The sequence below is a fragment of the Salvelinus alpinus genome, chromosome 19 (assembly GCF_045679555.1).
Source record: "Salvelinus alpinus chromosome 19, SLU_Salpinus.1, whole genome shotgun sequence".
NCBI classification, from domain to species: domain Eukaryota; kingdom Metazoa; phylum Chordata; class Actinopteri; order Salmoniformes; family Salmonidae; genus Salvelinus; species Salvelinus alpinus.
Window position 1 is genome coordinate 38,723,559 of NC_092104.1, and position 114,604 is coordinate 38,838,162.

The following is a 114,604-nucleotide window of genomic DNA, read 5'->3' on the forward strand; positions in this document are numbered from 1 at the left end:
ATTGCTGCAAAAGGTTTAATGCAAATACAGTGCAATGTCACAGTAGCCTAAATAAAGGTGGTAGAGTTTATTCACAACAGGTGTTTCTTAATAAAGGCTGTGCACTCAGTGGCCATACCATGCACCTTCCTAAATTGAAGTCGAGAAGGGCGTGTCGTAACTTCGTAGAGCGCGCAATGGCAGAAGAAGGCTGTGATTGGTTATGCGCGCCACGTGTCTGGTGTCTGCCGTGCAACACTGCACAAACCTAAACAACGGCGTAAAGGCACGAGCATCCACCGAGCATACTGGCACACGTAGACCTTCAGAGATCATACAATTAACAGAGCATTCGTCTGTCCTCGTAAATGTGTCACGGGCGCAATAGACAGTCGTTGAATATCCGGTAACAGGTAAATTAGGAATATTGTGCTGTGTTGCTGTCAGTATTGAATGTTGTCCTCTGATAACAATAATAGGCAATAGGCTACAGATAACATATGGGCTATTGAACTGGGGGATATTTCTGAGTTTAGACAGGGTTATGTATTATGGTTGCATTGTGCAATTGTAAAATACTGTCGATATAAACACTTAAATATGGGTTCTAGATTAAGTAGACAGAGTAGTCTGGACAATGAGAATTTTACGAAAAGGCGTAGCAAGCATCTTAACAGCACAGGAGAAGGCGACAGAGGTAGAATTCAAGGCGGCGACTTTCTGTTTACAATGATGCTGAAATCAGATAAACTGCCGGGGATGCTGAGGCGGTCCAATCACAGTCCCTACGTGAGGCGAGTGGCATGGATCCGAGAGATACAAAAGCTGCTCCGTGATCGCAGGATAGATCAGGCAACCGACGTGCTTAAACTATTGAGGAAGGTAAGGACAAACTATCTACATTGGAATTATTGTGTATGAATCGATCAAAATTGCGCACAGTAGGCCTACATCGCGCAAATGTGCATCGATCTGCTTTCATGGCAAATGCCTGTCATCACTGCGCTGCTTGTCGCCATGTGTATTGTCAGTCCCATTCCAACAATTTTGATTATAATTTTCTGAACAGATATATAAAGCTTGCATCATATGCAGCATGGGCAATTTAGACTGTCGTGGATAAGTCCCAATATTTCCGTTTATGCAGGAGCTCCTCTACATTATTGAACCTACATTTGAAGTAGCCTACCCACCCATACAGTGGCCACAGGTGCTCCTACTATTGACCTGTTTTTAAAGGAGGTGTTTGTAAACTACTAGGCCCGCTACTCTCACTGTCATCCCTGGCATCTGGTCATTTCCATGGCACCACAGGTGCTGCTGCTATTTCAAATAAACCTTGAACAATATCACAATTACCATTCACAATATGATAGACATAACATATTGCACAGATTTGTCTGAGTGCATGCACTTTTCAGAGTTCCTAATAATAGCAGAAACAGGATGCTGGACCAGCTTGTGGGAATAGAGGGATTCTGCTATTTATTCTCATAAATAGGGAATTCTATGTGCAACAGCAATGGTGTAACACATGGGACTACAAGTGTCTGTCTGTAGAATGAATGCTGATTTCTTTCATTAATAAAATGTTCCTATTTCTTTACATTATCTTATGCCATTCCACCCATAATGATGTAATGATAATAGAATGTGTTTAGTATTCACATTTGTTGGAAAACCTGCATTTGATTTGGTCAATTTAATCGACTGTGTTTTTGTCCAGAGATGACTTAAAATAAGGTTAATTTCCACTACAATTTCTTGCGTTGGGTTGAAACGAAGCACAAATGGCAATTCTCAGTTATTAGTCTAAGTGCAATTTGGATGTCTGCACAGCCCAGATCAATACCCCCACCACAGTCCACCTAACTCACGGTACAGTCTCTTCTACTGACAGGTCACCGGATGATTACTCTTCTGCTCCTATTGTCTTATGGGACTGTGGGTGTGAGTGCTGCCCCCCTTCTTCCCCATCATCCCACCCCTTTATCCCCTGGTATGGACAGGGCAGGATCTCACCTCCACTCTCTGCTGTCTAATGCACCCATTAGAGCTACACATTCACCCTCTCTCTGCCCCTAATGTCTTCCCCCCTACTGCCAGCCCATTCTCTGTAATGGACCTCGGCTGTTACAGCAGGAGAGTGAGCAGCTGACGGTTCCAGAAATACAGAAATCGCCCCATTTCATATTGGTTCATTCAAGTTTTGCCTCAGTATTTTTAAAAGATATACAGGGGAAATGTGTTACGTAGATTCACACAGGTGAAGTACAGCATTGACATAATATCTGTATAGATTTAATCGAGCCTTCCTATTGGTAATGATTGCTACCTGTGTTGGGGAAGCTCCTCTGAAAAGATAGTTTACCAAGCTACCAATTACTTCACACTGAAGGAAGTTAAGCTACACTAAAGCTACCCTTATGAAAAATATAATTTATTTAACTAATGTTACTTTGAAAAAGTAGTTATAAAACGGAGTCTGGTACTCTCTAATGTGTGGATAGGCTACTCGCAGTAGAATGATTCCGGACTGCACTCTGGTCAAAGAGTGACGACAGACACAGAAGCCCAGTCTAGGAGTTTTAATGACGAAACAGGTTATACATGAAAGAGAAAATTACTACAATGTAAATCCAATAAACAATATTACAGTAATGTCAGCTATCTCTATACACAATTTACAATAAGAGAAAAATAACCCGTAATTCCTCTCGGGAGAATTAACATTACAGTTACAACAACTGGTAGGGTAATCACATAATTGTACAAAATGGTAAAAGAACTGGTGAAGAAAGTTACCCATCCAAATCAAATCAAATTGTATTGGTCGCATTCACATATTTAGCAGGTGTAGCGAAATGCTTGTGTTCCTAGCTCCAAAAGTGTGGTAATATCTAACAATACACAACAATACACACAAATCTAAAAGTAAAATAATGGAATTAAGAAATATAGAAATATTAAGACGAGCAATGTCGTAGTCCGAGAATATACAGTGCATTTGGAAAGTATTCAGACCCCTTGACTCTTTCCACATTTTGTTACGTTACAGCCTTATTCTAAAATAGATGAAATCGTTTTTTCCCCCTCATCAATCTACAAGCAATACCCCATAATGACAAAGGAAAAACAGGTTTTTATACATTTTAGAAAATGTATAAAAAGAATAAACTGAAATATCACATTTACATAACTATTCAGACCCTTTACTTTGTTGAAGCACCTTTGGCAGTGATTACAGCCTCGAGTCCTCTTGGGTATAACGTTACAAGCTTGACACACCTGTATTTGGGGAGTTTCTCCCATTATTCTCTGCAGATCCTCTCAAGCTCTGTCAGGTTGGATGGGGAGCGATGCTACACAGTTATTTTCAGTTCTCTCCAGAGATGTTTGATCAGGTTGAAGTCCGGGCTCTGACTGGGCCACTGAAGGACATTCAGAGACTTGTCCCGAAGCAGCTTCTGCGTTGTCTTGGCTGTGTGCTTAGGGTCGTTGTCCTGTTGGAAGGTGAACCTTCGCCCCAGTCTAAAGTACTGAGCGCTCTGGAGCAGGACTCTGTACTTTTCTCCGTTCATCTTTCCCTTGATCTTGACTACTCTTCCAGTCCCTGCCACTGAAAACATCCACACAGCATGATGCTGCCACCACCGCGCTTCACCATAGGGATGGTGCCAGGTTTCCTACAGATTTGACGCTTGGCATTCAGGCCAAAGAGTTCAATCTTGGTTTCATCAGACCAGAGAATCTTGTTTCTCATGGTCTGAGAGTCTTTATGTGCCTTTTGGCAAACTCCAAGTGGGCTGTCATGTGCCTTTTACTGAGGAGTGGCTTCCATCTGGCCACTCTACCATGAAGGTCTGAGTGGTGGCGTGCTGCAGAGATGGTTTTCCTTCTGGAAGGTTCTCCCATCTCCACAGATGAACTCTGGCACTCTGCCAGAGTGACCATCGGGTTCTTGGTCACCTCCCTGACCAAAACCCTTCTCCCCCAATTGCTCAGTTTGGCCGGGCGGCCAGCTCTAGGAAGAGTCTTGGTGGTTCCAAAATTCTTCCATTTAAGAATGGTGGAGGTTTCTGAGTTCCTGGGGACCTTCAATGCTGCAGAAATGTTTTGGTACCCTTCCCCAGATCTTTGCCTTGACACAATCCTGTCTCGGAGCTCTACGGACAATTCCTTCGACCTCATGGCTTGGTTTTTGCTCTGACATGCACTGTCAATTGTGGGACCTTATATAGACAGGTGTGTGTGCCTTTCCAAATCCTCAGGATATGCGGTTTCCAGTTTGCACAAGGTCTAGTGTACCTTAATTCCTTGAGATCCGTCGTGGTATCGGCTTGAGGGGGAATATGCACGACTGTGACGATGACTGAAGATAACAATGCAGTTGGCATTTGATTGTGAGGTATTCTAGGTCAGGTGCACAATAGGATTTGAGTTCCTGTATGTTACCACAATAGCACCATGAGTAATTAATCATGAAACATACAGTACACCTCCACCTTTCTTCTTTCTGGAGAGTTCTTTATTGCTATCTGCGCAATGTACTGAGAACCCAGCTGGCTGTATGGACGGGGACAGTATATCTGGAGAGAGCCATGATTCCGTAGAGCAGAGTATGTTACAGTCCCTGATGTCTCTCTGGAACGAGATCCTTGCACTGAGCTTGTCTGCTTTATTGTCCAGGGACTGAACATTAGCGAGTAATATACTCTGAAGCGGTGGATGGTGTGCACGCCTCCTGAGTCTAACTAAAAGTCCACTCTGAATACCTCTTCTCCACTGGCAGTGTTTTGAAGCAGCCTCTAGGATAAGTTCAATCGCCTTGAGTGGTACGAACAAAGGATCTAATTCAGGAAAGTCGTATTACTGCCACTCTGATATACCAAAGTTATTTCCGGTTGTATGTAATAACACAATAATGTGCTAATAATGTGAGAAATAACACACAAAAAATACAAAATACTGCAAAGTTGCTCAGGTGCTAGAAACAGAGTGGCCATCTATCGACGCCAACCTGTTCTCTACATACGTATTACTTGTATTTACATATAACAATAGCAACAGGAATATTCTAAAAGTGAAATAAATATTTGTTCTGACTTACATTTGGTAGAAAATGCACAAATATCCCTGCAAAGGAAACACAGTCTGGTATCCACTAAAGCCAACTGGAAGTTCAATAAAATGTCCATTTAGATCTAATTAAATTTAGCGAGATTCTTAATTCAAATCTAACAGGCTTTTATACAACCACCCCAGAATTTGTGTAAATAATTTGAATTTAGTAAAAGCCTCCATCTTCCTTTCTACGAAGGTAGGTCTGCATTGTCTAACACGGCAGGAAGCTCCACCAATCGGGCAACAAGACGCAGGTAGGTTCGTTACTTGACCTTGACCTCCACAGTCCGGATCCTTCCATCTGCACCTGGGATCGTCTTCACTATCCGTATGATGAGCAACGAGGCTCCACTATCATGGCCACTTGTCCAACCTTCAAGTCTGGTGTGTTCTTCCACCACTTCTGCCTCTGCTGAAGACTTGGCAAGTAGTTCCACATGAAGTGGGTCCAAAGTGGTAAGCCAGGACCTTACTATGCTTCCAACGGTGTTGTCCAAGAAGGTCTTTGTCTGCATATACAGCATGTGGGAGTGAAGCATCATGTCGCCCCATCAAGAGCAGATAGGGCGTGACTGGATCGGGGTCTGCTACATCTGCTGAAACATAGCCAAGGGGCTTGGAGCCTAGTATGCCTTCCACCTCCGTAAGAATCGTTAGGAGGACATCATCATGTTGAGTTACACAAAGAGCATTCTGCACAGACCTTATCTCCCTCTCCCATGCGGGAGTTGAACCAAAAACGGATCATCAAATCAAATTTTATTGGTCACATACACATGATTAGCAGATGTTATTGCATGTGTAGCGAAATGCTTGTGCTTCTAGCTCCGACAGTGCAGTAATATCTAACAAATTACACAACATATACCCAATACACACAAATCTAAGTAGGAATGAATTAAGACTATATACATATGGATGATTGATGTCAGAGCGGAACAGACTAAGATACAGTAGAATAGTACAGGAAACAGTATATACAGTTGAAGTCGTAAGTTTACATACACCTTAGCCAAATAAATTTAAACTCAGCTTTTCACAATTCCTGACATTTAATCCTAGTAAAAATTCCCTGTCTTAGGTCAGTTAGGATCACCACTTTATTTTAAGAATGTGAAACGTCAGAATAATAGCAGAGAAAATGATGTATTTCAGCTTTTATTTTATTCATCACATTCCCAATGGGTCAGAAGTTTACATATACTCAATTAGTATTTGGTAGCATTGCCTTTAAATTGTTTAACTTGGGTCAAACGTTTTGGGTAGCCTTCCACAAGCTTCCCACAATAAGTTGGGTGAATTTTGGCCCATTCCTCCTGATAGAGCTGGTGTAACTGAGTCAGGTTTGTAGGCCTCCTTGGTCGCACACACTTTTTCAGTTCTGCCCACAAATTTTCCATAATGATTGAGGTCAGGGCTTTGTGATGGCCACTCCAATACTTTGACTTTGTTGTCCTTAAGTCGTTTTGCCACAACTTTGGAAGAATGCTTGGGGTCATTGTCCATTTGGAAGACCCATTTGCGACCAAGCTTTAACCTCCTGACTGATGTCTTGAGATGTTGCTTCAATATATCCACATAATTTTCCTTTCCTCATGATGCCACCAATCCCTCCTGCAGCAAAGCACCCCCACAACATGATGCTGCCACCCCCGTGCTTCACGGTTGGAATGGTGTTCTTCGGCTTGCAAGCCTCCCACTTTTTCCTCCAAACATAACGATGGTCATTATGGCTAAACAATTCTATTTTTGTTTCATCAGACCAGAGGACATTTCTCCAAAAAGTACAATCTTTGGCCCCATGTGCAGTTGCAAACCGTAGTCTGGCTTTTTATGGCAGTTTTGGAGCAGTGGCTTCTTCCTTGCTGAGCGGCCTTTCAGGTTATGTCGATATAGGACTTATTTTACTGTGGATAAAACTAGATACTTTTGTACCTGTTTCTTCCAGCATCTTCACAAGGTCATTTGCTGTTGTTCTGGGAATGATTTGCACTTTTCGCACCAAAGTATGTTCATCTCAAGGAGACAGAACGCGTCTCCTTCCTGAGCGGTATGACGGCTGCGTGGTCCCATGGTGTATATACTTGCGTACTATTGTTTGTACAGATGAACGTGGTACCTTCAGGCGTTTGGAAATTTCTCCCAAGGATGAATCAGTCTTGTGGAGGTCTACAATTTTTTTTCTGAAGTCTTGGATGATTTCGTTTGATTTTCCCATGATGTCAAGCAAAGAGGCACTGCGTTTGAAGGTAGGCCTTGAAATACATCCACAGTTACACCTCCAATTGACTCAAATTATGTCAATTAGCCTATCAGAAGCTTCTAAAGCCATGACATCATTTTCTGGAATTACCAAGCTGTTTAAAGGCACAGTCAACTTAGTGTATGTGCATTTCTAACCCACTGTAATTGTGATACAGTGAGTTATAAGTGAAATAATCTGTCTGTAAACAATTGTTGGAAAAATTACTTGTGTAATGCACAAAGTAGATGTCCTAACCGACTTGCCAAAACTATAGTTTGTTAACAAGAAATTTGTGGAGTGGTTGAAAAACGAATTTTAATGAATCCAACCTAAGTGTATGTAAACTTCTGACTTCAACTGTACATGTGGTCTGTGTACAGAGGGAAACAGGATACAAGCATTGCCGCAGGAAGTAAAGGTGCTGAGGGTGCTGCACCACCCCCTGAAAAATTTGAATTAAACAAAAATATGAATTAAAAAAATATTCAGTACCAGTCAAAAGTTTGGACACACCTACTCATTCAAGGGTTTTTCTTTATTTTTACTATTTTTTACATTGTAGAATAATAGTGAAGACATCAAAACTATGAAATAACACATATGGAATCATGTAGTAACCAAAAAAGTATTTATCAAATCAAAATATATTTTATATTTAAGATTCTTCAAACCAAAAATCTCAAATTTGGACTCATCAAACCAAAGGAGAGATTTCCACTGGTGTAATGTCCATTGCTCTTATTTCTTGGTAGTGGTTTCTTTGCAGCATTTCAACCATGAAGGCCTGATTCACGCCGTCACCTCTGAACAATTGATGTTGAGATGTGACTGTTACTTGAACCCTGTGAAGCATTTATTTGGGCTGCAATTTCTGAGGCTGGTAACTCTAGTGAACGTATCCTCTGCAGCAGAGGTACTGTAACTCTGGGTCTTCCTTTCCTGTGACGGTCCTCATGAAAGCCACTTTCATCATAGCGCTTGATGGTTTTTGCGACTGCACTTGAAGAAACGTTCAAAGTTTTTGAAATGTTCCTCATTGACTTTCTTTCTTGTCTTAAAGTAATGATGGACTGTAGTTTCTCTTTGCTTATTTGTCTTGCCACAATATGGTCTTGGTCTTTTAAAAATAGGGCTATGTTCTGTATACCCCCCTACCTTGTCACAACACAACTGATTGGCGCAACTGCATTAAGAAGGAAAGAAATTCCACAAATGAACTTTTAACAAGGCACACTGTTTAATTGAAATGCATTCCTGGTGACTACCTCATGAATCTGGTTGAGAGAATGACAAGAGTATGCAGAGCTGTCATCAAGTCAAATGGTGGCAACTTTGAAGACTCTCAGAAGAACTGGGGCTTTATTATTCCTGTATTAGCGGATCGATTTATCCTACTGAATTTACTGTTAGTTCTGTTTTTATACACAAATAACAGTCCCCCCAAAAATGCTAACCTCCCCTGTTATTGTAATGGTGAGAGGTTAGCATGTGTTAGGGGTATGATATTTGTGCGTCTGTAACTTTCTCACTCAACATTATTCACGATTCATTCAGGATTATCCACGATCATGGTAGCATCCACATGAATGTAGAAGTGTTTAGGAACTTATTTACAATAAAAGGGACTCCATTAATTTATATTTGGCATAAAATAATCTGGAACACAACCAAAACAAACAGCAAATGCATCCCAAAAATGTGTCGAGTCAGATGCTTGATGTAGTCATTGCCTGCTTTGAATATGGGACCAAATAACTTACTTTTTACTACTTTAATACACATATAAGTGAATTTGTCTCAATACTTTTGGAACAATCTGCACTCTGACCTCATAGTCATTGTATCATTTCAAATCCAAAGTGCTAGAGTACAGAGGAGAAACAATACACAATGTGTCACTGTCTAAATGCTTTTGGAGCTCACTGTAAGTTCAGGAGTAAAAATGTGCTTAACAAATCGCATAATAAGTTGCATTCCTTGTTCAATCATTTTTGAATGACTACCCCACCTCTGTACCCCACACATACAAGTATCTGTAAGGTACCTCAATTGAGTACTACATTTCAAGCACAGATTCAACCACAAAGACCAGGGAGGTTTTTCAATGCCTCGCAAAGAAGAGCACCTATTGGTAGATGTGTAACAATAAAAAGCGCAGACGCTGACTATCCCTTTGAGCCTAGTGAAGTTATTAATTAGGCTTTGGATGGTGTATCAATACATCCAGTCACTACAAAGATACGGGCGTCCTTCCTAACAGTTCCCAGAGAAGAAGGAAATTGCTCAGGGATTTCACCATGAGGCCAGTGGTGATAACAGTTACAGAGTGTAATGGTTGTGATACGAGAAAACTGAAGATGGATCAACAACAGTGTAGTTACTCTACAATACTAATGTAAATGACAGAGTGAAAAAAAGGAAGCCTGTACAGAATACAAATATTACAAAACATGCATCCTGTTTGTAATAAGGCAGCTAAGTATTACTGCAAAAGAAAAGGTAAATAAATGAACTTTTTGTCCTAAATACAAAGTGTTGTGTGGGGCAAATCCAATACAACACATTACTGAGTACCACTCTCCATATTTTCAAGCATCGTGGTGGATGTATCATGTTATGGTATTTTTGTCATCGGCAAGGACTAGCGAGTTTTTTAGGATACAAAGAAACGGAGTAAAGCAATAAGCACAGGAAAAATCAGAGAGAAAAACCTGGTTCAGTCTGCTTTCCACCAGACACTGGGAGATGAATTCACCTTTCAGCAGGATAATAACCTAAAACACAAGGCCAAATGTTCCTGAGTGGCCTAGTTACAGTTTTAACTTAAATCTACTTGAAAATCTATGGTAAGACTTGAAAATGGCTGTCTAGCAATAATCAACAATCAACTTGACAGAGCTTGAAGAATAAACAAATGTATAATGGGCAAATATTTTACAATCCAGGTGTGCAAAGCTCTTAGAGACTTACCCAAAACGATTCACAGCTGTAATCGCCGCCAAAGTGTTTCTACAAGCATTGACTCAGGTGTGTGCAGGGCTGTTATGGGGTCCATACCGCGGTGACGAGTCGTGAGGCAGTCAAATTCCACGTGACCGTTTAGCCATGGTAATTAGGCTTCTCCAAGCTCTGATGCTGCTGATTTCTATAAGCAATGCAATTGTGTGAGAAAACAGAATGATGATCTCTATTAAAAAGAGGAGGATCCCATCAGCTTTCTATAGGCTAGGCCTACTATTTTTATTCTCAACTTTCCTAATATTAAGCACATTGCTTCTCTTTATAACAGGAGTATAGCCTACCTGGCTGGCATGAAAATTAACTACGGGATAAGCGTCCTCCATTTGCTATTTAAGTGCATAGATGACATGTATTTTTTTCCACTGCCCCTGTTTTGAGACAGGTGCATGATAATGGTCCATTCTAAATCAAAACAAATTTCACACATATTATTTAGTATATGTGAAGACAAGATTAAATCAAGAATAGTGTGACGGGTTACAGTATTAGCCTATCACTTGTGGATGATATATTATCACTTGTGAATGATGCCCAGCTTAAGGCAAGAAACAGCACATGCTTTGTTTTGTGACTTTTTCAAATCAAAGTCGCACACCTCATGTAGCCTAGCCCATAGGCCTATATGTTTTGATTAGGTTTGTATCACAACTACAGTGGCCAAATAACTTCTTAAAATTAAGCAAATGAATCCGCTTTACAACGGGTGTAGAGCCTAACTGGCATAGATATGCAGCGCAGAGTTTCAAGTTTGGGGAAGTTCATTTTCACCATAAAAATGCACCTTTATATTAAAAGCATTACATGTGTAATCGCATTTGTGGTCACTTTTGAGAATGGTGTTTACCTGCTAATGGAACATTCGCGCTGCCGTGTTTTAATGTGAAGAAATAGCTTAATAGTTTAGCTACATTTTAAGCTAAACATTCTCATCTGTTGGGTCAGGCTCGATGCTTAAAACAGTTTTCTTTTCATGCTAATGGTTGTATTAATTTGGGATCTATCGCATCCCTTATTTATCCCAGAATATGTTTGGAATATTTATTTCTTGCACAGAATATAATAGGTCAACTTTTGTACTATGGGGGATAGTAGATTGACATAGGCTAATGCTTTTGCTGTTGCCTACTCATCTTGTTGGCTGACGAAATGTAAATGTTGACAGTATCTTCAATATGCGCCTCGGAATTGGATAAGGACGCGCACAGTTGCGTCCCCGATATGTCTTTCTTCACTTGTAGCCTGTGAGAAAGACCCGATCACGTGACGGAGAGCCATATCAGTGAGAGGTGCTTCGGCACCGAGCCGGGATGAGGGAATTATAATTATTACATTCAGCCTAAAGGCACAATGGCCACTGGCTGCAAAAGGCATGGATTTTTTTAGGGGGCATTATGGACACACAAAGGGGATGCAGCCAGGAAATTAGAGGCATTATCAAGTGCTTGTCAAATTGTGAATGAGAGTCTCATGAAGTGTGTACAGCCTGTGCAAAAAACTAAGCAGAGCTAATGCCTTTCATGCAACTTTTTTCAAATCATCATTAGAGTTGCATTGTGCAGCCTTAGAATGTATTAAATATCAGAACATATCTCCCAACATTTTTATCACAACTAAAGTTACATAAATAACTAAATTAAGCATATCGGAGTACCTGTTACTTTGTTAACCGCTCAACACAGAATAGCCGCATGTGTGCACTCCCTCAAATTGTTTGGAGAAAATATCATTTTTATTTTATTGAGCTATGTTCAATTGTATTCTTCATACTATAAAATAATATAGCATACTGTCATGGAGTTCTAAGCAAATCTTGTCTGCTAAATGAACTAGTGTAGCACACAGCCATATGGCATAGCCAGATCAGGGCCTAACATAAGGACATAACATAACTCAGAGTAAGCTTTTCTGTTCTTCTGAAATAGACTACATTTTCTTCATATCATGCTTCTTTAGACCTGTCTAAAATAAATAATTAATTTATTGTGATGGTGTAAGCTATTTTACATGGCTTTATTAGACTTTTTAAATGTAGATGTTCCAAAGGTCTGGAAACCAGGAGATGCTAAGTGTGTTTATATTAATTAATGGTCAGTTACCGTGACTGGCGCAGACAGAGATGGCCGCCTCGCTTCGCGTTCTTAGGAAACTATGCAGTATTTTGTTTTTTTATGTATTATTTCTTACACTGTTACCCCAGGAAATATTAAGTCTTATTACATACAGCTTGGAGGAACTATTGGATATAAGAGCAACTTACCAACATTATGACCAGGAATACGACTTTCCCGAAGCGGATCCTCTGTTTGGTCCACCTCCCAGGACAATGGATTGGATCCCAGCAGGCGACCCAAAGCAACGGCGCCGCAGAAGGGACAGACGGGGTGGTCTTCTGGTCAGGCTCCGTAGACGGGCACATCGCCCACCGCTCCCGAGTATACTACTAGCCAATGTCCAGTCTCTTGAGAACAAGGTAGACGAAATCCGAGCAAGGGTTGCCTTCCAGAGAGACATCGGAGATTGTAACATTCTCTGTTTCACGGAAACATGGCTTATATGGGATACGTTATCAGAGTTGGTACAGCCACCTGGTTTCTTCACGTATCGCGTTGACAGAAACAAACATCTCTCTGGTAAGAAGAAGGGCGGGGGTGTATGCCTTATGATTAACGAGTCGTGGTGTGATCATAACAACATACAGGAAATCAAGTCCTTTTGTTCACCTGACCTAGAATTCCTTACAATCAAATGCCGACCGCATTATCTACCAAGAGAATTCTTTTCGATTATAATCACAGTCATGTACATCCCCCCCAAGCAGACACCTTGACGGCCCTGAAAGAACTTCATTGGACTCTATGTAAACTGGAAACCACATATCCTGAGGCTGCATTTATTGTAGCTGAGGATTTTAACAAGGCTAATCTGAAAACAAGGCTCCCTAAATTTTATCAGCATGTTGAATGCGCGACCCGGGCTGGAAAAATTCTGGATCATTGTTACTCTAACTTCCGCGACGCATACAAAGCCCTCCCTCGCCCTCCTTTTGGCAAATCTGATCATGACTCAATTTTGTTGCTCCCAGCCTATAAACAGAAACTAAAACAGGAAATGCCCGTGCTCAGGTCTGTTCAACACTGGTCAATCGTTGAACATCACCGACCAATCTGATTCCACGCTTCAAGATTGCTTCGATCACGTGGACTGGGATATGTTCCGGATAGAGTTGAACAAAAACATTGATGTATACGCTGATTCGGTGAGCGAGTTTATTAGCAAGTGCATCGGGGATGTTGTACCCACGGCGACAATTAAAACCTTCCCCAACCAGAAACCGTGTATTAATGGCAGCAGTCGCGCAAAACTGAAAGCGCAAACCACTTTTAATCAGGGCAAGGTGACTGGAACATGACCGAATACAAACAGTGTACCTATTCCCTCCGAAATGGCAATCAAACAAACTAAGCGTCAGTATAGAGACAAAGTAGAGTCGCAATTCAACGGCTCAGACACGAGAGGTATGTGGCAGGGTCTACAGTCAATCTCGAACTACAAAAAGAAAACCAGCCTCGTCGCGGACCCTGATGTCTTGCTCCCAGACAAACTAAACAACTTCTTTGCTCGCTTTGAGGACAATACAGTGCCACCGACACAGCCCGCTACCAAAACCTGCGGGCTCTCCTTCACCGCAGCCAATGTGAGTAAAACATTTAAACGTGTTAACCCTCGCAAGGCTGTCGGCCCAGACGGCATCCCTAGCCGCGTCCTCAGAGCATGCTCAGACCAGCTGGCTGGTGTGCTTACGGACATACAGTGAGGGAAAAAAGTATTTGATCCCCTGCTGATTTTGTTTGTTTGCCCACTGACAATGAAATGATCAGTCTGTAATTTTAATGGTATGTTTATTTGAACAGTGAGAGACAGAATATCAACAAAAAAATCCAGAAAAACACATGTCAAAAATGTTATAAATTGATTTGCATTTTAATGAGGGAAATAAGTATTTGACCCCTCTTCAAAACATGACTTAGTACTTGGTGGCAAAACCCTTGTTGGCAATCACAGAGGTCAGATGTTTCTTGTAGTTGGCCACCAGGTTTGCACACATCTCAGGAGGGATTTTGTCCCACTCCTCTTTGCAGATCTTCTTCAAGTCATTAAGATTTCGAGGCTGACGTTTGGCAACTCGAACCTTCAGCTCCCTCCACAGATTTTCTATAGGATTAAGGTCTGGAGACTGGCTAGGCCACTCCAGGACCTTAATGTGCTTTTTCTTGAGCCACTCCTTTGTTGCCTTGGCCGTGTGTTTTGGGTCATTGTCATGCTGGAATACCCATCCACGACCCATTTTCAATGCCCTGGCTGAGGGAAGGAGGTTTTCACCCAAGATTTGACGGTACATGGCCCCGTCCATCGTCCCTTTGATGCGGTGAAGTTGTCCTGTCCCCTTAGCAGAAAAACACCCCCAAAGCATAATGTTTCCACCTCCATGTTTGACGGTGGGGATGGTTTCTTGGGGTCATAGGCAGCATTCCTCCTCCTCCAAACACGGCAAGTTGAGTTGATGCCAAAGAACTCCACTTTGGTCTCGTCTGACCACAACACGTTCACCCAGTTGTCCTCTGAATCATTCAGATGTTCATTGGCAAACTTCAGACGGGTATGTATATGAGCTTTCTTGAGCAGGGGGACCTTGCGGGCGCTGCAGGATTTCAGTCCTTCACGGCGTAGTGTGTTACCAATTGTTTTCTTGGTGACTATGGTCCCAGCTGCCTTGAGATCATTGACAAGATCCTCCTGTTTAGTTCTGGGCAGATTCCTCACCATTCTCATGATCATTGCAACTCCACGAGGTGAGATCTTGCATGGAGCCCTAGGCCAAGGGAGTTTGACAGTTGTTTTGTGTTTCTTCCATTTGCGAATAATCGCACCAACTGTTGTCACCTTCTCACCAAGCTGCTTGGCAATGGTCTTGTAGCCCATTCCAGCCTTGTGTAGATCTACAATCTTGTCCCTGACATCCTTGGAGAGCTCTTTGGTCTTGGCCATGGTGGAGAGTTTGGAATCTGATTGATTGATTGCTTCTGTGGACAGGTGTCTTTTATACAGGTAAGAAACTGAGATTAGGAGCACTCCCTTTAAGAGTGTGCTCCTAATCTCAGCTCGTTACCTGTATGAAAGACACCTGGGAGCCAGAAATCTTTCTGATTGAGAGGGGGTCAAATACTTATTTCCCTCATTAAAATGCAAATCAATTTATAACATTTTTGACATGCGTTTTTCTGGATATTTTTGTTGTTATTCTGTCTCTCACTGTTCAAATAAACCTACCATTAAAATTATAGACTGATCATTTCTTTGTCAGTGGGCAAACGTACAAAATCAGCAGGGGATCAAATACTTTTTTCCCTCACTGTAGTTCAATCAATCCCTATCCCAGTCTGCTGTTCCCACATGCTTCAAGATGGCCACCATTGTTCCTGTTCCCAAGAAAGCTAAGGTTACTGAGCTAAACGACTATCGCCCCGTAGCACTCACTTCCGTCATCATGAAGTGCTTTGAGAGACTAGTCAAGGATCAAATCACCTCCACCCTGCCTGACACCCTAGACCCACTCCAATTTGCTTACTGCCCCAATAGGTCCACAGACGACGCAATCGCAATAACACTGCACACTGCCCTAACCCATCTGGACAAGAGGAATACCTATGTAAGAATGCTGTTCATCGACTACAGGTCAGCATTTAACACCATAATACCCTCCAAACTTGTCATCAAGCTCAGGAACCTGGGCTTTGACCCCGCCCTGTGCAACTGGGTCCTGGACTTTCTGACGGGCCGCCCCCAGGTGGTGAGGGTAGGAAACAAGATCTCCACCCCGCTGATCCTCAACACTGGGGCCCCACAAGGGTGCGTTCTCAGCCCTCTCCTGTACTTCCTGTTACCTATGACTGCGTGGCCATGCATGCCTCCAACTCAATCATCAAGTTTGCAGACGACACTACAGTAGTAGGCTTGATTACCAATAACGACGAGACGGCCTTCATGGAGGAGGTGAGGGCCCTCGGAGTGTGGTGTCAGGAAAATAACCTCACACTCAACGTCAACAAAACAAAGGAGATTATCGTGGACTTCAGGAAACAGCAGAGGGAGCACCCCCCTATCCACATCGACGGGACAGTAGTGGAGAAGGTGGAAAGTATTAAGTTCCTCGGCGTACACATCACGGACAAACTGAAATGGTCCACCCACACAGACATCGTGGTGCAACACTGCCTCTTCAACCTCAGGAGGCTGAAGAAATGTGGCTTGTCACCAAAAACACTCACAAACTTTTACAGGTGCACAATCAAGAGCATCCTGTCGGGCTGTATCACCGCCTGGTACGGCAACTGCTCCGCCCACAACCGTAAGGCTCTCCAGAGGGTAGTGAGGTCTGCACAACGCATCACCGGGGGCACCTGCCCTCCAGGACACCTACACCACTCGATGTCAAAGGAAGGCCAAAAATATCATCAAGGACAACAACCACCCAAGCCACTGGCTGTTCACCCCGCTATCATCCAGAAGTCGAGGTCAGTACAGGTGCATCAAAGCTGGGACCGAGAGACTGAAAAACAGCTTCTATCTCAAGGCCATCAGACTGTTAAACAGCCATCACTAACATTGAGTGGCTGCTGCCAACATACTGACTCAAATCTCTAGCCACTTTAATAATAAAAAATTGTATGTAATAAATGAATCACCAGTCACTTTAAACAATGCCACTTTATATAATGTTTACCTACCCTACATTACTCATCTCATATGTATATACTGTGCTCTATACCATCTACTGCATCTTGCCTATGACGTTCGGCCATCGCTCATATATATATTTATATGTACATATTCTTATTCATTCCTTTACACTTGTGTGTAAAAGGTAGTTGTTGTGAAATTGTTAGATTACTTGTTAGATATTACTGCATGGTCAAAACTAGAAGCACAAGCATTTCGCTACACTCGCATTAACATCTGCAAACCATGTGTATGTGACCAATAAAATTTGATTTGAAATTTGATTTGATTTGATTTGGTTTATTTGCTTGACAATCTCAGGCTGGAATATTTCATGAGCGCCACAGCCCTAGGTGTGTGAATACTTATGTAAATTAAATATTTCTGTATTTCAGTTTCAATCAATGTGCAAAAATGTCTATACTGAACAAAAATATAAACAAAACATGTAAAGTGTTTCCCAATGTTTCATGAGCTGAAATAAAAGATCCCAGAAATATTCCACATGCACAAAAAGCTATTTTCTCAAAAATGTTGGGCGCAAATTTGATAGTGAGCATTTCTCCTTTGCCGAGATAATCCATTCACATGACAGGTGTGGCATAAGAAGCTGACTACTTTATTTACCACCACAGTCAGATGCTGGCACTAAGACCACACTCAGTCACCTGTATTAGGAAATAAGCAAACAGGAAACCACTCACCCAGAGGCGGCGCTCCTAGTGGCCAGAGACTTTAATGCAGGGAAATTTAAATCAGTTCTACCAAATTTCTATCAACACGTTCAATGTGCAACCAGAGGGAAAACAATTCTAGATCACCTGTACTCCACACACAGAGACGCGTACAAAGCTCTCCCTCGCCCTCCATTTGGTATATCCGACCACAACTCTATCCTCCTGATTCCTGCTTACAAGCAAAGATTCAAGTAGGAAGCACCAGTGACTCGGTCTATAAAAAAGTGGTCTGATGAAGCAGATGCTAAACTACAGGACTGTTTTGCTATCACAGACTGGAACATGTTCCGGGATTCTTCTGATGGCATTGAGGAGTACACCACATCAGTCACTGGCATTATCAATAAGTGCATCAAGGACGTCGTCCCAACCATGACTGTACGTACATACCCCAACCAGAAGCCATGGATTACAGGCAACAATCGCACTGAGCTAAAGGGTAGAGCTGCCGCTTTCAAGGTGCAGGACTCTAACCCGGAAGCTTACAAGAAATCCTGCTATGCCCTGCGACGAACCATCAAACAAGCAAAGCGTCAATACGGGGCTAAGATTGAATCATACTACACCGGCTCCGACGCTCGTCTTATGTGGCAGGGCTTGCAAGCTATTACAGACTATAAAGGGAAGCACAGCCGCGAGCTGCCCAGTGACACGAGCCTACCAGATGAGCTAAATCACTTCTATGCTTGCTTCAAGGCAAGTAACACTGAGGCATGCATGAGAGCATTAGCTGTTCCGGACGACTGTGTGATCACGCTCTCCATAGCCGACGTGAGTAAGACCTTTAAACAGGTTAACATACACAAGGCTGCAGGGCTAGACGGATTACCAGGACTTGTGCTCCGGGCATGTGCTGACCAACTGGCAGGTGATTCACTGACATTTTCAACATGTCCCTAAGTGAGTCTGTAATACCAACATGTTTCAAGCAGACCACCATAGTCCCTGTGCCCAAGAACACACAGGCAACCTGCCTAAATGACTACAGACCCGTAGCACTCATGTCCGTAGCCATGAAGGGCTTTGAAAGGTTGGTAATGGCTCACATCAACACCATTATCCCAGAAACCCTAGACCCCACTCCAATTTGCAAACCGCCCAAACAGATCCACAGATGATGCTATCTCTATTGCACTCCACTCTGCCCTTTCCACCTTGACAAAAGGAACACTTATGTGAGAATGCAATTCATTGACTACAGCTCAGCGTTCAGCACCATAGTACCCTCAAAGCTCATCACTAAGCTAAGGATCCTGGGACTAAACACCTCCCTCTGCAACTGGATCCTGGACTTTCTGACGGGCCGCCCCCAGGTGGTGAGGGCAGGTAGCAACACATCTTCCACTCTGATCCTCAACACTGGGGCCCCCCAGGGGTGCGTGCTCAGTCCCCTCCTGTACTCCCTGTTCACCCACGACTGCATGGCCAGGCACGACTCCAACACCATCATTAAGTTTGCAGACGACACATCAGGCCTGATCACCAACAACAATGAGACAGCCTATAGGAAGGAGGTCAGAGACCTGGCCGGGTGGTGCCAGAATAGCAACCTATTCCTCCACGTGAATAAGGAGATGATTATGGACTACAAGAAAAGGAGTACCGAGCACGCCCCCATTCTCATCGACGAGGCTGTAGTGGAGCAGGTCGAGAGCTTCAAGTTCCTTGGTGTCCACATCAACAACAAACTAGAAATGTCCAAACACACCAAGACAGTCGTGAAGAGGGCAGGACAAAGCCTATTCCCCCTCGGGAAACTAAAAATATTTGGCATGGGTCCTGAGATCCTCAAAAGGTTCTACAGCTGCAACATCGAGAGCATCCTGACTGGTTGCATCACTGCCTGGTACGGCAATTGCTCTGCATCTGACCGCAAGGCATTACAGAGTGTAGTGCGTACAGCCCAGTACATCACTAAAAATTGTCAAAGACCCCAGCCACCCCAGTCATAGACTGTTCTCTCTACTACCGCATGGCAAGCGGTACCGGAGTGCCAAGTCTAGGACAAAAAGGCTTCTTAACAGTTTTTACCCCCAAGCCAGAAGACTCCTGAACAGGTAATCAAATGGCTACCCAGACTATTTGCATTGTGTGCCCCCCCCCCCCCCACAACCACTCTTTTTACGCTGCTGCTACTCTCTGTTTTATCATATATGCATAGTCACTTTAACTATACATTCATGTACATACTACCTCAATTGGGCTGACCAACCAGTGCTCCCGCACGTTGGCTAACCGGGCTATCTGCATTGTGTCCCGGCACCCGTCAACCCCTCTTTTACACTACTGCGACTCTCTGTTCATCATATATGCATAGTCACGTTAACTATATCTACATGTACATACTACCTCAATCAGCCTGACTATCCGGTGTCTATATGTAGCCTCACTACTTTTATAGCCTCGCTACTGTATATAGCCTGTCTTTTTACTGTTGTTTTATTTCTTTACTTACCTATTGTTCACCTAATACCTTTTTTGCACTAATGGTTAGAGCCTGTAAGTAAACATTTCACTGTAAAGTCTACACCTGTTGTATTCGGCGCACGTGACAAATAAACTTTGATTTGATTTGAAGTAAGTTCCAGTACCACCAAGCTGCTGCAAAATGTAGTTAAATTACTAGTTGAACTACAAGTAGTTCACTGATTTCTACACAACATGCTTAGTCATGGTTAGTATCACACTAAAACACAGGAATGCAAGATGTCTTGAAAATTCCCAAGCATAATCCATTCTGTCAAGTTTGGATTTGGCTCTATTTATTCACTATCTATGCATCATGTTTCTCGGGACGGATCAGGATTTCAAAGCATGTTATCAACTGAAAATGAGTCATTTCTATAAGAATACCAGCAGTATGATAACACAACTATTAATGCGCTATAACAGTACATCTGATAGTCCTGTTTGTTAGCTCAATCGTAAGCTCCTCTCTCTTTCAGAGGTTGTCCAATCTGTAGTTAATTATGCTGAAGACTTGACAGAGGAGATTGTAGAATCTCTTTAATCAAGGCAAGGAGATAACCCAGAGTGCCAAAGCTGCATGACAGCCACATCACAGGGGACCCTCTTTTAAATTAGTTCTGGTTTAATTGAATAAGACTCACGTTATCAGCATTCAGGCTATTGCAAATCGGCACGTGTCTCAATTATATTTTGGTTTGTAACTCAATTAAAAGAGGTGATCCATCATCCACTGTATAGTTAGTAGACATGCTATGGTTAGGTTAGAGTTACTGTAACAACTGAATAATGAAAATGTACCTATATAGGCAACTGAGTTCATAATGTTGCGTCTGCAGTAAGGTAGTAAAGTCTATTCTTCACATATCCCATTAAAAAGTACTCCTGGTTGCTTCAGACGTGGTGCGGTTTTATCTGTATTGATCCTGTTTCAATGTCTGCCTCTGAGATGATCAGATGTGGGCCACAAGCACAAACAACACAGAATGGAAGTATTTTTAGACCTTTGCTCTCGATAAAAGAGAAGGAACTTCCCACCCATTTGTTGTCTTGTTTGTGTTAACTGGTGCCCTTGTTAAAAGGGAAGTCAATAATGGGTTGCTGCTAGCCTCCCACCCAAACTGTCCATTGCAATCAATACTTTTTGTTGTGTGTGTGTGTGTGTGTGTGTGTGTGTGTGTGTGTGTGTGTGTGTGTGTGTGTGTGTGTGTGTGTGTGTGTGTGTGTGTGTTCCCATCCTCCATGTCTTTCATTTCTCAGCTCTCTCTATGTGCACGTCCAATCTCTACCCCACATACACAGCCTAATAAGGCCTTTGTAGAGGACTCAGGAACAGCTATTCTATGCAGCCTGTGAAAATCTTTCATTTTCAGTTCCCTATCTACTCTCCTTACTTACTTCTTAATTTGCGGCTTAAAAGGTGTATGCAAATAATTTATTTCAGTTGGCTCTGATCTGTAGTTTGTTACAGACATCATTCTCACCTTAAAAACATTCTCTCTACCCGTCATGTACTGTAGCAACTATTTTGTGTGTGTCTGCCCTCACAAATGTGTCTGCGCCATTCATAGATTAGTTGTTTTTAGTCTAATGTTTAGAATGTATTGCGCAATGGCAGACCTAAACAGAATGCTACATTAAACATCAAAATAAGAACCAAATGCTCATCCATCATATAATGTTTATTGAACTCTCATATACTGCAGGATTCATCAGAAGGACACCATAGTACTAAAGTTAGAGATGCAGACTGTGCAATGCTGTGGCATGCTAAAGCTCTCTGAAACTTTAAATCACAGAGGTGTAGGTGAATATCCTAAAAGTAATGCTTCTGCCTGGTGCAAGGCACATTAAGCACATTACAGTATTCAGGTATACCTCTTTTCAGATGAAAGCCTTCACCCCTTAAATGAATACAGTTTTCTATCTGTGTCTCATCTACAGTAGCATTACATTATTGTTGCTGGAACATCCTCTTTATACCGTATATATCCAGCTAGTCCTGCACTTAAAACAGATTTGTCAATTTCATCATCATTTCATAATATATCATCAGTCAGGTGTGTCTGTGATAATGCTGCTTGTGTTACACAATTCATTGTTTTCAAATAGTACAAAGAGTAAAAAATGTGACCTTTAGGCACTTTGAGTAATACTGTCTCTTGTCTGATTTGGCAGGATCTGGGCTTGGAAGGAACATCCCTAAATGACATCTTATATAAGAACGCTGCTTTTCTCAACCTGGTGGATCCCATCTCCCATGAGCTGCTGCTAAGCCTGGCTCGCGAGATGCAGTGTCCCAAGAAGGTAAGATCTCCAAAACACTTATCTCAAGGTATATTGTCTGCTTAGCTTGGAATCAAACTTCCCAGAAATCAAGATGTCGACAGAATAATTATCATCATGAATAGAATGATATGCTGTTCCAATACAATCACTAATGAGGAAAGTCTTCCACATTTGCCATGCAAATGGTTTGGCTTTATAATGATTGGTGCTATATAGGGTTGCAAAGCTACCGCTAATTTACCAAAGTTACCGGAATCTTCTGTAATTTTGGTAATTACCAGAAAATATAGGGCAATCTATAGAAACTTTTGTAATTTATCCTTGGATAACTCATATATAGTTTAAATTTTTATATCTGTGTCCATATTGTCCATGAGTTTCTAGTAGATAGACCATATGGTTCAAGAGAAAATATATTATAAGTGTGGAGAAAAAATATACTGTATAAAGGATTCATTCTGAAACCCTCATATTAAACACCAATGGTATTCACTAAATTGGTGGTTTATATTTAGGATAATGTTTTACAGCTTTGTCATTATATAATTGTTTTATTTAAATTGTTTTATTTGTGATAAGGCCAGTCATATTCTGAAGTACCCAAAAAGGCCACTAGATGTAATCTTCTAAAATTCAAAATAAATCTTGAAAGTTACCGAAATTCTGGTAGTTTACTGGTATACTTCGGAGGTTTCCAGTGATATTACCATACTATCACGTTTAGGTTAGACCCAGATGCAGACAAGAGTAACAAGAGTTTATTACAACCACAGGGGCAGGCAAACGACAGGTCAAGACAGGCAGGGTTCAATAATCCAGAAAGGGTGTAAAGGGTCCAGAACGGCAGGCAGGCTCAGGGCCAGGGCAGGCAGAACAGTCAAAACCGGGAAGGACTAGAAAACAGGAGCAAGAAACAGGCAGGAGCAGGGAAACAAACGCTGGTAGGTTTCACGAACAAAACGAACTGGCAATAGACAAACAGAGAACACAGGTATAAATACACAGGGGATAATGGGGAAGATGGGCAACACCTGGAGGGGGTAGATACAATCACAAAGACAAGTGAAACCGATCAGTGTGACACATACAGAGGAGCTGGATGTTGTTTGCATAGAAAGATTGATAAAACAATTACATGATAATTTTTCAGTTTTGCGACAGTTACACATTGAGTTGAAATGGGATGTGGATGCAAAAAGTAACAGACTTTACATAATGTTGATTAATGTGCACTTGTAACGCTTGTCTAATTCCTCCTCCTCGGAAGAGGAGGGATTGGACCAAAGCGCAGCGTGGGAATTAGACATAATGAATTTATTTAAATGATAGACGAACACGAAACAACACTTGAGAATTTACAAAATAACAAACGCAGTCAACAGACCTGAACAAACGAACTTACATGACACGAAGAACGCACGAACAGGAAATAGACTACACAAACGAACGAACAAACGAAACAGTCCCGTGTGGTGCAACATACACAGACACGGAAGACAATCACCCACAAACTAACAGTGTAAAACAGCCTACCTATATATGATTCTCAATCAGAGGAAATGAATAACACCTGTCCCTGATTGAGAACCATATAAGGCTAATTAACAATCACACTCCCACATAGAACAAACAACACAGACTGCCCATCCCAACTCACGCCCTGACCAACTAAACACAAACAAAAACAAGAGAAAACAGGTCAGGAACGTGACAGCACTGCCCCTGTAAAAATAAAAGAAACTCAATAAACAGACAACGGATAGAAATAACAAGAAAAAAGTGTTCACTAGATTTTGTATTTAATCTGGCCTCTTTATTTCCTCAACATGACTCCTGTTTTCCACACTGTTGCACACCAGCTCTGATTAAATTTACTCCAGCAAGGCACCTAAATTGTTTTGATCAGGAACAGCTCAAGGCAACAGTCTCAAAGTAAGACACAATAACAGAACCTCTTTCCTGTTCTTATGAACGGTTTTGAATGGCAGAGATTGACAACTACTTAAAACGAAAGGAACACTGAGCTGGAAATGTCCTTCTACGATCTAAAGTTGTACTTCAATCAAGAAAGCTCTGGTACAATGTACCTCAAAAGTTGAGCTGTTATATAATGTGCTGTATTTTTCTTATACGTGGTCTCAAAAAGTAACAACCATATTTAGAACTAAGCAAAAAAGAGGGCATCTGGTATTATATTGTTGTTACACTTCACTTTTTTTTAAATCTTTGAGCCTTTCTTCCCCCAGAAAGATGCTGACACCATCAAGTCATCAGATAAGATCTGCAGACAGCTGATCTACCACCTGACACCTCATTCTAAGTGGCTCAGACAGAGCATGTCCAGGCGGAAGTCCCAGGCCTGGTAAGCTCCTCCATCTAGCCATCAGTCTTTCACACATAAAACTCTCGAAACTGTCCAAATGCTAACACCGCCATCTAAAATGGTGCCAATGCCACAGCCAGACTTATGACAAGCACCCTAAGTGGGTTTTGAGTGGGTTTGTCTGACATTCAATAGGGCTGGGACACAGCAGCCTCTGGGCTAGCCAAGCAGGTCAGGACCACAGAGGCAACCAGAAGTGTCAATCATTCCTCTGTGTGGTGTTGTTGACACCACAGCAATGGTTTGTGCAATGGCATCAGTCCTCTTTGACTCAGAACAGGCCACTCTCCATACAGACAGTAGCCTGCCTACAAACGTGGCCAGTTTGGATGGGATGAAATAGAGGGGTTGTATAGGAATAAGATCCATTGGCTCCTTAGATGAAAACACATTATTTGTACCAGCCAGTTTTGTAATCATTGATGTCCAAATCATGAAAATGGAAATTGCTTGCAAATGAATTGACAGGTTATTCTGTTTCTGAGTCTTTAGTAATTATGTTGCTGAAAAATAAGCAGGATATGATTACGCTGTTTCCAGTATTTGCATTTTTTACATTTTTACAGATGGATAGACAGTGGAAACAATGCATTTTCTAAAGAGGAAATTATCACTGATAGAAAATAAGCGGAAGAGAACACTCAGTATCTGTCAGGCTCATTGTGCTTCAGTCTGAGGTAATAGAAAGAAAGACAGAGAATAATAAGGAAGTAACAAAAGGATAGTAACAAAAGGGTCAATTGAAACAATACATTGATTCCCACGTCGCCTTGTCTTGCTGTACAACTACATTTAAACTCACGTAAGGCTTTGATGTGCCTGCAGACTTTGAAGTTTAAGGAGAACTTGAGAAAGTAAGAATCTATATACAGGGTCAGATCTAATACCATATTTACAATGTGCAGGGATACTGGAGTGATAGAGGTAGATATGTATAAGGGTAAAGTGACTAGGCATCAGGATATATGATAAACAGAGTAGCAGCAGTGTAAATTATGATTTTATGTGAGTGTGTGAGCGTGTGTGTAAAGTCAGCATAAATGTGTGTGCATGTTATCTGTGTGTTGAAGTGTCAGTGTGCGTGCGTGTGTAGAGTCCTGTAAGTGTGTAGAGTCCTGTGAGTGTGTAGAGTCCTGTGAGTGTGCATAGAGACAATAAAATAATCAAATAATAGAAGGGTCAACTCAGAAGTCACCCTGATTAAGGTTGAGACTGACTCACTCACAGTGAGTAATGTGAGGACATGTTCCCATATTGAACTTGTAGTTGAAGTGGTTATCTGACACAGTCTGAGGCAGGCAGCAGGACAAGCATTAGTCATCTCCTCCCATCGCTTTTATGTTCAGCTCTAAGGAAACTACACTCATCCGTATTCAACACGTAATGGCACTTTGTAAAGGGTTCCTGTATTCAGAGTTAATTGAGTTGTAGCAAAACATAAAATCAAGGATTTCTGGTTCTGGGAAAATATTCTTGAACCCAGATATTATCAGCGGAGCTCATTTAACCGTCACAAATCTAATGCTATGCAATGCACACGATTATACCACACTGCTAAACTAATGCATAATAACCACCGACTATGAAGTTTCATTACAATACATTTAGCTGCTATACATATTTAATGGCATATTCTATTTTCTATTTATTTATTCTCACCCGGCTAATTTGCAAATTCCTCTTCATAGGTTTAGACATACTCGTTATTTGTATACTACTGTATATGAGATTAATGAGAATACAGTATCTCAGGACCATCATCATTTGTATTTGTATTTTTTTTATTTAACTAGGCAAGTCAGTTAAGAACAAATTCTTATTTACAATGACGGCCTACCCCGGCCAAACTTGGACGACACTGGGCCAATTGTGCGCCGCCCTATGGGACTCCAAATCACGGCCGGTTGTGATACAGCCTGGAATCGAACCAGGGTGTCAGTAGTGACACCTCTAGCACTGAGATGCAGTGCCTTAGACCGCTGTGCTGCTCGGCAGCTCAATCCACAGGGAACCTGTACACACAGGAGTCAGCTAAGGATGATGACAGTTGGCAACCTGGCATGGCCACTTCCTCTCTGTCTGTCTGTCACATGTTGAAATGTCACACCTGCAGCCAGCCAGCAGGAGTGCAGCAGACACCTGGGGTGAGGAGGGGGAAATAAGGGGCGGTAACCTGGCTATTCAGTCTGACTCGACTTGACATTCTGCTCCTGTCCCTCTGCTCTGAGATTTACTGTGGTTGTGAAGGGAAAAGATGAATGACATGTTTACTGTTTAAAGAGCAATGCTTTAAACATGAATGACTCTGAAAAAACAAAATGATGTGAGCTGTGCAGTAGCTCAGGGGAGATATGGGGAGAAAATGGACTCCTTGAAGAAATTATTCTCATCTACAGTGCATAGCAGTATTACTTTTTCATGGCCATCTGCCTCTGTAGGGGCTCTTCATTTCGACAGTCACTATATTTATCAGTTTACCCTGACTAGGTAATTAAAAACAGTATTTTTGTGTTCATTCTGCATAATTTATGACTGAATCCTGGTATCCACTTATATTTGTTCCAATTACATTTATGAACGCTCAAGTAGCCTAGTTTGAATGATTTCAGATTCCTGGAAATGTCAGACCCAGATTGGGACACAATGAGCCTTCTAATTTACAGTGACCCTCAGACCCTTGTAAGAAATTCCCCTGGATTTAATGACCACAATATCAATTCCTCTGGATTTAATGACCACAATATAAATTCCTTGAAAGGGCCGTAAAGGAGTGCAGGTCTCAATTAAGATCCTGTTTCTACACTCTTAGAAAAAAAGGTGCTATCTAGAACCTAAAAGCGTTCTTCGGCTGTCCCCATAGGAGAACCCTTTGAAGAACCCTTTTTGGTTCCAGTTAGAACCCTATTGGGTTCCATGTAGAACCATTTCCCCAGAGGGTTCTACATGGTACCCAAAAGAGTTCTACCTGGAACCAAAGAGGGTTCTACCTGGAACTAAAAAGGGTTCTTTTAGAGAGAGAGGGTGACATTGAGAGAGAGAGAGAGAGAGAGAGAGAGAGAGAGAGAGAGAGAGAGAGTAGACCCAACCAAACCATGAGAAAGCAAAAATATAATTACTTGACACATTGGAAAGAATTAACAAAAAAACAGCACAAACTAGAATGCTATTTGGCCCTAAACAGAGAGTACACAGTGGCAGAACACCTGACCCCTGTGACTGACCCAAACTTAAGGAAAGTTTTGACTATGTACAGACTCAGTGAGCATGGCCTTGCTATTGAGAGAGGCCGCCGTAGGCAGACCTGGCTCTCAGGAGAAGACAGCCTATGTGCACACTGCCCACAAAATGAGTTGGAAATTGAGCTGCAGTTCCTAACCTCCTGCCAAATATATGACCATATTAGAGATGCATATTTCCCTCAGATTACACAAACCCACAAAGAATTAAAAAACAAATCCAGTTTTGATTAACTCCCATATCTGTTGGGTGAAATACCACAGTGCCATCACAGCAACAAGATTTGTGACCTGTTGCCACAAGAAAAGGGCAACCAGTGAAAAACAAACACCATTGTAAATACAACCCAAATTTATGTTTATTTATTTTCCCTTTTGTATTTTAACTATTTGCAGATCGTTACAACACTGTATATAGACATACGACATTTGAAATGTCTTTATTATTTTGGAACTTTTGTGAGTGTAATGTTTACTGTTCATGTTTTACATTTTTTATTAATGAATGTTTATTTTTTATTGTTTATTTCACTTTTGTTTATTATCTATTTCACTTGCTCACTTGCTTTGGCAATGTAAACATATGTTTCCCATGCCAATAAAGCCCTTTAAATTGAATTGAGAGAGAGAGAGAGAGAGAGAGAGAGAGAGAGAGAGAGAGAGAGAGAGAGAGAGAGAGAGAGAGAGAGAGAGAGAGAGAGAGAGAGAGAGAGAGAGAGAGAGAGAGAGAGAGAGAGAGAGAGAGAGAGAGAGAGAGAGAGAGAGAGAGAGAGAGAGAGAGAGAAGAGAGAAATATAGGCTCTTTATTCAGGGAGCTGAGATGTTTCTTTTCTTGTTTCCAGAGCACAGTGAGTATGTGTCTGAGGAGCAGGGAATGGGCAGGCATAACCCCATTCAGCCGTTAGACTTTTTTTATGTGCTCCTGAGAAGATGAGATTTTGGCCAAATTAAAAGCAGTGAGAGGATTAATATACAGATTTAGGATCTTAATTTGAGCCAATAATCTTGCAGCAACAGGAAATGTGAATTATTATGTGGATTGTAATTAATGGACATTTTTTGTAGGGGCTGATACATTTTTCATTAGGGCAAATCAAGTCTGACATTTTAAAGTGGAAATGACTAACTTTAGAAGCCTTTTTAAACCTTGAATACACTACAAGTTTGCTTTTCCTGCATTTCCTGCAGGAAAATTCTCAGCAACAAAAGAGTGATCAAATTAAGATCCTACATCTGTAAAGGGAACAAAATGAATAAGGAGTGGAGGGGAGGGGGAGAGCAGGCTCCAGAGACAGGACTTATTAAACTCATATTAGAGAGTCATATTTCCACCATTGTGTCACAGCACTGCTGTAACACTTACATGTGAGGTGAGCCTTTGGAAATTACATTTCTACGGCTGATTTCTATTCCCGTCAGGTCCAGAAGTATTACTCAGAGGATAGAAAGGATGAATGTCTGGGGGAAGCTGTAATTCAAACCCATACTACATCAGAGACTCAGGGCTCTTCTGTCAGATCTAGTGGAACATATTATTACCAAACAGGCTGGAGAATGGGGATTGGTTAAACACTGAAGTCCTCAAACAGTATGGAATATTTGCCATGTGGAAAAGTTGTTATAGGGTGGTATGCAGATGATATACAAATGTAATGTGAATTTATGAAGCAGAACAGTGCAGTAGATCAGTGGTTGTTGCCCTTGTCTCTCTTCCTCATTGCGCAGAATGAGTCACTGATATGATATGCCAACTCCTGGAAGTCAGCGTTAAAGCAACATCAAAGTGCAATACCTTTAATATAAATCCAGCCATGGATTCCAACATCACACAAATGTCATCTTTCAAAAGGCAGGAGGATTTGCCTATGATACTATCATGCTGTGAGGCTATACACTGAGACAGATATCCAGCCATAAGAATACATTTTGTCACATGGAAAATGTGTTTCATTTCAGTCTCATATCAAATGGAACCCACAACTGCCATTTACAGAAAAGTAGTTAAATCCACTGAAGCAACACAACTTATGCAATCAAATACATTTTCTATGCTAGCAACTTTAGTTGATTCAAATTTATGCCATTTCTGTCTGTCTAGACATGTTTTGTTTAATCTCGTTTCAATCATTGAATCAGGATTGCAATTTCATGGTTTGACTTTTGAATTAAGCCAATAAATGTTTTTATTTAACCTTTATTTTGAGTCATGTTGAGACCAAGGTCTCTTTTATAAATGAGCTCTGTAATGTTTTGTGTCATATAATCAGATGGTAAATGTTTTGGGCTTTTGGTAATAAGGAACGCAATGGTTTTCACTCTCTGAATGAGGAGGTTGTTTCGTATGTTTTGGCCCTTCACAGTGTACATTGCTAAATCCTCATGCTGGAGAATCTGTCAGCCTTCCACTCCAAGCATGCCCAACCCCCTTCCTTTATACAACACAGGAAACACAATATGGCACGAAGGCCATGTTCCTAGGTCACACATATAGATGATACAATTGATTTCAGCACTCAGCCCCTCTATATCCCTCATTCCTGTTACTTAAGTTCTGAGATATCTTAACTTTTTTCAATATATATTTTTTATCCCTTTACAGTCTCAAGACAACCCTGCAGAGAAAGGTATCCAGTGACAGAGTCGACTTGTCTGGTATCCCTCTCTCCAGTCGAGACGTACGCCACGTGGCCTTCTACCTCCAGAACAGTGGGGATGCAGTGGTGGCTGTAGACATCAGTTTCACAGAGCTCCAGGACGAGAACCTTCGTATCCTGCTACCCCACCTGGGGTCTCTGCCCAAACTCAACACCCTGGCCCTCAATGGCAACCGGCTGACCCTGGCCATAGTCAAAGACCTGACTGAGATCCTAAAGGACCCCAAGAAGTTCTCCAGCTTGGTTTGGATCGACTTGAGCAACAACTTGGACATTTTCACCATGCCCCAGCCTCTGTTAGTGGCCCTACGACGCCGCTGCAGCCTGAAGAGCAGCCTGCCCACCATCTACGAGTACACAGAGGGTCAGCCCTACTGCTACCACATGGAAACCTCCATCGAGGAGCCCAGCCACTACGAGGAGGAGGCAGAGGAAGAGGAGGAAGATGAAGATGAGCTGGAGCCGTGGGGTATTGGGGGTGGAAAGGTTTCGAAGGACTTCACCCTACACTACTGTGAGAGGTGATGAGGTGACCTCCCCCTGGCTTGGCCCTGCTGTATTTAAAAGGCCTTCCCACAGCTCCCAGTTCCTACCTTTCCCCTGCTGCCCCTCACACCATGAGCCCAGTCACCCATTGTGGCACGAGGGATGTTCAGCGCCACACATTCAGAGACCCTTGTCCCAACACAGCCACCAAATAATCTCTCACCATCTATGAGTTAACCCACACAAGACCACCGCAGTAACTGACGATTATGTTAGTGACTTACTGTGTTGGCGGATGGTGCTCCTGGGAACGAGGTGTGGTTTCATTGGAGGGGGGCTGAACGAATTTAGGAAAAGGTGCTCTCTCTCTCGCTCTCTTAAAGTTGCAGCTGTGGAGCAAATCCCAAGGACTTCGGATCAGACGGCTTGACGGAGGAGCGCCATAACGCTGGTGGTCTAATGAGCTGCTGTTGGTTTGGAAGCAGCAGGTCCCAACCGGGTTCTCTACCAGGACTGTCACTGAGACTATCCCTGGCAGGCAGGGCCTAGCTCCACATTGTGTGTTCTCTGTTAATCTCTCAACAAAGGCTATGAAACAAGTTCAACAGACTATACAGCCGACGACCAGTCACGTGACGCCAGCAAAACTGCTAAGTCAAGACTTTTTGCTTTTTCCCCCCCTTTCGAAATGTCCACTTGTGAATACCTACGTAGATGTAAATGATGACACAAAACATGTCTCTGTTGTATTTCCACAGGCTATTTTAGTGCGCTGCAGATGAACAAAGGCATCTTATAAGACAACAGGTAGCACTCAACAATAGACAGATTTTTTCACTGATTGTTTGCGGTGTTCAAAACTCTGATATTCACAGCTCCATTTAGCAATTTGAGTCATTATCATAGCCACTACATTTCAGGATACATGTGGGATCAATGACAGTACAGCCAACCCCCAAGAGTGGACCCATTAATCTCTTTGTAGAAAGGGTACCCAAAATGTAAACACATACTGACCACCCTTTATACCAATATGTCATTATTAACATTTATATGTGCTTACTTGTTTGTTTGTTTGTTTTAAGGGAGGAACATGACTGTTACATTTCCGTTGTAGGCTATATTGCCAGGGCTGATAATCAGCATGGTGGGCTGAGTATAGTGTAGTGCTGAATAGAGGTGGTCTTTAAAATAACACGTGGTAGTCAAGTTGGGTTTACCAGCTGCAGCTCTATGCTGCATTGCACTTAAAGAATTGTAAGAAATGTATTGAATTCAGATCCATTTCAAACTCATTGATGCGTTGACCTGTTTTTTCCAAGTCATCTAATAGTTTTTCGCAATAATATGTAAGAAGCTTAACCACACTGAAACCATAATATACATAAGGGTCATTCAGCAAACTGATATTAATGAAGTCAATGTATTGAATAACAATAATTGAATCACAAAGTAATATACTTGTATCATCTGATTGAATATGTGTGAGGGTGTTTAATCTGTGTTTGCTGTTGTGTATTGTCTGATTACTGTCGTAACTGTTTGTATTCTTGCTTTGATGTTGTGTCCTTTGTGGAACCATGCAATTACCGTAATTATTCTAATTGTGAAAATGAGCACAGTAACCTACTCTGCTGGAACAATTAGGGGACACACAAGAGGAAGGTATTAATATAGTAATGACATACCACTACTGTCATGTTCACTGAAATGTAGCACAGGAAAGTGCTTTGTATGTAAGGTATGTGTATGTTTAAAAAATACAAAATCAAATATGTTGTAATGGGAGAGAACTATGACAGGAAAATATTTTTCTCACGCTGTATATACAGTGGGGAGAACAAGTATTTGATACACTGACAATTTTGCAGGTTTTCCTACTTACAAAGCATGTAGAGGTCTGTAATTTTTATCATAGGTACACTTCAACTGTGAGAGAAGGAATCTAAAACAAAAATCCAGAAAATCACATTGTAATTTTTAATTAATTAATTTGCATTTTATTGCATGACATAAGTATTTGATACATCAGAAAAGCAGAACTGAATATTTGGTACAGAAAACTTAGTTTGCAATTACAGAGATCATACGTTTCCTGTAGTTCTTGACCAGGTTTGCACACACTGCAGCAGGGATTTTGGCCCACTCCTCCATACAGACCTTCTCCAGATCCTTCAGGTTTCGGGGCTGTCGCTGGGCAATACGGACTTTCGGCTCCCTCCAAAGATTTTCTATTGGGTTCAGGTCTGGAGACTGGCTAGGCCACTCCAGGACCTTGAGATGCTTCTTACGGAGCCACTCCTTAGTTGCCCTGGCTGTGTGTTTCGGGTCGTTGTCATGCTGGAAGACCCAGCCACGACCCATCTTCAATGCTCTTACTGAGGGAAGGAGGTTGTTGGTCAAGATCTCGCGATACATGGCCCCATCCATCCTCCCTTCAATACGGTGCAGTCGTCCTGTCCCCTTTGCAGAAAAGCATCCCCAAAGAATGATGTTTCCACCTCCATGCTTCACGGTTGGGATGGTGTTCTTGGGGTTGTACTCATCCTTCTATTCCTCCAAACACGGCGAGTGGAGTTTAGAGCAAAAATATCTATTTTTGTCTCATCAGACCACATGACCTTCTCCCATTCCTCCTCTGGATCATCCAGATGGTCATTGGCAAACTTCAGACGGGCCTGGACATGCGCTGGCTTGAGCAGGGGGACCTTGCGTGCGCTGCAGGATTTTAATCCATGACGGCGTAGTGTGTTACTAATGGTTTTCTTTGAGACTGTGGTCCCAGCTCTCTTCAGGTCATTGACCAGGTCCTGCCGTGTAGTTCTGGGCTGATCCCTCACATTCCTCATGATCATTGATGCCCCACGAGGTGAGATCTTGCATGGAGCCCCAGACCGAGGGTGATTGACCGTCATCTTGAACTTCTTCCATTTTCTAATAATTGTGCCAACAGTTGTTGCCTTCTCACCAAGCTGCTTGGCTATTGTCCTGTAGCCCATCCCAGCCTTGTACAGGTCTACAATTTATCCCTGATGTCCTTACACAGCTCTCTGGTCTTGGCCATTGTGGAGAGGTTGGAGTCTGTTTGATTGAGTGTGTGGACAGGTGTCTTTTATACAGGTAACGAGTTCAAACAGGTGCAGTTAATACAGGTAATGAGTGGAGAACAGGAGGGCTTCTTAAAGAAAAACTAACAGGTCTGTGAGAGCCGGAATTCTTACTGGTTGGTAGGTGATCAAATACTTATGTCATGCAATAAAATGCAAATTAATTACTTAAAAATCATACAATGTGATTTTCTGGATTTTTGTTTTAGATTCCGTCTCTCACAGTTGAAGTGTACCTATGATAAAAATGACAGACCTCTACATGCTTTGTAAGTAGGAAAACCTGCAAAATCGGCAGTGTATCAAATACTTGTTCTCCCCACTGTATGTTAGCGTTGTGTGTCATTGTTATACTATTTGTCAACTGGGTCGTTGTATGTATATCTCATGCCATATCTTGAATGACATTTTACTGCAAATAAAAACAGTGAATCTAAGCAACTGTTTGGAGGCTGAAGTTAATCAATGAAATGTATTTATATAGCCCTTCTTACATCAGCTGATATATCAAAGTGCTGTACAGAAACCCTGCCTAAAACCCCAAACAGCAAGCAATGCAGGTGTGTGTGTGTGTGTGTGTGTGTGTGTGTGTGTGTGTGTGTGTGTGTGTGTGTGTGTGTGTGTGTGTGTGTGTGTGTGTGTGTTTGTTTGTAAAGGTGCAGAGAATCAGAGCAGGTGGCCAGTCCAGTTTAACTGTTCAGCAGTCTGATGGCTTGTAGATAGAAACTGTTTCTGGGCCTTTTAGTATCAGACCTCATGATCTGATACCATCTGCCCGATGGTAAGTGAGTAAACAGCTCATGGCTGGAGTGTGTGGGGTCCTTGATGATGCTGCAGGCCTTCCTCAGGCTCCATTTCGAGTACATGTCCTGGATGGGTGGGAGCACGGCCCCAGTGATGTGCTGGGCCGTCTTCACCAGCCGCTGGAGGGCCTTGCGGTCGTGAATGGAGCAATTCCCGTACCAGGCCGTGATGCAACTGGTCAGGACGCTCTCGATGGTGCAGCAATAGTATTTGGAGTGGACCCGGGGTGGCATGATGAATTTCTTCAGTCGCCTTAGGAAGTAGAGACGCTGTTGCTTCCTCTTGACAAGAGTGGTGGTGTTGTTGGTCCATGTCAAGCCCTCGATGATGTGGATGTAACAGTATAACTTTAGTACGTCCCCTCGCCCCGACACGGGCGCGAACCAGGGACCCTCTGCACACATCAACAACGGTCACCCACGAAGCATCGTTACCCATCGCGCCACAAAGGCCGCGGCCCTTGCAGAGCAAGGGGAAACCCTACTTAAGTCTCAGAGCAAGTGACGTAACTGATTGAAATGCTAGTAGCGCGTACCCGCTAACTAGCTAGCCATTTCACATCCGTTACACTCACCCCCCTTTCAACCTCCTCCTTTTCCGCAGCAACCAATGATCCGGGTCAACAGCATCAATGTAACAGTATAACTTTAGACCGTCCCCTCGCCCCGACACGGGCGCGAACCAGGGACCCTCTGCACACATCAACAACTGACACCCACGAAGCGTCGTTACCCATCGCTCCACAAAAGCCGCGGCCCTTGCAGAGCAAGGGGAAACCCTACTTAAGTCTCAGAGCAAATGACGTAACTGATTGAAATGCTAGTAGCGCGTACCCGCTAACTAGCTAGCCATTTCACATCCGTTACACTGACGCAGAGGAACTTCAAACTGTTTGCTCTCTACTGCAGTCCTGTTGATGTGGATCGGGCCATGTTCCCTCCTCTGCCTCCTGAGGTCAACAATAAACTCCTTTGTTTTGCTGACGTGAGGGAGGTTGTTGTCCTGGCACCACAATGCCAGGTCACTTACCTTCTCCCAATAGGCTGACTCGTTGTTGTTATAAGGCCTAGAACCGTGATGTCGCCAGCAAACTTGATAATAGACTTGGTGTTGTGTCAAAGCCACGCGTCGTGGGTGAACAGGGAGTACAGCAGAGGGCTGAGGACACACCCTTGGGAGGCCCCTGTGTTAAGAGTCATTGTAGAGAAGGCGTTGTTACCAATCCTCACAGCCTGTGGTCTGCCCGTCTGGATGTCCAGGATCCAGTTGCAGAGGGTGGTGTCCAGACCCAGGGTTCTGAGCCTGGTGTCGAGCTTAGAGGGAACAATAGTTGAATGCTGAACTGTTGTCAATTAATAGCATTCTCACATTAGGTGTTCCTCTTGTCCAGATGTGTTGTGGCCGTGTGAATAGCAATGGAAATGGTATCTTCCGTGGATCTGATCTTGTTGGCACAAACAGGAGGATGTATAGAAGAGTCAATAAACAACAGAGCAGCACTATAAGCTTCAGAGGTGATGGATGCGGGTGGCTAGGCTAGAGTTTTTGGAGTTGGGGGTTACTGTGTGGCTGTGTGCAAGGGCACGGGGTCATCTGCGTTGTTGCATTCCACTAGTAAAAACCCGAAGCTCCCATCATGCACCAGCGCGAGGCAGGGGCAGGGAGTCAGTCACGAGATTAGGGTTAACTCTGTCCCTCGTCCTCTCCTCCCAGTCCTTTTGTTCCTGCTGCCACAGATGGTCACGGCCCCGTGTGACTGTCACATCCCCCATGTCGGAAATGCCATGGTCTAGGTCAGACATACACACTGTAACAGTCCTCAGGAAAGCCACTCTGTAACTTCATCACATCTTGTAGATTTTGTCTTGCTTACATAGCATATGTAAGTCAAGCATCATACATGTAGAAGTCTTAGTTCGGTTGTTATTAATATTTTAAGACGAGCAGATTTGCTGTATCTCTTATGTTCACACAGCTCATGACTAGAGGCTTCCTGGGGTATTCTTTGAAGAGAGAATCACAAAATGTATCTGAAGGTCATAAAATACAGTGTGTTGTGGTATTCATTCAGATAGAGCCTCATCCTTTCTGAATCCTCTTCCTTTGTCCAGTGAATAGTTGAACTGATCTGAAATTCTGAGAATGTAGTTACCCATCCTTCTTGTCTGATAGAGCAATAATGTTTGCATAATGGGTTAGGCGGAAGCACACTTGAATAGATTATAGAATCAAGCCTGCTTCTGCTAAAACAAAGGGAATTTCTTTTGTTAGATTTTTTCTTTTCTGTATAGTGTAGCTACAGTCCCTTCAGAAAGTATTCATACCCCTTGACTTATTCCACATTGTGTTGTGTTACAGCATGAATTCAAAATGGATTGAAAAATAAATAATTCTCAACCATTTACACACACTTCCCCATAATGAGAAAGTGAAAACATGTTTTTAGAAATGTTTCAAATGTATTGAAAATTAAATATGGAAATATCTCATTTACATACTTATTTACACCCCTGAGTCAATACTTTGTAGAAGCACCTTTGGCAGTGATTATAGCTGTGAGTCTTTCTGGGTAAGTCTCTAAGGGCCTGATTCTGACCCGAGTTAAGCGGGCGTAAATGGAACGTAATTCCCTTTTTTTGCACTTTTTTCTCTATGCGTATTCTGACGATTAACTTAAGCATGAGAATACCGTGCTATTCACCTGCTATTCGTTTTGGGTGGAGATTGAATAAATTAAGGTGTGGCGGAGGTGTGTTCACAGATACGTTGTATTCTGACCTTGACTTAATTCCCTAATAATTCCACCACCGTTACATGTGAGGAAACCATAAATAAGGTCTAGCGAACCTACCGGTTCCAAGTGGAAACAGCATCTACTTTATTTTTTCAGATAGAAATAACACCATTCTCCATAAACGGGTTGGTTGTTTAAATCAAATCAAATGTTATTTGTCACATGTGCCGAATACAACAGGTGTAGACCTTACCGTGAAATTCTTACTTACAAGCCATTAACCAACAATGCAGTTTTAAGAAAGTAGAGTTAAGAAAATATTTACTAAATCAATCAAAGTAAAAAAAGAAAAACAAAGTAACACAATAAAAAAGCGAGGCTATATACAGGGGGTACCGGTACTGAGTCAATGTGCGGGGGTAGTCGAGGTAATTTGTGCATGTAGGTAGGGGTAAAGTGACTATGCATAGATAATAAACAACGAGTAGCATCAGTGTAAAAACAAAAGGGTGGGAGGGGTCAATGCAAATAGTTTGGGTGGCCATTTTATTAATTGTTCAACAGTCTTATGGCTTGGGGGTAGACTTGGCTTTGGACCTAGACTTGACACTCCCTGGTACCGCTTGCCGTGTGATAACAGAGAGAACAGTCTATGACTTGGGTGACTGGAGCCTTTGAAATTGTTTTGGGCATTCCGCTGACACCGCCTGGTACAGGGTTGGGCAACACCAGTCCTCGGGAGCCTGATTGGTGTCACACTTTTTCTCCATCCCAGCAAACAAAGCTGATTAATCAAATTGCATTCTAAACTGAAGTTCATGATTAGGTGATTATTGGAGTCAGGTGTGTTAGCTGGAGCTGGGGCAAAACTGTGTCACCAATCTGGCCCTCGAGGACTGGAATTGCCCACCCCTGGCCTAGTATATAGGTCCTGGATGGCAGGAAGCTTGGCTCTACTGGGCTGTACGCACTACTCTCTGTAGCGCCTTACGGTCGGATGCCAAGCAGTTGCCATTGTGAATAAAATTTTACAGTCATGAAAATGTTAATCTTGTCTTTGGTGTCATAAACAAACCTTGGTTCCTGCCTGTGCCTGGTAAAAATATGAGGGGGGGGGGGGGGGGGCATCATGACCTCCTCCTTAGGACCATCTGGCAGAACGCTGTTATTTAGGTTAAGAAAGGAGATGTGCCAGACAAATACCGGAACCAACCCTATGAACTATGCCTATGCAACGTGTCTGTAACCAGTATATAAGGGAACTAACGGGACTGCCCCGGTTGAGCTCCTGATCGACATGTGTACTTGGTGCATTGAGTTGTTTGAAACCTCTCCAGCGCGCTGAAAATAAACAATGTGTTGAGGATCAGTGTGGCAGATGTGTTGTTGCCTACCCTTACCACCTGGGGGCGGCCCTTCAGGAAGTCAATGATCCAGTTGCAGAGGGAGATGTTTAGTCCCAGGGTCCTTAGCTTAGTGATGAGCTTTGTACTCAATTAACAGCATTCTCACATAGGTGTTCTTTTTGTCCAGGTGGGAAAGGACAGTGTGGAGTACAATTGAGATTGCATAATCTGTGGATCTGTTAGGGCAGTATGCAAATTGGAGTGGGTCTAGAGTTTCCGGGATGATGGTGTTGACGTGAGTGCTACTGGGCAGTAGTCATTTAGGCAGGTTACCTTTGCTTTCTTGGCCACAGGGATTATGGTGGTCTGCTTGAAACATGTAGGTATTACAGACTCGGTCAGGGAGAGGTTGAAAATGTCAGTGAAGACACTTGCTAGTTGGACCACGCATGCTGTGAGTACACGTCCTGGTAATCCGTCTGGCCCCACGGCCATGTGAATGTTGAACTGTTTAAAGGTCTTGCTCACATCGGCTACGGAGGGCGCGATCACGCAGTCATCCAGAACAGCTGGTGCTCTCATGCATGCTTCAGTGTTGCTTGCCTCAAAGCGAGCATAAAAGGCATTTAGCCCGTCTGGTAGGCGCATGTCACTGGGCAGCTCGCGGCTGGGTTTCCGTAATATTTTGCAAGCCCTGCCACATCCGACGAGCATCAGAGTTTAGCTACAAAACCGACGCATGCGCAATCATGGGGCAAAACAGACGGGGTTGGTGTAGATTGTAAACTATATTTAGTCTCCAATGTTTATTGATATCATAAATACATTTGCACAATGAGCACTTGTTGTCTCTTGAATAAATCGTTAAAGTTATTGGTTAGCTAGCTAGCAAATTTTTGCCATATTAAAATTGACATGGCTCCCGAGTGGCGCAGTGGTCTAAGGCACTGCATCTCAGTGCAGTGCCTTAGACCACTGCCTTAGAGGTGACACTACAGACCCTGGTTCGATTCCAGGTTGTATCACAACCTGCCGCGATTGGGAGTCCCATAGGGCGGCGTCGTCCGGGTTAGGGTTTGGCCAGCATTGTAAATAAGAATTTGTTCTTAACTGACTTGCTGACTATCAACTTTCCCACAGTAAAGTTTATGAAATGCTGTGCCATTATGCAGAATTTAAATTGTACGACCTTTTAACTTGCAGGGATGGGCACTCTCGAATGTCTTAATTATAGGCTACCCCGACTTTCTCTGTTTCCTATTTCTATCATGTTAAATATTATCCACTATCAGTATCGACGGTCAGTAGGCCTAATAACAACACATATTCAACTGCCAATTTACTGTTAGTTCCCTTCAGCTGGTAAAGCCTACATTATCATTCCATTTAATTCCATTGTTGCATTTACCTTAATTTGTTACGTTTATCTAAATATACATACATTTAGATGGCTTTCTTTCATTGATCCCTAATATTCTGAACCCGTTCTCTCGATATATTCTATTGAGTCTGTTGACAAAATTCAAACTAAAAGGTACACCAAATGTACTGAAATTATTGAAAGAAAACTCCACAAGAAAATCAGTTGGCCAGCAAGTGGGTGGGTTTTCAGCAGTTGAATTACATGTATTCAGCACGTGCCAGGGAACCACGCCAATTACTGAGAAGTGCATAGGAAAGGCGTGCGTAAGAAAGGCGTAATTACCTGAGTTGGAATCGTCCCCTAAGAGCTTTCCAAACCTAGATTGTGCAACACTTGCGCATTATTCTTTTTTAAATTCTTCAAGCTCTGTCAAATTGGTTGCTGATCATTGCTAGACAACCATTTTCAGGTCTTGCTATAGATTTTCAAGTAGATGTCACTGTCTTCTTGGTAAGCAACTCCAGTGCATATTTGGCCTTGTGTTTTAAGTTATTGTCCTACTGAATGGTGAATTCATTTCCCAGGGACTGGTAGAAAGCAGACTGAACCAGATTTTCCTCTAGGATTCTGCCTGTGCTTAGCTCCATTACGTTTCTTTTTTATCCTGAAAACTCCCCAGTCCTTAACGATTACAAGCGCACCCATAACATTATGCAGCCACCTCTATGCTTGAAAATATGGAGAGTGGTACTCAGTAATGTGTTTTATTGGATTTGCCCCAAGCATTACATTTTGTATTCAGAACAAAAAGTTAAATTGCTTTGCCACATTTTTTGCAGTATTACTTTAGTGCCTTGTTGCAAACAGGATGAATGTTTTGGAATATTTGTATTCTGTACAGGCGTTCTTCTTTTCATTCTGTCAATTAGGTTAGTATTGTGGAGTAACTACAATGTTGTTGATCCATCCTTAGTTTTCTCCTATCCGAGTTAGGAAGAACACCTAACGGCAACTGAGTTAGGAAGGGCACCTTTATCTTTGTAGTGACTGGATGTATTGATACACCATCCAGTGTAATTAATAATTTCACCATGCTCAAAGGGATATTTAATGTCTGTAAACAATTTTTTGCACATTTACCACTAGGTGCATGGACTCTTCTTTGCGAGGCATTGGAAAACCTTCCTGATCTTCGTAGTTTGAAATTCATTGCTTGACTGAGGGACCTTACAGATAATTGTAGAGATGAGGTAGTCATTAAAAAATTATGTTAACCATTAGTATTGCACACAGAGTCCATGCAACTTATTATGTGACTTGTTAAGCAAATATTTACTCCTGAACTTATTTAGGCTTGCCATAACATAGGGGTTGAATACTTATTGACTCCAGACATTTCAGCTTTTCCTTTTTTTTGTTGTCAACAAATCGAAAAACATAATACCACTTTGGCATTCTGGGGTATTGTGTGTAAGCCAGTGACACAAAGTATCAATATAACCCATTTTAAATTCAGGCTGTAACACAACGTTGAACAGGTCAAGGGGAGGGAATGATTTCTGAAGGCACAATGAAAGTTTCTACCATTGACATAGAAGTCCCTTCAATCTTCCGGCGATGCAATCAATATGTTTACTACGCTAACAACTTCTGGACTGGCAATGATAATCATACCAACAGATCAGATTACATTTACAGTATTGAAGTAAAAAGATTATATATGAACAACACTTGCTATGATCAGACAATAAAAAGAGCATGGAAACAAAAGAGCAGTTTAATCCCTCAGAAACTTTGATCCAGGAAATAGCTTGTATCTGCAATTAATCATTTACTGATTTGATTATCTTGCTCCAGCACACTGTAAAAAAGGGAAACCCCAAGAGGTCAAACAGACAGCTCCTAATACAATCTGGTAGAGAGCAACGGAATTATCCAGCAGATTTCAATAGGGATGAGCTCTGCTTATGAAACATCACTCATTCCCCAAGGGGGATTTTTTTTTTTATGGCCCCATAGCAACACAACAGCTCTCAGTTTCTCACATTTGGAGCAGACAAGCTCTTCCCTCTGCACCTCCTGACAGACAGAAGACCAAATTGATGATATGAGGAGCTGTTCTGTTAGGGGTGTCAACAGTAGGATGCTCTCATAATCTGTGATGCCCGAAATTAACTTTCAGTATTACCTCAACATTTTTCTATCACCAACATGATAGACCACAGCTAATATAACACCACTCCCATGACAAATCAGATATTACATATGCCTATCCAACAGTGATCTGTATTTATGAGTCAGTGAATGTTTTCATAAGGTGTCACGCAGCATATGAATAAATGATAAAGGCCATGTGGCTGTAGGCCTGTTAATATGCTTGTGGCCACCAAATATGAAACTTTCATTAACTCAGAGAACATATAGGTAAAATAAACAGAGCTATCTTATAATACAGATATTAAAATAACAACTATACTATTAAAATGAAGAAAGGATCAATAGAAATAATTTAATTTTAGAAATGATGATAACATTAATGCTGTTAAGTACTAAAATAGGATAGAAATATATATATTGCATAGACATATTGTATAGATACATATTAACAGATATTAAAAGTCTCCTTCCATATACAGTACCAGTCCAAAGTTTGGACACACCTACTCATTCAAGGGTTTTTCTTTATTTTTACTATTTTCTACATTGTAGAATAATAGTAAAGACATCAAAACTATGAAATAACACATATGGAATCATGTAGTAACCAAAAAAGTGTTAAACAAATCAAAATATATTTGATATTTGATATTCTTCAAAGTAGCCACCCTTCACCTTGATGACAGCTTTGCACACTCTTGGCATTCTCTCAACCAGCTTCATGAGATGTGCCTCACAAGGTGTGCCTTGTTAAAAGTTAATTTGTAGAATTTCTTTCCTTCTTAATGCATTTGAGCCAATCAGTTGTGTTGTGACAAGGTAGATGTGGTGTACAGAAGATAGCCCTACTTGGTGAAAGATCAAGTCCATATTATGGCAAGAACAGCTCAAATAAGCAAAGAGAAACGACAGTCTGTCATTACTTTAAGACATGAAGGTCAGTCAATACGGAACATTTCAAGAACTTTGAAAGTTTCTTCAAGTGCAGTCGCAAAGCCATCAAACACTATGATGAAACTGGCACTCATGAGGACCGCCATAGGAAAGGAAGACCCAGAGTTATCTCTGCTGCAGAGGATAAATTCATTAGAGTTAACTGCACCTCAGAATGCAGCCCAAATAAATGCTTCACAGAGTTCAAGTAACAGATACATCTCAACATCAACTGTTCAGAGGAGTGTGTGAATCAAGCCTTCATGGTCGAATTGCTGCAAAGAAACCACTACTAATTTGTATTTTTTTATTTCACCTTTATTTAACCAGGTAGGCCGGTTGAGAACAAGTTCTCATTTACAACTGCGACCTGGCCAAAATAAAGCAAAGCAGTGCGACACAAACAACAACACAGAGTTACACATGGAATAAACAAACGTACAGTCAATAACACAATAGAAAAGTCTATATACAGTGTGTGCAAATGAAGTAAGATTAGGGAGGTAAGTGAATACGGCTGCACAGTATTGTCTTTTATCAATGGCGGTTATGATATTGTTTAGGACCTTGAGCGTGGCTGAGGTGCACCCATGGCCAGCTCGGAAAACAGATTGCATAGCGGAGAAGGTACAGTGGGATTCAAAATGGTCAGTGATCTGTTTGTTAACTTGACTTTTGAAGACCTTAGAAAGGCAGGGTAGAATAGATATAGGTCTGTAACAGTTTGGGTCTAGAGTGTTTCCCCCTTTGAAGAGGGGGATGACCGTGGCAGCTTTCCAATCTTTGGGGATCTCAGACGATACAAAAGAGAGGTTGAACAGGCTAGTAATAGGGGTTGCAACAATTGCGGCGGATAATTTTAGAAAGAGAGGGTCCAGATTGTCTAGCCCAGCTGATTTGAAGGGGTCCAGATTTTGCCGCTCTTTCAGAACATCAGCTGTCTGGATTTGGGTGAAGGAGAAATGGGAAGGCTTGGGCAAGTTGCTGTGGGGGGTGCAGAGCTGTTGTGGGGTAGCCAGGTGGAAAGCATGGCCAGCTGTAGAAAAATTCTTATTGAAATGCTTGATTATCATAGATTTATCGGTGGTTACAAAGGACACCAATAAGAAGAAGAGACTTGCTTGGGCCAAGAAACACGAGCAATGGACATTAGATCAGTGGAAATCTGTCCAAATTAGACATTTTTGGTTCCAACCGCGGTGTCTTTGTGAGACGCAGAGTAGAGGAACGGATGATCTCCACATGTGTGGTTCCCACCGTGACGCATGGAGGAGGAGGTGTGATGGTGTGAGGGTGCTTTGCTGGTGACACTCAGTGATTTATTTAAAATTCAAGGCACACTAAACCAGCATGGCTACCACAGCATTCTGCAGCGATACGCCATCCCATCTGGTTTGCACTTACTGGGACTATCATTTGTTTTTGAACAGTACAATGACCCAAAAGTCACCTCCAGGCTGTGTAAGGGCTATTTGACCACGAAGGAGAGTGACGCAGTGCTGCAAGGGATGACCTGGCCTCCACAATCACCCGACCTCAACCCAATTGAGATGGTTTGGGTTGGATCGCAGAGTGAAGGAAAAGCAGCCAACAAGTGCTCAGCATATGTCGAAACTCCTTCAAAACTGTTGGAAAAGCATTCCTCATGAAGCTGGTTGAGAGAATGCCCAGAGTGTGCAAAGCTGTCATGAATGAGTTGGTGTGTCCAAACTTTTGACTGGTACTGTATATTATTTAGTACATACATTCCAGTACTGGAATAGTATCCAATAAGTTATAGAAAAGGGGATGGGGAAGAGAAGAAAAGAAAAGACAGATCTAGCATTGGGCACTTACTCAATCATCCAATACATTACAATGAAATGTGCTCCTATTTATGACTTAATATCACAGGTTGCTGCTCTACACCTTGCCTGTTGATGATGTAATAAATGGGATGAGAAGCATTTGCTTTATGCACAATCCATTAAAGGCAAAACTAAAAATGCGCATCTCACACTTTGTTGGAGGTATAATCAGATCCATGTCCATGCTACAGTTGCTCTATATTGACAGTTGGAAGACTGTCCATATCCACTGACAATGACCAACGGTCTGGCAGATTAATACCCAGCTGCCTTGCCCATCCTTCTGGCATGTGAAACTACTTAGATACAACCATTGTCCTTCTCCACTGTATTGACCACGTTGTAAAAGTACTTTGGAACTTTCACCGTGGGCCCTAGAGCCTTCAGATCTTCCACAATAGTCTTATGGAGAGAGGAAGACAGTTATAGGAACAGGAGGCTGTACACACTGAATTATGAGCACAATACATACAGAAATGACTGAAATCCCTGGGAATACTACCCCCTCACATGTGTAAAGCTGTGATGGACCATCATTTATTAGAAACATAACTGAATACTTCTTTAATCTTTGAGTTCCATGATGTGTGCTCTTACTTGGTCAAAGTCAGGTTCAAACTTTAGCGCGTTCTTGCAATCCACAAACACAACATTGACAGCGATAGCCTTTTCCAGACTCTTTCCAAACAACAGGTGGGTCTAGGAGAGAAATAGACAAACGAGACCATGAGGAGACAGACTACTGCCAGGGAGCTTATACTGCATGTGGACTGAAAGTGAATGTTACGATGACAGTGTGTTTAAGGTACAGAGTGTTTTAGAACATACAGTGAAATATTGGCCACACAGTGGAGTATGTGGGTCTTCCACGAAATGAGTGCCTTTTGCGTCCCTGTTAAGTAGAAGTTGTCTACCAATATTACGTTTTACAAGCCTGTTATATTAAAAGAAGTTCCCTTTAATACAGACCACATGGATAATTCGATAAATCTAATAAAGACTTGCTAAACTGCTTAAATTCAGCATTTTGATATGTTCATCAGTGCACCATCTGTGACTTCTATGAAGATTTTAACCCACTTAACCACAAGATTCCAAGTTTTCACCATCATTGTAATGCCCTAGCTGTTATGTTGCTTTAACAAAGTCATTTCTGAAGATGATAATTAATCTCGTGTGATTAGTGATCCCTCATTTTAAGGTCAACCCTGTTTCGTGAACTGAACTCTGAACTCTTTTAATATGGTGAAACTGTTCCTTAAAAAAATGTTATTAATAAAAGAAAGTGTAAAATCAGGTGAGCGGGTTCTACTCTTTTTGGCCATTTTCTGGTGTTTTGTGATGGAAAACTGAGAGGGTCGAGCATAACACATCAACCCCGAATTTCTTTTTCAATAATTAAACCAAAAATGTGAAGCGTGAATTCAATTGCCATACCCTGTTTCACACAACAAGCTTCCATTCCCCCTGTCACAATGGAATTTATCGCTGGTTTAAGATGAAATCGTGAACCCTGTTATGGTCAACCCTGTTACTTTATTTGGCAGTTAATAGGCACTTCATATAGTCATTTTTTTATTTCACCTCTTGGGATGGGAAAACATGTTTTTATGAAGTTGAACATGAGCTCTTTAGGACAGCGATTCTCAACTGGTGGGGGAGGTTTTGAATGGGCAACGAGTGTCTGAGTAATTAAAAAAAAAAAAAAAACGTATATTTTTAATCACAAATACTCCAGTTTGAACTTAAACGACTAAAACCAGATAGAAAGTGTGTAGAAATTATAATGAACCTATAATTTAACCTGTGAACTATTGTTCTTTATTACAGTATTTTCAATATACAATTATTAGTGCTGTTATTTAGCGGATTTCGTTGATTTTGTGTTCTCAAACCAGTGACCTTAACATTCTTCATCAAGAATATGGGCAACATTTAATTATTGACAATGAAAAAAGTGGGACTGTTGTTCCCTTGTCATATAACTGACACACATACTATCAATATTAAAAATAGTTTTCCAGATATTGGAAGGAAAAGAATGTGCAATGTGAATATTGGATCGCCACTGAGACAACCTGGTTCAATTTGGGAACCGAGGCAAAACCAGTTGAGAACCACTGCTTTATGACATAATGTTAAAATTTGGTGAAATGTAACATTTCTTTAAACATTTCTTTTAAAGTTACACTTCACAAAAGGACCCATGTTCAGTAGTTGAATGTTACACAGATATTTGTTATTGTGTGTCTCAATGTATCTGCATATATACAAAGTGTATGTTGATCCGATATAGTTAATACCATGGTCACTTACCAAGGCCATCCCTGTGGTGATCATGCTGCCACTCGACCCGCCAATCACCAGGGTTTTGTACTTGGACTGCAAAACAACAGCGGACATGGAGGTGGGAGGCTGCTCACTTGCAAGCCAAACCATAAAACCCATCATTAAGGTGGCATTATGATCTGCATTCCCACAGACATCTGACAACTCATTGTTGAAAATGACACTGGTTACAGGGGAGAACACTCTGGATCCAAACCTGTGTGAAGGAAAAGATATTTGACAAGTCATTGACAATTATACATCTATGACATAACCCCAATGATGGTCGTTGTAAGGATTCTACACCGTGAATTACTCACATGTGGTTGATAGTGCAGATAACAGACACAGCAGTTCCATCCTCAGTCATCACAGACACATGTGTGGTGCCCATGGTGTCCAGGTATGGAGTGACTATGTTGTACTGGGCATCATAGGTCTCATCACCGCTAAACATGGCCCTGAAGTGGTCAGCAAACTGCTGCTCAGTGAACTTAAGTGCTCTCTGGTCAAAGGAAGGAAATGGACCTTGATCAGGGATGTTGGAGTTACACTATATGTTGCATTACAGTAGCAACAGTATACTGTATGTTGAACCACTAGCCACTTCTTGTTTCACCCTCTTGGATGGTTTGCTGTTCAGTTTGGAATAAACTGTACACAGTTCTTAAGATCTGAATTAAATATCTTGAGGGCTGGCTTTGTGTGTGAGTGACATATAGATCCTATTAAGTTACTATTCTAATTCCTAATTCTATAGTGAGTGATTTGAAAAGGTGTTTAGCCCTGAGGCATGGCTGCAGAATCCTGTGATGCCATAGTCAGATGCCTACGAGTATACAGCCATGTCTCAGGGCTAGCAGGTGTGCAGTGATAAGACATCTTGTGAACAATCTGTGAAAGAAACCTAGGAATATCTGATCACAGTAGTTTAATAGATTCTGCTTCAGCACATAAGATTGTAATAATCCTTTGCTGTTCCTGGCTGACGACAGCTGAGCATAAAGGAGAGAACTCAATAAATCCGTAGCTCAGTCTCAGTGCTGGTGGCAGGCCTCTGGTAAATGCCTTCAACAACAGGCCCCCAAACAACATTTGGAGTTACTGTGATGGCAAATGGCATTAAAACAAACATGAATTCTAGTGAGGTTAGCTGCTCATGTTCCACATTGCAATTTATGGATCAAAGCTCTCAGTTTCCACAGAAGCCAGTAACACAGGCTTATGACTTCACTAACTTCACTAGAGTAAATGACCCACACAGAAATGTGATATTGGCTAAATGGGGTCTTTTCTCACATTTCGTGACCACTCCACTCTGTCAAAATGAGCAGGGATGGATAGTAGTATTTAAGACTGGAGCACAGCAAAGCTTGCAGCAGTGCCTTATACTCCCGAGTGCCACAGTGGTCTAAGACACTGCATCTCAATGCTAGAGGTGTCAATACTGATCCTGGTTCGATTCCAGGCTGTATCACAACCGGCTGTGATTGGGAGTCCCATAGGGCGGTGCACAATTTGCCCAGCGTCGTCCGGGTTAGGTCTTGGCCGGGGTAGGCCGTCATTGTAAATAAGAATTTGACCTTAACTGACTTACCTAGTTAAATAAAGGTCAAAAATAGCTGATGCTGTATATAATGCTCCCTTGTCACTCAACATGAGCCTGAGAGTACCCTGTTGGGGTTAAACAGCACTTAGATCATTAGATTTACGAAGCGTCTTGGTCTTGACCTATACTGTATCATTCCTTAATGATTTGTGGAACTTACTCCTGAGTTAGTGTGGATCACGGGTGTACTTCCTTAGTCCGTTGGAAAACTTACAAGCTTCGATGTAGCGTTGATAGGTTAATAAAGAGTATTTGCTCTCCCATCAGAGAAGCTGAGTTTAGGGTGTATGCTATAGACAAAAGTCAAATGTAATAAGGAGGTGGGAATGCATGTTGTCTGGTCTCCATGAGGCTTTCAATCTTCATATTCTTATCATCAATGTCAGTTATGCGTCAGTTTAACCAAATATCAATAAGCTAATGATGATTGTTTATGCTCTACATAAGAGCCTATCTTTTATGTTGCAGATTAAATCCTCTGCTACTTTTCCAGTGTAAAAAGCATCTGCCCCTTGGTTTGCAATTTTCTCCAATGTGTCAGCAATTTTTTCGAACTTCACAGTGTCTCCAACCTTCAGCAGGATTCCATCCTTATCTATAAACAACTGACTAGAGGACAGGTCAAATGTAATTTTCTTGCAATGTGATGACAGATAGATGGGTTGACAGTTGCTCTCTTGAAATACTTTTAAACAAAATATCAGCTTGTTTTACGACTTTTTAATAAACAATGTAAATGTAAACACTGTATAGCCCCAAAACATGGTTCAAACTATAATGTTGATATCATGAATGGTCAGTCCTTATATCCATAGCTTTGTCCATGAATTTCAGAGTGGTACAATTTTTCCAGCCCCATCCCTCAGCTGTTGACCAAATCAGTGGGAGGATGGCGCTTTGTTATTGTTTGAACTGCAGATTGGCGCTGCAGGTCCGGGTGTTTCTTACCGTAATGTTAGGGTGGTTCTCATCCCTGTTGATCAGTGGGATAAAGCAGCCCAGGACAGCAGACTTCTCTCTCTCTCTCCACAACGGTCTTCGGTCACGGCATCTATCTATCTCCATATCCCTGAGATTGTTATTATTTACTGATTGTAGCTTAGTTGATGTTTGTCTGGTTTCATACGCACCGTAATGGTAGGGTCTCATCCCTGTTGATCAGTGGGATGAAGTGGCTCAGGACCTGGGGTACATGGAAACCCTCTCTGGCCAGCTTGATGGTGGTATGGAAGAAGCTGGCCCAGGGGAGTTTCCCAAACAGCCAGTCTGCCTGCTCATACCCATGGATCTCTCCAGGGACACCAATCCATTGGCTGGCTGGAATCAGGGGTGGGGGAAAACAGACTTTTTACACACCATTTATCTCTCTCTCTCTATCTGAAATGGTCTTCAGTCATGGTATCTATCTCCATATCCCTGAGATTGCTATCACTTACTGATTGTAGCTTAGTTTGTTTGTCCGCAACATGTTTAAAGGCCCAGTGCAGTCAATTTTCCTCTGTTTAATATATTTTTCCACATTATGAGGTTGGAATAATACTGTGAAATTGTGAAAATGATGATGTAATTTTAATGTAAGAGCTTTTTGAAAAGACAGCTTGAAATGTCAGCCTGTTTTGGTGGGATGGAGTTTTGGCCTGCCTGGTGACATCACCTCCTCCCCACTCCCAGCAGGACCGGTTCCAGGCATGAGCGACATAAGCGATTGCTTAGGGCCCCCGGCTGCAAGTGGCCCCAACCAAACATTATTATTTTTTATTTTTTTAAACCAAAATACAGGTATCGGGTCTAATTTGAAATGCAAACAGCCCCCATGGTTTAACAACAACCCCACCCCTCCCAATTTGCCAGTTACCCACTGATATGTATAAAAGGGTTATACCTGCAAGAAAGTGGTAAATCATATTTTTTTGACCATTTTAATTGAAAACAATGACAGTAAGGTACTTAATTGTTACCATTGAGATAAAACATGTTTTTAAACGGCTGTATTGGACCTTTAAGCCTATCAGGAGTAGATTTATTTTAGGGATTTTGCCAAGCCATTCAATTTCGACTAGTATAGTAATTTCTCTAATTTTCTGTGGAAGTTTGCCCTATTATGTTTACAAATGAAGATGATGTTGGTTTATAGTCTGTATAACAAACTGACTAGTGGTATTTAAAACAAAGCCAACTGACTGGCTGTTCACTGTGTGTGGTCTTGGCTCACAGCGCAGCACATGGCATTTTTGGCCATTTGTCCAGTTTAGTGCGTTTATAATCCCATTTTATTGAAAAGGGGAGAAGTCAAAAGGAAGCCGCAAAACCATCTGCCTCTTGCAGTGAGAGGAGAACCAGAAGCAGGCTGACATTAGCAGACAGCTTGTCAGAACGGAGGCAGGAGTTTTGGGGTCTGGAGAGGAAAGGTAATTTATGGAAATTAATCATATATATGACTGTAGTGGCTCTAAATGTCATCATTAAATAATGATTTTAAACCAAGGAATGAAAATCCTTGCCTATAAACCAGCATAGTGTGTTTGTCACTTGACATACTGCCTTAATCAGTAAGATATAGCTGCCCCAGGATTACTGGAGTTTCACAGAATTCCCACCACGAAGCCAACATGAAGGAAAGCTTGAGTAACTAGAAAAACAGCTCACACTGCGCTGAGAAAGGACATGCTTGTCAGCAACAGAAACAAGTCAAGCCATGTTCATGTTTAGTCATTTTCACTCCAAATACCTGTCATCAGTTGAAAGATCTGTGGGCATCCACTCAGTAGATCAGGATTAAACTCCTGAGGGACGGACCGTGCCTTTGAAATAAACAAAGGTACATGGCATGAAAAGTGTTTATCCCCCCTCTGAGATTTCAATAGTTGGATGTCTGTGTGGTATCTTGTAGTAGGGGGATGAAGTGTCCTTACCACCGCTGTCCATCACCGTGAATATGGACCCCCGCCAATGCCCATACTTTGTGGGTTGATGACAGAGGTGCACAGTAACGCAGCAATGGCTCCATCTACTGCCGATCCTCCTTTCTGCAGGATGTCCCCTGATGGGGGTTTACATGTAGTGAGCCTGGCTATCTGTCTGTCTGTGTCCAGTATAGTCCACCAAAATAACGCAAATGCCAACAAAGAGCTCAACATCTACTGTAGATGAACAACCACAAGCTACAGCACCACCCCACCCCCACATACCTCAGGGTGACCTGGACAGGTCACTCACCTTCCAGGAGACAACAGCAGCCAAGGTCAAAACCAGGAACAACCTCATCTCCAAACTAGCTTTCTCAACATGAGGTGCCGCTACCACCCCTCTTTGTACCACAGCACGAGCACTCTCATTCTCAGCAGCAGAATAGACTTTAAAACTGGAGGAGAGGGTATCACTTTTTGAGTTTAAAGCTCTGATAGAGGAAAATGTTGTTGACCATAGGGATTGTTTTTATTGTATTGTGCTCTACTATGTACACACTGACCTCTTACATTTAAGTCATTTAGCAAACACTCTTTACCAGAGCAACTTACAGGAGGAATTAGGGTTAAGTGCCTTGCTCAAGGGCACAGGCAAATGTTTCACATAGTTGGCTCAGGGATTCAAACCAGGAACCTTCAGTTACTGGCCCAATGCTCTTAACTGCTAGGCTACCTGCCGCCCTCTTGGCCACGTTCCAGGAAATTAACTTTAAAACTGGAACATTTTCTCTCAGCCTCGCGTAGAATAGCAGGAAATTAGCTCAGGGATTCTTGAAAGTCGGGACAATCCTTTTGCTGTTGCATTCTTTTAGCTTAAAATGTACATTTAGGGGAATTTTATAAGGGAAAAGTTTTGTTTTTGGAATTTTTAAATACTTTCAATTTTATGAATTTCCATGCTGGCTCTAAGCCTGGAAATGCCCTTGTCCGGAGCAAAGGATCCCAATTTCAAACTGTCCAAAAAAGTGTTTAATTTTGTTTTAAAGAAACTGGCAAAAATGTATATTAACTGAACATTTTTCGTATGTAGTTTCTTGCAATAGCCCCCCGGGCAACGAAGGAGTGGCATTTCAAGGTCCTGGAGTGACCTAGCCAGTCTCCAGATCTCAACCCCATAGAAAATCTTTGGAGGGAGTTGAAAGTCCGTGTTGCCCAGCAACAGCCCCAGCCCCAAAACATCACTGCTCTAGAGGAGATCTGCATGGAGGAATGGGCCAAAATACCAGCAACAGTGTGTGAAAACCTTGTGAAGACTTACAGAAAACGTTTGACCTCTGTCATTGCCAACAAAGGGTATATAACAAAGTATTGAGATAAACTTTTGTTATTGACCAAATACTTATTTTCCACCATAATTTGCAAATAAATTCATAAAAAATCCTACAATGTGATTTTCTGGATTTTTTTTTCTCATTTTGACTGTCATAGTTGAAGAAGTGTACCTATGATGAAAATTACAGGCCTCATCTTTTTAAGTGGGAGAACTTGCACAATTGGTGGCTGACTAAATACTTTTTTCCCCCACTGTATGTGTGTAGGCATTCTACTGTTTGTGTGGAGGTATGTGCGTAAGTAGGGAGTGAGTTATAAAATGGATGTCTTTGTATTGTGGACTTGAGAACGTTCTCGTGAATAAACTGTACGAACCTTTTGCAGAAGCTGAGTCTTTGCCTAATTATTATTATACCCAGGGTCTTACAAACCTCAGGGATTGGTCAAAGCTTATTGATTGTTAGTTATTATCATTGGGATTGAAAATTCTCGTGACAGCTTTATGAGTATAATATTATGCATGTAATGAAATAGGCTAGTATAACACTTATGTTTGTTAGCCTATGTTACTATGTTGCTTGCTATGTTATTACACATAGGGCAACAATATTCCGTTTTCTGTCCAACTAGCTTACATAACATTGGATATAATTTCACACAGTTTCATCATGATAATGTGTGTAGCCTGCAGCAAAACAATTACAACCTAACTAGCACATGATTTATTTGGTTGACTTTCATTGAGGTGACATCATAAAGGTTTTGTGTGATTGTATTGACTAGGTCCTGAGCTCAGTAAGGGGAATTTCCGATACTGTAGGCTAACTTCAAATATGTCTATATTATGCAGATATTTTGTATCTTTTGTGATATATTGAGTCTTTTGGGGTGTCTTATGCCTAGAATTAGCCTAGGAGGTTGTATGGTTCATTTGGTTCCTATTCTGAAAGTTTGATAAATTGTGCATAATGACATGTATATTTAAGTGTGCAAGAAATGTATTTAGGGTGTCAGACTCATATACTGTATTTCAATGCAAATTCAGAAATATTTTGGAGCACCCTCTGGCACTGGCCAGGATGAGGAGCCATCTACCTCGTCAGCCTCACAGGTGTCTTCACAATGTTGTCTAAACCTGAGGATGAGGATGAAGACCCATTTGCTTCCACTTCTCCCCAGCAGGATTCTTCAGGTGTGTTTGTGCACATGCACATGTGTGTGTGTGTGTGTGTGGGTGTGTGGGTTCACACACATGTGTTTATGTGTGCATCCCTGCATTACATAAACAAAACAAATAATTTCCCTTTTCCAAAGTTTTAAGTTTCCACATTGTAGGTAACAATGATGATTTTATTATTACTGGGTATGTATGTGGGTTGTTCCACCTCCATAAATTCTGTGAGTAACGTGTGAAACTAATGCCCATCTGCTCTCCATTAGAAATGCTTGTAGTGGCATCCCCACCAAATCCTGCTGCTGAGGATGAACCACTGTCTACAGACCCTGCTGACTGGCCTTCAGTTCTGACAGAATTCGGACACAACTAGTGGTTCAAGTGAGGTACCACCTAAATTTGTTTTCCCAAGGAATGAGAGTGATGGAAGAAGTTGCCACCACCAGTATTTCAGGAAGACCTTAGTGAGTGGTGAAAAAATCCCTAGAAGTTGGTTGGTGTATTCTGAAAGAAACAACAGCCTCTTCTGCTTCTGCTGCAAACTCTTTTCTAAGAAGAACATTTATTTAGCAAACTCAGGACTGACAGACTGGAAATATGCAAGTTCTTTGCTGACTTCACACGACAGCAGCCCAGAACACCAAAGCTGCATGAAAACATGGAATGAACTGGCAATGAGGATCAAAAAAGGGGAAACAATTGATAAGCATGAGATGGCACTTGTGGAGGCTGAGAGGATAAGATGGAGAGAGGTGTTGACACGTCTGACTGCTATTGTGCAGTCTCTGACAATTAGAAATCTGGCACTAAGGGGACACACAGAAACACTGTACTCTCCATCAAATGGAAATTTCCTCAAAGATGTTGAACTGATGGCACAATTTGATCCAGTCATGTAAGAGCACCTTAACCGTGTCCAAAAAGGGACCTCGAGTCGCACCACCAGCTACCTTGGCCACCAAATACAGAATGAACTCATTAATTTGTTGAGCAGCAAGGTCATTTCAATAATGGTGAGTGACATCAAGCTGGCAAAATGTTTCTCTATCATTCTAGATTGCACCTGTCACGCCCTGACCTTAGAGAGCCGTTTTATTTCTCTATTTGGTGAGGTCAGGGTGTGATGTGGGGTGGGCTACTATGTTTTGTATTTCTTTGGTTTTGGCCGAGTGTGATTCCCAATCAGAGGCAGCTGTCTATCGTTGTCTATGATTGGGAATCATACTTAGGTAGCCTTTTTTCCCACCTATTGTCAGGTTTTGGCCAGGACTGTTCTGGTTTTTTGTCACTAGATGTCCCCATTGCACCTTTTTTGTACCTTTTGTTTTTCCCTTGCTCTAATTATTGTTTGCACCTGTATGTCGTTCCCTTGTTAGTATTTAATCCCTGTGTGTTCCTCAGTTCCTTGCTCAGTGTTTGTATGTTAGCACCCAGCCCCAGCCCAAGCCTTGTTGTGAACATATATTTTTCTCTTGTTGGATTTTCCAGAGGTTCTCTGGTTTTGTTCTTTTGTATTTTGGATTAGTCTTTTGAGGTTTGTTTTTCCCTTGCTGTTTTTACCACTTTGTGGATTTTCTTTGTATTTTGGAAGATATCTATTTTTTATTAAACCACCATCTCTAGTACTGCTGTGTCTGCCTCATCTTCTGGGTTCTGCCGATTTAGTGACTGTTTCTCGCACCGGGTCCTGACAGAAACACTGAGCCATTAAAATGAACCCAGAGGCAGCCAGTACCCAGGACTTTTTTCCCATGCTGTCCCACCACGAGGGGACTGTCCAACGTCACGAAGCTGCTCTGGTTCAGCAAGAGGCCTTAATGGCTGGACATTCTCAACTTCTGTCGGAGATGATGACTTCCATAAAGCAGATTTCTGATCAACTTTCTCCTGCAACCGCTTCTGCTCCAGTTCATCAGATTCAAGTGCCCGTGGCAGTTAACCCCCTGGCTGAACCTCGTCTGCCGCCTCCCCAACGGTTCTCAGGTGATCCGAGTGGTTGTAAGGGGTTTTTCACCCAATGTTCTCTCTCCTTCGAGCTGCAACCCTCGTCATTTCCCACCGACCGGTCCAAGATAGCATATATCATCACCCTGCTGTCGGAAAAAGCCCTAGCCTGGGCTACTGCTGTGTGGGATGCCCAAAGTCCCTGCTGTGCCAGCTACTCTACCTTTGCTGAAGAATTCAAGCGAGTGTTTCAAGGTCCTACCAGCGGTCCTGACTCAGCCAAACAGCTCCTGACTCTCCGCCAAGGTCGGCGCAGCGTGACGGACTATGCCATCCAGTTCCGCACGGTGGCAGCAGCGAGTGGCTGGAATGACGAGGCGCTCACAGTGTGCTTTTTGAAGGGTCTTTCCGACACCATCCAAGATGAACTGGTCACTCGGGAACCACCGGACAACCTCGAGTCCCTGATCAAGTTGGCTTCACGCATAGACCAGCGTCTGAGAGAGAGAGAGCTCAACCGTAGATCTCTCACCCTAGCTCCTATCGGTCCCAGCTCCGAGTCTCCACCTTTATCCCCGCTGACTCCACCGGAAACCATGCAGGTTGGACGCATCTCCCAGGCTGAGAGAGACCGCCGGATGAGGGAGCGATGCTGTCTATATTGCGGCAAACCGGGCCATTTCCTCTCCACGTGTCCCGGGCTCCAGGGAAAACGCACTCTCCCGTGCAGGCCTGGGAGGACGGTAACGGGAAACATAACCTCCTCTCATCCATCCAACTCCCGCCTGCTCATTCCAGTTACCCTTTCCTGGGACAACCACGAGCTTCCCCTTCAAGCCTTGGTAGACTCTGGAGCCAAATCAAATCAAATCAAATGTATTAGTCACATACACATGGTTAGCAGATGTTAATGCGAGTGTAGCGAAATGCTTGTGCTTCTAGTTCCGACAATGCAGTAATAACCAACAGTAATCTAACCTAACAATTCCACACTACTACCTTACACACACACACAAGTGTAAAGGGATAAAGAATATGTACATAAAGATATATGAATGAGTGGTGGTACAGAACGGCATGGCAGATGCAGTAGATGGTATAGAGTACGGTATATACATATGAGATGAGTACTGTAGGGTATGTAAACATAAAGTGGCATAGTTTAAAGTGGCTAGTGGTACATGTATTGCATAAAGATGGCAAGATGCAGTAGATGATATAGAGTACAGTATATATACATATGAGATGGGTAATGTAGGGTATGTAAACATTGTATTAAGTGGCATTGCTTAAAGTGGCTAGTGGTACATTTTTACATAATTTCCATCAATTCCCATTTTTAAAGTGGCTGGAGTTGAGTCAGTATGTTGGCAGCGGCCGCTAAATGTTAGTGGTGGCTGTTTAACAGTCTGATGGCCTTGAGATAGAAGCTGTTTTTCAGTCTCTCGGTCCCTGCTTTGATGCACCTGTACTGACCTCGCCTTCTGGATGATAGCGGGGTGAACAGGCAGTGGCTTGGGTGGTTGTTGTCCTTGATGATCTTTATGGCCTTCCTGTGACATCGGGTGGTGTAGGTGTCCTGGAGGGCAGGTAGTTTGCCCCTGGTGATGCGTTCTGCAGACCTCACTACCCTCTGGAGAGCCTTACGGTTGTGGGCGGAGCAGTTGCCGTACCAGGCGGTGATACAGCCCGACAGGATGCTCTCGATTGTGCATCTGTAGAAGTTTGTGAGTGCTTTTGGTGACAAGCCGAATTTCTTCAGCCTCCTGAGGTTGAAGAGGCGCTGCTGCGCCTTCTTCACAACGCTGTCTGTGTGGGTGGACCAGTTCAGTTTGTCCGTGATGTGTACACCGAGGAACTTAAAACTTTCCACCTTCTCCACTACTGACCCGTCGATGTGGATAGGGGGGTGCTCCCTCTGCTGTTTCCTGAAGTCCACAATCATCTCCTTTGTTTTGTTGACGTTGAGTATGAGGTTATTTTCCTGACACCACACTCCGAGGGCCCTCACCTCCTCCCTGTAGGCCGTCTCGTCGTTGTTGGTGATCAAGCCTACCACTGTAGTGTCATCCGCAAACTTGATGATTGAGTTGGAGGCGTGCATGGCCACGCAGTCGTGGGTGAACAGGGAGTACAGGAGAGGGCTCAGAACGCACCCTTGTGGGGCCCCAGTGTTGAGGATCAGCGGGGTGGAGATGTTGTTACCTACCCTCACCACCTGGGGGCGGCCCGTCAGGAAGTCCAGGACCCAGTTGCACAGGGCGGGGTCGAGACCCAGGGTCTCGAGCTTGATGACGAGTTTGGAGGGTACTATGGTGTTAAATGCTGAGCTGTAATCGATGAACAGCATTCTCACATGGGTATTCCTCTTGTCCAGATGGGTTAGGGCAGTGTGCAGTGTGGTTGCGATTGCGTCGTCTGTGGACCTATTGGGTCGGTAAGCAAATTGGAGTGGGTCTAGGGTGTCCGGTAGGGTGGAGGTGATATGGTCCTTGACTAGTCTCTCAAAGCACTTCATGATGACGGAAGTGAGTGCTACGGGGCGGTAGTCGTTTAGCTCAGTTACCTTAGCTTTCTTGGGAACAGGAACAATGGTGGCCCTCTTGAAGCATGTGGGAACAGCAGACTGGGATAAGGATTGATTGAATATGTCCGTAAACACACCAGCCAGCTGGTCTGCGCATGCTCTGAGGACGCGGCTGGGAATGCCGTCTGGGCCTGCAGCCTTGCGAGGGTTAACACGTTTAAATGTTTTACTCACCTCGGCTGCAGTGAAGGAGAGCCCGCAGGTTTTGGTAGGGGGCCGTGTCAGTGGCACTGTATTGTCCTCAAAGCGGGCAAAAAAGTTGTTTAGCCTGTCTGGGAGCAAGACATCCTGGTCCTCGACGGGGCTGGTTTTCTTTTTGTAATCCGTGATTGACTGTAGACCCTGCCACATACCTCTTGTGTCTGAGCTGTTGAATTTCGACTCGATTTTGTCTCTGTACTGAGACTTAGCCTGTTTGATTGCCTTGCGGAGAGAATAGCTACACTGTTTGTATTCGGTCATGCTTCCGGTCACCTTGCCCTGGTTAAAAGCAGTGGTTCGCGCTTTCAGTTTCACGCGAATGCTGCCGTCAATCCACGGTTTCTGGTTTGGGAATGTTTTTATCGTTGCTGTGGGTACGACATCGTCAATGCACTTCCTAATGAACTCGCTCACCGAATCAGCATATTCGTCAATATTGTTGTTGGACGCGATGCGGAACATATTCCAATCCGCGTGATCGAAGCAGTCTTGAAGCGTGGATTCAGATTGGTCGGACCAGCGTTGAACAGACCTGAGCGCGGGAGCTTGTTGTTTGAGTTTTTGTTTGTAGGCTGGAATCAACAAAATGGAGTCGTGGTCAGCTTTTCCGAAAGGGGGGCGGGGGAGGGCTTTATAAGCGTCGCGGAAATTAGTATAACAATGGTCTAGTGTTTTTCCAGCCCTGGTAGCACAATCGATATGCTGATAGAATTTAGGGAGTTTTGTTTTTAGATTAGCCTTGTTAAAATCCCCAGCTACGATGAATGCAGCCTCAGGGTGTGTGGTTTCCAGTTTACAAAGAGTCAGATAAAGTTCGTTCAGGGCCATCGATGTGTCTGCTTGGGGGGGAATGTATACGGCTGTGATTATGATTGACGAGAATTCCCTTGGTAGATAATGCGGTCGACATTTGATTGTGAGGAGTTCTAGATCAGGTGAACAGAATGACTTGAGTTCTTGTGTGTTGTTATGATGATCACACCACTTCTCGTTAATCATAAGGCATACCCCCCCGCCCCTCTTCTTACCGGAAAGATGTTTGTTTCTGTCGGCGCGATGCATGAAGAAACCAGCTGGCTGCACCGACTCCGTTAGCGTCCCTTGAGTTAGCCATGTTTCCGTGAAGCAGAGCACGTTGCAATCCCTGATGTCTCTCTGGAATGCTACCCGTGCTCGGATTTCATCAACCTTATTGTCAAGAGACTGGACATTGGCGAGTAGTATGCTAGGGAGTGGAGCGCGATGTGCCCGTCTCCGAAGCCTGACCACGAGACCACCACGTTTTCCCCTTTTTCGGCGTCGCACAGGGTCGCCGGCTGGGATCAGATCCATTGTATTGTGTGGAAGGCAAAACACTGGATCCGTTTCGGGAAAGTCATATTCCTGGTAGGAACGATGATGAGTTGACGTTAATCGTATATTCAGTAGTTCCTCCCGACTGTATGTAATGAGACCTAAGATTACCCGGGGTACCGATGTAAGAAATAACACGTAAAAAAACAAAATACTGCATATTTTCCAAGGAACACGGAGCGAGGCAGCCATCTCTTTTCGGCGCCGGAAGTGTGAGCCGCAGGTAACTTCATGGATGGTGTCTGGGCGAAGGAGAATGGCGTTCCCTCTGAACCTCTAAGTGACCCCATAAGGGTTACTACGTTGGATGGAAGCCCTTTGGGATCTGGACTTGTCACTCGTGTCACTACCCCCTTGCGTCTTTCAGTTTCCCAACACCAGGAAGTGATGAACTTTCATCTGACCTCGTGTTCCGAGTTCCCTCTCGTCCTTGGATACCCCTGGCTTCACAGCCATAACCCTCACATCGACTGGTCTGTGGGCACTATCAAGCAGTGGGGTCCTACGTGCCAAGCCACTTGTATCTTCCCAAGTTCCCCGAGTTCCCCTCCCGAGTCTCTAGAATCCATCGACCTGTCCCGAGTTCCCGAGTGTTACCATGACCTCAAACCGGTATTTAGCAAACAGAGGGCCACCAAACTACCACCCCATAGACCTTACGATTGCCCCATCGACCTGTTTCCGGGCACCTGCCCCCCCAGGGGTCGGATCTTTTCCCTATCTCCTCCCGAACGAGCTGCTATGGATACCTACATCAAGGACGCTCTGGCAGCAGGCCTCATGCGTCCATCCACCTCGCCGGCGGGAGCAGGGTTTTTCTTTGTGGCCAAAAAAGACGGGGGATTACGTCCTTGCATCGACTACCGGGGACTTAATGCCATAACCGTCCGTAACCGCTACCCGCTACCCCTTATGGCCACAGCCTTTGAGCTGCTCCAGGAAGCAGTGGTCTTCACTAAGCTTGACCTGCGGAACGCATACCATCTTGTGCGGATCAAACCCGGTGACGAGTGGAAGACCGCTTTCAACACGCCTACTGGTCACTACGAATACTTGGTGATGCCCTTCGGCCTGACCAACGCCCCGGCTGTGTTCCAAGCGCTCATAAACGATGTGCTTAGGGATATGCTTAACATTTTCGTGTTTGTTTACTTGGATGACATCCTCATCTTTTCGAGCTCCCTTCAAGAACACACTAAGCATGTCAGACAAGTGCTCAAACGCCTCCTAGACAGCCATTTGTACGTTAAGCCGGAAAAGTGTGAATTCCATTCCTCTCGAGTACAGTTCCTGGGATTTGTAGTGGAACCCGGTCGAGTCCAGATGGACCCCAAGAAGGTAGGGGCGGTAGCAGATTGGCCCACCCCCAAGTCCGTTAAGGAAGTTCAGCGTTTCCTGGGCTTCACTAACTTCTACCGCAAGTTCATCAAGAACTTCAGCTCGGTGGCAGCCCCTCTCTCAGCTTTAACCAAGGGTGGCAACACAAGGTTTCTGTGGGGAAGAGAAGCTGAGACGGCCTTCCAAGGACTCAAGCAGCGCATCCTCTCTGCTCCCATCCTGACACTACCGACGGCGGATGAACCTTTTGTGGTGGAGGTAGACGCATCAGAGGTTGGTGTTGGAGCTGTCCTGTCTCAGAGGGGTGAAGACAAGAGGCTTCATCCTTGCGCCTTCTTCTCTCACCGGCTTACCCCGGCCGAGAGGAATTACGATGTGGGGGATCGTGAACTCCTAGCGGTTAAGATGGCATTGAAGGAATGGAGACACTGGCTCGAGGGGGCTTCTCAACCGTTTCAAGTGCTTACGGACCACAAAAATCTGGAGTATATCCAGCAGGCGAAGCGGTTGAACTCCAGACAAGCTCGATGGTCTCTTTTCTTCAGCCGATTCCAGTTTATTCTCACCTATAGACCCGGGTCGAAGAATCTCAAACCGGATGCCTTGTCACGAGTCTACTCTCCTGCCATTCGAGAAGATACTGACATGACTGTTCTTCCTGCCGCTAAGATCGTGGCTCCGATCTCGTGGCAAGTGGAGGATACCGTGAAACAAGCTCAAGCCATCGAACCGGGCCCTGGAGGAGGTCCTGCTAATCGGTTGTTTGTTCCCAAGGCAGCAAGGTCCCAAGTCCTTCTGTGGGGGCACTCCTCTCGCCTCACCTGTCACCCGGGCGTAGGTCGCACCTTGGAGTTCATCCAGCGTAAGTTCTGGTGGCCCACCATAAAAGAAGACGTTGCCACTTTCGTCAAGGCCTGTTCCGTGTGCTGCCAGGGCAAATCTTCTCACCTCCGCCCTCAAGGACTCCTTCACCCTTTATCTATTCCCCACCGACCCTGGTCCCATATCTCGCTGGACTTTATTACTGGCCTTCCTCCGTCCCATGGTAATACTACGATCCTAGTCATCATCGACAGGTTTTCTAAGGCGGCCAGGTTTGTTCCCTTGACCAAATTACCTTCTGCCAAGGAAACAGCTGAGTTGGTGATTAACCATGTGTTCCGAGTCTTTGGCATCCCGCAAGATATGGTTTCCGACAGAGGTCCCCAGTTCGCCTCAAGGTTTTGGAAGGCCTTCTGCCAACTCATAGGGGCCACGGCCAGTTTATCTTCAGGGTACCATCCGGAGTCCAACGGCCAAACTGAGAGGATGAATCAGGAGCTGGAAACCACCCTCAGATGTATGGTTTCCAACAACCCATCCACATGGTCATCCTTCATTGTTTGGGCTGAGTACGCGCACAACACCTTGTGCTCCTCCTCCACTGGTATATCCCCGCACGAGTGTCAGTTTGGCTATGCTCCTCTATTGTTCCCGGACCAGGAGGCAGAAGTCAGAGTGCCTTCAGCCTCGAGGTTCATCAGACGCTGTCGGCTTACGTGGAAGAAGGCCCGTCTTAATCTTCTGCGTTCCTCACAGCAGTACCAACGACAAGCCAACAGACGTCGCCGTCCCGGTCCTACCCTGTACCCCGGCCAGAGAGTATGGCTCTCAACAAAAAACTTACCGCTACGGGTGGAGTCTCGCAAGCTGTCCCAGAGATTCATCGGACCCTTTAAGATTGCCAGGAGAGTCAATCCCGTTACTTTTCGCCTGCACTTACCCAGATCCCTTAAAATCAATCCCACATTTCACATTTCTTTATTAAAACCTGTTGTTTTTTCTCCCCTTATTCCGGCAGGCAGACCTCCCCCTCCGCCCCGTGTCATCGGAGGCCAGTCGGCTTATACCGTCCACCGGATACTGGACTCCCGCCGGGTGCAGCGGTCCTGGCAGTATCTGGTGGACTGGGAAGGCTACGGTCCCGAGGAGCGCTCCTGGGTTCCTGCCAAGGACATACTGGACCCTGACCTCATTCGTCAGTTCAGGGCCCTCCACCCTGAGAAGGCTGGTAGGAACGTCAGGAGCCGTTCCTAGGAGGGGGATTCTGTCAGGTTTTGGCCAGGACTGTTCTGTTTTTTTGTCACTAGATGTCCCCATTGCACCTTTTTTGTACCTTTTGTTTTTCCCTTGCTCTAATTATTGTTTGCACCTGTATGTCGTTCCCTTGTTAGTATTTAATCCCTGTGTGTTCCTCAGTTCCTTGCTCAGTGTTTGTATGTTAGCACCCAGCCCCAGCCCAAGCCTTGTTGTGAACATATATTTTTCTCTTGTTGGATTTTCCAGAGGTTCTCTGGTTTTGTTCTTTTGTATTTTGGATTAGTCTTTTGAGGTTTGTTTTTCCCTTGCTGTTTTTACCACTTTGTGGATTTTCTTTGTATTTTGGAAGATATCTATTTTTTATTAAACCACCATCTCTAGTACTGCTGTGTCTGCCTCATCTTCTGGGTTCTGCCGATTTAGTGACTGTTTCTCGCACCGGGTCCTGACACCTATGTTGTGGGATCTTGTTTTTGTACAGCTCTTGTAGCCTATGGAACGGTACGTTCCTTTTGGTTTCACTTTGTTATTTTGTTGCTGGTTCTCATTTAAATAAGCATGATGACCACAAATTACGCTGCGCCTTGGTCTCCTTCAAACAACGGACGTTACAGCACCTCAGATGTCAGCCACACTGACAGTTGTCAGTTGTGACTAGAATTGTGTCACTGAAGGAGGAGCCACACATAAAGGAACATTTTATGGGGGTTTTGGAGGCAGAGGAGTCCACAGACCAACATTTGGCATGCCTGATTCTCAAAAGATGAGAGGAGCTAAAAATTCCTTTTGAGGACTGCAGAGGACAGTCTTATGATAATGGGGCTAACATGAGAGGCAAAACAAAGGTGTCCAAGCCAGACTCCTGGAAATGAATCCACAAGCTCTATTTGTGCCATTTGGGGCTCACACATTGAACCTGTTTGTGGCTGATGCTGCTAAAAGTTCTGTCGATGCCACAGGTTACTTTGGCATCTTACACAAACTGTACACCTTGTTCTCAGCCTCCACACAGCGATGGGCCATCTTGAAAAAAACATGTGGATATGACTTTGAAGATGTGGACTGAGACAAGGTGGGAGAGTAAAGTTAAGAGCGTCGAGCCGTTGAGGTATCAGGCAGCAGTGGTGAGAGAGGCACTGATTGAGGTGAGGGATCAAACCAAAGACCCTATGATAAAGATTGAGGCCCAGTCCTTGTCAGAGGAGGTGGGATCATACTGCTTCATCATCTGTACAGTGGTGTGGTATGACATCTGGAGCCAGATCCAACATGTGAGCAAGCTGATGCAGTCTCCCAGTATGCATGTGGATGTTGCAGTCAGTCTTCTCAGAAAGACAGAGAGAGGTCTCAGCAACTACAGGGCAACAGACTTTATGACCGCACAAACGTCAGCCAAGGATATTTGCGAGGGTATGAATGTAAAGGCCGTTCTTCAGTACAACAAAAAAAGGCTGAGGTCTACAAAGTGGCACTTTCATATGAATCATTTGATGAGCCTTTGAGTGATGCCCTGAAGAACCTGGAGGTGACATTTTTCAGTGTCGTTGCTGATGCTGCAACCTCAGCCCTTCAGGAAAGATTTTCCACATTGTAAAATGTGGGAGAGAAGTTTGGAGTGCTGTCAACCTTCCAAAGTCTCTCAAATGAGAAGCTGACAGAACAATGTGAGGCCCTTAGTATGACACTGCACTATAAAGAACACTCAGACTTGGATGGCAGAGAGCTTGCACAGGAACTGAAGAACTTACCTGACTTGCCATCGAAGACCATGACCCTGCTTGAGCTGCTGATATTTATACACGAAAGGGAGCTCTCAGAAATGTATTCAAATTTGTGCACCACTCTCAGAATTAGTCTTACTCTTCCAGTGACCCTAGCTGAAGCAGAGAGGAGTTTTTCAAAGCTGAAGCTCATCAAATCCTACCTGAGGTCCACCATGTCACAGGAACGCCTTAGTGGCCTTTCTGTCATCAGTATTAACCAAGCAATTGTTGGGCAGATTTCTTATGATGATGTAATTGATAACTTTGCATCAAGGAAGGCAAGAAAGGTCAGGGTTTAGATGGCAGTTGTGCAATTAAGTTTGTGTATTTCTTGTTTGAAGTGCACTAGTGTAATAATCAGGTTATCTTCTTTAAAAGTGTGTTATCCTATTTGTGTATTTGTGTGATATTGTAACACTTGTCGTCTGGAGGAGAAGAAGAGGACCAAGGTGCAGCGTGGTAAGTGTTCATATCATTTAATAAAATATGCAACACTAAACAAAACAACAAACACGACAAACGCACAGTCCTGAAAGGTGACACAAACACTAAACCGGAAACAACCACCCACAAACACAGGTGGGAACAGGCTACCTAAATATGATTCTCAATCAGAGACAATGATAGACAGCTGCCTCTGATTGAGAACCATATCAGGCCAAACACACAGAAATACAACATTTTTACAACATTTTTACAACATGCGCATCATCACTAGCACACTACGATCCACCCCGCTTCCCTGGCTCCTTGTCCTAGCAAACATCACCCCCGCACATATCCGAAGACTTGAAACTACCCACAAAATGATTGGAAAAGTCTGCAACGCCCCACACCTGCCACTCCATGTGGAGCTCTTCAACCCACCAAAGAAAAGCCTCCCCTCAAGAAAGCCAATTTGGAAAGACCCACCCACTGACGAATTCAACAAAAATCTTACCTGGACACACGAATGATAGTCACTGGACCGGACAAATAAGCACCTCATCACTACCCCACACAACAGCCCCCTGGTTTCAACCTCCCCAGGAAGGAGTGGTCCACCCTCAATAGGTTCAAGACTGGCCACCTCCCATGCCTCGCCAACCTCCACCGATGGGAAAAAAATGAAGCCCCTTCTGTGCTTTTGGGGTGGAGCAAACTATAAACCACATTCTTGAAGTCCCAGTGGAGACCTACTCCCCCTCAACACAGCAGGACCGGAAGCAACCGCTTGGCTCTGTGATTTTGTATTTGCGAAATAAATAAATAACATCTGTCTCAATGATGTGAATTGTGTAGTACGAAGCACCATTAGGTTATAATTAACTTAATCTGATAGCTTCAAGCCCAACTGTAGATTTATAGCTGTGTTTTTTCGTCTATCTGTTTTTGTTCTAGTCTCCCAGGTTACGACCTGTTTTGCCTGTCCTGACCCTGAGCCTGCTTGCCGTCTACGTCTGCCAACTATTATATGTATATATATATATATTTATTTTTATTTTTTTATTTTACCCCTTTTTTCCCCCCAATTTCGTGGTATCCAATTGGTAGTAGTTACAGTCTTGTCTCATCGCTGCAACTCCCGTATGGACTCGGGAGAGGTGAAGGTCAAGAGCCATGCGTCCTCCGAAACACAACCCAACCAAGCCGCACTGCTTCTTGACACAATGCACCTCCAACCCGGAAGCCAGCCGCACCAATGTGTCGGAGGAAACACCGTACACCTGGCAACCTGGTCAGCGTGCACTGCGCCAGGCCCGCCACAGGAGTCGCTAGTGCGCGATGAGACAAGGATATCCCTGCAGGCCAAACCCTCCCTAACCCGGACGACGCTGGGCCAATTGTACGCCGCCCCATGGGCCTCCCGGTCGCGGCCGGGCCGAGACAGAGCCTGGGCTCGAACCCAGAATCTCTGGTGGCCTTAGACCACTGCGCCACCCGGGCGGCCCTACGTCTGCCAACTATTAACAGAATTACTAACCCCTGCCTGTCCCCGACCTGCCTTTTCCCTGCCCCTGTATATTCAATAAATCTCTGAGACTTGAACCATCTGCTTCACGTGTCTGCAACTGCGTCTCATCCTGATAGTACGAACTGGCCATGACTGAACCTGCAGACTCGGACCAGCTCTGCAACACTGTCTCCTCACAAGGAGCCACCATTGGAAGACACAAGGAGTTACTACATAACCTTATGGAAGGATTCCACACCTTGGCGGAATACCATGACGATGCCGTCAGTGCATTGTTGGAACTACTCCGCGGACTATCTATTAGGCAGCCAGCCACAACGGAAACCTCCCAGACTCTCAGTAACCCCACTACCAGTGTTGCTTCTCCCCAACCTGGCTTCCCGAGAATCCTGATTACCTCCTCCGGAGCGATTCTCTTCCAGTGCTCCCTCATTTTCGAGCTGCAGCCCTCTTTGTTTCTGTCGGTCCGTTCAAAGATAGCATATCTTACAAAGCTGATGTTCGGGAGGGCACTCACCTGGGCTACGATGGTGTGGGAGAAACAATTCACCGTTTGCCTTAATCTGCAGTATTTCGTGGCGGAAGTAAGGAAGGTGTTCGATTCTCCATTGTCTGGGAGAGAGGCGGCTCGGAAGCTACTTCAACTGCGTCAAGACTCCCGTAGTGTTGCAGATTACGTGGTAGACTCTCGCACTAAAGCCACCAAGTGTCCCTGGGACCTGGAATCCCTGTTCAACTCGTTCTTTAATGGATTATCGGAGGGAATTAAGGACAAGCTTGCAGCCCGGGAGCTGCCCTTGGACCTCGACTCTCTCATAGACTTGACCATAAAGATCGATGGGCGACTACGGGAACGCAGTAGGGAGAGGAGATCTGTTCCCGGGCACACATGCCCCTCCACAGTGTTCCCCTCACCGCCGAAAGAACCCCAGAAATCCCAGACGCCTGCATTCCCGAGACAATCCGATGTCGACCGAGTTCCCTCAGAAATCATTGAGGACTGTTGACTCTCCTCCTCCGGCGCCCATGCAGCTGGGCAGGGCTAGATTGTCCCCTGAGGAACATTTACGCAGACTGAGCTCTAAAAGCTGTACAGGGAGTCCCTCATCTCCCATTACTCATACTCCTCTCCATGCTATCCTGTTGTGGGGTGACGGGTCTAAATCTCTCCGGGTGCTCATGGACTCTGGGGCCGACGAGAGCTTTATGGACAATACCATGGTGTCAGAGCTGGTTATCTCCACACAACTCCTCTCTGTTCCCACGTATGCCAGAGCGTTGGACGGACGCTCAATTGGCAGGGTCACTCACAGTACAATTCCTATCAATTCCTAATATCATTGGTTAATTTCTCAAATATTAAAATGGCATAGAAAGAGCAGCATACAATAAATACAAATGGATAGCATACGATCATAGACTCACTTAAGACCACACAAGCCTACAAACAACCACAATGGCAAAGTCACAACAATCACAACAATCACAAGAATGGCTTCAGATCAAAGTCCACGTTGAGACCGAAGGGAGCAAGGGTCTTTAAGTTAAAGATCCAAGCAGCCTCTCGTTTTAACAATAAATTATCAAGGTCACCCCCTCTCCTAGGGAGAGTGACATGTTCGATGCCAATATAACGCAGAGACGAAATCGAGTGGCCTGCCTCCAAAAAGTGGGCCGCAACTGGGTAGGTCAAGTTTGGCACCTAATGGTGCTACGATGCTCTGAGATACGTACTTTTAATTCACGCTTTGTTTTACCCACATAATTTTTACCACAAGGACAAGTTATAAGATAAATAACTGCCTTAGTGGAGCACGTAATAATACATTTGATTGGGATCGATTTCCCTGTTTGTGGGTGTTTAAAGGATCTGCATTTATAAGTGCCATTGCATTGAGCACAGCCATTACACATATAATTTCCATCCAGTAGGGGCGCAAATAGACGTTGTTCAGGACGTTGTTCACGTGGTCCCCAGCTGCTGACCGGGCGTTTTCGGATCTCAAGCATCGGTTCACTACAGCCCCCATCTTAATCCATCCGGACCCGTCCCGTCAGTTCGTGGTGGAGGTCAACGCCTCGGACGTTGGCGTGGAGGCCGTCCTGTCCCAGCGTTTTGCCCAGGACCAAAAGCTGCATCCCTGCGCTTTCCTTTCCCATCGTCTTAATCCCGCGGAGAGGAACTATGACGTTGGTGACTCGTTGGGCTATGTTGTTCACTCGATTTAATTTCAACATCTTCTACCGCCCTGGGTCCAAGAATGTGAAGCCAGACGCCCTCTCTTGCTTGCATAGCTCTGCAGCTACATCGTCTGACCCAGAGACCATCCTCCCTACCTCCTGTCTGGCAGCAACACTCATCTGGGGGCATCGAGGGCCTGGTCCGCAAGGCGCAGCATTCCCAGCTGGACTCCGGGGGGGAATCGGGTAACTGGTTGTTCTTCCCTGATTCTGCCCGGCCCCCGGTCTTGGAATGGGCACATTCCTCTAATCCAACCTGCCATCCCGGCTCCCGCCGGACTCTGGCCTTCCTCCGACAACGTTTTTGGTGGCCCACTATGGTTTCTCCGCATTCGTCGCCACATTCGTCGCCGCATGCACGGTGTGTGCTCAGAATAAGCTAGCTCCGGTCGGCGTGTGTGTGTTCTTATTTTCCTCAATTAAGTTGGAAACATAGGATGATCGAGCAGCAGTGAGGGCTCTTTGATAGTGCACGGTACTGTCTTTCCAAGCTAGTCGGAAGACTTCCAGTTTGGTGTAGCGCCATTTCCGTTCCAATTTTCTGGAATCTTGCTTCAGAGCTCGGGTATTTTCTGTATACCAAGGAGCTAGTTTCCTATGACAAGAATTTTGTTTTTAGGGGTGCGACTGCATCTAGGGTATTGCGCAAGGTTAAATTGAGTTCCTCAGTTAGGTTGTTAACTGATTTTTGTACTCTGACTTCCTTGGGTAGGCGGAGGGAGTCTGGAAGGGTATCTAGGAATCTTTGGGTTGTCCGAGAATTTATAGCACGACTTTTGATGATCCTTGGTTGGGGTCTGAGCAGATTATTTGTTGCGATTGCAAACATAATAAAATGATGGTCCGATAGTCCAGGATTATGAGGAAAAACATTAAGATCCACAACATTTATTCCACGGGACAAAACTAGGTCCAGAGTATGACTGTGGCAGTGAGTAGGTCCGGAGACATGTTGGACAAAACCCACTGAGTCGATGATGGCTCTGAAAGCCTTTTGCAGTGGACTTTTCCATGTGAATATTAAAGTCACCAAAAATGTGAATATTATCTGCTATGACTACAAGGTCCGATAGAAATTCAGTGAACTCAGTGAGGAACGCTGTATATGGCCCAGGAGGCCTGTAAACAGTAGCTATAAAAAGTGACTGAGTAGGCTGCATAGATTTCATGACTAGATGCTCAAAAGACAAAAACGTTGTTGTTGTTTTTTTTTGTAAATTAAAATTTGCTATCATAAATGTTAGCAACACCTCCGCCTTTGCGGGATGCGCAGGGGATATGGTCACTAGTGTATCCAGGAGGTGAGGCCTCATTTAACACAGTAAATTCATCAGGCTTAAGCCATGTTTCAGTCAGGCCAATCACATCAAGATTATGATCAGTTCATTAGTTCGTAGATTAGTTCATTGACTATAACTGCCTTGGAAGTGAGGGATCTAACATTAAGTAGCCCTATTTTGAGATGTGAGGTATCACAATCTCTTTCAATAATGGCAGGAATGGAGGAGGTCTTTATTCCAGTGAGATTGCTAAAGTGAACACCGCCATGTTGAGTTTTGCCCAACCTAGGTCGAGGCACAGACACAGTCTCAATGGGTATGGCTGAGCTGACTACACTGACTGTGCTAGTGGCAGACTCCACTAAGCTGGCAGGGTGGCTAACAGCCTGCTGCCTGGCCTGCACTCTATCTCATTGTGGAGCTAGAAGAGTTTGAGCCATGTCTATGTTTGTAGAAAAGATGAGAGCACCCCTCCAGCTAGGATGGAGTCTGTCACTCCTCAGCAGGCCAGGCTTGGTCCTGTTTGTGGGTGAGTCCCAGAAAGCAGGCCAATTATCTACAAATTCTATCTTTTGGGAGGGGCAGAAAACAGTTTTCAACCAGCGATTGAGTTGTGAGACTCTGCTGTAGAGCTCATCACTCCCCCTAACTGGGAGGGGGCCAGAGACAATTACTCGATGCCGACACATCTTTCTAGCTGATTTACACGCTGAAGCTATGTTGCGCTTGGTGACCTCTGACTGTTTCATCCTAACATCATTGGTGCCGACGTTGATAACAATATCCCTATACTCTCTACACTCGCCAGTTTTAGCTTTAGCCAGCACCATCTTCAGATTAGCCTTAACGTCAGTAGCCCTGCCCCCTGGTAAACAGTGTGTGATCTCTGGATGATTCGTTTTAAGTCTAATACTGTGGGTAATGGAGTCGCCAATGACTAGAGTTTTCAATTTGTCTGAGCTAATGGTGGGAGGCTTCGGCGTCTCAGACCCCGTAACAGGAGGAGTAGAGACCAGAGAAGGCTCAGCCTCTGACTCCGACTCCCTGCTTAATGGGGAGAACCGGTTGAAAGTTTCTGTCGGCTGTAAAAGCGACACCGGTTGAGCATTCCTACAGCATTTCCTTCCAGAAGCCATGAGAAAGTTGTCCGGCTGCGGGGACCGTGCGAGGGGATTTATACTACTATCTGTAGTTACTGGTGGCACAGACGCTGTTTCATCCATTCCTACACTGAAATTACCCTTGCCTAACGATTACGTCTGAAGCTATCCTCGCCGTAAGGCGATCGTTCTCCTGTATATTATGAGTACAGCGACTGCAATTAGAAGGCATCATGTTAATGTTACTACTTAGCTTCGACTGGTGGAGGTCCTGACGAACCACGTCCAGATAAAGCATCCAAAGTGAAAAAGTTGAATGAAAAAAGTTGAGTGAGGGAAAACTAAAAATATAAACGGTAATTAAAAAGTAAAAACCGTGAAGTTGGCAGGTAACAAAGTAAGGTTAGCAACAAAACGCACAGCAGCACCTAAACAAGTCTACAAGTTGTGACCGGAAATGACCGGAAGCTCTGAGAAACCTTCACTGGTCGTGGAGGCTCGACTACCATCACCATCACTGGTCGTGATGCTCCAGATACTCAACTAGTCTAAAGGCCAGTTTTATTGCCTCTTTAATCAGAACAACAGTTTTCAGCTGTGTTAACATAATTGCAAAAGGGTTTTCTAATGATCAATTAGCCTTTTAAAATTAAAAACTTGGATTAGCTAACACAACGTACCATTGGAACACAGGAGTGACGGTTGCTGATAATGGGCCTCTGTACGCCTATGGAGATATTCCATAAGAAATCTGCCGTTTCCAGCTGTAATAGTCATTTATAACATTAACAATGTCCACACTTATGATCGGGCAGAATCGGGCAGAATATCTACCGTCAAAATGAATGTATTGCCACTGCTGAATATCTGTAGTTCAATGATGCCCTTATCTCCCCCTTCTGGCTATTGGGATAAAATCCATGGTGCAGTTTCAAAATGGATATGGCAAGGTGAGCAAGCACGGATAAAAATTAACACATTTTCGAAGAGGGAAAGATGTAGGAGGGCTATCCGTACCAAACTTTAAATTGTATTTTCAGGCACTAGTATTTCGTCATGAATTAGTTTAGATATGATTCTTCTCTCTCTGGCTGAGTATAGAGATAAATATGGTGTCTCCTATTACCCTTCACTGATATACCCCTTAAACAATGTAAACTACGCTTTGGTCCTATTATTGCTCACACAATTTCCATTTGGAGCAAAATTGAAAAACAATGCAACTGGGAATCAAAATGGGATGCCCATATTGCAATATTTCACAATAATGCCTTACGATCTGGAGGGCAGCCTTTTGCTTCCCCCCAATGGTCCAAATGAGGAATCTGTACCCTTGCCGATATCACGGGCAGTAATCCTTTGAGATTATTCCAAGACTTGAAAGACACATATACATTACCAGGCAAATCCTTTTTTCTATATTTACAACTTAAGTCAGCTTTGCTGGCCTATGGAGTCCCTTGGGAAACCCAACTACCGAACCATCCAAGGACTCATCTCTACAATATATATACAGTTTTTGGAATGCTCATATTCTGAGCTAGCCATTAAAAAAGTATGGTCCACAGATCTAATTGAATCTGAACAACCCTTTAACTGGAACAGAATATGGGAGAATATTACCTTGGCATCCCGTAAACCGAACAATCGATTTATACATTTTAAGTTTGTTCACAGACTATATTTAACATCAAGGAAACGTTTTACGATGAAATTGGCCCCATCTCCCAACTGTTCACTGTGTCCCCTTTCAGAGACGATTACTTCTGGCAGGCAGCACTGCCACAAAAATACGTTGGCTCTTGGAAGGCAATCACCTCACTCTCTCCCAATTCACCAGTGGATACAATTACTATTAGAAGTTATAACATTATAATTATCAACAGAGGGAATTAATGGTGCTAGTCAAGGAACAATTGAGACCTGGACAAATATACTTAACTCTGTAATGAATAATCTCAGCTAAAACTCAACACGTACAAATAAACAATCCATAAAGTTCAACACATACATACAAATCAAATCAAATGTTATTAGTCACATGCGCCGAATACAACAGGTGTAAACCTTACAGTGAAATGCTTACTTACGAGCCCCTAACCAACAATGCAGTTTAAAAAAAATATGAGTAAGAATTTAAAAAAAGTAACAAGTGATTAAAGAGGAGCAGTAAAATACCAATAACGAAACTATACACAGGGGGGTACCGGTACAGAGTCAATGTGCTGGGGCACTGGTTAATTGAGGTAATATGTACATGTAGGTAGAGTCATTAAAGTGACTATGCATAGATGATAACAACAGAGAGTAGCAGCGCTGTAAAAGAGGGGGAGAGGTGGGGGGGGGGCAATGCAAATAGTCTGTGTAGCCATTTGATTAGGTGTTCAGGAGTCTCATGGCTTGGGGGTAGAAGCTGTTTAGAAGCCTCTTGGACCTAGACTTGGCGCTTGCCGTGCGGTAGCAGAGAGAACAGTCTATGACTAGGGTGGATGGAGTCTTTGACAATTTTTAGGGCCTTCCTCTGACACCGCCTGTGTAGAGGTCCTGGATGGCAGAAAGCTTGGCTCCAGTGATGTACTGGGCCGTACCCTCTGTAGTGCTTTGCGGTCAGAGGCCAAGCAGTTGCCATACCAGTCAGGATGCTCTCGATGGTGCAGCTGTAGAACCTTTTGAGGATCTGAGGACCATTGCAAAATATTTTCAGTCTCCTGAGGGGAATAGGTTTTGTCGTGCCCTCTTCACAACTGTCTTACATTTACATTTAAGTCATTTAGCAGACGCTCTTATCCAGAGCGACTTACAAATTGGAAAGTTCATACATATTCATCCTGGTCCCCCTGTGGGGAATGAACCCACAACCCTGGCGTTGCACGCGCCATGCTCTACCAACTGAGCCACACGGGACCGGTCTAGTCTTGGTGTGCTTGGACCATGTTAGTTTGTTGGGGATGTGGACACCAAGGAACTTCAAGCTCTTAACCTGCTCCCCTACAGCCCCGTCGATGAGAATGGGGGCGTGCTCGGTCCTCTTTTTCCTGTAGTCCACAATCATCTCCTTTGTCTTGATCACGTTAAGGGAGAGGTTGTTGTCCTGGCACCACACGGCCAGATCTCTGACCTCCTCCCTATAGGCTGTATATATAACAATATGTATACAGTGCATTCAGAAATTATTCAGACCCTTTCACTTTTTCCACATTTTGTTACGTTACAGCCTTATTCTAAAATGGATGAAATTGTTTTTTCCCCCCTCATCAGTCTACACACAATACCCCACAATGACAAAGCAAAAACAGGTATTTTATTACAAATAAAAACCTGAAATATCACATTTACATAAGTATTCAGAACATTTACCAGTACTTTATTGAAGCACCTTTGGCAGCGATTACAGCCACAAGTTTTCTTGGGTATGGCACTATAAGCTTGGCACACCTGTATTTGGGGAGCTTTTTCAATTCTTCTCTGCAGATTCTCTTAAACTCTGTCAGGTTGGATGGGGAGCGACGCTGCATAGCAATTTTCATGTCTCTCCAGAGATGTTCGATTGGGTTTAAGTCTGGACTCTGGCTGGGCCACTCAAGGACATTCAGAGACTTGTCCCGAAGCCACTCCTGCATTGTCTTGGCTGTGTGCTTAGTGTCGTTGTCCTGTTGGAAGGTGAACCTTCGCCCCAGTCTGAGGTCCTAAGCGCTCTGGAGCAGGTGCCTTCTGGCAAACTCCAAGCAGAATGTCATGTGCCTTTTACTGAGGAGTGGCTTCCGTCTGTCCACTCTACCATAAAGCCCTGATTGGTGGAATGCTGCAGTGATGGTTTTCCTTCTAGAAGGTTCTCCCATCTCTACAGAAGAACTCTGGAGCTCTGTCAGAGTGACCATTGGGTTCTTGTTCACCTCCCTGACTAAGGCCCTTCTCCTCCGATTGCTCAGTTTGGCCGGGCGGCCAGCTCTATGAATAGTCTTGGTGGTTCCAAACTTTTTTTAATTTAAGAACGATGGAGGCCACTGTGTTCTTGGGGACCTTCAATGCTGAAGAAATGTTTTGGTACCCTTCCCCAGGTCTGTGCCGCGACACAATCCTTTCGGAGCTCTACGGACAATTCCTTCAACCTAATGGCTTGGTTTTTGCTCTGACGTCCACTGTGAACTGTGGGACCTTATATAGACAGGTGTGTTCCTTTCCAAATTATGTCCAGTCAATTGAATTTACCACAGGTGGACTCCAATCAAGTTGTAGAAACATCTCAAGGATGCACCTGAATTAAATTTCTAGTCTCATAGAAAAGGGTCTGAACACTTTTGTAATAAGGTATTTATGTTTTTTTATATATATAATTTAATCATTTTTAGAATAAGGCTGTACTGTAACAAAATGTGGGAAAAGGGAATGGGTCTGAATACTTTCCGAAGGCACTGTATACAGTGCCTTCAGAAAGTATTCACACCCCTTGGCTTTTTCCACATTCTGTTGTGTTACAGCCTGAATTTAAACTGATTAAATTGCGATTTTTTTGTCACTGGCCTACATGCAATACCCCGTAATGTCAAAGCAATTAAAAATGAAAAGCTGAAATGTCTTGATTCAATAAGTATTCAACCCCTTTGTTATGGCAAGCCTAAAACAGTTCAGGAGTAACAATTTGCTTAACAAGTCACATAAGAAATTGCATGGACTCTGTGTGCAATAATAGTGTTTAACATGATTTTTGAATGACTACCTCCCCACACATACAATTATCTGTAAGGTCCCTCAGTTGAGCAGTGAATTTCAAACACCGATTCAACCACAAAGACCAGGGAAGTTTTCATTTAATAACTCGCAAAGAAGGGCCCCTATTGGAAGATGGGTAAAAAAAAGACTTTGAATATCCCTTTGAGCATGGTGAATTTATTAATTACACTTTGGATGGTGTATCAATACACCCAGTCACTACAAAGATACAGGTGTCCTTCCTAACAGTTGTCGGAGAGGAAGGAAACAGCTCAGGGATTTCACCATGAGGCCAATGGGGACTTTAAAACAGTTACAGAGTTTATTGGCTGTGATTGGAGAAACCTGAGGATGGATCAACAACATTGTAGTTACTCCACAATACTAACCTAATTGACAGAGTGAAAGAAGAAAGCCTGTACAGAACACAAATATTCCAAAACGTGCATCCTTTTTTCAACAAGGGACTAAAGTAATACTGCAAGAAAAATGTGGGAGGTTTTGTTTTCTTTTCCTGTTTATACAGAATTGTTATCACTTAAACTTTGTATGTAGTTCTTACATTTCTGGGGGGGGGGGGATTGGTAACCTACGGGTACATGTTTTATAAACGTATCATTTGAAATGGATAATGTACTTGTAACTCCCCGCAACAAAAAGTAACAAACTAAAATCTAGAAAAACATGCCAGAATGCTATACGAAATTAGCCCTGGAGCATTTAATAGCGCCATTAAAAAAAAAAAAAAAGAGGTTGGAGATTTGTATTGCATATTTGAATAACCTAATGTTAGAATTAAACAGTTAAGGCCTTGCTCTGACCTTGTGGGGGCCCCGCAAAACTGTGCTATGCCACTGATGAGAAAGTGTTGAATTACGTGAGGTATATTTAATGGAATATACGTTTTGTAATGTTTAGGCTGTTACAAATGTACTGTTATAAGTGGATACACGTGGCATTCAGGCAACTTTGAGAAAAATGGCTTGCAGTGCATTTCAACATAACACGTTGGAGGCCATGAAACAACAGACCCCCATTCATTTTCAATTTAAGGAAGTGAGGATCAAAGTTGGGGAAAGCTGAACTTTATGCAAATACTCTGCGATATTGCAAGCTATTGACCAATCAAAGTTCACTATAGCTTCCAGCCCCTACTGGATTGGCTGTTGATACCTAGCACTACCTAGCCTGTTTGCTAGCACCCACATGAGAGTGAAGCAAGAGTGACTATCCGAATTACAGTGCATTTCCACATAACACATTAGGAGAGATGAAAAAATGGAGCCCCATTCATTTTCAATGGAGGGAAGTGAAGTGGGTGGGGGAACTCTGGGCGATGCGAGTTTAAGATTAAGGTAATTCATAAGGTTATCAGTGTTGTTAAGGTTAGGGTTAAAGTTAAGGTTAATTGTAGAAATAGGCGGGGTTTAGCCATAATTATGACTTTGTGGCTGTGGTAACTAATGACGACCCTCTGAGTTGTGCCTGTTGTTCACACGATTATCTGCCGTCTCATTGGTTAGAAGGGTTCCACCTGATCTTTCCTACTCCTGCCTGCTTTCCATATTTGGGGACATGTTTTTCCATTGTTAGAGCGGTCACTTGACTATCTTGTCAATATAATAGAACATCTTTGCTGCTGTTAGTTTTTTACATTTTGCTAAATTGATTAGGGCCTAATTATGATTGACATGTAATAATAAACTTATAGCATACCTATTTAAAGAGTTCACTAGCTGCTTGGTGACATGGTAAATCTGTAGGCTAGTCTAGATATCTTTCAAAACCATGAAAATTGGGTGAGTTATTATTAATATTATCATCATCATTATTATTATTTCGAATATCATTATGTTGCATTTTTGTTTTTATGCGCTACAAGTGTAGCTGTTATTGGCAGATTGTTAATACACAGTGTGAATCCTTGAACATCTGTCGTGGTTTTATGCGAGTGAATCATGATACGATGGCGGACTAACTACAGCTTTATGTATGAAGGTTTAAGGGCATTAGAGGCAGGAATATTGGAGAAATTGAGAGTGGGAGGGAGGGAGAGAGACAGACAGACGAGTGTTATGGATGGTTGTCCCTATTCAGGGTTTGTTCAGTTACGACAGTTCCTCAATTCAAGGCAGCGAGCGAACTGTGTATTTGTGCTAGAGAGGTTCTATGGGGGCGTGCGTCTCGGTTGACTGTCATCTGGGCTGTGTTCACGAGAGGAGATGGCTGTTCTGTCTTTCCAAGCAGTTTTGCCGAACCATTTTTGGTGAGATGGTTGTGCAGGAGAAGCATAGGAAGGTCTGTACAATGCGAGCTCTGCTTATGTGTGTTTATGTTTACTGCATAGTTTGCTTGTTACAGTGCATCTTTTCATCTGTGTGAGTGCTTAATACTGCAGTTAGTATGTTAATGTATCTATGCTGCTTATCCTTCCTACAATAAATGTACAAAGCGCTATTCTAGAAAACCCTAAGGAATTTCGTTTTGTATACATAGCCTTAGAGCCACACTCATACATTTCACAGGAGGTTAGGAAGTGCAGCTCCGTTTCCACCTCATTTTGTGGGCTGTGCACATAGCCTGTCTTCTCTTGAGAGCCAGGTCTGCCTACAGCGACCCTTCTCAATAGCAGGGCTATGCTCACTGAGTCTGTACATAGCCAAAGCTTTTATTAAGTTTGGGTCAGTCACAGTGGTCAGGTATTCTACCACATTGTACTCTCTGTTTAGGGCTAAATAGCATTCTAGTTTTCTCAGGTTTTTTTGTTAATTCTTTCCAATGTGTCAAGTAATTATCTTTTTGTTTTCTCATGATTTGGTTGGGTGTAATTGTGTTGCTGTCCTGGGGCTCTGTGGGGTCTGTTTTTGAACAGAGCCCCATGACCAGCTTGCTTAGGGAACTCTTCTCCAGGTTCATCTCTCTGTAGGTGAGGGCTTTGTTATGGAAGGTTTGGGAATCACTTTCTTTTAGGTGGTTGTAGAATTTAATGTCTCTTTTCTGGATTTGGATAATTAGCAGGTATCGGCCTAATTCTGCTCTGCATGCATTATTTGGTGTTTTACGTTATATACTGAGGATATTGGTGTTTGTCTCATTTTGTGAATTCTTGGTTGATGAGCAGACCGCAGACCTCACAACCATAAAGGGCAATGGGTTCTATAACTGATTCAAGTATTTTTAGATCGTTCACAGCTTTGTGGAAGTTACCTGTGGCGCTGATGTATAGGCCGAGGTATGTATCGTTTTTTGTGTGCTCTAGGGCAACGGTGTCTAGATGGAATTTATATTTGTGGACCTGGCAAATTGACCATTTTTGGAACACCATTATTTTTGTCTTACTGAGATTTACTGTGTGTGTGTGTGATAGACAGACTGATTTTGGTGTTTGAATGCAGCAATGTGACTCATGGCTTTCTACAGTGCAGTGCGGAGGTGTGTGGAGAACTGAATTTTAAATGCCATCTGTGTGTGAGTGTGTGCGCATGGTGCACTGTGTGTGTCCAGAGCTGAGTGTGGGGGTGGGAGTTTGTGTAAAGGGTGGCGCAGAGGGTGGGAGTTAGTTCCGTATTAAACCAGCTAAGTGGGGGAGGTAATGTGGAAAACTGAGCTTGCAATGAGATCTGCATGTTGGTACTCTGCTTCTTTATTAGATGCTGTGTGTATCTGGTTGTGCAGTGCCTATGTCTAATGACCTTTTCCCTGTCTTTCCCCCCCTCTCTCCGATGCAGAGACCAGATACCCTGAGGTGTGTTGTCTGTCTGCATTTGTCGAAAATGAACAAGGGAGGGAGCAGCACAAATATCACACAGCCAGGCACCATGCAGGGGGAACCCTCCCCTCATCCCTGAGTACTGAAATTTCAGGACTGGAGCCTGAGTGTGTCATATCAGATAGTGTCAGACTGCATCCAGAAGGGAGGATGATAAGAGCTTCCTGAAAGTAGCCTTTGAGAAACCCTGTGGAAAATTTTCCTCTAATAGCCATTTTCAAGCAGTGTCAGACAGGGTTGGTTATTGACCTTCTCAACGGTATTTCTTCAGACCAAACTCAGTGGTTTTAGCGAAGAGCCAGAATGGAGTGGTCACTAGAGAGGGTGAGGGAGATGGTGGCTGGAGGGATGCAGTCTATGAGGGACTGTGAGTCCAGTGCCTTTGGCACAGCCATGTGCCTGATGCTGCTCTTTGTGTGGTACTGTTACAGGGTAGGTCGTGAGCACAGCTCCTCTCCCCTGCGTGGGGGGTACAGCAATGAGCCCAGTCGAGTAGGAGGGGGTGGGGGGGCCTTGATCAGCACAGAGAGAGATGGCAAGGCTAAAGGCAGGCCAGTGTCAGGGGTGGAGGAGCAGAACGGCTTTGCTTACTGTCAGTCCGCTGAGTCCTTTCGCTGCACCAACACAGGGGACGGTCTCAATCAGAAGCTGTACCACAGCCTGCAAGATTACGCCAAACGCTACACCTGGTCAGGCATGGGCAGGGTACACAAAGGGGTACGAGACCAGGGTCGCTACCTCACCAGCCGGCCCACCATCCAGAGGCCAGAGGTGTTCTTCCTCCCTGACCTGCCCTCAGCACCCTTCTTCTCCCGGGACGCACAGAAGCACGACGTGGAGCTGCTGGAGAGGAGCTTCCCTGCTCTGCTGGCTGAGTTTGAGAGCATCTACCACTCCCCCCCAGCAAGGGCTGGCTCCTCCCTTCCTTTGGGCTGGAAGTCCAACAGCACCCCCCATGGTCAGTGGTGGACCTTCTACTTGTTGAACCAGGGCACTCCGCTGGCCCTCAATGCCAGGAGGTGCCCCCGGGCCTGGAGGGTGCTGGGTCAGCTGCGCACCTTTATCGCCAACAACGTGTTTGGAAACGCCTGCTTCTCTGTGCTAACCCCGGGAGCCCTGATCACTGAGCATTACGGCCCAACCAACGTCAGGCTGCGCTGCCACCTGGGTAAGAGGGGGAGGGAGCTGCCTGGAGGGCTACAACACTGTTAAATATAGCGATTTCAAAGATGCACCTGGCTCCCTGTGTGTGTTCACCTGTGTCTCTGAAATTATTACAATGATAATAATGATGTTTACTATTGTAGGGTTGATTTAAAGCTTTCTTTGCATGACAACATATACAGCTGACATTTTAGAATATATTCATACAGTATGTGTTTGTCATGTAATACTTTCCCTGGTTTCCTTGGTAATTACTGTATATAGACTGACTTGCTGCCTGTCTTGCGTAGGTCTTAGAGTGCCCTCTTCCTGTGAGCTGGTGGTTGGCGGGGAGCCACAGTGCTGGTCTGAGGGGAGCTGTCTGCTGTTTGATGACTCCTTCCTCCACAGGGCCTTCCATGAGGGTGAGAGGGAGACGGCTGTGTGTGTGGAGGGGGTGAAAGGGGTCACCTTTTTCTACCCGGGTTGTGTGTGTGTGTTTACTGTTGTGAGAAAGTGTTATTAAGCTGTTATAAAGGGATGATTGGAGGAAAACATGAATCTGTGTTTTTTCTATGTTCAGGTGGCCCAGAGGACGGCCCCAGGGTGGTCTTCATGGTGGACCTCTGGCACCCTAATGTGGCAGCTGCTGAGAGACAGGCTCTGGACTACATCTTCACCCCTGGGCGCTGAGAAGACAAGGAGTTTGTTGGGGGGGGGGGGGGTGAAGAGAAACAGAGCTACAGAGAGAAAAACAGAGAATGTCTTTCAGAATTTAAGAGGGTTGGTGAAAAAAGTAGAGAAGAACAGTGTGAGTGGGGTGGGAGGGAGCGTTTCTCTTGTCCCGTTCCCATACTCACTGTGTACATATTCTCTGTCCTGTTCGAATCTGCTTTCTCCCTGTAACTCTTAGCACCTGCTGACTTTGACCAAACAGCCATAATGTAAAATGTTACATTTGAATGTTTACAGCCCCAATCCTTATCTCTGTGATTATCCCTGCCAATGTGTGATACTTTACTGTGCTCTCCTATAGAAATCAATACAGCTTTCACAGAAACATGGTTGGATAAGCACATAGAAACATTTTTTTTAGAGATCAAATGATTTGCTTGAAACTGTCTGTGTTGTTGCTACACAGAAGAAAGGCTTGTATTTGGTAAATGATCTAATTAAATAATGGTTGTAATATGGTTGTATTTGATATCTTTGTATTTCTGTAAATAGAGTTGGAGTACAAAACATATCAGAGGTTTTGAAATATAATTGTCTTACAATCAATAGTTAAGTTATTGTGTGGTCTTAATATACTGGTACTGTAATGTCATCTTCTCTTCTGAGCATTTGTCATTTTGATACATTCAGTTTTAGATATCTGAAATGTTTGGTGGTTTGGCTATTGTTCAGTGACATTTTATATAATTCTGTGTTTTTTTTTCAGCTGTATATCAAATTTATGGTGATATTCTACCCCAATAGATTCATATTTGTGGCATTTGTACTCATTTTGAACAGTATTTAATAAATGGCAAATTATCTGAATCAGCCTACTTCTGTCTTGAATTCAGAATCTCATTTGTGCATGGTAACACTGTTGTAACAGCTTGTGTATTCAGTGGGTATGTATGTCAACTCCCTTGGGTATGATGTTGTTCTGCAGTTTCATATTAGTGGCACCAGGAGGCGTAGGTGTGCCATATTTCAGTATGAGCAGATGGAGAGGAGGTAAATATGGATCAGCAACCTGCTGTTAGGGCAAATGCGTTACCTCCTGTGCCACAAAGGTTAGTTGTACAAATGAATGCCTTCAACTGAAAAGAGTCTTCCCATTTAACCCAGCCCCTCTGAATCAGAGAGGTGCGGGCGGCTGCCTTAATTGACATCCACGTCTTCGGCGCCTGGGGAACAGTGGGTTAACTGCCTAGCTCGGGCAGAACGACAGATTATTACCTTGTCATCTCGAGGATTCGATCCAGCAACCTTTCAGTTATTAGCCCAACGCTCTAACCACTAGGCTACCTGCCGTGAATTTGAGCACCACTTTGGCAAGATAATCTAATCAATATTTGCATAGCAATATCAGTATTCATGAGAGTAGACAATTATTATCTACATTCATTTTGGAGCTTTGACGTCTTGTTAAATCAATAGAGATGTAGAGTAGAAATTTACTGCGGCATTATGACCCATTCCATTTGATGACATCATAGCCTACCACCAGTGGTGGAAAAAGTACCCAATTGTCCTACTTGAGTAAAAGTAAAGATACCTTAATAGAAAATGACTCAAGTGAAAGTCACCCAGTAAAATCCTACCTGAGTAAAAGTCTAAAAGTATTTGGTTTTAAATATACTTAAGTAAAATGAATGATAATTGTCTACTTTCATGAATACTGATGTTGCTATGCAAAAATTCACGGCAGGTAGCCTAGTGGTTAGAGCGTTGGGCTAATAACCGAAAGGTTGCTGGATCGAATCCCCGAGATGACAAGGTAAAAATCTGTCGTTCTGCCCCTGAGCTAGGCAGTTAACCCACTGTTCCCCAGGCTCATTTGACACAGAGGCAGCCAATATCAGAGCCTTAAAGGAAGAGATGCCGGCTCTTAGAGATGGATGGGAGTCTCTCCTGTCTGAGGCAACACTGATTGCTACACAATTGGATGTTGCACCTCAATTTAGCAAGGAACACCGCCGCCAGAGGAAAAGGAAGAGATTCCATGATGAGACCTCTCAAGAGGAGACAGCTCAGGACAGTGCAGCAACGGTGTTTCAGAACACAGTGTTTTTTACTGTGGACAACATCATAAAAGTGACTTGGACACTAGGTTCCACACCACTGCAAAAATTGTGGAATAATTTTCTGCTGTTTTGAAAGTTGGGCAGATTAGTGAGGATAAAGTCTCTTCTGTGTGCCAACCACTGATCATGAAGTATTCCAGAGATCTTACACCTGAGTTTCAACATGAAGTAAGACACCTGAACACTGTATATGCTGCCACCTTTCCCCCCTAACTTGTCCCCTCTTGGTCTCCTGAATGCAATTTGTAAGATGCAGCTGCAAAGCATTTTTGGAGAAGTGTGAGTTGCTTTACATATATTTTGCATACTGCCTGTGACTGTTTCTGGTGGCGAGAGAGCTTTCAGTAAGCTAAAACAGATTTTTTTTAAACGCATTGAGCTCCACTATGTCCCAGGACAGCCTTTGCAGTCTTGCCATGCTGTTAAATGGCATGGCTATGGATATTGGATCACTACACACATGATGCCCACAGGCTGAGAACTAGATATATCTCAAAATAATGGCTGGATTGCCATACAAATTGTTGTGCACAACCAAGTGGAGAAAACTATTGATTTGTTGACCACTTGACCTTTCCTCTAGCGCCATCATCAGGCCTTTTCATTTCCATTTTGTTTTCCATTTCCACCTTTACAGCTGCTAATTTTCTAGTTGGTATGTATACTTAGTTCAAAAATCTGCTGCTGATTTGATTATTTTGTTTGTTATGTCATTCTATAGATGATAATGTTAATTTTTTTAATTGAAGAGGTAAGATGTATATTTAAGTGATATTTATTTGAAGTTATTTGAAGTTATTCATTAATGTTAAGAATTTTCCATTCAAGAATGTTAACATTAAAATTACATTTAGATTGTAAAATATATTTAGCACATTTCTTATAGAGAGTATCAGTCTTGCATCAAATAGTGAATTCCACAGAACGTTGCATGCATGTCTGCACAATGTTATATTTTCACAGCTCACTGTCAGTAAATATCGTACAGTAAATATTGAACTACAAGAGAGTTGCAAACATGCAAAGGTAGAGTTATTTAAAGCTTTGAATGGGTCGAATGGGTTCTGGAGGTGTGTGGTTACAGCAATTGTGCAGGGTTGGTGTGGCCTGTGGTGGTGGGGCCCAATGTGATATCTTTTCATGGGGCCCAAAATCCCTGGTGGCTCCCCTGGGGATGACCAGGGATGTTCTCTCGGGAAGTGTGTGAATTAGGCCATTTTCCAATTCTGCTAAGCATTCAAACTGTAACAAGTACTTTTGGGTGTCAGGGAAAATGTATGGGGTAAAAAGTTGTGAAAATATTAATAATAAGGTACAGATACCCAAAAAAACTACTTAAGTAGTACTTTCAAGTATTCTTTACTTAAGTACTTTACACTACTGCCTACAACAATCATTTATGGGCACGGAGTTTGGTCCTCCCACAACGACACACTGTAAATGTCAAGGTGCCAGGGATGTTCATAGTAGTGACAGGTGACGCGACGTGAACAGAGTGCTATGATTTTCGTTACGCATCTGCGCGCGTCCTGCGTCAGCGCCACATAGCAATCAGGTGGTAAATACAACTTTTAAGAACAGCTTTTGAAGGCAGCTATGGTTTTGTTGTTACCGTACGAAGGCCGACAATGTGAGAAAATACACAACCAAACGGCAATGAGTAGGCCTACTGCTGAAACGAGACTAGGAGCAAGACGCAATCTAGAGTTCCTCTTTTCCCAAATCCGAATCTAGGACGTCCTTGCTGAGTTCTTCCTCGGTAAGCGGTAGATCGACATACTTCCCTGAACGCACGACAGGAACCGACCGAAATCATCATCGTCCAGCTGCAATTCAAGTGAGCAGCAATGCCGTAGAGGAGTCATTATTGTCGGCAGAGTGCGACTTTAGTGCGCGGAGACCCCTGTGCCACCCTTCGCTACTCGGCAACGTTACCCAGAATAGGGCAACGACCCGAGTTAGTAAGAGCCAGCCCCACGCCTCGAACGGACAGATACCCGCTGCCAACTACCAGGAAGACCCATCTGAGCAACATGGTTCGGACCGAGGTGTGAGAGAACACTGCAAGTCATCCAAGCATCACCGACACCACCGGAAAACGACCCGGGACGATCCACCGCCTCCAAACCACCACAGCCACACTCACCCTACCCACTTGGACCCCAGAATACAGCCCCACTCTGATTGCAGAGATGACACCGCGCTATTTTTTGAGTCGAGGGACCATACAAGGCCAAGTTCGCCCACTAGCGGGAATGCCAGCATGCCTTCCCCAGCTTCCTCATCGCCTATCCCGGTGTCCAGCCGATCCTCTCACCGCTCCGGAAGGTCCAGTGCGGCATCCTTTGAAACCGACTTCAATTTGCGCCCAATTCTCAGCTCGGGTTTTGGGCAGGTAAGGCCCAATTAAAAGTATTTCTTAATTATGAAAAATAATGATTAACTAGGAATCACTGATTTATAAGGATACGCTTCTTCAAATAGTTTGGTCATTATGATTAAACATATTACATTGTGGCAAGGACAGATAGGAATAGGCTATATTTCATCATCAATAAGGCCCATCTAGCCCTGTAATGTAGGCTATTTCTTAAGAGGGAGTAATAGGCCTACCTTTATCAGGGTATTGATCTCAGATAGAGGTAGTAGTCTGAATGTGATTGATAGTGCATGAAAACTAATATTTGAGGGTCACAATTAACATCTTGTAGTGGAATCTCACAGCTATTTAACATGCCTGACGAGCATAGTAAATCAATTACATTAATAATGGCTGAGCTTGTCTGTGAAAGTGCAGAGGGCTTCAGTAAGTCCTCTTATCAGAGCTCCTCTGTCAGGGAACCGTGAATTGGAAACCATATAGGCTATCCTCATTGTACGTTTCACATCAAGTCATCCAGAAAAGCAATGCACACATTTGGAGCACACAGGGCACACATTAGCTATACATATCAGATTTTTCTGGCATTGTAATATATTCACAGCTACACACATTGCTGTATAAAGCCATGTCTGGATTGATGGTTTCTCAGCATGGATGTACAGTACATTCTGAAAGTATTCAGAACTTTTTCCACATTTTGTTATGTTACAGCCATATTCTAAAATTGATTAAATAATTAAAATTAAAAATTAAAAATCGATCTACACACAATAGCCCATAATGACAGTGAATACAGGTTTTTAGAAAAATGTGCAAATATATAAAAACATTTTTTTATTAAATCTTATTTACGTAAGTATTCAGACCCTTTACTATGAGACTCGAAATTGAGCTCAGGTGCATCCTGTTTCCATTAATCATCATTGAGATGTTTCTACAACTTGATTGGAGTCCACCTGTAGTAAATTGAATTGATTGGACATGATTTGGAAAGGCACACACCTGTCTATATAAGGTCCCACAGTTGACAGTGCATGTCAGAGCAAAAAGCAAACCATGAGGTCGAAGGAATTGTTCATAGAGCTCAGAGACAGGATTGTGTCGAGGCACAGATCTGGGGAAGGGTACCGAAAAATGTCTGCAGCATTGAAGGTCCCCAAGAACACAGTGGCCTCCAACGTTCTTAAATGGAAACGGTTTGGAACCACCAAGACTCTTCCTAGAGATGGCCGCCCGGCCAAACTGAGCAATCGGGGGAGAAGGGCCTTGGTCAGGGAGGTGACCAAAAACCCAATGGTCACTCTAACCGGGCTCCAGAGTTCCTCTGTGGAGATGGGAGAAACTTCCAGTAGGACAACCATCTCTGCAGCACTACACCAATCAGGCCTTTATGGTAGAGTGGCCAGACAGAAGCTACTCCTCAGTAAAAGGCACATGGCACAGCTTGAAGTTTGTCAAAAGGCACTTAGAGACTCTGACTATGAGAAACAAGATTGTCTGGTTTGATGAAACCAAGATGTAACTCTTTGGCCTGAATGCCAAGCTTCACGTCTGTAGGAAACCTGGCACCATCCCTACGATGAAGCATAGTGGTGGCAGCATCATGCTGTGTGGATGTTTTTCAGCGGCAGGGACTGGGAGACTAGTCAGGATTGAGGGAAAGATGAACAGAGCAAAGTACAGAGACATCCTTGATGAAAACCTGCTTCAGAGCGCTCGGGACCTCAGACTGGGGGCAAAGGTTCACCTTCCAACAGGACAACGACCCTAAGCACACAGCCAAGACAAAGCAGGAGTGGCTTCAGGACAAGTCTCTGAATGTCCAAGAGGCCCAGCCAGAGCCCGGACCTGAACCTGATCAAACATCTCTGGAGAGACTTGAAAATAGCTATGCAGCAATGCTCCCCATCCAACCTGACAGAGCTTGAGAGGATCTGCAGAGAAGAATGTGAGAAACTCCCCAAATACAGGTGTGCCAAACTTGTAGCGTCATACGCATGAAGACTCGAGGCTGTAATCTCTGTCAAAGGTGCTTCAACAAAGTACTGAGTAAAGGGTCTGAATACTTATGTACATTTTATATTTCAGTTTTCTATTTTGTATAAATTTGCAAAAATGTATAAAAACAATTTAATCCGTTTTAGAATAAGGCTGTAACGTAACAAAATGTGGACAAATTGAAGGGGTCTGAATACTTTCAGAATGCACTCTACAGTAGTTCACATGGGAAGGAGAAAGTCAGAGAGACAGAGGAGCGAGAGAGAGCAGAATGGTTCTGAAGTGTTAATTTGTATTAGACTGATATCAATTCTATTTGCATATTCATATATACATTGATCAAAAAGCTATGATGATATCTGTTTTGTATTTTACTCTTTGAAGGTAGCCTAGTCACTTTGAAGTATCTCGTCAAGGTTAAAGGATCTTAGAAGTTCCACACATCACTGCACCCAGAGCAGGTGTTTTCCAAACATGTGTCGGATGTGTTTATAGATATTGTAATTATTGCCCAGAAATAAATAGCCAATTATTATTCATACACAGAGCTTAAACTACATAGTGACATAAGCCTTCACATAGTCGATTTACTCATGTTTAGATAGGCCTGTCTATAGAGTTTAAGGAATTGGTTTAGCAGGGTTGTTTAAGTGTCATAATGCATCAACTAACGTTGGTATAGCGCCTACATTCAGGCATGATCTTTACACTAGAGGCCACTCTGATAATGTATAGTATTCCTCAAAATGGAACATGCTGAGATCAGAAAACATTCCTATAGTAGGGAATGACTTGTGTCCCTGCTCCGTAAACATAATAATGTGCTCCTGCAGACTGGGGTCCTTAGTGTTCATAAAGTGGAAGTTGGTACTGGTCTCTTAGAGAGTGTGGCATCATGGAGTGGGCTCTTGACTTGTATAGTAATGAGGTTTTGTGATATGCTATTTCTCATACTTTGGTTATCATTTCAATAAGTATAGGTGCACTATAGTGAATTAGTTTCCTTTTTAATGTGTTTTTGCTGAGTGTTTGCATACTGAAGCTTTGGTGCTTCTAACAAGGAAGTCAGTGAGTATGACAACCCTCAGCTCAGCAGCCAATCTATTTTCTCTGTCATCTGGACTCTGAGTCAGTCAGGAAGTGTGTGCCAGTGAAACATAAGTTGAATATGAATCAGCTCTTTATGACACAGTAATTGAGAGGTAGTGTAACACATGGACTATCAGATCCCCAAATAGCAGGTGTTATTTGGACACACTGTTTCTGAGACAAATAAAGCAGACAGCTCCTTCTACCTATTCACTTTTTTTTTTATAACAGACCATTAGAGAATGTTCTAAAATGAATGCAACGCTACAATGCTCTCCCTGTTTCCCTCCCTCTCTCTTCTTCTCTCTCCATGGTTTTCTCTCCGTCTTCTGTGATTTTCTCTGTGAAATTGCCTCTGTATATCTGTTAGGTCAGTGTGACCTAGTCATAGTCTACAGAGGGGAGGTGATGAGAGGGTAGGAGAATGGAGGATAGATGGGGAAAATAGAGCCAGGTGACAGTTGAGCAGAAAAATCTATTAATCGCTGACCTGTACATTTACCATGAATTTAGAACAGGGGCATCATGCACCCCAAAATTCTGGATGAGAATGAGAATATTGCAGTTTTCAAACACCTGAAACAGCTTTTTCCAGCAGAGCCATAATCATTGTGCTTAATTCTATGTAAATAATAATAATCATCATATCTAATGCATACCTCTTGAGCTGTCTGTATCCTCGTGACTTTTATTTTGTTTTAAGAAACTAAATATGCTTCTCTGCATCTCTGCAAAAGATCTGAGTAAAAGATTGAAAGGAGTGAGTCTTACTCAGTACATTTAGTAATTGCTTGCTTTTCTAAAGTCTACCAACCTTGCAAGCAGACATGCCAGTTAAGATATTTAGACAAGCTAGCTACTCTAACTTAATTGAGCTAGCTACTCTAACTATATCAAATCCAAGATGGAGTAGCAGACGTGTGTTGTCTTTGTTTTTCTTCTTTTTTTTCTCGTACTAATTTTTTCATCTCACTTTCTATCTATGAACTAAATATACTTTCCTGCAACCTGCCTCACCCAATGTGGTACGAATCTGCTATTTATATTCCTTTTATCTCGAACCTCCGTTAGCTGGCTAGCTCCTAACTAGCTACTAGTCTTTGTTAGCCACGGCTAGCGGTCTTCACCTTTAGCTCGGACACCTCCAGCTTTAGCTTGGACAATACATGCCAGTCTTTACAGCACGATATCAACACAGAGCAAATCGGACTGCTTCTCTCTACCACATCAGGCGCTGCTGCGCCTTCTTCACAACGCTGTCTGTGTGGGTGGACCAATTCAGTTTGTCTGTGATGTGTACGCCGAGGAACTTAAAACTTACTACCCTCTCCACTACTGTCCCGTCGATGTGGATAGGGGGGTGCTCCCTCTGCTGTTTCCTGAAGTCCACGATCATCTCCTTTGTTTTGTTGACGTTGAGTGTGAGGTTATTTTCCTGACACCACACTCCGAGGGCCCTCACCTCCTCCCTGTAGGCTGTCTCGTCGTTGTTGGTAATCAAGCCTACCACTGTAGTGTCGTCCGCAAACTTGATGATTGAGTTGGAGGCATGCATGGCCACGCAGTCGTGGGTGAACAGGGAGTACAGGAGAGGGCTCAGAATGCACCCTTGTGGAGCCCCAGTGTTGAGGATCAGCGGGGTGGAGATGTTGTTACCTACTCTCACCACCTGGGGGCGGCCCGTCAGGAAGTCCAGTACCCAGTTGCACAGGGTGGGATCGAGACCCAGGGTCTCGAGCTTGATGATGAGTTTGGAGGGTACTATGGTGTTAAATTCTCACGTAGTTATTCCTCTTGTCCAGATGGGTTAGGGCAGTGTGGTTGCGATTGCGTCGTCTGTGGACCTATTGGGGCGGTAAGCAAATTGGAGTGGGTCTAGGTTGTCAGGTAGGGTGGAGGTGATATGGTCCTTGACTAGTCTCTCAAAGCACTTCATGATGATGGAAGTGAGTGCTACGGGGTGGTAGTCGTTTAGCTCAGTTACCTTAGCTTTCTTGGGGACAGGAACAATGGTGGCCCTCTTGAAGCATGTGGGGACAGCAGACTGGGATAAGGATTGATTGAATATGTCCGTAAACACACCAGCCAGCTGGTCTGCGCATGCTCTGAGGACGCTGCTGGGGATGCCGTCTGGGCCTGCAGCCTTGCGAGGGTTAACACGTTTAAATGTTTTACTCACGTCGGCTGCAGTGAAGGAGAGTCCGCAGGTTTTGGTAGCGGGCCGTGTCAGTGGCACTGTATTGTCCTCAAAGCGAGCAAAGAAGTTATTTCGTTTGTATGGGAGCAAGACATCCTGGTCCGCGACAGGGCTGGTTTTCTTTTTGTAATCAGTGATTGACTATAGACCCTGCCACATACCTCTTGTGTCTGAGCCGTTGAATTGCAACTCTACTTTGTCTCTATACTGACGCTTAGCTTGTTTGATTGCCTTGCGGAGGGAATAGCTACACTGTTTGTATTCGGTCATGTTTCCGGTCACCTTGCCCTGGTTAAAAGCAGTGGTTCGCGTTTTCAGTTTCGCGCGAATGCTGCCATCAATCCACGGTTTCTGGTTTGGGAATGTTTTAATAGTTGCTGTGGGTACGACATCGACAATGCACTTTCTAATGAACTCGCTCACCGAATCATCAGCATATTCGTCAATGTTGTTGTTGGACGCAATGCGAAACATATCCCAATCCACGTTATCGAAGCAGTCTTGAAGCGTGGATTCAGATTGGTCGGACCAGCGTTGAACAGACCTGAGTGCGGGAGCTTCCTGTTTTCTGTAGGCTGGAAGCAACAAAATGGAGTCATGGTCAGCTTTTCCGAAAGGAGGGCGAGGGAGGGCCTTATATGCGTAGCGGAAGTTAGAATAACAATGATCCATGGTTTTACCAGCACTGGTTGCACAATCGATATGCTGATAGAATTTAGGGAGTCTTGTTTTTAGATTAGCCTTGTTAAAATCCCCAGCTACAATGAATGCAGCCTCAGGATATGTGGTTTCCAGTTTACATAGAGTCAAATAAAGTTTGTTCAGGGCCATCAATGTGTCTGCTTGGGGGGGAATATATACGGCTGTGATTATAATCGAAGAGAAATCTCTTGGTAGATAATGCGGTCGACATTTGATTATGAGGAATTCTAAGTCAGGTGAACAGAAGGACTTGAGTTCCTGTATGTTGTTATGATCACACCACGATCACACCACTGATGTCTCTCTGGAATGCTACCCTTGCTCGGATTTCATCAACCTTGTTGTCAAGAGACTGGACATTTGCGAGTAGTATGCTAGGGAGTGGTGAGCGATGTGCCCGTCTCCGGAGCCTGACCAGAAGACCGCTTCGTTTGCCCCTTTTACGGCGACGTTGTTTAGGTTCGCCGGCTGGGATCCGATCCATTGTCCTGGGTGGTGGGCAAAACACAGGATCCGCTTCGGGAAAGTCGTATTCCTGGTCGTAATGATGGTGAGTTGACGTTGCTCTTATATTCAGTAGTTCCTCCCGACTGTATGTAATGAAACCTAAGATTACCGTGGGTACCAATGTAAGAAATAACACGTAAAAAAAAAAATACTGCATAGTTTCCTAGGAACGCGAAGCGAGGCGGCCATCTCTGTCAGCGCCGGAAGTAGTCAAGCCAGGTGGAGACCTCACCTGGCTTAACTGGTGCCACCAGAGATTAAATCTCTCGCATTGTCACTCAACGCCTAGGTTTACCTCCACTGTACTCACATCCTACCATACCCTTGTCTGTACATTATGCCCTGAATCTATTCTACCACGCCCAGAAATCTGCTCCTTTTATTCTCTGTCCCCAATGCACTAGGTGACCAGTTCTTGTAGCCTTTAGCCGTACCCTTATCCTACTCATCCTCTGTTCCTCTGGTGATGTAGAGGTTAACCCAGGCCCTGCAGCCCCCAGCACCACACCTATTCCCCAGGTGCTATCATTTGTTGACTTCTGTAACCGTAAAAGCCTTGGTTTCATGCATGTTAACATCCGAAGCCTCCTCCCTAAGTTTGTTTTATTCACTGCTTTAGCACACTCCGCCAACCCTGATGTCCTAGCCGTGTCTGAATCCTGGCTTAGGAAGGCCAGCAAAAATTCTGAAATTTCACAGCAACTTGCCCAAGCCTCCCCTGCTTCTCCTTCACCCAAATCCAGATAGCTGATGTTCTGAAAGAGCTGCAAAATCTGGACCCCTACATATCAGCTGGGCTAGACAATCTGGACCCTCTCTCTCTCTCTCAAATTATCTGCCGCAATTGTTGCAATTGCTGCTATTCCAGTTTCAGCTGTTCTGCCTGCGGTTATGGAACCGCCACCTGTCCCGGACCTGCTATTTTCAACTCTTGATGATCGGCTATGAAAAGCCAACTGAAAATTATTCATGATTATTATTTGACCATGCTTGTCACTTATGAACATTTTGAACATCTTGGCATAGTTCTGTTATAATCTCCACCCAGCACAGCCAGAAGAGGACTGGCCACCCCTCATAGCCTGGTTCCTCTCTAGGTTTCTTCCTAGGTTTTGGCCTTTCTAGGGAGTTTTTCCTAGCCACCGTGCTTCTACACCTGCATTGCTTGCTGTTTGGGGTTTTAGGCTGGGTGTCTGTACAGCACTTCGAGATATTAGCTGATGTACGAAGGGCTATATAAAATAAACTTGATTTGATTTGCAACCCCTATTACCAACCTCTCTTTCGTATTGTCTGAGATCCCTAAAGATTGGAAAGCTGCCGCGGTCATCACCCTCTTCAAAGGGGGAGACACTCTAGACCAGGGGTGTCAAACATACGGCCCGCGGGCCGGAACCGGCCCCCAAGGAGGTGCGATCAGGCCCGCAGGATAATTTGAAAGTGGAAAAAATGCATAAAAGACATGGAATTAATATTTTTAATTCGCTGCAATTCATGGATTATCCGCTAAGGGGCGCACTCTTTCCATCAGAGTAGAAGACAAGCTGCATCACTGAGACAGACTGAAAACAGCAGACGGTATCAATGCGCCATCTGCTGCTTGTTACGACGTTGTTAATACCTTGGTCTCTACCTCTCCGCTACACCCTCATTAGCCAAAATGTCGTTATCCAAACGGAGAAAAGTAGATAAGGAGTGTAGAATTTTCAAAGAAAAATGGACCACGTCCTATTTATTTACAGAGATGCACGGAAAACCTTCGTGCTTGGTGTGTTTGCAACAAGTTTCGGTATTGAAGGAATATAATATTCGACGCCACTACGAGACTCATCACAGCGAAAAATATGACGGCTTGCAAGGACAACTGAGAAGAGATAAGATTAACGAATTGCTGGCGGGTCTGAGGAAAAAGCAGTCAACTTTCATCCAGAGCCGAGAAGTCAGTGAAGCAGCGGTAAAAGCCAGCTACCTAATTGCTAGCGAAATAGCATTAGCATCGAAGCCGTATTCCGACGGTGACTTTGTTAAACGATGCATGATGAAGGCGGCTGAACTTGTATGTCCCGAGAAGCGACAAGCTTTATTGCACATAAAAAAGTAAATTGCACATTTGTCTAAGGAAATATGAGGTGTTTCATGAAATGTTTTGTAAAAGGATAGTTCATTAAATTTCAATATTTTCCTAATGTTCTTGTGCTTCTTTACACCAAAACAAAGGAAAGACATGATATTTTGGTTATTTATAGCAGAGTATGGTATAATTTTAATGGTCCGGCCCACTTGACATCTCCCTAGGCCGTATGTGGCCCACGATGCGAAATGAGTTTGACACCCCTGCTCTAGACCCAATCTGTTACAGACCTATATCCATCCTGCCCTGCCTTTCTAAAGTCTTCGAAAGCCAAGTTAACAAACAGATCACCGACCATTTTGAATCCCACCGTACATTCTGTGCTGTTTTCCGAGCTGGTCATGGGTGCACCTCAAGGTTCTAAACGATATCATAACTGCCATGATAAAAGACAGTACTGTGCAGCCGTCTTCATCGACCTGGCCAAGGCTTTCGACTCTGTCAATCACCGCGTTCTTATCGGCAGACTCAACAGCCTTGGTTTCTCAAATGACTGCCTCGCCTGGTTCACCAACTACTTCTCAGATATAGTTCAGTGTGTCAAATCGGAGGGCCTGTTGTCCAGACCTCTGGCAGTCTCTATGGGAGTGCCACATGGTTAAATTCTCAGGTCGACTCTTTTCTCTGTATATATCAATGATGTCGCTCTTGCTGCTGGTGATTCTCTGATCCACCTCTACGCAGATGACGCCATTCTGTATACTTCTGGCCCTTCTTTGGACACTGTATTAACAAACCTCCAGACGAGCTTCAATGCCATAACACTCCTTCCGTGGCCTCGAACTGCTCTTAAATGCTAGTTAAACTAAATGTATGCTCTTCAACCGATCGCTGCCCGCCTAGCATCACTATTCTGGGCGGTTCTGACTTAGGTATTTGTAGTTGTCTACATATTCTAGGTGTCAGACTGTTAGACTGTTAATTCTCCTTCCAGGCTCACATTAAGCATCTCCAATCCAAAATTAAATCTAGAATCGGCTGTCTATTTCGCAACAAAGCCTCCTTCACTCATGCTGCTAACATACCCTCGTAAAACTGACTATCCTACCGATCCTTGACTTCGGCGATGTCATTTACAAAATAGCCTTCAACATTCTGCTCAGCAAATTATATGTAGTTTTGTCACCAAAGCCCCATATACTACCCACCACTGCGACATGTATGCTCTCGTTGGCTGGCCCTCACTTCATATTCGTCACCAAACCCACTGGCTCCAGGTCATCTATAAGTCTTTTCTAGGTAAAGCCCTGCCTTATCTCAGCTCACTGGTCACCATGGCAACACCCACCCATAGCACGCGCTCCAGCAGGTGTATTTCACTGGTCATCCCCAAAGCCAACTCCCCCTTTGGCCGCCTTTCCTTCCAGTTCTCTGCTGCCAATGACTGGAACGAATTGCAAAAATCACTAAAGCTGGAGACTTATATCTCCCTCACTAACTTTAAGCATCAGCTGTCAGAGCAGCTTACCGATCACTGTACTTGTACACAGCCCATCTGTAAATAGCCCACCCAACTACCTCATCCCCATATTATTTATTTTTGCTCTTTTGCACCCCAGTATCTCTACTTGCACATCATCATCTGCCCATCTATCACTCCAGTGTTAATGCTAAATTGTAATTATTTCACCACTATGGCCTATTTATTGCTTTACCTCCCTAATCTTACTACATTTGCACACACTGTATCTAGATTTTTCTATTGTGTTATTGACTGTACGTTTGTTTATCCCATGTGTAACTCTGTGTTGTTGTTTTTATCACACTGCTTTGCTTTATCTTGGCCAGGTCACAGTTGTAAATGAGAACTTGTTCTCAACTGGCCTACCTGGTTAAATAAAGGTGAAATAAAGACATTTAAAAAATGGATAGCCTGAAATGGCATCTTGGTAGCTAGTCATGAGGTTGGGAACCTATCTGGTCTAGCTAAAGCCATCGTCATAAAATTGCTAGGTGGCTAGTAGTATTACAAAGAAACAACAACAAAAATATACAGTACCAGTAGAAAGTTTGGACACAGCTACTCATTCCAGGGTTTTTCTTTATTTTTACTATTTTCTACATTGTAGAAATTACATTTGGTAAAAGGTAGCAGCACAAGCTAAGGACTGATAAGTATTACAATATGACTGAGATGCAGCATGACATAATTAACAGGTCGAAGGCAGGGCCCTAAGCACTTTGAACAGGTCATTCATATATATATATTTTTTATTATTTGACAGGGACAATGCACATCAATTAACATTTCTGCTGGATAGTTTTCAGCTGTAGTCCCTGGGCAAATAGATAAAAACATTTAGCGTCACAATTTTTCCCTAAGAAAATTAAATCAATTCAAGAAATAAGTCCCTAGATGGGCTAGCTAGAAGGAAGACGTTAAAAATAATAATTGTGGGCCTCCCGGGTGGCGCAGTGGTCTAGGGCACTGCATCGCAGTGCTAGCTGTGCCACCAGAGTCTTTGGGTTCGCGCCCAGGCTCTGTCGCAGCCGGCCGCGACCGGGAGGTCCGTGGGGCGATGCACAATTGGCCTAGCGTCGTCCGGGTTAGGGAGGGTTTGGCCGGTAGGGATATCCTTGTCTCATCGGGCTCCAGCGACTCCTGTGGTGGGCCGGGCGCAGTGCGCGCTAACCAAGGGGGCCAGGTGCACAGTGTTTCCTCCGACACATTGGTGCGGCTGGCTTCCGGGTTGGAGGCGCGCTGTGTTAAGAAGCAGTGCGGCTTGGTTGGGTTGTGCTTCGGAGGACGCATGGCTTTCGACCTTCGTCTCTCCCGAGCCCGTACGGGAGTTGTAGCGATGAGACAAGATAGTAATTACTAGCGATTGGATACCACGAAAATTGGGGAGAAAAGGGGGTAAAATGTATTTATTTTTAATTTAAAAAATAATAATTGTGAAGAAACAAAATACAATAAATAAAAAAATAGACAAATGTCAAATCGATATTATGCACTGCAGCCCTTACAACATTTTTAAAGAAATTAGAGAATTACAGACAGGTGTCCATCTTTGGTTTTAGAAGTGGGGGAACATAATTTTTTATCCAGTCAGTTAAACACTCCAAACAGCCTACCTGACCACTCGGAATCGTCCGCATGGTCCTAAAGCACACCGTTGCCTCGTTTTGTATCACAATCCAATGATAAAACTGGGGGGAATGCAATTTCAGAATGCGGGGGGGACATCTATCCCCCATCCCCAGTGAAAGTTGTACCCCTGCTCACACACACAATACAACTCACAACTGTACCTCTATCCATTCTGTCCCATAGCTGTCCCATAGCTGCTGACTGGCCACCCCTCGTAGCCTGGTTCCTCTCTAGGTTTCTTCCTAGATTCTGGCCTTTCTAGGGAGTTTTTCCTAGCCACCGTGCTTCTACACCTACATTGCTTGCTGTTTGGGGTTTTAGGCTGGGTTTCTGTACAGCACTTTGTGACATCAGCTGATGTAAAAAGGGCTTTACAAATACATTTGATTGAAATTTGATTACTACGGGTCTCTCAAAACCGATTTATGGTCAATCTGGCGTCTACAGTGGCCATACAGCATTTACTGCAATGCAACTTCCGCAGAAGTCAGAACATTCATATTTCTTGCACTTTAGTTTCCCGGTGCTTGACATAGGAGCTCAGCCAAGAAATGATGAAGTAAAAAGGCAACACCATTTTCCCACCTGCATCTCCCCTTCAACCCTTCATTTTTTTGGTCCCGCAACTGCCTGTCTCCACTTCTTGTTTCAAGCTTCCCCTTTCATAGATGTCGTAAAGAGGTCAATGGAACTCAACCAAACCGTTGTCAACCCTAATACATGTTCAGTTCATCGTCATCAATCATCTGCATTACAGTTGAAAACTACTTTGACTTCCACAACTGATTTCTCTATGCTACTGTAGCTATGCTACCAGCTTATACGAACGAGAGTTAGCATTTAGCAGTCACTTCTTCTATACCTGAAAAGGGACAACTTCTAAATGTTATGCAGCGAAACCAGCAAAATATATCCAAATCGGATTTTAATAACCACATTGGGCTTGTTACAATACATCAGTCATGATGGATTTGACGAATATACACTTTGTTAAATCAGATTTTTTGAATGTGTGCTAATCCAGCGTCCTTCTATCCCAATTATCTTTTTCCAGGAGTTAAAACCAGTTTTTGTGTCTTTGAAATCCCTACATTAAATCACTACATGAGGTACCATAAAGATGTTTATATTTGCGAACTTATTCTGATAGCCTTTCGTCAAAGTTCTCCATGTTTTGTTGTGAAGGAACTTGTCAAGGAGGTGTTTATACAGAATGTACCGCCCCCACCTACCGTCAACCAATCATGTCAATGCGGAGCTATACGGAGAAATGCAGAGTCCTCTGCATTGCCGGATCAAGCATAAATCACGTTTAACTGCCCTCCATATACCCTTGCCCCCCTAGAAAGCTGGTCCATGAAGACAAGAGACAGTACAGAGTGGTGCAGTTCTGCGAGGAAAGGGGCTTTGCCCTTACAGGGGCCTTTCAGGAGCCCCTCATGGCCCTAGCACAAAACTGCACTCTCATTCACAACATTATGGGACCACCTGCATCTTCCTGCACAAAGACCTGGACAATAATACATCTCGACACACAAACCCATATATATGTTTGTATCCGTGTGTTTGTTTGGTAAATGCAATCAGACATTTTAACACATCCATTTGGCAAATCCGTCCATAATTCTATCCTCCTGCTTACAACCAAAAACTAAAGCAGGAAGTACCAGTGACTCGCTCAATATGGAAGTGGTCAGATGACACAGATGCTAAGCTACAGGACTGTTTTGCTAGCACAGACTGGAATATGTTCCGGGATTCAGCCGATGGCATTGAGGAGTATACCACATCAGTCACCAGCTTCATCCACTTCATAAGTGCATCGACGACGTCATCCCCACAGGGAATGTACGTACATATCCCAACCAGAAGCCATGGATTACAGGCAACATCCGCACTGATCTACAGTCTAGAGCTGCTGCTTTCAAGGAGCTGGACACTAATCCGGACGCTTATAAGAAATCCCCCGACGAACCGTCAAACAGGCAAAACATCAATACATTTAAGATTGAATCCTACTACACCGGCTCTGATGCTCATCGGATGTGGCAGGGCTTGCAAATTATTAAGGATTACAAAGTGAAGCCCAGCCATGAGCTGCCCAGAGACATGAGCCTACCAGACAAGTTAAATTACTTCAATGCGCGCTTCGAGGCAAGCAACACTGAAGCATGCATGAGAGAACAAGCTGTTCCAGACAACTGTGTGATCACGCTCTCCTGACCAACTGACATTTCCAACCTCTTCCTGACAGTATGTAATACCTACATGTTTCAAGCAGACCACCATAGTTCCTGTGCCCAAGAACACCAAGGTGACCTGCCAGAATCTAGGAAGAATGACTACTGACCCATAGCATTCACGTCTGTAGCCATGAAGTGCTTTGAAAGGCTGTTCATGGCTCACATCAACACTATCATCCCAGAAACCCTAGACCCAGTCCAATTCACATACCGCCCCAACAGATCCACAGATGACGCAATCTCTATTGCACTCCACACTGCTATCTGGACAAAAGGAACACCTACATGATAATGCTGTTCATTGACTACAGCTCAGCATTCAACAACATATTGACCTCAAAGCTCTTACTTAGCTAAGGACCCGTGGACTAAAAACCTCCCTCTGCAACTGGATCCTGGACTTCCGGACGGGCCGTCCCCAGGTGGTAAGGGTAGGCAACAACATATCTGCCACAGGGGCCCCTCGGGTGCATGCTTAGTCCTCTCCTGTACTCCCTGTTCACCCACGACTGCGTGGCCATTAAGTTTGCCGACTACAAAACGGTGGTAGGCCTGATCACCGACAGCCTGAGACCTGGCAGTGTGGTTCCAGGACAACAACCTCTCCCACAACGTGAGCAAGACAAAGGAGCTGATTGTGGACTACAGGAAAAGGAGGGCCGAGCATGCCCCCATTTACATCGATGGAGCTATAGTGGAGCGGGTTGAGCGCTTCAAGTTCCTTGGTGTCCACATCACCAACAAACTATCATGGTCCAAACACACCAAGACAGTTGTGAAGAGGGCACGACAATGCCTATAGTGCATTCGGAAAGTATTCAGACCTCTTGACTTTTTCCACGTTTTATTACGTTTTCACTCATCAGTCTACACACAATACCCCATAATGACAATGCAAAAACTGAAATATCACATTAACATAAGTATTCAGACCCTTTACTCAGTACTTTGTTGAAGCACTTTTGGCAGCGATTACAGCCTCGCGTCTTCTTGGGTATGATGCTAAAAGCTTGGCACACCTGTATTTTGGAAGTTTCTCCCATTCTTCTCCGCAGATCCTCAAGCTCTGTCAGGTTGGATGGGGAGCGTCGCTGCACAGCTATTTTCAGGTCTCCAGAGATGTTAGATCGGGTTCAGGTCCGGGCTCTGACTGGGCCACTCAAGAACATTCAGAAACACGTCCCAAAGCCACTCCTGCATTGTCTTGGCTGTGTGCTAAGGCTTGTTGTCCTGTTGGAAGGAGAACTTTTTAGCCCCAGTCTGAGGTCCTGAGCTCTCTGAAGCAGGTTTGCACCGTTCATCTTTCCTTTGATCCTGACTAGTCTCCCAGTCACTGCCGCTGAAAAACATCCCCACAGCGTGATGCTGCCACCACCATGCTTCACTATAGGGTGATGAGCGGTGCCTGGTTTCCTCCAGACATGACGCTTGGCATTCATGCCAAAGAGTTCAATCTTGTTTTCATCAGACCAGAGAATCTTGTTTCTCATGGTCTGAGAGTCCTTTAGGTGCCTTTTGGCGGGCTGTCATGTGCCTTACTGAGGAATGGCTTCCGTCTGGCCACTCTACCATAAAGGCCTGATTGCTGGAGTGCTGCAGAGATGGTTGTCCTTCTGGAAGTTTCTCCCATCTCCATAGAGGAGCTCTGTTAGAGTGACCATCGGGTTCTTGGTCACTTCCCTGTCTAAGGCCCTTCTCCCCCGCTTGCTCAGTTTGGCTGGGTGGCCAGCTCTAGAATGAGTCTTGGTGGTTCCAAACTTCTTCCATTTAAGAATGATGGGTGCCACTGTTCTTGGGGACCTCCAATGCTGCAGAAATGTTTTGGTAACCTTCCCCAGATCTGTGCTTTGCCACAATCCTGTCTTGACCTCCTGGCTTGGTTTTTGCTCTGACATGCAATTACAACTGTGCAACCTTATATAGACAGGTGTGTGCCTTTCCAATGTCCAATTAATCTAATTTACCACAGGTGGACTACAAGTTGTAGAAACATCTCAAGGAGGATCAATGGAAACAGGATGTACCTGAGCTCAATTTCGAGTGTCATAGAAAAGGGTCTGAATTCTTATGTAAATAATGTATTTCTGTTTTCGCTTTGTCATTATGGGGTATTGTGTGTAGATTGATGAGGGGGAAAAATAACGTCATCCATTTTACAATTAAGCTGTAACTGTGGAAAAGGGGAAGGGGTCTGAATTCTTCCCGAATGCACTGTATTCCCCCTCCGGAGACTGAAAAGATGGCAATGGTCCTCAGATCCTCAAAGTTCTACAGCTGCACCATCGAGAGCAGCGTGACTGGTTGCATCACCGCCTGGTATGGTAACTGCTCGGCATCCAACTGCAAGGCACTACAGAGGATAGTGTATACGGCCCAGTACATCACTGGGGCCAAGCTTACAGCAATCCAGGACCTCCATACCAAGCGGCGTCAAAGGCCCTAAAAATTGTCAGACTCCAGCCACCCAAGTCATTGACTATTTTCTCTGCTACCGCACGGCAAGCAGTACCGGAGCGCCAAGTCTATGTCCAAAAGGCTCCTTTACAGCTTCTACCCCCAAGGCATACGACTGCTGAACAGTTAATCAAATGGCTACGCAGACTATTTGCATTGACCCCCCCCCCCCCCTCGTTTTACGCTGCTGCTACTTGCTGTTTATTATCTATGCATAGTCACTTTACCCCTACCCACATGTACATATGACCTCAATTACCTCGACTGATCTGTCCCCTGGCACATTGACTCAGTACCGGTACCCCCTGTATATAGCCTCGTGATTATTTAATTGTGCTACTTTTTTTACTTTAATATTTAGCATTTTCTTACTCTGCATTGTTGGTTAAGGGCTTGTAAGTAAGCATTTCATGGTAAGGTTGTATTTGGTGCATATGACAAATAACATTTGATTTCATGTGTGGTGTGTGTGTGTACAAATATGCTGAGACAGCAAACATGGACTTACCTGGGGCTACATACGCCATGTTCAACACACTTTGTTTTATGTTTGTGTTGTGTATGATGTCAAAGGAAACACCTGCGGTCTGTGTGATTTAGGTTATTGGCGAAGACTTAGCTGTGGCTCCTGATGGCTGCTTGATGTTTAGCCAACAGTATCTCTTTGGGCCTCTCTGTTTTCTGTGTGAGTGGTTCCAGTCAGACAGTTCTTTGGGCCTGACGTCAGAGTTGATGCTGTGTTTACACTTCTCTCTGCTTCTGCAGGTTAACCCCTAAGGGTTCTGGGATATGTCTCTCTCCCTATCTGTCCTCTGTATCCTTTAAAGGTTGCTTTCATTGTAAGCCAGAGCTGACAAAAGAACACAGCTACATTCTTTTGCAGACTGAAAGACAGGCGTTTCCCAGTTGTGCTGTGTGTCTGATGACACAGGGAGCAGTCTGAATGGGTGTCATTAGATGTTTGAAAACATTCCAGTGACTTCATTCTTTACTATATTGCTATTGTCCCTTGCTTGAGTTGCACCAGAATAAATTATCATGGAGCAGACCGCTGATTTACCTTTCAAAGTCACTTTGTTCCTGGCATTGTTAGCATCAGATAGTGTAAGAATATAATAGGAACGACTTTTGTTATTATCACTAAATGACTTATTCATGATGTTGATTTTTATTAATTGTTAACTGAATTTTATTGCCAATTCTGATTACACTGAGACTGTCTTCTTTGCCCTAATAGGACAGAAAGCTAAGGCCAGAGGAGATTGATGGTAAGGTTTTTTTAATGTACATTCCTGTGCTTGTCTCTCTGTAGTTGTCGCTGGTAGTGGCAGTAGTACAGACGTTTTTAGATCACTGCAGAGTAATCTTCCTCTGTATTCTCTCTGCAGAGTTGGGGGATGCTTTTAAGGAGTTTGATAAGAACAAAGACGGTTTCATCAGCTGTAAAGACCTGGGAAACTGCATGAGATCCATGGGATACATGCCTACTGAAATGGAGTTGATAGAACTGAGCCAACAGATCAACATGAATTGTGAGTGTGAAAGTATGTGGACACTTGCTCGTCGAACATCTCATTCCAAAATTATGGGCATTAATATGGAGTTGGTCCCCCCTTTGCTGCTATAACAGCCTCCACTCTTCTGGGAAAGCTTTCCACTAGATGGAACATTGCTGCAGGGACTTGCTTCCATTCAGCCACAAGAGCTTTAGTGGGGACAGGCCTTCCAATTCATCCCAAAGGTGTTTGATGGGGTTGAGGTCAGGGCGCTGTGCAGGCCAGTCAAGTTCTTCCACACCGATCTTGACAAACCATTTATGTATGGACCTCGCTTTGTGCATGGGGGCATTGTATTGCTGAAACAGGAAAAGTCCTTCCCCAAACTGTTGCCACAAAGTTGGAAGCACAGAGTCGTCTAAAATGTCATTGTATGCTGTAGTGTTAAGATTTCCCTTCCCTGGAACTAAGGGGCCTAGCTCGAACCATGTAGAACAGCCCCAGACCATTATTCCTGCTCCACCAAACTTTACAGTTGGCACTATGCATTGGGGCATGTAGCGTTCTCCTGGCGTCCGGCAAACCCAGATTCATCCGTCGGATTGCCAGATGGTGAAGCGTGATTCATCACTCCAGAGAACTCGTTTCCACTACTCCAGAGTCCAATGGCGACAAACTTTACACCACTCCAACCGACGCTTGGTGATCTTAGGCTTGTGTGCGGCTGCTCGGCCATGGAAACCCATTTCCAGATGATGCCGTTGTTGCTCCTAGACGTTTCCACTTCACAATAACAGCACTTACAGTTGACCGGGGCAGCTCTAGCAGGGCAGAAATTTGACAAACTGACTTGTTGGAAAGGTGGCATCCTATGACGGTGCCATTTTGAAAGTCACTGAGCTCAACAGTAAGGCCGTTCTACTGCTAATGTTTAGCTATGGAGATTGCATGGCGGTGTGCTTGATTTTATACACCTGTCAGCAACCGCTGTGGCTGAAATAGCCAAATCCACAAATTTGAAGGGATGTCCACATACTTTTGTATATATAGTGTATTTGCAGTACAGGTACATTACACCATGGTTTGCTAATTCCCTCCACTAACATCTTCTTTCTCTCTCGTTTCTTCTCTTTTTGTAAAGCTGGAGGTCATGTTGATTTTGAGGATTTTGTGGAGTTGATGGGCCCCAAACTTCTCGCTGAAACTGCAGATATGATTGGTGTGAAAGATCTAAGAGATGCCTTCAAAGAGGTGAGAAACCGGAGGGAGGAGAGGGTGATACGGAGAAAAGTAGTTATGTTGTCTCTAATATTTCATGCTCTGGATTATGAATGTGATCATTTGTTTTTTCCTCTTGAAGTTTGACACCAATGGTGATGGAGCTATAAGCTGAGCTGAGAGAAGCCATGAGGAAGTTGCTGGGACAACAGGTGAGGTTACAGAATCAAGTCTGTCAGAGTAGCTTAATCAATGTATGCATCACTACTAAAAACTGTTTGTTTTGCACAGACTTATTCCTCCTATGTTACTGGACTGTAGGTTGGCCACAGGGACATTGACTTGAATGGTGATGGGCATGTTGACTTTGAAGATAAGCTGATGCAGATCTTGTTTATCTATACCAGCATACTAATAAAATCACAGATAATATTGTAATGGCTAGAGACTTTGCTACTTATGCTGTATGCAAGGTAGTCTCTACCTGCTGGGACAGGAGTGCTTCATGAATGCTTGATGTCGACTGGTCTTCCTTACTCTTCGCTCTCATATTTCCTTCCTTTTATCCACTTTCTGGCAAAGCTTCAAATAGCTTTGATATTTGCAAACTGTTTCAACCATGTAAGGAAAGTGTGGTCTCCATCATAAACAACTATGGGTCAAATCACTGTGAGTCAAATATAGACATATGATACTGTCAACTCCCACACAGAGCAAAAATATGCATATTTTACCACACACACGCACTGTCTGTACTTCTAATCTTTGACAGATCTTATCCTCTCTTTTCACAGAGTTTGTACAAATGATGTTCCGCTGAGAGGAGGAGTGGTCAATATGGCTTCAAGTTGTTTATGCTGAATGTGAACCTCTGCCACTTTTTCATCATCGAATGAGCAAAGCAGAGGAAATACTAGGACCTCTGAGCAATTTTTTCCTGAGGGGAAACTGGAATTAAAGCCCTTACATCTAAGGAGAAATGGATGAACACTGTTCTCCCCAAAATAGTGTTATTCTCTAAAAGCCCCACAGTCCAACAGAGGCAAATTCTACTGTAGTTTACAGACTGACTTGCTTATGGTTTCCCGCACTTTTAACCCTCCACAAACTGTATACACTTGTGTGTAGCCTGCTATTTAGGTAAGTTTTGTTTCTTGACCTTTAAAGGGCAATCCGCCATTGGAACAATAACGCTTGTGTTTTGGTAAAGGCTAAGGAATAAGCCTGTAAAAATGGAACCACTTTGAAACTCGTGGACAGCTCAAGGACTGACCATCCATGAAATCAACATTCTAGTTTTAACCATGTCTGAGGCTATACAGTGTTTGTTTACATTGAACTTGTTTATAAACATTTGCGTAAAACAAGCTGATATTTTGGGTTGTGATGAGGTACGACAGTTGAACCATGCTCATGAAGCATCTATGTTATATTCTTCAAGAATCAATGGGTATACAGAGTCCAAAAATGTATGTAGCAACTGTAAATGTCCCCTTTAAATGTCAATATTACTTGTGACTACTGGTAAATTCTTCAAGTTTGGGTAATAGAGTGAGAAAAGCAGAGTGTTATTTGTGACTGATCACAAATGGGTTTGTATGTATGTACGTGTTATATCTAATGACCAAAAACTCCACCACCACGTTACCTGTGTGAACAGAAGAGTGCATAGTTTTGAGTGTTTATGTCCCACAGAAGTGTATATTTGTGCACCTAGTTTTACTGTTCTTGTACCCACCATCTCGTGGTTTTATAAATTATTTGTTTTATACTGCTTAATTTGGATGTCCTATCTGTGTGATCCTGGGTCTGAACGAAAGATCTCAGAAAGCAGCAACACTTTCATTCATTTGATTAACTGGTTCCTGATACTGTGTGATCTTTTAAGTTGTGTTTACCCAGCACCATAAAAGCACCGGATCCTGTCTAATGCAATGGGGTGATAGGACGGACAAGCAAGAGCTAAGAGGACCTCCGTGAACAAGCCAACCCCAGATCTGGAAAATAGTAGCTTTTCTTCACATTTATGTGCAGTGCACTCAAAACATGATGGTTTATGTGTACAGTAGTTTGTCTGTCTGTCTGTTAGTCATAGTTTGTCCTTTTGCTGTTATTATGCATACCAAAGAGACAAACCTACTTGTAATTACAATATATTGAATACATTGTCTAATGTGTATATAGTAGGCTACAGAGTACTAAAAATAAATGTATTTTTTCAGTTATACAATATGCTGTAAAGCCAGGAAATAAGACATTACAAGACAAACGTAATAAGCCTAGCCTATACTAGGCAACTGTGAAGTAGAGAAGTGTCTCACAAGGACATTTGGACTGACACATCAAACTTTCCTTTTTAAATTGCATAATGTACAAACTATACAGAGCAATAAACTTAAGTCTAGGCACAATAAATATACACTGAACAAAATATAAATGCAACATGTAAAGTGTTGGTCCTATGTTTCATGAGCTGAAATAAAAGATCACAGAAATGTTCCAAAAGCACAAAAAGCTTATTTCTCGCAAACGTTGTGCACAAATTTGTTTACATCCCTGTTAGTGAGCATTTCACCTTTGCCAAGATAATCCATCCATATGACAAGTGTGGCATATCAAGAAGATGATTAAACAGCATGGTCATTACACAGGTGCACCTTGTGCTGGGGACAATGAAAGGACACTCTAAAATGTGTGGTTTTGTCACAACACAATGCCACAGAAGTTTTGAGGGAGTGTGCAATTGGCATGCTGACTGAAGGAATGTCTACCAGAGCTGTTGCCAGAGAATTGAATGTTAATTTCTCTACCATAAGCAACATCGTTTTAGAGAATTTGGCAGTACGTCCAACTGGCCTCCCAACCGCAGACCACGTGTAACTACACCAGCCCAGGACCTCCACATCTGGCTTCTTCACCTGTGGGATTGTCTGAGACCAGCCACCCAGACAGCTGAGGAAACTGTGGGCTTTCACAATCAAAGAATTTCTGCACAAACCTTCGATGTCCACTGGCACACTGGAAAAGTGTGCTCTTCACGGCTTAATCCCAGTTTCAACTGTACTGGGCAGATGTCAATGCTGTGAACAGAGTGCCCCATGGTGGCTGTGGGATTATGGTATGGGCAAGCATAAACTACAGACAATGAACAAATTTGCATTTTATCAATGGCATTTTGAATGCACAGAGATTCCATGACGAGATCCTGAGGCCCATTGTCATGCCATTCATCCGCCGCCATCACCTCGTTTCAGGATGATAATACACTGCTCAGGGGGCCTCCCGAGTGGCGCTGTGATCTAAGGCACTGCATCGCAGTGCTATCTGTGCCACCAGAGATTCTGGGTTCGAGCCCAGGCTCTGTTGCAGACGGCCGCGACCGGGAGGACCATGGGGCAGCGCACAATTGGCCCAGCGTCGTCCGGGTTGGGGAGGTTTCCTGCCGGTCTCATCGCGCACTAGTGACTCCTGTGGCGGGCCGGGCGCAGTGCACGCTGACCAGGTCGCCAGGGGTACAGTGTTTCCTCCGACACATTGGTGTGGCTGGCTTCCGGGTCGGATGTGCATTGTGTCAAGAAGCAGTGCGGCTTGGTTGGGTTGTGTTTCGGAGGACGCATGGCTCTCGACCTTCGCCTTTCCCGAGTCCGTACAGGAGTTGCAGCGATGAGACAAGACTGTAACTACTACAAATTGGATACCACGAAATTGGGGAGAAAAAAAGGGGTAAAATAATAAATATAAAATAAAAAAGATAGTACATTGCTCCATGTCGCAAAGATCTGTACACAATTCCTGGAAGCTGAAAATGTCCCTGTTCTTCCATGGCCTGCATACTCACCAGACATGTCACCCATTGAGCAAGCTTGGGACGCTCTGGATTGACGTGTACGGCAGCATGTTCCAGTTCCCGCCAATATCCAGCAACTTTGCACAGCCATAGATGAGTGGGACAACATTCCACAGGCCACAATCAACATCCTGATCAACTCTGCGAAGGAGATGTCACGCTGCATGAAGCAAATGGTGGTCACACTAGATACGAACTGGTTTCCTGATCCACGCCCCAACCTTTTTTAAAGGTATCTGTGACCAACAGGCAAGAGGCCCGCGGGCATACATATACCCGTAGGATATTCACTGTCTAGGCACACTAGGTAAGACCTGGGCGGACCACCCCCTGTATTTTGGTTAGCGCACCAGGTGGTGCTAAATTAGGTAAGTAGTGGGGGTATATGTTGAGGTATATGTGGGATCCAGTGCCTTGCCTGTAATGGTCTTCACGGACCATAATCCTTTAGTGTTCTTGAAGCAAATGTACAATCAGAACCGCCGCTTTTTGCGGTGGGCTCTGATTGTACAAGGATATAATGTACAGATAGCCTATGTGAAGGGCTCGGCAAATGTGGTTGCCGACGCTCTATCACGGGTTTACTAACTGGGGATGCGATATGGTTTTTGTTATTACAAACTGTATGTTTGCATTTTTTGTGGTGGGCGTGTTACGTTCCCCAGTTTCTGTGTTGTAGTTTGTGTATTTAAGTGTGTGTTTCAGGAGATGGCTTCCTGAATTCTCCCCAAGCAGCTGATTGGTCAGCCCCGAATTGATGATTGGAGAGCTGACCCCGCCCCCTCGTCAGGAGACAGGTGTCTTCAATTAGATTCCTTCTGAAGCTATTTAAGCCAGTGTTCTGTTGCTCAGAGGAGAGAATGCAGAGAGGGATGATTGCAGAGAGGGATGATTGCAGAGAGGGATGATTGCAGAGAGGGATGATTGCAGAGAGGGATGATTGCAGAGAGGGATGATTGCAGAGAGGGATGATTGCAGAGAGGGATGATTGCAGAGGGTTATATCATATGCTGGTTGTGTTCTCAGAGAGAGATCATTGCTGAGTGAGACAGGCAGTTGGTATGTACTATGTTACTTGTTGATGGGAGCAGCTTTGGTATGTTCTGTGTGAGTTTGTTGCTCAGTCAGAGCCTATTTTGATGTCCTGTGTTTCTCAGTGTGTTTGTGAAATTGTTTATAATATTCTGTTTCATTTGTTCCCAGGGGGGGGGAAGGGGAAGGCACCTAGGGAGTGCTTAGGCAAGATGCCCGCGGGCATACATATACCCGTAGTATATTCACTGTCTAGGCACACTAGGTAAAACCTGGGCGGACCACCCCCTGTATTTTGGTTAGCGCACCAGGTGGTGCTAAATTAGGTAAGTAGTGGATAGGCAGGTAAGGTAGGAGAGGGAGCTTAGATATTTACTTTCTTTGCTTTGGTTCCTTCTAGCCCCTTTTCCCCATTTTACCGTGTGAAGGAATAAATTCCCAGTAAACGGTAAATTCTCTGCCTTTTGTCATCCTTACTCACACCTACAGTCCATACCTCTTTCACTTCACGGGGTGTTGCGTTCCCTCTTCTTAGAGGCGTGCGTTAAAAAAAACACACTACGGTTTGCAACTGCACATGGGGACAAAGATTGTACTTTTTGGAGAAATGTCCACTGGTCTGATGAAACAAAAACAGAACTGTTTGGCCATAATGGAAAAAGGGGGAGGCATGCAAACTGAAGAACACCATCCCAACCATGAAGCACGGGGGTGGCAGCATCATGTTGTGGGGGTGCTTTGGAAGGCTACTCGAAACGTTTGACCCAAGTTAAACATTTTAAAGGCAATGCTACCAAATACTAATTGAGTATATGTAAACTTCTGACCCACTGGGAATGTGATGAATAAAATAAAAGCTGAAATAAATCATTCTCTCTACTATTATTCTGACATTTCACATTCTTAAAATAAAGTGGTGATCCTAACTGACCTAAGACAGGGAATTTTTACTAGGATTAAATGTCAGTAATTGTGAAACTGAGTTTATTAAATGTATTTGGCTACGAATTGCAAAAATCACTGAAGCTAGAGACTTATATTTCCCTCACTAACTTTAAACATCAGCTATCTGAGCAGCTAACCGATCGCTGCAGCTGTACATAGTCCATCCAATCTACCTACCTCATCCCCATATTTTTTAAATGTAATTTTCTGCTCTTTTGCACACCAGTATCTCTACTTGCACATCATCATCTGCTCATTTATCACTCCACTGTTAATCTGCTAAATTGTAATTACTTCGCTATTATGGCCTATTTATTGCCTACGCCATTTGCACACACTGTATATAGACTTTCTTTTTTCGATTGTGTTATTGACTGTACGCTTGTTTATTCCATGTGTAACTCTGTGTTGTTGGTGTCGCACTGCTTTGCTTTATCTTGGCCAGGTCGCAGTTGTAAATGAGAACTTGTTCTCAACTAGTTTACCTGGTTAAATAAAGGTGAAATAAAAAACACCAGGGCTTAGCGAAAAAGTACTTTCTGTACCCTACTTTGTCATCAGGCCTACGTTGGCCTATGTACTGCTCGATTTTTCATATAATTGATCATAATGGATATTTTAGACCAGTCTTGTAACTAAAAGTACATTATTATGCACAGACAAGTGTCAACTTTCACCAACAGGCGACGCTGCACTACAATAAATGGTGATGGGGTTGGGGACTCAAAGCAGCAACTTGTTTCAGAGTGGTTGTGAGACGTTCATCTCTGCTATACTGTGTAGGCCTACACTGTTATACTGTGTAGGCCTACACTGTAGGCGGTGTAGGTCAAGTGTTTCACCAGCACGCGGCTCTATTTTGCGTCATTGTGCCTAAGAATAATCGTCACCAATAAATCACAGTTCAAACTTGTAGTGTGTGTTATTATAGTTTTTACCTAGTCTGTAGATTACCATGCATTTTCAAGGAACCGCTAACAGATAACCCTCATCTGCAACTGGCCTGGATGTATTCACAAGTTGATCCTGACATGAAGCAACATAGGCAGAGTGTGAATTATTTTTATGGGCCTAATAATAAAGACAAAATTTAAACGGTAAAAATTAATTACCTTTTAATGTGGCATGAACACAACCAGTTGATATTTTCATCTGATTGTCAAACAAATCACTTCAAAAAGTAGGCTACCTGTGCATGTTCGTCCACTCCAAAATAATTCCAGCATTCAAACTGCATGTATACTGGTGCCATTTGATGAATGGAAATAGACATCTGTTACAAAAGACCAAAATGTGTGCCTAATCACAATCAGAAATTTCCATTGATTAGGCCTACATTAATTGATTAACCTTGCTGACAAATGTACTTTTTTTGTAGCCTGAAAATACGGGACACCTGAAATGGGGCTGATACCGTGCTGGGGAAAACGGGATGGTCACCATAACACACTGTCAATTTACTAGGCTACAATGTGTATTATTACAATGAACTTCAAATAGGCCCGTGATGTAGTGGTAAAAAATATATAGGTGGGTAAACTCTGATTGCCGGTCCAGGTAAAAAATAATAATAATAATTATGCTCCCTATACTTTCAATACATTCTTCTAAAAAAGGTGGGTAAACGGCGTTTTCTTGCGTTTACCCTCCACTAGGCCTACCCCACTGCCGGTAGCCTACCCTCTCAGCCGAGGCAATTTTACACACATGAACACACACAGAACAGGTAGCCTACATTCAATATAATACATGAATTGAATCAAAACATGTTCTAGTTCATGAGTTGTCCATAATTAATGAGTTAATGTTTGGAGTCTTCACAGATAATGTAATATAAAACACTACATTTCCCCCCCTTACATTAATAACATTTATGACATTGTTATTTGTCATTATTAAGCATTTAACAATTTAATGTTAACGTTTAACTTAAACCATGTACGAATCATGGTTCTTGGAGATCTCTGAAAATGC

General features: G+C 43.6%; 3 protein-coding genes and 2 pseudogenes across 6 annotated transcripts; 4 read left to right on the plus strand and 1 right to left on the minus strand.

Annotated features, from left to right (window-relative positions):
- The first annotated feature begins 258 nt into the window (after positions 1–258).
- Positions 259–34,941, plus strand: LOC139545512 (leucine-rich repeat-containing protein 75B-like). 2 transcript variants are annotated; one of them, XM_071353375.1, is made up of 5 exons: positions 259–392; positions 725–861; positions 22,528–22,656; positions 24,885–25,000; positions 30,857–34,941. In XM_071353375.1, the coding sequence occupies exons 2-5, from the start codon at positions 739–741 to the stop codon at positions 31,434–31,436; spliced, it is 948 nt and encodes a 315-aa protein (XP_071209476.1). In that variant the 5' UTR covers positions 259–392; positions 725–738; the 3' UTR covers positions 31,437–34,941. The 2 variants fall into 2 exon arrangements, with proteins under 2 accessions (XP_071209476.1, XP_071209475.1); XM_071353374.1 differs by having other exon boundaries at positions 259–861.
- Positions 34,942–45,979: 11,038 nt separating this feature from the next.
- On the minus strand, positions 45,980–52,762 carry LOC139545857 (glutathione hydrolase 5 proenzyme-like; annotated as a pseudogene).
- Positions 52,763–61,950: 9,188 nt separating this feature from the next.
- On the plus strand, positions 61,951–69,263 carry LOC139545858 (uncharacterized). The gene is made up of 3 exons (XM_071354064.1): positions 61,951–63,173; positions 65,612–65,855; positions 68,373–69,263. The coding sequence occupies exons 1-3, from the start codon at positions 62,035–62,037 to the stop codon at positions 69,261–69,263; spliced, it is 2,274 nt and encodes a 757-aa protein (XP_071210165.1). The 5' UTR covers positions 61,951–62,034.
- A 9,876-nt stretch (positions 69,264–79,139) lies between these two features.
- Positions 79,140–84,041, plus strand: LOC139545521 (aspartate beta-hydroxylase domain-containing protein 2-like). Of its 3 annotated transcripts, XM_071353399.1 has the most exons (5): positions 79,468–79,885; positions 80,769–80,819; positions 81,316–82,524; positions 82,811–82,924; positions 83,083–84,041. In XM_071353399.1, the coding sequence occupies exons 3-5, from the start codon at positions 81,660–81,662 to the stop codon at positions 83,190–83,192; spliced, it is 1,089 nt and encodes a 362-aa protein (XP_071209500.1). In that variant the 5' UTR covers positions 79,468–79,885; positions 80,769–80,819; positions 81,316–81,659; the 3' UTR covers positions 83,193–84,041. The 3 variants fall into 3 exon arrangements, with proteins under 3 accessions (XP_071209499.1, XP_071209500.1, XP_071209498.1); XM_071353398.1 differs by lacking the exons at positions 79,468–79,885; positions 80,769–80,819 and adding an exon at positions 79,140–79,386; XM_071353397.1 differs by lacking the exon at positions 80,769–80,819.
- Positions 84,042–85,091: 1,050 nt separating this feature from the next.
- Positions 85,092–107,615, plus strand: LOC139545859 (calcium-binding protein 4-like; annotated as a pseudogene).
- Positions 107,616–114,604: the final 6,989 nt, after the last annotated feature.

Excerpts from the sequence above, each read along its gene's own strand:
- LOC139545858 (XM_071354064.1), top strand. The coding sequence starts at position 62,035 with ATGGCCACAGCCTTTGAGCTGCTCCAGGAAGCAGTGGTCTTCACTAAG. Across the intron at positions 63,174-65,611 it reads GTGGAGGATACCGTGAAACA|GTGGGAGAGTAAAGTTAAGA; the intron begins AGCTCAAGCCAT and ends GACTGAGACAAG. Across the intron at positions 65,856-68,372 it reads GTATGCATGTGGATGTTGCA|TACGAACTGGCCATGACTGA; the intron begins GTCAGTCTTCTC and ends TCATCCTGATAG.
- LOC139545521 (XM_071353398.1), top strand. The coding sequence starts at position 81,660 with ATGGAGTGGTCACTAGAGAGGGTGAGGGAGATGGTGGCTGGAGGGATG. Across the intron at positions 82,525-82,810 it reads CAGGCTGCGCTGCCACCTGG|GTCTTAGAGTGCCCTCTTCC; the intron begins GTAAGAGGGGGA and ends TGTCTTGCGTAG. Across the intron at positions 82,925-83,082 it reads CCACAGGGCCTTCCATGAGG|GTGGCCCAGAGGACGGCCCC; the intron begins GTGAGAGGGAGA and ends TTCTATGTTCAG.
- LOC139545512 (XM_071353374.1), top strand. The coding sequence starts at position 580 with ATGGGTTCTAGATTAAGTAGACAGAGTAGTCTGGACAATGAGAATTTT. Across the intron at positions 862-22,527 it reads TGCTTAAACTATTGAGGAAG|GATCTGGGCTTGGAAGGAAC; the intron begins GTAAGGACAAAC and ends CTGATTTGGCAG. Across the intron at positions 22,657-24,884 it reads AGATGCAGTGTCCCAAGAAG|AAAGATGCTGACACCATCAA; the intron begins GTAAGATCTCCA and ends TTCTTCCCCCAG.